Below are 121,896 nucleotides of genomic sequence, written 5' to 3'. Positions count from 1 at the left end.
CTGTTCTCAGTCAGCCTTTGTTTCTGCCTTTGAAAGAGGGTGTTTGTTTTCCATAGGTATCCATGTGTCTTATGGAAGGGGAGAGACCTGGTGAGTACAAAGCTGAAGAAATACCTTTAGGAATTCTGCTACATAGTAACATATGCCTTTATTTCTCTGTATTAGTTTAATTAAGTCCACTGTAACAAATCACCACAGACCCAGTGGCTTAAAACAACAGAAATTTAGGGTGCCTGGGTGGCTCAGTTGGTTAAGCGACTGCCTTCGGCTCAGGTCATGATCCTGGGGTCCCGGGATCGAGTCCCGCATCGGGCTCCCTGCTCAGCAGGGAGTCTGCTTCTCCCTCTGACCTTCCTCCATCTCATGCTCTCTCTCTACCATTCTCTCTCTCAATAAATAAATAAAAATCTTTAAAAAAAAACAGAAATTTACTCTCTTACAGTTCTGGAGGCAAGAAGTCTGAAATCGAGGTGTTGGCAGGGCCAAGCTTCCTCTGAGAGCTCCTGGGAAAAATCCTTCCTTGCCTCTCTGGCTCCCCATGCTCCTTGGCTCATGGCAGCATCAGTCCTGTCTCTGCAGCCCTGTCTTCACATGGTGTTTTTTCTGTCTCTCCCTGTGCCTCCTCTTCTTGTAAGGACATCTGTTATTGGGCTGAGGGCCCACCATGATTTCTTTTCAGAATCTCAACCAATTTCACCTACAAAGATCCTGTTCCCAAATAAGGTTCACATTCTGAAGTTTAGGGTGGACATGAATTTTGAGGGGGGACATTATTCAAGTCACTACTGTTACTCTGGTGGTCCCCACTGTCATTCCACGTAGTACAAATATGCCTTTATTTCCCAAATTTCTCATTTCTCATACACATATCACATTACGTACACCAAAACATAGCATCTGGTATCATTTATTATAAGATCATCTGAGGATCTCTGCCAAGTTTGGAGTCAATACCTCACACTTTTATCATTAAAATTAGATGAAATCTTTCTTTCATAGTGTGTTTGTTCAAGTCACCACGATGTGCACTTTAGCTATCTTAGGATTTTAACTGTTAATTATACCTCAATAAAGCTGAAAAAAATTCTGTAACAAAATAAGTATTGTTCTTTCACTTAGCATCAAGGACTAGGGGTGTGAAATGATAAGCATTCTGCCTCTTCAGTGGAGCACACAGCTTATTTTTGAAGTGAATTTTCTTTCTTTTGTTCTTTTTTTTTTTTTTAAGATTTTATTTATTTGCCAGAGAGAGAGAGAGAGAGAGAGCAGAAGCAGGGGGAGCAGCAGAGGCAGATGGAGAAGCAGCCTCCCTGCTGAGCAAGGACCCGGATGCCGGACTCTATCTCAGGACCCTGGGATCATGTCCTGAGCTGAAGGCAGATGCTTAACCGAATGAGCCACCCAGGCGTCCCTGTAGTGAATTTTCTAAGGCAGAGATTAGTTGAGCTTTATTTTAAGACTCACTTGGAATGTTTCGTATTGGTATTAATTATCTTGAGGTTTATTGGAGTCAGTGTCATAGATGTAAAGATCTTTCAGCTAGAGTTTTCAGAGTTCTAATTTGTACATTTTCACGGTCATTATTAAAAGGATAAGCTTCTAAAAATAATTCATAGTGTAAAGAGGGTGCACTAGGAATTTGAGCGTGGCGTGTCAGGAGTTTTTCTGGTGTGGTGTGGCGATAGAAGGATTGGGTTCGTGTCTTGCTTGGATGCACCATTTCCTGTCCTCACCCTTGAGGAGGGATAGGAATAGAACCCAGTGTTAGTGTTGTGCACATTAAGGGAGTGGTTTATGCAAAGCACTTAGAGCAGATCTGGCATGTGGCACACACTTAAAAATTGTTAGTTCTTGCTTCAAGTAGGCTATTCTTTCTCCCGAGGGCATGTGGACGGAGGTGGTATGTCATTGTCCAAGGCAGTGTTGCCCCATATGATCAGCAGTCGTATATTCTCTAGGGCACATGAGGGTCAACTACAGTTTACGTTACTAATTTACAAAATCATTGAGACATATGCATAGTTTATTACTCTCTTCAATCGTATTTGGAGAAAAATGGCTTGCTCATGTGGTAGAATTTGACACTAAGGTGTTGAAAAAAATACTTTCACAAAAATAGCATATACTTACTTTATGATTTTGAAAATACGGGAAAGGAGCACAAACGACCTATAATCTTTGGTGGGCTTGAAAAAATTTACAATGCTAATGACTTAAATTTGGGGAGCCATCAATCATCTTCACCAAGGGCCTAATTTGGGGAGCAAACTTTGCATAGTGAGGTTCTAAGTTAAATGGCAGTCATCTTAATCATTGGTTCTGATGTAAATGAATTTGAGCTATGTTGCAGGGATGGGGCGTCCCTTCTCGTTAAAGGCGCCTGTCCTGGGGGAGGGGAGCAGGCCTCCAGGCCCCTGGGACTCTGGTGAAGAAGGCAGGTAAAGAAGGCCTCCAGACCCCTCCCTGCTCCAGCATGCCAGTAACCACCTCCTCCGGGAGTAGCCGGGGACCGAAAAATAGAAAGAGAGAGACTCGGTTATCTAAGAGAATAACCCCCTGGTGCCTCCTATGTCCTTGAGCTTGATCTTGAAACCCATCAGAAAAATTGGGAGGTAGCATTTGGGCTTTTTACGCGATTTAAGTATCCACATAAAGAAGACGGAGAGAGACTGTGACAAACATTTATTTTCTCCCCGCGTCTCTGAGATAGTGAAGACATTTCGCTTGTTGAACTCATCCCTGCTGACAGCCGCCGCCGCCGCCCTGCCTTGTCTGGGATGTCAGTGAAACCTTACACGGCTGCTGCCTGTCAGCTTCTGTTCTTTAGGAGCAACAGGTGGGAAAGGGAGAAACCTGGAAGCGGGCCACGCCTAAAGGCATCTCTGGTATATTTCGAGTTCACGGAACTTTTAACCGGCCGGAAAACGTGCAAGTCAGGATGCCTTTGCTTATTCCAAGGCCTGTGTGGCCGTTCGGACCCCCGCGGGGCGTTTGCCCAAAGCCTCGCAGACACGGCGCCCTCGAGGACGGAGCTGGCGTCTTCTGGGCTTTTCCAGCCGCGCCCGGGCGCTCGGCTGCCCCCCCCCCCCCCCCCCCCGCAGGCGCCTGTGCGTGCGCGGCTGCCTGATTGGTGCGCGGCGCAGCCTGGCCTTTTAGGGGCTGTTGTCGGGGGTTTCAAGTCAGTGGCTGCTTTTATCGACCAATCCGGTCGTCGCCCGGCCGATGCCCTCTCGCGCCCGGCCAATGGCGGGGGAAGCCCGCGCCGTCCGCGCCGCTACCGGCAGGCGCCGGGCTTAAGTTGCGGCGGGAGGCGCAGGGGCTCAGACCGCGCTGGGCGGCTGCCAGCTCGCACCTGGCACCTGCACCTGCTGCTACCTGGCACCTGCTACCTGCCCGGCGCGGGCCGCGGTCGGGATCCGTCTAGCGCCGCGTTCCCTCGCGGGGGTGTGTTGGGGGGACCCCTCTTTCCGACTGCCAAAATGGTTATCAAAGTGTTTGTTGCCACATCTTCTGGGTCCATAGCGGTAGGTGTCTGCTGGAATGGGTGGGGGGGCCTTTCTTCCTGTCGGATTTTCTGAGGAACTCAGGCCGGGAAGTGGAAGAAGCGGGTCTGGCCCAGCGTTGGCCTGAAGTTTGTTGTGTGAGGAGTGTGTAAGTCAGCCGTGGCTCCGCAGTAAGCCTGCGTGCCTTTGCTTTCTGCGTTTGCTTTAACCGCGTTGAAGAAGTGTGGAAAATGAGTGATCCTGGCTAGCTGGGTGTGAAAGGGATTCCAGGAAGGGGGCGTGTTTGATACTAGAATTTTTAACATGTGATTTGTGTCACGTTGTGTTCGCATATATTATAGAATCAGAGGCTTTTTTTTTTGGTGGAGTGTTTCTGCCAATCATTCTGTAAGACTTAGACTAATTTAAAGTTGCAAATAAATGACACTGTGTAACCACATTTGGAGGGTGTGATGAAACTAACAAAATGACTGCTGGGTGTGGTTACAGTTGATCCTTGAACAATGCGTGGGTGGTGGTGGTGGGGGTGGTGGTGGGGGTGGTGGTGGGGGTGGTGGTGGGGGTGGTGGGGGTGGTTAGGGGCACTCACACCAGCACAGTTGAAAATCCATGTATAACTTTTGACTCCCCAAAACTTCATTAATGACCTACGGTTGACCAGAAGCCTTACTGACAACTTAACCAGTTGATTAACACACATTTTGTATGTTATATGTAATATAAGCTGTATTCTTGCAATAAGTAAGCTAGAGAAAAGAAAATGTTATTAAGAAAACCATAAGAAAGAGAAAAATACATTTTCAATACTTTCTGTAGTTACAGAAAAAAAATCTGCATATAGGTCGACCCGTGCAGTTTAAAAGTTGTGTTGTTCAAGGGTCAATTGTACTTGCGTGTGTGATGTAACTATACCAAAAGTGTAAAGTTAGCATGTGTAATAGTATTATTTGGGGAAAATGATGTCACAGTGACAAGAGCAGACATCTCTAAGGCCACAGTTTTAAATGCTCTAGGAATTCAAACAGGCCAAAAATAGGTACGAGGTGCGGACCCCATAACACTGCGTCTGATTTCCCTGGGACCAGGCTCAGAATCTCCCCTCCAGTTTCTGCCTTCATTCTGTGCAGGATAGACCTGCCTGAAGAAACAAGGGTAACTGAAGGAGCCACTTCTCCTTGGCAGTGATTCAGGCTTTGATTTTAGGCTTGAACCTGCGGTGTCTGTCGGAGACTGACATTTCTGGGAGCATTTGAGCCTTTAGGGGGCTGTAGGAGGAAGCCGTTTCATCAGTCCTGAGGGCTGGACACCAGCAAGGGGGCTGTTTCCTTTTATATCTAGTTCCTGGGCCATCCTGTAGCTTGGGTTTCACTCAGCCAGGGATGATACCCTCGGCCAGCAGCTGGCTGGAAGCAGCCCCAACGCTGGCTCTTGAATGCCCCCACCCACAGCCCTGAAAGTTCGCGCAGTTTCCAGAGGGCAAGGAGGGAACAAGAGAGAAGAGGCTGGTTGTCCCTCTGAGCACAACCCATCAGCAATGGCTTAGTATCTGTGGAACATCTTTTAACAGAAACAGAGGAGGGAAAATACCAGATGTAAAACCGCAAAATCTTTTGTGGCTGTCAATAACCTCAGAAACTTTTAGTTGACCCATAAAGAGCACATTTTTGGGTTACTAGATTAAATATGATTTTTCCTGAAGAAAATGGCTTTAGTGGCCTTTCAATATGCTGTTGACACTCATTGACGGAAACTTTTACCACTGACCAGTCTTCCACATGTTCTGTAGGCCAGGTGTGAGTGCCCTATGCATCCTTCCAGAGATGGTGAACAAACTTGTGAAGTTCTTAGGATTATTTGATGTCTTACATTCTTGAAGTTTGGGCGTATGATTGAGTTAGCCTCGGAGGGTCTGGAGGGACACTGTTCACTCCAGGATCCTGGAAAAACCACATTAACTGTGGTTCCCCAAGCAAATGTTTTGTTGTCACTTGGAACTGTTTGACCTTGGGAAAGTTATTTCACCTTGCTAAGCCTCAATTTCCTTATCTGTAAAATGAGGATAAGAATAGTATTCGTCTCATGACATCGCCAAGAGGATTTAGGAAATAAGCCTCGAGCGCCTTGCATGGTGTCCAGGGCTCAGTGCTTAATACATATTACAGTTATTAGTGAACTTCGTAATTATTACATATGGCTACTTAATATTATAGTTGTTTTAAGTATTAGGTATTGTAATTTTTGGCTAATGTTAGTTAATGTTTAAAATATATTTTAAAAAGATTTTATTGAGAGAGAGAGACAAGAGAGCATGAGCAGGGGAGAGAGGTAGAGGGAGAGGGAGAAGCAGGCTTCTCACTGAGCAGGGAGCCCGACATGGGGCTTAATCCCAGGATCCTGGGATCATGACCTGAACCAAAGGCAGACACTTCACCGACTGAGCCACCCAGGTGCCCCAATGTTAGTTAATGTTCATCAGTATTATTGTAGTTATAATTATTAGCTAATATTATATATGTGAGTCTGTGATGATTATGTTTCAGAAGAACTGTCCCAAGCCACATAAGTGGAATAATTTCTGTCTTACAACCGATGATTCCCATGGTATCAGTGCTAGTGATTTTCCCTGGGTGGGGGGATTTCACCCAGAAGCTTCTTTGCAGGAGAACCGCAGAGCAGCTTCCAGTGTGTGTGGTGGTGGGTCTGCAAACACTTTACTGCTTGTTTCTTCAGTCTCTTTATTTTAAAAAAGGATTCCTGCCTGCAACTTAGTCAACGAGGGCCTGTAACTTCTAAGGGATGAATGAAATAAATGAAAAAGGAAACATCTCTTTGTAAGGGCTTATGCATATGCAGCTGTGTGTCATGTCTCTGAATGGTTGATGATAAGGCAATGTCACACGTTTTACCGATTTACGGAGGAACGTAGTGAAGAGACCTTGGGAGCGGGAGCAGGTCTGTGTCTTACTGAAGGCCAGCGCCACGGCTGGGGGACAAAGGGAGAGAGGACTGTCCTCACTGTTTTCAAGATGCACCGTCCTTGGAACCATGATATTCAAGAACAGACCCGGAGGTGGCTCCTGGGTTTTTCCATCATTTCTCCAGCCTTGCTTGAGTGTAAATATAGGGGGCAAAAACTCCGCTCTTGAACGAGATGGATCCAGGTGTAGATCTTGGAAAATTCCTTAATTCACTGGTGCCTCAGCTTTATTATTTTAAAATGGTGATCAGAGTACTTAACCTGGCTTGGCAACCAGGATAAGTCAGTGAGATAAGACTGTGCAGGCTCTTACCTTGTCCAGGATGCTGTGCCACACGTCCTGTCATGTTCCTTGGTTCTCACCAGAACCTGAGGAGGGTGGCGCTTTACCCATTTTGCAGACGAGGCCATTCAAGAGTGGACTCCTGCTCAGACAGCAGCCTTCCGAGCCAGGGGGAAATGCAGGTTGCCTCTGCTCAAATGCAGTGTGCTTTTCACTAAGTGTAGTGACCTCAGTTGGAAAAGCTCCTAACTGTACAAGACAATAAAAGGGAGGTGCCAAGCAAGTGACTCAAAGATCACTCTGACACGTTACAGTAACCAATGGTGGCCGGTGACTTCAGGAAAAGAACACTTTCTTAAGAGTAAATATAACAGGATAGGAAACACAGGGCTCTCTGAGCCTCTGCTGAAGTCCCAAAGTCTCCAAGTGACCCAGAACCCAGGGACCCCCAGATTCTCCAGAGGGGCTGCCTAGAAAGAAGGTACAGCCCCGCGGGGCGGGGTAGCCCTGGTCATGGTGCAGGGGAGGGAGGAGAAAGAGCAGGAGGTGGGAAGGAGAGGGTGTCTGTGGTGAGAACGACTGGGTGTGGTGTGTACCCTCCTACCCCAGGGACCATATAGGGAGGTGCCCTCTGGGAGCTGATGTCCCTGGGGGTCAGCGCAGGAGGCCACCTGGAGAAGAGCTGCACTTTGCCTGGGAGGGTCCATGAATAGGAGGGAGGGCTGTGGCGGAGAGGGCCCCCACTCAGGGTGGCCCTCAGGGCGTGGGCAGAGGTGACCATGCCACCAGGTGAGCTCGTGTACTCCTTGCTCCCCTCTCTCCTCCTCTGGGCTCATCCTAAGACTACTCCAGCCCCTGGCAGAACTCAGGTGCTCCAAAGAGCCAGATCAGTGATGCCTTTAACCCAGTTTAAAGTACTGGTATTTGGGGAGGATAGAAACAGATTTTACTTTTCTTCTCTTTTTTTGAGAGGTGAGGGGGCTGAGAAATAGCACTTAACACAAGGTCATGCACCCAACGGTCCGTTAAGTTCCTGCAGATGCAATTGCTTGTCTTGCAAGAGGTAGCAGCAAACAGATCTTCCCCTCCCATTTTCTCCATCCCTCTTTGACTTTCTAACCGCAGAAACACAAGTCAGGACTTTGGGAACTGGTCGTCATCGATTCAGAAATCGTGGAATAAAATGAAATCCTTCTATTTCATCTCAAGTCCTGAGGCATGATTAATAGAGGTAGAAATAATGGTGAGGAGGCCAGGCTGATTTGGGCTCCTTGGGAGGGTACTTGAGGAGGAAGGAAGACAGGAGGTTGGACAGAATAAAGGATGTTGCCTTCTGAATCTTCAGTTAAAAGTAAACCTGCCTAAAACGAAGACATCTCTACTCTTCAAACAGCAAAGTTATCTCTGGAAATAGCCAAAGGAATAAGTAATTATTATAGAGTGGCACAGATAATTATGGACAAAGTGGAAAGTACATACAGAAAACATGATTAATTAAAATAGTAATTTAGTTCCAATGACCTGTCATCAGGCCTGATGGGATTTTGTAATATTCAGAAATTCAGCTGTGAAGCTATGGAATTGGAGCGCAGTTTCGGTGAGGAGGAACAGCAGGGCCAAGGGCTACGCCAGCCTCGCCTTGGGGGAGGGCTCATGGTGGAGAAATACGAGCTCATCCTTTGCTCCTGATAGAAGTGACACTCAGGAATGTGCCAGAAGCTTGTGCCAGAAGCTTAGGGGCAATTCCGTCACCCCACACCTTTCTGTATGATTTTTATTTTTATTTTTGTCCATGCTTGCGCCAGACTGAGTCTTAATGATTAAGTGTTGTATTGTAGCTAACGGCAGCCTTCAATTTATTGATCTAATGCTTTTAGTCGCAGTATCTTTGCTATGTTGGTGGAACAGATGTTACTTAAGAAGTAAATGTGTGATTGCCATTTATACACACCTGGGTACGTAACTTATACAATTTTATATGCAATGTATATTTACTTGTAAAAAATTCAAAAGTTATTTCTATTCATTTATGTCATATTTATAATTCATATAATATATACAATCAGGTCACCACCAAAACCAAATTCTACATAATCCAAAACATAATTTGGTTTTGGTGGTGACCTGTTTCCAGGGCTTAAGCATCCATATGTACTTTATTTTTCTTTATATTAAGAAAGAAATACTCTACGCATGAATCATTGATAGACTCATTCACTTTGGCAAAAAATAAAAAAATATAAAAAAATATATTTTTTTCTTTTGGTATACAAATCTACGAAAGGAATTGGGTTTGACCCAAAGAGGGTTTGAGGCTAGACATTGGGTTTGGGATGGGTATGAGCCTTTTATAACATTTGTTTGGGATTCTCAAATTCTAATACCTCTGCTAATGAATGAGTTACGTGAGAATGACAGGGGGCCTCATACTCTATAAAACATTTTCAATGGCTTTTTTTTGATATGAGACATTCTATGTAGAAGATTTAACAAATTAAGTTATTAGATATTTTCATGTCAAAGAAAATCCTTAAAATTTTGCTCTTATTTTTAAGAAATGGCTTATTTTGCCTCTTGATCATCTTCAGCATGTTCACTGCCTAGAATGTACAAATGAGTTCTTTGCATTTTTTTCACCCACATAAGCAGGTTATGAATCTGTTCACACAAAGAACTTGGTACATTGTCTTGTGCAGAGTAGAGTGGGTAAATAAGTGTTTATGATTGTTGGGTTGACCACTCTTAGACCTCTCTCCCAGAGGCTCCTAAGTGGGGTCCACAGAGTGTGCTCCAAGTTGTTTACTGGTGTGTATGAAAGAGGGCATTGTGCATTTTGGGAGTGAATTCTTTGAACAGAGAGAATGGTTGCAGTTGTCTCTGGGGATGGAGGTCTGAACTGTGAAGAGGGCCACATTCCTGAGCAATGGTGGCTGGTAGACAAGAGCCGGTGGTGGAGAGAGGGGCATCAAGAGTTGTCTCTCAGGTGAGGCTGGTGTTCTGCTCTCCATGCGAGTGGAAAGGAGAAATCCGAGGGAAGACAAGGTTCTTTACCGTGTTGCTCTTTGTGAGCTGGGAGACACAGCCATTGGCTTTTCCTGGTTTTTCCTCTGTCCTTTCCCCTTTCACTCATCTCCAAGTGGGCTTTCCAATCTCCTGTATTATTTCGGAGGCCACTTTTGTTCAATGTGACTCGTGTGCCCATTTTCATAACTGTGAGTGAAGCGCTTTTTTAGTTGGGTGTACTTGGTATTTGAGTTTTGTAGTGAATTGTCTTTTCTCTCTTTCCCTCTTGTGCTTCTCCCAATCCTCCCTTTTCTTCATAACCAATTCTTATTTGTTTTTTGGCATTAAAGCTTAGCAGAGAATTTATTTATTTATTTATCTTTTTTATTGTTATGTTAATCACCATCCATTACATCATTAGTTTTTGATGTAGTGTTCCATGATTCATTGTTTGCGTTTAACACCCAGTGCTCCATGCAGAGCGTTCCCTCTTTAATACCCATCACCAGGCTAAGCCATCCCCCCCCCTCCCCTCTAGAACCCTCAGTTTGTTTTTCAGAGTCCATCGTCTCTCATGGTTCGTCTCCCCCTCCGATTTCCCCCCCTTCATTCTTCCCCTCCTGCTATCTTCTTCTTTTTTTTTTCATAACATATATTGCATTATTTGTTTCAGAGGTACAGGTCTGTGATTCATCAGTCTTGTGCAATTCACAGCGCTCGCCATAGCACATACCCTCCCCAATGTCTATCACCCAGCCACCCCATCCCTCCCACCCCCCACCACTCCAGCAACCCTCAGTTTGTTTCCTGACATTAAGAATTCCTCATATCAGTGAGGTCATATGATACATGTCTTTCTCTGATTGACTTATTTCACTCAGCATAACACCCTCCAGTTCCATCCACGTCATTGCAAATGGCAAGATCTCATTCCTTTTTTTTTTTTTAAGAATTTATTTATTTATTAGAGAGAGAGAGAGAATGAGAGATAGAGAGCACGAGAGGGAAGAGGGTCAGAGGGAGAAGCAGACTCCCCGCTGAGCAGGGAGCCCGATGCGAGACTCGATCCCGGGACTCCAGGATCATGACCTGAGCCGAAGGCAGTCGCTTAACCAACTGAGCCACCCAGGCGCCCAAGATCTCATTTCTTTTGATGGCTGCATAATATTCCATTGTGTATATATACCACATCTTCTTTATCCATTCATCTGTCGATGGACATCTTGGCTCTTTCCACAGTTTGGCTATTGTGGACATTGCTTAGCAGAGAATTTAAAAGCATATCAAAGACCTCAAGTAAAATCTATGATCAGGGCATTTCTATTCTTATTAGGTTGATTACGCCATGATTGAAACATTGGTGAAATTAAAATTTTAGAATTTAAACAATGATTCTGTTGATCCTTTATAATGAAGAGGTGTGACTTTATCGTTTTCCTTGTTAAAATAATAGCAAGATTATTTGTTTTGTATAGTATAGTTGGAGAAAGGATTTCATTTATGTAAATATAAGCAAAACATAAAAAAAAATAAACCTAGTCTAATAGTAGTCTTTCTCTGCTCTTGATCAGATTAGGAAGAAGCAGCAAGAAGTAGTGGGCTTTTTGGAAGCTAATAAGATCGACTTTAAGGAATTAGACATTGCTGGAGATGAAGACAATAGGAAGTGGATGAGGGAGAATGTTCCTGGAGAGAAAAAACCTCAAAACGGAATCCCTTTGCCCCCCCAGATCTTCAACGAAGAGCAGTATTGTGGGGTAAGTATTTGTTTCCTTGGAAAAGCCCTCTGCATGTATGTTTATCAGAAATTGTTTAAAACAGATTACTTTGGGGGCACCTGGGTGGCTCGGTCTATTGAGCATCCAACTTTTGATTTTGGCTCAGGTCATGATCTCAGGGTCATGGGATTGAGCCATGAGTCCAGCTCCATGCTCAGTGGGGAGTCTGCTTGAGATTCTCTCTCTCCCTCTCCCCCTCCACTCTCTTTCTCTCTCTCTCTTTCTTTCAAAATAAAATAAATCTTTAAAAAAATGGCGAATTTGGAGGCAGCATTTGAACTTGTTGCTAGTTTTCAGGACATGATCTATTTCTACTAATACCTGGATGGTAGACCCATTGTAAGTCATCAATACATTAGATTCACAAAAGGATAGAAACAATCAAATGGTGATTTGGAAGTTCTTGGGATTATTTTAGGCCCCTTATTTTATTTTGAAGAGTAGAGGTCACTTGTGCAAACACAAGCATGCATTTAGTTGGAAAGGAATTCTGATCAGCCTTATGATGTACACATCCATGAATCCAGGTAGAAAGAGGGTCGGCTTTCACTTTCATAAAGAATGATTTGCAGAAGTCAAATCTTAATACAGATACAAGAAAAATGTGTGGAAATATATCTAGATAGCTTAAAAACTGTTCTGGACCATTTTGATTACAGCAGCAATTTTATTTTATGTACTTAATAGTCCATTTCACCAGAAAATCACCTTTGCCTCCAGTTCTTTACATTTCTGCTTAGTAAATGAAATTGTTGAAAAGAAACATTTAAAAACTCAAAGCACTTCAGAGCATGAGAGCTGGAGGTTATCTTAGGGGTAATCTAAGCCTTCTAGGTCATCTTTCAGATGCAGCCAGGGCTCTGGAAGGCAGAGGGAAGTGATCAGTGTTGTGTTGCTTCCGAAGGCTGGAGCCAGCTATGGGAATCCTTAACTCACCTCTTCTCTTCTTGCACTCACCTGTTGGTTCTTTGTATTATTATGTTTCTCATCTAAACCAGGTATGGTCCAATTAAAGCCTGAAGGCTGATGCCCGTAGCTACCTGTTTTAGTAAATAAAATTTTACTGGAACACATCCACACTAATTGATTCACCTATCACCTATGGCTGATTTTGCACAATGGTAGGGCTGAGTTGTGGCAGCAGGGACCATATGACCTGCAAAGCCAAAAGTATTTACTATCTGCCCACTTACAGAAAAGCTTTTGGGCCTGCCTCTGATTTGAAGCACCAAGTGTTTGGTTATTGGAGGTTTGTCTTTGTTTCGTAGGACTGATGTAACAAAGCACACAAACATGGTGGCTGTTATGGGCTGTATGTTTGTGTCCCCCCCCCCCCCCAAATTCATATGTTGAAGCCCTAACCTCCATGGTGATGGTATTTGGAGATGGGGCCTTTGGGAAGTGATCAGCTTAGATGAGGTCATGCTGGTGGGGCCTTCCTGATGGGATTAGTGTCCTTAGAGGAAGAGAGAGCATCCCTCTTACTTCACCATGTGAGCACACAGCCAGAAGGCATCTGTCCTCACCAGAACCCATCTATACTGGCACCCTGGTCTCAGACCTCCAGCCTCCAGAGCTGTTGTTTAAGCGCCCTGCCCCCCTAGTGTGGCATTTTGTTATGTGACCCAAGTTGACTAATTCAGTGTCTTAAAATAACAGAAATGTACTCTTGCACAGTTCTGAAGGCCAGAAGTCCCACAGCAAGGTGTCTGTCAGGTTGGTTTCTTCTAGAGGCTTCGAGGGAAAATCTGTTCCATGCCTTTTTCCTAGCTTCTAGTGGTTGCCAACAACCTTTGGTGCTCCCTGGCTTGCAGATATATCTCTCCTGTCCCTGCCTCCATCTCTCCTTGTGTTCTCCTTGTCTCTCTCTCTCTCTGTCCTCACTGGGCCTTTTTATAAGGACAGCAGTCATTGAAATAGGGCTCAGGGGTGCCGGTTAAGCGTCTGCCTTTGGCTCGGGTCATGATCTCGGGTTCCTGGGATCGAGTCCCACATTGGGCTCCCTGCTCAGCTGCTCACTGGGGAGCCTGCTTCTCCCTCTCCCTCTGCCCCTCCCCGTACTTGTGCTCTCTCTCTCTCGCTCTCAAATAAATAAATAAAAAATATTTATTTATTTGAGAGAGAGCATGAACAGGGGGAGAGGTAGAGGGAAAGGGAGAAACAGCCTCCCCAGTGAGCAGGGAGCCTGATGTGGGGCTCCATCCCAGGACCCCGGATCATGACCCAAGCCAAAGGCAGACGCTTACGCGACTGAGACACCCAGATGCCCCAAAATAAATAAAATCTTAAAAAAAAAAAAAAAAGAACAGGGCTCACCCACTCCAATATGGCCTCGTTGTAAATAATTACATCTGTAAATAATCCTGTTTCCAAATAAGATTGCTTTCTGTTCTGGGTGGACTTGGATTTGTGGGGAACCCTCTTCAACCCAGCACAGGGTTATATAGATTTACATGACCGTGTTGGCATTCTTCAGAGGCTTAGCCCAGTCCTGTGGGTGGGGGGAGTGTTTTCAAACAGTCTGAATGTGGCAAGCACTTATTTAAGAGAATGTATGATCCAGCCCAAGGCTCCTTTGGATTTAAGCTGGGGTTTCCCAGGGTGCAGAGGGGATTTCCTGTGGGAGGAAGCGTCCTCCCCTCCACCTTCTACCCCTCCCTTCCCCTTCCCCTCCCCCTCCCCACATCTTGACCTCCCTCCACCATGACCCTTATTTCTAAGAATTGAGGCTCTTGTTGGATGAAGAAGGGAATAGTGGTGGTGGGCAATTTTGATTTTTTAATAATTTTTTATAATTGAAAAATTAATGCATGTGCACGCTGAAAAATTAAAATGGTTCAAAAATTATCTCCAGTAAAAATTAGTCTCTCTCCCATGTCAGACCCCCGTGACTCTAGTTCCTTCCCCCGAGGGGACTGGCTTCATGGACCTGTGATCTGGGAAGTCATCCAGACCCCATGCTCAAGAGAGCTCTCTGCTTGGTTCCATGCCCTACTGTCTTGAAATCCACAACAGTTTTTGAAACAGGGACCCCATGTTTTATTTTTGCATGGGGACCCCGCAAATGATGTAGTCGTTCCTACTTTGACTGACCAATGTTGGCAGTTTCTTGTTTGACCTTCCAGAAATTTTCTATGTATATTTATAACATACATTATATATATCTTATAAATACCTATAATATTTATAATACGGTAGACATTATATAGATATATATTGTATATTACTTAAAAATGGGAGTGTGCTATACATGTTTGGTTTTTGTCCATTAATAACCAGATCTCAGAGATCATTGCATAGCCGCCCATACTCCTTCATTTAACAGTCGCAGAACGTTCCTTTGTATGTGACATAGTTATCGAAACAGTCCTCTACTGGGGAACATTCAGGAAACATTCAGGATACAAACAATGCTGCAGGAAATCTCTTTGTAAACACAGATCCTTGTATTCAGTGTGAATATATGTAGGGAGGATGAAATCCTGGAAGATGTGCTGAGTTAAAGCATGTATGCATTTTGCATTTCAGAAGGTATTATAATGTACTTGTGCCAGCTTACGTTTCCACCAGCCCCGCTGAGAGTGGCTAGTTCCCTGTGACTTTGACAATATTCTTTTTGCAAACTTTTGGAACTTTGCCAGTCTATTAGATGAAAAATATATTCTTACTGCTTTGACTTGAATTTCTGTCTATGTGAGTGAGGCTGAACATCTTTTCCTATTTTTTTAAAAATTTTTTTCCTTTTTAAAGATTTTATTTATTTATTTGACAGAGAGCAGGAGAGCACAAGCAGTGGGAGTGGCAGAAGCAAGCCCCCTCCCAAGCAGGGAGCCCGATGTGGGGCTCGATCCCAGGACCCTGAGATGATGACCTGAACCGAAGGCAGACACTTAACCTGCTGAGCTACCCAGGCGCCCCTCCTATGTTTATAAGCTATCTTTTTTCCCCCTACGACTTGCTATTTTTCTGTTGGGTTGCAGGTAGTATTTATTAGTTTGTAAGAGTCTTCATTTGTGAAGGAAGGTATCCTTTTTACGACCATAGATGTTGCAGTTTTTTTCCCCACACTTTTTGTCTTTTGGCTTTTTTTAAAAAATTTTATTTTATTATGTTAATCACCATACATTACATCATTAATTTTTGATGTGGTGATCCACGATTCATTGTTTTCGTATAACCCCCAGGGCTCCATGCAGTACGTGCCCTCCTTCATACCCATCACCAGGCTAACCCATCCCCCCACCCCCTCCCCTCTAACACCCTCAGTTTGTTTCTCAGAGTCCATAGTCTCTCATGGTTCGTCTCCCCCTCCGATTCCCCCCCTTCATTTTTCCCTTCCTTCTCCTAATGTCCTCCATGTTATTCCTTATGTTCCACAAATAAGTGAAGCCATATGGTAATTGACTTTCTCTGCTTGACTTAGTTCACTTAGCATCATCTCCTCCAGTCCCATCCATGTTGATGTAAAAGCTGGATGTTCATCCTTTCTGATGGCTGAGTAATAGTCCATTGTATATACGGACCACATCTTCTTTATCCATTCATCTGTTGAAGGGCATCTCGGCTCTTTCCACAATTTGGCTATTGCGGACATTGCTGCTATGAACATTGGGGTGCATATGGCCCTTCTTTTCACTACATCTGTGTCTTTGGGGTAAATACCCAGTAGTGCAATTGCTGGGTCGTAGGGTAGCTCTATTTTTAAATTTTTGAGGCACCTCCACACTGTTTTCCAAGGTGGCTGTACCAACTTGCATTCCCACCAACAGTGGAAGAGGGTTCCCCTTTCTCCACAACCTCTCCAATGTTTGTTGTTTCTTGCCTTGTCCATTTTTGCCATTCTAACTGGTATAAGGTGATATCTCAATGTGGTTTTGATTTGAATTTCCTTGATGGCTAATGATGATGAACATTTTTTCATGTGTCTGTTAGCCATTTGTATGTCTTCTTTGGAGAAGTGTCTGTTCATGTCTTCTGCCCATTTTTTTGACTTGATCATTTGTTTTTTGGGTGTTGAGTTTGAGAAGTTCTTTATAGATCTTGGATATCAGTCCTTTGTCTGTAGTGTCATTTGCAAATATCTTCTCCCATTCTGTGGGTTGCCTCTTTGTTTTGTTGACTGTTTCCTTTGCTGTGCAGCTTTTTATCTTGATGAAGTCCCAAAAGTTCATCTTTGCTTTTGTTTCACTAGCCTTTGGAGATATATCTTGAAAGAAGTTGCTGTGGCCGATGTCAAAGAGATTACTGGATATGTTCTTCTCTAGGATTTTGATGGATTCCTGTCTCACAGCATCTTTTTCTGATTAAAACTCTTCAGAGTATAGGGATAGAGGGAACATTCCTCAAGTTCATAAAATCCATCTATGAAAAACCCAAAGCAAGTATCATCCTCAATGGAGAAAAGCTGAGAGTCTTTCCCTTAAGATGAGGAACACATCAAGGATGCCCACTCTCGCCACTATTGTTCAACATAGTACTAGAAGTCCTAGCAACAGCAATCAGACAACAAAAAGAAATAAAAGGTATTAAAATTGACAAAGAAGAAGTCAAACTCTCTCTCTTTGCAGATGACATGATACTTTATGTGGAAAATCCAAAAGACTCCACCCCCAAATTACTAGAACTCATACAGCAGTTCAGTAATGTGGCAGGATACAAAATCAATGCACAGAAATCAGTTGCTTTCTTATACACTAACAATGCAACTGTAGAAAGAGAAATTAGAGAAACGATTCCATTTACAATAGCACCAAAAACCATGAGGTACCTCGGAATAAACCTAACCAAAGAGATAAAGGATCTATACTCTAGGAACTGCAGAACACTCATGAAATAAATTGAAGAAGACACAAAAAGATGGAAAAATATTCCATGCTTATGGATCAGAAGAATAAACATTGTTAAAATGTCTGTGCTACCCAGAGCAATCTGTACCTTCAATGCCATCCCGATCAAAAAACCAATGACATTTTTCAAAGTGCTGGAACAAACAATCCTAAAATTTGTATGGAATCAGAAAAGACCCTGAATTGCCAAGGAAATGTTGAAAAAGAAAAAGCTGGGGGCATCATGGTGCCAGATTTCAAGCTATATTACAAAACAGTGATCACCAAGACAGCATGGTACTGGCACAAAAACAGCATGTAGACCAATGGAACAGAATAGAGAGCCCAGATATGGACCCTCAACTCTCTGGTCAAATAATCTTTGACAAAGCAGGAAAAAATATGCAATGGAGAAAGACAGTCTCTTCAATAAATGGTGCGGGGAAAATTGGACAGCTATATACAGAAGAATGAAACTCGACCATTCTCTAACACCATACACAAAGATAAACTCAAAATGGATGAAAGACCTCAATGTGAGACAGGAATCCATCAAAATCCTTAGAGGAGAACACAGCCAGTAACCTCTTTGACATCGGCCACAGCAACTTCTTTCAAGATACATCTCCAAAGGCTAGTGTCTTTTGGCTTTTTAAAATTTTTAAAAAAATTTATTTTTATTTTTTTTTTTTGGAATGCAGAAATTAAAACTTTTTTTTATGAAAACAAATTCATTAATCTTTTTTCTTTATGGTTCCTGATCCTGAGTCTTATGAAAACTTTCTGCACTCAAGTTATCAAAAAATAATTTCATTTTTTCTTCTAGTACTTTTCCAGTGAAAGTAGTATTTTAAATCTCTTACTTTTGCTTATTTTAACTGTCCTTTTAAATTAAGTTAGTTACAGTAGAGAAAATATTGACGTATGTAGCTTTTAACCTATGTTGACTCTAAGGGTAAAAGGTCTGCAATTATTTTTTGCTATGAAAAGAAACCTTGAAGGCATTTCTTATCCCATTTTGCTGTGATCTAGTGATTTTTTTCACTTTAGTTGTGGAAGAAAAAAAGTTTTCCCCTTTCCTAAGAAAAAGACTTCTCCTTTTTAAGAGGATTATTTTGTAATATTTGGATATATATTTGTAATATTTCAGTATGTATTATTTTGTAATAGAATATTTGTGATATTCTATAGAATATAAATAGAAAGATTGTGATATTTTCCTATTATAAGTATGGATCTAATGAGATGAGCCTACAAATTATTATTATTACTATTATTTTAATTTTATTTTTTTATTTTAGAGAGAGAGAGAGTGTGTGTGTGTGCCAGCAAGAGGAGAGGTAGAGGGAGAGGGAGAGAGAGAATCTCAAGCTGACTCCCTGCTGAGCTCAGAACCTGATACAGGGCTCCATCAGAGGACCCTGAGATCACGACCTGAGCCAAAATCAAAAGTTGGACGCTTAAATGACTGAGCTGAGCCACCCAGGTGCCCTGAGCCTATAAGTTATTTTATCTTTAACTGTTAATGTTAATTCTTTTCATTTCTGCCTTCAGAGAGGTATTAGTGTAGTTTATCTTATGAGCAAATTGCTAAATTTGCCTTTCTGCAGTCTGTGGACGCTCTTAACAAAAGTGCATTAATGAGGCAGAGGGCTTTGTTTCCAGAAAGTAGCTAAAAATGATTATTTGTATTGTAGGTTCAGATTTTAAAAGGAGACTCAAAGGTTCCCAAGACTATGTCACGTTTAAAAATGGCATGAATCTGGATGGCCAGTCAGTGTGTCTTTCCACGAGATTGAAATGCCTACTGTAAGAATAATTATTATTTATATTGAATCATTGGCCTCGTCTGGAATGGTCACCCATATGCCATGCCTGATGATGGTGCCAGGTAGCGGGAACCTCACGGACGAGCAATGGATTTCTCGCATCACGGCAGTAAGGAGACTGGATGTTCACGGTAGTTCTGAGCACCATCCTGTCCCTGCCAGTGCAATCTCCTGCTGTTCTATCTATGCAGAACGGATGAAGATGTTATCCCCAGGACATGGCAGGAAACTGTTAGCTAGAGAAAGGAGACACCCAATGGAAAGCCAGGCACAGTGGAGGCCAGGTTACCCGCCTGGCAGAGGAATACTAACTGAAAGTACAGACATGTCTGTCAATGCCAAGTTGGAGTCTGTGCGTCTTAGCCCAGGTAAGGGCTGGGTGCCTGCCTGGGCCTAAACACAACCAAAGGGGACCTTGGCCATTCAGCAAGGCAAGCATCCTCAGGGCCGCAAGGGAGGCAGGATCGAAGCCCAGTTAGGACGGGGGCAGGGCACTCTCGGTGCATAGGTGTTGCTGGACAAGCTATTTCACGTCATTAAAAACTTATTATGAAATATGTGATAAAAATACGGAGCTTAAAGAGGAATAACAAACTGTACAAGTGTGTATGCGCCAAACATTAAAAGAGCCTTAACACCTTAATCACTGTTTCCCTATTTACATGTGTTTTGTTTTTTTTAGTACTTTAGATGGTTGGCCTTCATTCCACCCCACAAATTAGATGTTTCTAATTGTTTTTGTAGTCAGTACTTGTTGAGGTTTAGATTTATGCACATATTTATTAATATCTTTGCTCATGATTTCTTCTTGCATCATAGATAATACATCTGGAATCACTTTCCTTTGGTCTAATATAGCCTATAAAAGTTTCTTTGAGTGTCTATTGGTGGTAAATTCTCCAAATTTTTGTTTAAAAATGTCTATTTTACTCTTATGCCTAAAAATAGTTTCACCGAAAAAAATAGTTTTGCTGGGTCTAAAATTCTGTTGTTTTTTTTTTTCTAAAGACATTGAAATTATGATTTCACTTTCTTCTGACTTCTGTGTTGCTGTTAAGAAGCCAGTTGTCAGTCTAATTGTCATTCTTTCGTGGGGAAACTGTCTTTTTCCTTGCCCCCTCTCTCTGCTTCTTTCACTCCCTCCCTTGCTGCCCTCCTTTTATAAAACTCCCCACCATGAGTAGGCTCTAGGCTTTACCCACTCCTGCCTTTACTCTCTGTGGCATCAAAGTGGGCATAAAGATCTACTCGTTTTGTCAGAAACTCTGCCTTGGTGTGTACTTATTCTTAGAATCCCTGGTCTCACCTGGCAATGATATTTCCTTTTGTATCAGCTTAACAATGGATCTGTACTTCTTTTCTTAAATTTTAATTTAAAATTTTTTAATTTCTTAAAAAAATTGCTTTTTTGAGATATTGTTTCAGGGCCTCTAATCTACTATACTACCTTAATTGGAAGTTGAAAAACCATTTCATACTCATTATTTTCTGTGTCTATTTGTTAGCATCAAGTCAAAAATAATGACAAATTTTTGTTCAGTCCTCAGAAGTTAGAAAAGCTATTTGGACCTAAAAAAAAAAAAAAAAGAACAAAAAAAGCTATTTGGACCTAAGTTGAAGCAACAGACAGTTCACTCAATGATAAGAAAACCTTTCTTGGGGCACCTGAGTGGCTCAGTCTGTTGGGCGTCTGCCTTTGGCTCAAGTCATGATCCTAGGGACCTGGGGTTGAGCCCCACGTCAGACTCCCTGAGGAAGTCTGCTTCTCCCTCTGCCTCTGCCCCTCACACCCACTCATGCTGTCTCTCTCTGAAATAAATAAATAAAATCTTAAAAAAAAAAAAAAAAGAAAACCATTCTTGATTTGAAAGCTTCTAGAGTTGGCCAACTAGAGAAGTTACAGATCTTTATGGAATTTTTGAAAAATAGAATAAATTTATTATATTTCACCTACTCTCTACTACTACTAATGCATTCTATCATATAATCTTTTTTAAAAGATTATTTATTTATTTTAGAGAGAGAGTACATGGGTGGGGGAGCAGCAGAGAGAGAAGGAGAGAATCTCAAGCAGACTCCCCACTGAGTGCGGAGCCTAATGGGCTCAATCCCATGACCTGAGCTGAGATCAAGAATCTGATGCTCAACTGACTGAGCCACCCAGGCACCCCTCTATCACGTAATCTTTAACATCTTGCGAGTGCACGCTCCAGGAATTGATACCAAAGGATCACTTACTCTTGATGCTCTATTCCTTCAACTAAGATTTGAGTCAACTTACAAAAATGCATGCAGAGTAAAAGAATACAATTAACCGCTGAGTGAGTCTAGGCAACAGATAGGAAAGTAATAAAGCTTTGGGTAAGAATGACACAAAGAACACATAACATTTTCTTCCCAGTGTCAGTGGCCTGTATTTGTTTTTAAGCTTCTTAACACATACAAGTAGGGTGGGTGGTAACATGACTAAGCTGGTTTGAGTGCTGTCTCTTCAAGCCGGCCAGCCAGACATACCACCCTCAGTGTGTCAAGAAATTGATCGCTGCCCGGATGACAGAGTTTGGCAGTCATGAAGTAGTCTGGAGAATATCTCCTAGATTTTAATTATGTGAAATTAAACTCTTCTGAGCTATTGACAACCACGCTACTGAAGACTGGGTTTAGGGCTGGACCCCTGGGTGGGCCTGGGGGAGCGAGTGAGGGGGGGCTTCACTGAGCTCCAGATTTCAATCAGCTACTAGGTTTCACCTCATTCAGTAGTTTTTCCCACTTTACCGAAACAGGTGCCACTGTAAGCCCTGCATAATCCTGTGGCTGCCTGTATCAGAAGGTCTGAGATGGGTCTTGTCCCATAGAAGCTATTAGAGAAATCCTGTGTTGTCTTAGTCTCAGCTGCTCAGGGTCCAAATCCATAGGGCCAAATGATAAGGAAGCCAGCTAAAGATATGACACTTCTGGAGAATCCTTTCACTCTGTATATCTGAGTCTTGTCAGCAATTCCTGATCATGAACAGGTGTGTGTGTGTGTGTGTGTGTGTGTGTGTGTAAGTTCTCACTGTTCTGTATTATGCCCAGTGAAATGATAAAAACAAATGTAAAGTTCATGGTTAGAGATTTCTTAACTTTTGGGGTTAGTCATCTTTGACAAAACAAACTGGGATAACCTTTTGTGTTAGCCTCTAACTTAATGACTAATAAAAAAGATCAACTTGGGTAAATATTCTGGCTCACAAGTGCGCAGTGGGGTTTAAACATTCTTTTTCTTTGCTTCAGGATTTTGACTCTTTCTTCTCTGCAAAAGAAGAGAATATTATTTATTCATTTCTGGGTTTAGCTCCCCCTCCAGGCTCCAAGGTAAGCTTGAACACCCCATTGGGACTCCATACAAGTCATAATAAATGAAGCTAGAACTCAGCATCCAAGACTGTTTAATAAATGATGATCTTAACAGAGTTTAAATATATTCCTTATTCTGATGAAGTCTTACACATAGAGATAATGCAAAGCTTTTACTAGAGCATGTTGTAAAACTATGCTTTTCATTTTTTTGCTATGTTTACACCTTTTTGTAGTAAGTCTTACAATACTGAAATTAAGAAACATTGCCTTCAATAATCTCAAATACACTAAATAAATATATAAAAATTTGAGTTCTCAGGTTGTGTTTATGAAATTATTTTGTAATGAATTGACTTCTCATGTAGCTTATTTTAGTTAATTTTATAATACTCTATCACAGATATTAATTCTTTCTATTTAAAATGAGTTGACTTTGCTTTTTTAGAGAGGGGGAGGGTAAGATCCAGACACAGGAACAAGATAAATCTCAACAGCGGTTTTTCTTCTGTGTTGTTCCATCTTTGATTACATATAATTATGTCAATTAAATACAGAATTAGGCCAATATCCTGAATTTGTCTAATGGAGATCACCAGGCTCAGTCCATGCACCAGCCACTGCATCCTTACTTCTCCCAAGAATCTCACCCATGACTCTCCACAGATACGAGTATACATTTGTTTAATTCATTTATTCCTTAATAAATTTGTTTGTTTGTACTCAGCTTCATTTCAAAAGAGATTTGTGATGACTGAGTCCAAATTAATTCTCATTGTAGGAGAAATAACTCAAAATCCTGCCCTGTAGAGGTGGGTTTGTCTCAGCGGTATGTGGCTGTGCTGTCTTTCATAAGTCAGCTTCTCCAGGTAACGCCATTAGGTTAACACGCGAAGGTCTAGCGCCAATTCCTTCTCCAAAAGTAACACGCAGATTTCACAACTGGCTAATGAGGTTTTATATGAGGAAGAAAATCTTCCCTTTTAGTGAAACACCTTTCTGGCTTTGGTCAACTTAAATGCAATGCATTTCATACATCCTTTTAACAGTTTAAAACAGGCTATTACGTGCAGTTCATTCTTTTTTTATTTGATATAGGAGTTTGGTATGAGAGTTTTATTTGGTATAGGTGTTTGTTAACTGGGTCATGTTAGTATACGTATTACATTTAAGACATGGTGCCTTGGTGTTAAGGTACATTTCTTGGTAGGGACACTCAGGTCACTTGTGTCTTGAAGATAGGAGGGAAAGGTGGAGGGAAGACTGTTTCAGGCAAAGGGAATAGCAAGTGCAAAGTCCCTGAGGCAGGAAAGAGCATGGAAAGTTCTAAGAACTGTCATGAGGCCCACATTGCTGGAATGAGGGGTGGGGGTGCCACAGGAGGTGGGAGCTGCAGGTGGGCATCCCATGGGCCGTAGTGATGCTCTGGATTCTGTCTAACGTGCAGTGGAGACATTGTAAGGAGTTTAAGCAGAGAATTAATCTTATTTCCTTCTTGAAAACTCATTTGGTTACATTATGGGATATGAAGGGACTAAAAGGGTGCAAACTATCATAGTAATACAGATGAGATGTCATGGCAGCTTGGACTAAGCTGGTGGGATAGAACTACACAGAAGTGGATGATTTTAGGGCCTATTTTGGAGGAAGAATTGGTAAGACTTGCTGATAGATTGAATGTGGGGTCGGGATGGAATGAATGATTGCTTCTGGTTGTTGGGTGTAGACATTCACTTTGGTGGAGGACGGTATTTACAGGGGGATGTTAAGTTTGAGTGAGACATCCAAGAGAAGAAGTGAGGTGGGCAGTTGCAGATTGATGTGTGTCTCCCTGAGGTCTGGTTGAAGATGCACGTGTGGAATCCGCTAGCATGTGGATGGAGCTAAAGTAGCGAGAGAGGGCTGACAGCAAGGAGACCAGGCTTGAAGGTGCTCCAAGCTTAAAGCTGGGTAGAGGACAAGCAGAGGCCACCTCTTCAGGTGACATCCCCCCGTAATGAGAATCTTTGAGGCAGGAGGAGACCAGGAGTGTCTGGCGTTAAGACCACCAAGGAGGAGCATTTTTCACCGAAGAGGGTCCAATGCTTCTGAGAGATTGAGTCTGGTGAGGACAAAAAAGTGACCATTGGCCTAGACAACACAGAGGTCCTTGGTGGCCATGACAGAAGTAGTTTCTGAGGAGGGGTGAAGACAGAAGCCAGGTGGGGGGGGCGCGGTCAAAGGAGAACTAACTGGTGGTGAGAAGGAGGGATTACACATGGTCAGTTATCTCTGGGGCATTTCCCACGGACAAGAGAGTATGGCAGCATCTGATTTATTTTATTTTATTTTAGAGAGAGAGAGAGAGCGGGAGAGAGCAGGAGCAGGGACAGAGGGAGAGGGAGAGAGAATCTTTAGCAGGTTCCATGCCCAGTGCAGAGCCCAAAGTGGGGCTCGATCTCATGACCCTGAGATCATGATCCAAGATCATGACCTGAGATGGTGACCTGAATTGAAATTGAGTTGGATGCTTAACTGACTGAGCCACCCAGGCGCCCCAACATCAGATCATTTTAAAGAGTGCCTGCTCATTCCTACTGCTGGAACCCTGGGTCGTGGGTCATGGGTCGTGGGTCGTGGGTCATGGGTCACGGGTCGTGGTTGAGGCGCTCCACTCTGCTTGTGCCAGGTGTCCTGCTTTCTCGCTCCCACCACCTGCTGGACAGACTCCTGCTACTTCTTGGTCCCCACTTTCAAGACCCCAGACCAGTGGGTGGTGGAAGGAGAGTCTAGATTTTACAATTGAAGACTCAGTAGGGATTTTGTAAACAGCAAAGATCTTTTCTTTTTTCTTTTCTTTCCTTCCCTTTCCCACTCTCCTCCCCTCCCCTCCCTCCCTCCCTTCCTCCTTTCCTCCTTCCCCCCTCCCTCCCTTTCTCTCTCCCTGTTTCTTCCTTTCCTTTCCTTTCCTCCCTCTCTCTCTCCCTCTCTTCCTTCCTTCCTTCCTTCCTCTCCTCTCCCTCTCCCTCTCCCTCTCCCTCTCCCTCTCCCTCTCCCTCTCCCTCTCCCTCTCCCTCTCCCCCTCCCTCTCCCCCTCCCCCTCCCCCTCCCCCTCCCCCTCTCCCTCTCCCCTCCCCTCCTCTTCTTTTCTTCTTTTCTTTCGACTTTTCTATCCCAGGTCAATAGTAGTCTGGCAAAGCTTAGGAAGGAGAGTTTTCCTTTAATCTTTTATAGGTCAAATTCTTAGACAGCCCCCTTCTGCCCCGGAGTCGCAGTGAACAGAGGGGCAGGGGGTAGGAGAGCAGCTCGCCCTCTCCCTACTCACAGCAGATGCTGGGTATCACATTCTCTTCATTTCTTTGCTTGTAATTTTGTGCTGTTGTTCATAATGATCATTTCAAACTTTGTGTAGTACTCTCTTAAATGGATGTATCACAATTGGCTTACTTTATTCCTTTATTTTTATTTTTTCTTATTCCCTTATTTTAAATCTTTTTTTTTTAAAGATTTTATTCATTTATTTGAGAGAGAGAATGAGAGAGAGAGAGAGCGAGCACATGAGAGGGGCGAGGGTCAGAGGGAGAAGCAGACTCCCTGCCGAGCAAGGAGCCTGATGCGGGACTCGACCCTGGGACTCCAGGATCATGACCTGAGCCGAAGGCAGTCGCTTAACCAACTGAGCCACCCAGGCGCCCTCCCTTATTTTAAATCTTTACTTATTGTACCATGCACTTGTTTCTGCTGTGACAGCCTCATAATGGTCATTTCACTAGTTCATGTAATATTCTATCAAGCTGGTGTGCCATAATTTTCTTTACTGTCCTTATGTTTTTGAACATTTGTTGCTCACAGTTTATTTTTATTTTTATTTATTTGTTTTTAAAGATTGTATTTGTTTATTTGACAGAGACACAGCGAGAGAGGGAACACAGGGGGGTGGGAGAGGGAAAATCAGGCTTCCCGCTGAGCAGGGAGCCCGATGCGGGGCTCGATCCCAGGACCCTGGGATCACGACCTGAGCCGAAGGCAGACGCTTAATGACTGAGCCACCCAGGTGTCCCACAGTTTTTTAAAATCATAAATAACTTCACAGTGGTTCTTGAGATGAAACACGTTGTCTTTCTTTTGGAGTATTTCCTGAGGATACATTCCTGGTAGTGCTTTTAGTGAGACAAAGGTGCATGAGTGTCTTGAAATGTGCTTCCAAACCTCTCTCTGGTGGGCTAGAAACATTTATCCCATGCACCCTGGTGTACCAACTTCATGCAAAGACTGATGAGCGTGTTTAACCTCCTTGCTCTTAGGAGCATCAGATTCTATTTTAAAATTTAGTTTCTGCTTTGATGGTGCTATGAAGAGGAAGTGTGGAGAGGTGAATTTCCATTTGAAGTGTGTTTTTGTGACCCAATGTGTATTTTCATTTCTCTTTGAAAAGACTGTTTCTTGAATATTAAAAAATTAACTTTGATCAGATTACTATGTATGTCATATCATAAAGGTCTGATGGCGCCACAAGGATTATCACAACATGCAGGAGGCCCTGCCTTGAACCTGCATGCTTCACCTGTCCTTTCTGGTCTGCTCCAGCACAGAATTCCCACAAATGGCACGAGTCCATCTGGGGAGTGTGAAGGCGCTGCTCCGTGTTCTGGCTGGATTTGGCGAGTTGCTGTTGGGGAGCCTGATGCCCATCTGTGTCTTGATCATTTATTTGTGGCTGCTTCTGTTTTTCTCATTTCTAGGAGATTTTAGGGTCCCCTTTTCGGTTTTGAAGATGAGGTCTTTTCCTTGTTACTTGTGCTGTGTGCTTGCTGGGCTCTAGGAATCTGCAAAATCATGCCCTTCGGTTCTTTTTTTGCAGTAAACTCTCACCTGTTTTTTTTTTTTTTTTTGTCCTTTTAAGTTTATCCTTTAAAATAGTCTTTACTGTCATGTAGTGGAGTCCTGGGAAGAAGCCAAGGCAAATATCTGCATTCATTTTCCCGTAATAACTAGAAACTACCTGGCATTTTCAATGACCCCAATATTCTCAAAAAGTAAGTATCATGGGCACCTGGGTAGCTCAGTTGGTTAAATGTCTGCCTTGGGCTCAGGTCATGACCCCAGAGTCCCGGTTGAGCCCCGCATCAGGCTCCCTCTGCTCCTCTCTCCACTCATGCTCTCTCTCTCTCAAATAAATAAATAAAAGTTTTTTTTAAAAAAGTATCATTCTGTATTCTATTAAGTCCTTTCCATATGTCAGTTAATTCTATCTAATTTATTTCTCAGTTACATAATGAAATGAAATGTTTAATTTGTGGTTGTCTTCTTAAAAACACAATACTGAGATGTAATTCAGACATCACAAAATTCACCCACCAGAAGTATGCAATTAACGGCTTTTTAGTATAGTCACAGATTTGTGCAACCATCACCATGACCTACTTCCAAAACATTTTCACCAGTCACCCCCCAAAAATCCAGCACCCCTTAGCTATTACACCCCACCCCCCAATCTAACCATTCTCCCAACCCTAAGGAACTACTGATATACTTTCTTTTATATAGACTTTCCTCTTCGCGGCATTTTCTATAAATGGAATCACGCGACATTTTGTTCTTTCTGCCTGGCTTCTTTAACTTAGCATAATGTTGTCAAGGTTGTTCATTTTCTAGTATGATCAGGACTTCTTTCCTTTTTATGCAGAATAATATTCTATTGTATGGATAGACCACATTTTATTTATCCACCTACCAGTCGATGAATACTTGAGGTGTTTTCATTTTTGGGCTATTATGAGTAATGCTGTTATGACCATTTGTGTATCTTTTGCTTAATTTTATTTTAAATGGTACTATTTTGTATTATGGGGCTGCTGTGCAGTAGAATCATTTGTATAGTTTTAAAAATTCAGATGTCTGAGTTCTACTTCAGACCTGAATTACTGGGGAGAGGCCCGAGGATCTTCATTTTTAAAAGTTCTTTGGTTGATTCTGATGCACACTTCTGTTTAGCAACCACTAAACTAGGGACTCATTTAAATATTCATGTATGTGCCTTTCTAAAATGAATGTGATGCCGTGTTTGCTTTAGTTAAAAAATTCAAACATTACAGAGCAACTGTAAGGTCACTTTGCTTTCTTCCCTCCCTGAGGACCATCAACATTGTTGCAGGATTGCGAGGTTCTTGTCTCACCTTTAGAGAAAGAAAAAGCTCTTTAAAGTGAGAGGGGTCCCAAATGGGTTTCCACTGAGGGCTTTTAGTGGCAGTTTTTCATTGAAAACTTGACCAGGCAGCTTGTGGCCTTGAGATTCTCATGCCGTCTTGGTTTTAACAAGGACTTTTGATAACATCCTTAATGACTTACTTCTTTGAGGTCTGGTCATTTTCTATGATTACAGTGTAGCCGCCAAAGAAAAATATTCCCTCACTTCTGGGACCAAGCGTTCCGTCTCTTCCCTTATCTCTTGTTCACTCTGGTTTAGCTTCTGCCTGCCAGGAATAGTCTCAGAGCCCAGCCAGGGGCCCTCCACTTCTCCCTGCCTAGACCTTAACCCTTTCCTTACTCAACATCATGAATTAAAAAAAACTCGGTATAAAACTATATATATAAACTGTATATTTATCTCCACAAGCAATATGTATGTTGTTTTGTACTTTTAATGCCTGATTGGTATCACATTTTTAAGAATGTTCTATAGCTGGCTCTTCAAAAAACAACACTATGCTTTGAGACATATCCATACTAATATATATAAATTTGTTTCAGCCTCTGCTACGTTTTATCTTGTCCCATTTAAAAAATATCTAATTTCAGTTTTTATATTCTGTCCTGATCTGTGCCTAAGTCCTGTCATATTGCATGAAATTCTCTTTAACTAGTGGAAGAAAACGCTGGCCATGGAATTATAAGATCCAGCCTAGAGAGAGCTAAGAGACTGTCCAGTCCAGATTCTTCTCTTCCCAGAGGAGGGGCTTGAAGTCACAGGATTTACATGATTTCTGCAGATACTCTGCTAATTAGCAGCACAGACTGTTCTAGAACCTCTGGTATTGTCAGCATTGCTTGGATTTATAGGTGTTTATGCATGCACATGTGGGGAAAGTTCCTTCAAGTGTCCTTTGGGAAGACAGACACTTGATGATTTATGGAAATGATATTATTTGTCACAGTGTCATTTTGTAGTAAACAACATTGTGGATAAGTATCAGCAAAGAAATTAATCTCACCCTAAAAATAGACAGTCTTGACAATTACATAGAAAATGTATGCTTATCAAATGATATTAAGTATCATACACAGCATTTTTGCTTTTGGAATATTGTTCTTGTCTAAGGCAGGCTGTAGGGGGCCAAGTATGAGGCCAGTTTTCCCCAAAGGGCTTTGCTAGTAAGCACTGGCTCCGTAAAAGCAACTTTAGTTCTTTAAAACCATCTGGTCATATCTGATTAAATGAGCATCCTTGTTAATAGCACATTCCAGGCAAGGCTTTGGTTGCATACCCAGTTTCCACTTACATCCTGGCAACAAGGAATACCTATTCTTATGGAACCTAGACAAATAACTATATTGCCTTGAAACAGAGAAAGACTTAAGAATTTTCCAGTTCTGAAGGGGTCAGGCAGAGAGAATATCACTTACAAATGTGTCATTTCAATGTACAAAAATAGTGTCTGCTACATTGTTGTGATTTATAAAAAGCTTAAGAGGAAAGACAGAGGGCTTCCTTGTATATCCAGAAAGTAGGACATTAAAATAATATCAACAGTATTCGAAACAAAAACTATACTCATCCTTCCCCGATTCATTGAGTTCTATGTAATTAATTCTCATTCTGCTGGATCTGGGGTTGGTAGTCTCATGAACCCATCTGCTTCCCAGCTAGAGTTCTGGAAATCCTGACTCAGTCCACTGGTATGGTCTCAATGATCTTTAAGTGTTGCCATCAGAGGCCTATCCTCCAAAGTACCTGGCATATAATCCTTTTCTCAGGGGCTCTGGGTCATCCTATGTGGAAGGTGAAGCAGTCCGGCTTGTAGTGGACTGCGAAAGCTTTCAGGGAGCAGCAGAATAAAACAAGCTGAGAAAAATACCTGTCAATGACAAAAGACTTAAAATAACTGTGGCTAATTTTTTAACTGATAATTTTCAAAGGTGAAAGACTTTATGTGGATTATAACAAGAATAATGCACCTGATATGAAAATGTGGTTGTTTCTGTGGCATGTGAAACAAAATAAAAAAGTCAGTCCAAAAAGTTTTAGACAAAATATCTATAATCACTAAGCCTGTTTTCAAAGATAGCAAACATTATATCTTATTTGTAAAAAAATGGATGAATAGAGGAAAACTCTTGATATAACATAATTATCCAGAAACATACTATACCATGAATACACCAAGCATATGTCCCATGAAAGATACCATGAATGCCGAGCACATTCTCACCATATATGGTAGGAATATATCAAGAATGGCAAGTAAGGAGAGTCAGTAGGTCTGGACTAGGTCCTAAACACCTATATATTAATACAGCTATATGAGTAGGTGATGGGAATCCCTAGGTGAAAACTACCATTCTAGAACATGCTAGATTGAGATGAAAAAAGTAAAGATATGATCAAGTTAACATTTAAAGCAAATTACTGAAGTTATGATTGATAACCTATACTGTGGTTGTCAAATGTGAGGCGAGGAAGCACGAGGATCAATGTCTTTTTTAAGATTTTATTTATTCATTTGAAAGAGAGAGAGGCAGGAGAAGGAGAGAGAGAAAGAGAGAAAATCTCCCGTAGACTCCCTGCTGATGCACGGAGCCCAAGGAGCCCTTCTTGGGGCTGGATCCCATGACCCATGAGATCATGACCTGAGCCAAACCGAGAGTCAGAGACTTAACCGACTGAGCCACCTAAGTGCTCAGGATCAATATCTTTTATACATTATTTTGGTCATGGGAATATTATTAAGATATCAATGGCAAACATCTACTCATATATGTAATTAGATTTCCTCTGACTGATAGAGTTGAGGACAGTCATGCCCACGTTAGAGCATTACGTTCGCAGAACGCTGTGGGGGTGACTACTGGGTGTCAGAATCTCTACATCCCAGGGAGCACTGTCCTTCTCACCGAAGCCATCCCGGGAAGTTCTAACGTTCCCAGACCCCTGGGGGAGTCGTGCTTCATCCTCTGTTGGAAGGTGGATTTGCTCTTTGGACACATCCAAGTCTGATGACGGGCGCATAGATGATCTAACTGCATCATGGAATTTTGGGCCCCAATTAATGCATGGTGAAAAGTTTTGATACTCATTTCCTGGTGTGATTAGTGAGCGCCTGTTGAAAGCAATTTTGAGTAATGGCAAAAATATCTAGTAAGTGCAGCATTTCCCAGTAACCTGTGGGAGGAAGACCAACCGAGCAGTTGACCCCAGCGCCTTCCACGGAAGGGGCGTGAATGAGGAAGCCGGAGGAGACCTGGAGAAACATTCTAGGGGCGCCGTAAGAGGGCTGAGTCTGGAGCACGAGCACCTATTCTGGGATCTGCTCATTTGAAACTGCAAGATGAACAACAGACAGGGGACACGGGTGAGGCCCGATCATGGTTCCAGAAGCTCAACAGGAGCAAACACATCAAACGTGAACTCAAACACAGCGAAGTAGAAACCCTGCGTGAAAGCCAGAAGTCTGGAGTTTGGACACAGGAGACCTGACATGTGAATAACAGGAGTTCCAGAAAGAACAGAAGGCCTGAAGGACGAGAAGGAATAAGTACAGAGATAGGGGAGGGCCTTCCGCTTGAAGATGCTGCGGCCTCTTGTCTCACGACCGTGCAGGAGAACCCGGCGGAGCTGTCTGAGGGCCAGAAACTGGGGAAGAACGCTCGGAAGATGGGAGGCAAAAGGGCTGAATTGAAGGGCGAAACTAAGGCCCAGGCCCTGCCCAGGTGGGAGTGGCTCCCAGCATTCTCCCCGCCCCCAGGAGGTGTGTTCCAGCCACAGGAGGGCCCGGGGTGGGGGCTGGGATGCTGTGGAGCAGCCTGGAGGGTGGAGCGCTCTCCCCCAGCTGCATCCTGCCCTCAGCCCCGCAGCGGGCAGTGGTCATCGGTCAGCAGAGCTGCCTGTCCCTGGGCGGGGCGGGGTGTGAGCTGGGGGGCGGGGGGGGGAGGGAGGCAGGTGGGCCCCGAGCGGCTCCTCCTCAGAGGGTCGGGGAGAAGGGTGGACACTGGCGGTCAGCCCCAACCCGGGCTGCAGGTCAGGAGCCCCCGGGGAGCTGTTAATGCTGTAGGATGCCAGGGCTGCCTCCAAGATGAGTTAAGCCAAAATCTGTGGGAGGGGAGCTTCCAGATGAATTTAATGTGCCGCTAGGGTTGACAGCCACTTCTGTAAAGGAAAAGACTGTAATAATAGTGACATCAAGAATTTTAAACTATATTGGAAAAATCCAGGAGTTGTGGAAAGGCATATGTGAAAAAGGACTTAGGTGAAACTATCCATATGGATGGGGAATATGGAGAAAAGGAAATTCAGGTGTTCTGAAGGTCTCATTTTAATTGGAGGAAGGCAGGTAAGCCATTTTGATGGGGCTCTTACGTATTATATAATTGTGATATATTAATAGAGAACTGTACATTTTATGAGTAGGAAACTAAGCAGCAGTGAAATAAACCATTTCAGAACATTTAGATGAACAAGGTAGAGAGCAGAGCTGAAGAAGACAGAGTGGAGAGACGTGAGCCCGCAAAATAAGGAAAGGAATAGCGTGGGAGAAGACAGATGAATAATGAATAATGAATTAATATGGCAGAAGGAATTGAACTAACTACATCAGTTGTTCTAATAAATTTGAAAAGGCTGAAAGTTCCTGGCCACCCACCCAGCCCCGCAAAAAGAAGGAAAACAGAAGACAAAGGACAGTTTGGATTCTGGCATAGCTGTTCCTCAGCTGATGAGAGAGGGGTGTTCAGATCTCCAACTAGGATTGTGAGTTGTCTCTTCCTCCCTCTAATCCTGCCAGTTTATGCTTTGTATAGTTTAAAACTCTATGGTTGGACACATTCGTACTGATGAGTTTTAGGACTTGCTAATGGATTGACATTTTTATCATTACCAGATGTCTCTCTCTCTCTCTCTCTTTTTTTTTTTTTTAGAGAGAGAGAGAGGGTGAGCATGAGTGGAGGTGGGGGAAGGGCAGAGGGAGAGGAAGAGAGAGAATCTGAAGCAGGCTCCATACCCAGCACAGAGCCTGATGCAGGGCTCAATCTCACCACCCTGAGATCATGACCTGGGCTGAAATCAGGAGTCTGACACTTAACCAACTAATCCACCCAGGCGTCCCCTGGTGTCACCTTTTTAGTCTCTGGTAATACTCTGTCTTTCTCTCTTTCCATCATGATGTTAACAAACCTACTCCAGACTTCCACTTACCATTTGCGTGGTATATCTTTTACTGTCTGTTCACTTTCAACCTACCTGTGCTTTTATTTTTATGCTGTGTCTTTGCAGACAACGTAGAATTGGCTCCTGTGCATTTTCCTTCAGTCTGACAATTTCTGTGGTCAGTTGTACCATTTAGTACATTAACTTTTAAGTAATCATTGAATTGATTTTGTTTAGATTTATTATTATTATTATTTTATTATTTTTCTCTTTATACCCTTTTATTCCTTTGTTCGATGCTATGTTGTTTTCGTTTAGGTTGAGTGTATTTTAGGATTCCCTCTCAATTTATCTATTGGATTTTTAGCCTCACCTCTTTGAACTATTTTATAGTGGGTTGCTCTAGTGATTGTAGTGTATGGTCTTAGTGTTTCACAGTTTAGAGTTAGGATTGCACTGAATATTTTTTTTAAAGATTTTATTTGAGAGAGAGAGAGCAAGAGAGATAATGAGTGGGGGGAGGGGCAGAGGGAGAAGCAGACTCCCAGCCGAGCAGGGAGCCTGACATGGGCCTCCAGCCCAGGCCCCTGGGATCATGACCTGAACTAAAGGCAGACGCTTAACCGACTGAGCCCCCCAGGTGTTCCAGTCTTATGTATTTTAAAGAAAGAAAGAGGAAAAAGAATCTTTTCTGTTTACCCAGATATTTAAAAAAAATTCTGATGCTTTTTAGTCTTTCTGAAGAATCAAGTTTCCATCTAGTGCCATTTCTCTTTGGCCCAGAACTTACTTTAGCTTTGCACGTTGTTCTGTACTGCATGTTTGCTGGCAGCAAGTTCTCTTAGTGTTTGTTTATCTGAAGCTGTCTTGGCTTTCATTCAGGAATGTTTTTGTTGAGCATAGAATTCTTAGTTGATGGTTATTCTTTCAGCACTTTAAATGTGTTTTTTGATTCTGTCTTGTGGTCTCTATACTTCTGATGAGATATGAGGATTCTTTGAATCCTTGTTCCCTGTATGCAATATGTAATTTTTCTCTGGCCACTTTGAAGACGTTCTCTTTGGCTTTGGTGTTCAGCCATTTGATTGTGTTGTGCCTAAGCATGGTTTTCTTTGTATTTATCTTTATTGGGGTTTGCTGAGATTCTAGAATCTGTAAAAATATGTCTTTCACCAAATTTAGGAAAATTTCAGCCATTATATTTTCACATGTAATTTCTGCTCCATTTACTCTCATTTCTCCTTCTGGAATTCCAATTACATATCTGTCAAACCTTTTGTTATTATTTCATACTTCCCTGAGGCTTTTTTCACTTAAGAAAAAATCTTGTTTCTGTCTGATCTTCAAATTAGATGATTTCTATTATGAATTATTTCTTTATTTATTAGAGAGAGAGTGCAAGCAGGGAGGGGCAAAGGGAGGAGAGAGAGAGAATCTTAAGCAGGCTCCACACTCAGCATGGAGCCCAACGCAGGGCTTGATCTCATGACCCTGAGATCATGAGCTAAGCTAAAACCAAGAGTCACACTCAGCCAACTCAGTGGCTCAACTGACTCATCACCCAGGTGCCCCGAGATGATTTCTATTGAGCTATCTTTATGTTCATGTATTTTTTCCTCTGTCATCTTCATTCTGCATTCTGCATCCTGTCTAGTGAGTTTTTTACTTCAGATAATTTTTTCAGTTCTAGAATGTTCTACGTGTTCAATTTTTATAGTTTTTATTTCTCTACTGATGAACAATTTCCAATTGTTTCATCATTGCAAGCATATTTTCCTTTACTTCTTTGAGCATGAGTATAATGATTGCCTTGAAATCCTTGTCTGCTAATTCCAACATCTGGGTCCTTTCAGAGATTGTTTCCATTTATTGTTTTTTCTCTTGAGGATGGGTCATATTTTCCTTGTTCTTTATATGTCAAGTATTTTGGGCTGTGTCTTAGATGTAGTGAATGTTGGGTTGTGCAGACTATATTTTGTTACATTCCTCTGAAAAATATTGACTATTTTTTGATTCATAGACATTTACTTTGTGGGACTCAAACTGTAAACTCTATGTAGCAGCTAGTGAGCAGCTCAAATCTCAGCTGAGTTAATTGTTCTTTAGCTGAACCAGTCCCATGCATGGGTGGTTGGGGGCTTAGCTGGAGATTTTGGCAGAATTCATAAGCAGAATTTGGGGCTCCCTCTCTCCTGTCCAGGATTGTGTCCCCATTTCCTGGTAGCTATGGTTGCCCCAAGTTCTGTTTCCTGATTCTTCAGGCAAAAACGCCTGAGTTTTCTGTTGTGGTTTTTTTCTCCCCCCATAAGATTTGCTTATTCTCAGACTTAAGCCCCCAAAACGGTAACTCACTCAGTGCCATTGTCATCTTTCTTTTTTTAAAACCATCTTAGCCATTTCTAAGTGTATAGTTCAGTAATGTTAAGTATATTGATATTGTTGTGCAAAAGATCTCTAGAACTTTTTCACTTTGCAAAACTAAAACTCTGTACTCACCCAACTCCCAATTTCTTCCTTTCCCCAGTCCCTGGTAACCAACATTTTACTTTCTGTTTCTATAAATTTGATTATTTTAGATATCTCATATAAGTAGAATCAAACAACATTTGTCTTTTTGTGAGTGGCTTATTTCATTTAGTTAGCATAATGCAATCAAGGTTCATCTGTGTTGTGGTATGAGACAGGATAATTTTTCTTTTTAAGGCTGAATAATATTCCATTGTATGTATATACAGCATTTTGTTCATTCATTCATTCATGGACATTTGGATTGTTTCTGCTTCTTGGCTATTGTGAATAATGCTGCAATGAACATGGATGTGCAAATAACTTATCGTCTGTCAAATGTCAAGTCCCTCTTGAATCTTTTTGCTTTGGCTCATTTTCCTTGTAGTTTTTCTTTTCTTTGGCTTTCTTAATTGTTTGTTTGTTTTTCAAAGTATGTTCCACATCCAACATGGGGCTTAAACTCACAACCCTAGATCAAGAGTTGCATGCTGTACTGACTGAGCCAGTCAGGTGCCCCTGTTTGTTTCCTTTTTTAAATTCAGAATTTGTAGTCATTATGTGTTGGAAGGTTGGGTTCAAAAGGAGATTCCTTGGCTATAATGGAATTGGAGTTGACAGTAAAATTGGATTTTAACAAAGATGAGCCATATGTTATTTATGAGAGCATAATAACACAATCATTTAAAGAAAAAGTGAAATAAAGGGATGAGTATACAGCAGGCATATACAAACAACAAAAAAGCTGGAGTGGCATTAATGATATCAGATAGAGAGGAATTCAAGACCAAAAGCGTTAACTAAGTGAAAAGGTATAATGAAAAATGATAAAAATCTATGAAGAAAATACAGTAGTCATGAATCTTTATGGATCATGCTACATAGCAAGCAAATATATAAATCAAAAACTCCTAGAAATACAATGAAAACTTGTGAAAAACCTATCTTTTAATAGGTACATTGTACTTACTACTTACCAGGTACTATTTTAAGCACACACAAATATAATTAGAAACTTAATAGATGTGTGTAGGATATACATATGCATACACACAAGACTGACGATGTATTAGATAGGTACTGATAAAATATATTCTTCCCTTGAACTTATTAAAACAATTTCCACAGCTGTCATATACTTGGTCACAAAGAAAACCTTCATAAATTTCAAAAGGGGATGATTTTACAGACTCTATTCTTATCCCAAATACAGAATTACAATCTGAAAGAAAAATATCATAGAAACTTGAGAAATAAATATATACCATTTCAAATAACCTCATATCCAGAAGAAAATAAAACTGATATTATAGGGGCACCTGGATGGCTCAGTCGGTTAAATGTCTGGGATTCTTGGTTTCAGCTCAGGTTATGATCTCAGGGTCATGAGTTCTAGTCCTGTAATGGGCTCCATGCTGGGCATGGAACCTGTTTTTAAAAAAACGGGGGGGTATTGTGCAGAGCATTTGGTTTCCTGGTGCCCCTAAAATAAATATTCAGTTTAAAAAATTAACAACAGGAAAACAAAATAAAAATGTAGGCAGTGTGAACCAATTAAAAAAAAGCCAAAATCAATTAAACACAAATGAGGGAGAAAGTATGTGTCTTTGTGCATATGGACATGCATATGTACATATATGTATGATTTGAATAAATGTAATTTGAATACATATATATGTAATTTGATTATATATAATTTTAACAGAGAAATGAAATAGATGAAACCCCTGACCAGTTGATATATTACTTAGAATACTTTCAGTTTTACTTAGATCAATTCCTATTATAAGTACAGAGGGGAAAAGTCTAAATAAAATGTTAGCAAACTGTATAATACAAAGCAGAGTTTATTCTATTAACATAATTAGTTACATGAACTGATTAATGGAGTAAACCCATATGATTGCTTCCATAAATACCAAGGCGATATTTGGTACAGTTCTTCAGACATTCCTAGTTAAATTTAAAATGGATTAAAATATAAATAGGAAACTAATTACATATGATAAAAACCAATTATCAAAAGGCAGCTGTGTCGCAATGAATCATGACATGTTGAATCATTTCTATTACAATTAGAGGCAAGATAGGCAAGCCTGTAATCACGATATTATTAAACTTTGTTTTAGAAGCTGTAGTTGTTATAGTCATGTAGGAAAGTAAAATGTATCATGTATATGTAATACATGTGAAATTTAAAAATTATTTGTATGTGATGTAATTGTACACCTAGAAATCTCAAGACACTCCAAAAAAATCTATTCGAATTAATAAGAGTTTATGACGTTTCTACGACCCAGCAATTGCACTACTGGATATTTACCCCAAAGATACAAATGTAGGGATCCGAAAGGCTACGTGCACCCCGATGTTTACAGAAGCAATGTCCACAGTAGCCAAACTATGGAAAGAGGCAAGATGTCCATCGACAGATGAATGGATAAAGAAGATGTGGTGTATATATACCATGGAATATTATGCAGCCATCAAAAGGAATGAAATCTTGCCATTTGCAACGATGTGGATGGAACTGGAGGGTATTATGCTGAGTGAGATAAGTCAATCAGAGAAAGACATGTATCCTATGACCTCACTGACATGAGGAATTCTTAATCTCAGGAAACAAACTGAGTGTTGCTGGAGTGGTGGGGGGTGGGAGGGATGGGGTGGTTGGGTGATAGACATTGGGGAGGGTATGTGCTATGGTGAGTGCTGTGAAGTGTGCAAGACTGTTGAATCACAGACCTGTACCTCTGAAACAAATAATACATTATATGTTAAAAAAAAGAAGAAGAAGAAGAAGATAGCAGGAAGGGAAAAATGAAGGTGGGGAAATCGGAGGGGGAGATGAACCATGAGAGACTACGGACTCTGAGAAACAAACTGAGGGTTCTAGAGGGGAGGGGGCTGGGGGGATCAGTTAGCCTAGTGATGGGTATTCAAGAGGGCGCGTGGGACGCCTGGGTGCCACAGTCAGTTAAGCAGCTGCCTTCGGCCTGGGTCGTGGTCCCAGGGTCCTGGGATTGAGTCCCACATCGGGCTCCTTGCTCAGCGGGGAGCCTGCTTCTCCCTCTTTCTCCCTCTGCTTGTGCTCTCTCTGTCAAATAAATAAAATCTTAAAAAAAAAATAAAGAGGGCACGTACTGCATGGAGCACTGGGTGTTATACGCAAACAATGAATCATGGAACACTACATCAAAAACTAATGATGTAATGTATGGTGATTAACATAACATAATAAAAATAAAGAGTTTATGATGTTTCTGGATAAAAGAAAAACATAAAAATTAGTAGCTTTTGTATCAACAATAATGGATAGGAAGTTAAAATGTAAAAATCAAATCTCATTCACAAGGGTGATAAAAATCCATAAAATATTTAGGAATAAATTTATCAAGAAGCATATAGGTCTTCATATTATGAAGAACATAATTGTATTCTGAAGGACTCCCACAAATACCAAAGTAATAGACCTACAATGTGTCTGGATAGGATGACTTCACAGGAAGAAGTGAAAATTTTCTAAACTAATAAATATGTTTAATGCTATTTTATTTTTTAAAGATTTACTTATTTATTTTAGAGAGAAAGAAAGCACAAGTGGGAGGGGCAGAGAGAGAGGGAGAGAGAATCTCAAGAAGCCTCCATCCTAAGCATGGAGCCCCATGCAGGGATTGACTTCACAATCCTGAGATCATGATTTGAGCCAAAACCGAGAGTCAGATGCTTAACCAACTGTGCCACCCAGGCGCCCCTATTTAATGTTATTTTAACCAAAAGCTTATTTTTAAAAATTTGACACTAGGAAAAATGACCTTAAAATTTATTGGAAAAATAAATGTCTGAGGAGAGCCAAGAAAATTTTATTTTTTATTTTTTTAAAAAGATTTTGTTTATTTATTTGACAGACACAGCGAGAGAGGAAACACAAGCAGGGGGAGTGGGAGAGGGAGAAGCAGGCTTCCCGCCGAGCAGGGAGCCCTGATCCCAGGACCACGGGATCATGACCTGAGCCGAAGGCAGACGCTCAACCACTGAGCCATTCAGGCGCCCCGAGCCAAGAAAATTTTAAAAAAGACTTTGTGTAGCAACTTGCCTTTCTGAATATTAAAATTCATATTAAAAGCTACACTGATAAAAGCAGTATGTTGCCATGGGAACTGATAAATATATTCATGGATATGTCTATATATTCATATGTAAAACAGTGTATTAACAGATCCAAATATATACATAAAACTTAATAAATGACAAAAATGTCTTAATTAAATGGGAAAATGATGGTATATAAATAGGACAGACATACTTTGCTGTTTATCTGGATGAAAACAGAGCCCTAGAGGGATTAAAGCTCTGGATGTTCATAACTAAATTAACAGCACTGAATTTCAGATAATAAAAATTAGATAAATTTATTTTTATAAAACGCTAAAAACTGAAAAACACCAAATTTATAATAATTTATAGACTAAGAATAAAAGTTGTAACCTGACAAATAGCCACTATTTCTATTATATAAATGACCTCTAAAAATTGACAGTAAAAGACAACTCAAGTAAAAAGGGGCAAAACATATGAAGGCAAGTATGTGGACAGGAACATACGTGGCTAAAACTCATGGAAAATACACTTTTCTCTTCTAGTAGTTAGGAAAATGAAAAGAAAAACAAAATTACATTTTCTCCCCAACACGTTGGCGGAGATAAAAAAGAGCAATCATCTTTGTTGGTCATGAATTTCTATAAAGGAAAAGAGGATGTTCATTTATTTACCATGGAATATGAATTTTTTTGGCAAGAGATCTAATAAAAAACCCATCATTTTATTCAGCTTAATATAGTGTTGTTTATAGAAGTACAAACATATAAATTCTGAAAAACCATCAGCTGGGAAATATTTGAACAAATTATATATTTAATATTCAGCAGGTATTTAAAAAAATGAGGTTAGAAACATCGGAATTAACTTGGGCAAATGTCCATGATACATTAAGCTAAAAAATCAAGTTGTGCCTTGTGTTCCCATGTTTGTTTTAAAAAACACAAAAATAAAACAAAAATAGCAATCAACCAAAAAACCAAACAACAACAACAACAAAAAACAAACCAGCCTGTATATATGTATTAGGATAGATTTAGGTACATATCAAAATTTTAATATTGGTTATCATAGAAGCAGGCACCAGAGGGTGTGTCTATGGTTTAACTGCCTTTGTAGTAAAAGTAACTGATCTCCCCCTAATTTTACTGAGATATAATTTACATGTAACATTGTATTAGTTTCAGGTGTACAACATAAGGATCTGATGTATGTATATATTGTGAAACGATTACTGTAAGTGGACATCCATCACCTCACACAGTTACAAAATTTTTTCTTATGATGAGAAAAATAGCTTAATATTTTAGAAGGTTGGCAACTGTGGATAAGTCCAAAGAGCATAAAGTAGGAGCTGCAGACCTAACCCCACCCTCACTTGCAGTGTGACACTTTCTGCCTTGATTGTCTCATCTCTCATGTGTGAGTGGTAGTAACCACCCTACTTCTCAGGCTATGGTGTTGTTGTTAAGATAAAATGAGGGATGAAGACAAACATAATTTGAATAGTTAAAAGATGTTGAAATGCAAGCTATTATCCTCAAGAAAATTCTCAAACATTCTCAATTTATATGATGCAGGTGACAAAATCATCCGAGGAAGCATCTTCCCTTCCCAATGGCGACGTAGTGGGAGAGGTACGGGGCAGCACAGAGGTAAGAGTTAGTATCTTGAACCATCCTCCCCCAGACTAGCTTCCTCAGAATGTCTACTTGGTTCTCATTTTTCTGTCATTCTACTTTACATAGATAAAATATCTATCTATCTATCTATCTATCATCTATCATCCATCATCCATCATCCATCATCCATCATCCATCCACCTACCCATCATCCATCCATCTATTTATTCTCTATGTATCTTTGTATCTATCATCATCCATCATCCATCCACTTATTCTCTGTGTATCTATGTATCTAGCATCATCCACCATCCATCATCCATCCATTTATTCTCTATCTATGCATCTATGTATCTATCATCATCCACCATCCATCATCCATCCATCATTCATCTATTATCCATCCATCATCCATCCATCCATCATCCACCCATCATCCATCCATCCATCCATCATTCATCTATTATCCATCCATCATCCATCCATCCATCATCCACCCATCATCCATCCATCCATCCATCCATCATCTATCATCCATCCATCTATCCATCTATTTCTTCACTATCTATCCTCTCTCATCTTTTCTTTTTTTTTTTTTTAAGATTTTATTTATTTATTTGAGAGAGAGAGAATGAGAGATGGAGAGCACAAGAGGGAAGAGGGTCAGAGGGAGAGGCAGACTCCCCGCCGAGCGGGGAGCCCGATGCGGGACTCGATCCCGGGACTCCAGGATCATGACCTGAGCCGAAGGCAGTCACTCAACCGACTGAGCCACCCAGGCGCCCTCTCTCTCATCTTTTCTTAACTCTCTAAAACTATAAAGCCTGCCTCCACTCAAGCAACAGAAAACAAACACTGCCTAAATATCAAATCCTTTGGAGTTCTCTTCATAAGGCTTAAATGGGTGAATTATAGCTCCTTATTAGTGCTTTTATTTCTCTACCATGCACATACATGACTCAGATCTATTGACTTACAACAGCAGCTCCAATGAGCAATATAGGGGGTTGGTGATTCTATACTCTAGTAGTGAAGTGACCTAATAAATAGGAAGTTTATGATTGCTTTTTTAATATACTGTATATCAAAATAAAAAAAACCATAGCATGTGTGGTTTGGTTTTTCCTTGAAAGCTTATCTAAGGTTAATGATACCATGGGTTTCCTTAATGATCAGGGAACAGAGAAGACTGAAGAGAGTGGAGAAAATGAGGCACAAAAAGAGGACAATGAAGATGCGGGCAATCTCGCTGAATCTCAAGAGAAGAATGTGAGTGTTTGCTTTTTGTACCATAGTTTCGCTGGATTCAGGTCGAGAAGCATTAAAGCACCAGGAATCTTCCTGGGCACACTGAAGTGAGCATGGAAGCCAGGAGCTGAGGGTTCAGCCAGGGAAGAAGCAGGGGGAAGTGTTCACTACTGTGGTCAAGGCAGGTTGAGGACTAAAAGGAAGCCAGAGGACCCTGAACCCAGGCCTGGAGGGACAGGCTAGACAAGGCTTTAATAATCTGTAGTTGTGTTGTTAGGGTTAGGTTAAGTTCAAGTTCTTCATAAAACAAGGGACCTTATCCCTTGGTCATGAGTAATGATGGATTCCCAGCAAATGCCCACCAAGAGCACTGCCTACTGGGGACACAGAGGTAATGGGCTGGGACATTTTGTGGGAAGCCAACAGGAGCTGGGGATAGAGCAGAGGCCTCGGAGAGGGAAACCCACACTCAATTCAGATCCAGTCGTGGGAATATCAGCTGCTCCAAGGCCTGTGATCTAATTCTAAAGGGGGTCCCAATTCAGGGGCCCAGAATAAAGGGCAGGGGGAGTATGGGAGGGCAGGGGAGGCTGTAATTCTACAATGGCCAAGCTGAGAGAATGGGGGATCAGATGGGCCACTTAGTTAAGGAATTCTGAAAATGTAACTGGGAAGCCAGGTAAGGGGAGACGGTGGTGCACAGGGAGCTGAGCGGGTGGGGTTGCAGGCATTGGGCTGAGCCTCCCCTAGAGTTTCAGTGATCGTAATGCATTGGGCAATTTGTAACAAAGACTGTTTACTGAACCATGATGGTTTGCATTTTTACCTATTTATGATTCTTTTTACCTATTTATTGATTCCAGGAGAGGGTGTAGACATCTTTTAAGATAGTTGGACTCTCATTCCCAGCAGATGGAATGTGGTTAGGAAGGGCCCTGGGGAAACGTGCTTTGGGCTTGTTGGAGTGGGCATGGGAATCAATTGGTCTGTATTATAAGGAATTTAAATCTGGAGGAGCCAGGGCAGTAAATTCCTCATATTTAAAGATTGCTATCCCAAAGTGCTGATAATTTAAGACTCTTTGAAGTCTTTAGTTTGGAAGAAAGACAAGATCTTTAATCCTGACCTAGAAGTTAGATGGAGTTTCATGACAGCCTGTATCATTCAGAAATAATAAATTTTAAATGGCAATTTCATTACCCTGTCATTTAAAAATCCATGTTTTTATAATGCAGACTTTACAGGAATTGCCTAGTGCCATCTTACAGTATTATCGATTTATATTTTTTGGGAAATCCAGTTTGCTTCCTGTAAGACAGAGAGACGAAGATAGGAAACATTGCACCCCAATCCCTTTCTCCTGGGGACTGAGAGGAAGGTAAATTTTCATAACTACAGCAAAGATGGGTCTGCTTCCTCTTCTCAGCTACTGTTTAGAGAGGTGGTAAGCCATCAGGCCTGGGGTTCTCTTTGTTAGTATTTTTTTTTTTAAATTGAGAACCCTTTACAAAGTAAATTATAGTCCTATAAATCCTGATAGGAATGAAAAAAAAATCATTTTTGTTATTTTTGCCTGGGCTCTGATGAAGATATGACTAAGTAAAAGACATTTTAATTTTAGATAAATGTATTATTCACATTAATGATCAAAGTCATTTTCAACTCTTTAATAATATTTGTTCTACATAAAGATAGATTCTGACTTTTTCCTATTTGACAAGCGATCCATGCTCTTTGACTTACTTTAATTCAGTCGTATAAGAAAGAAACCCCATGATTTGTCGGTAGGCATTACAAATGACACAGTAACATGATTAGCTTTGGAATTGAATATATAGGAAAATGGATTGAAATTTGAAAAGGAGACAAAACTATCTGATATTTTGAATGGTTGCATTTTGTATTTAAAGAACCTCCCATCCGTTTAAATGGTTTTTGGGTTTGTTCTTATTTTATTTATTTATTTATTTATAAAGATTTATTTATTTGAGAGAGAGAGGGAGAGCAAGTACACGGCGGGGGCGGGGGCAGAGGGAGAGAATCTCAAGCAGACTCCCCGCTGAACATGGAGTCCAACGTGGGATTCACCTCATGACCCTGAGATCATGATCTGAACTGAAATCAAGAGTCAGACGCTCAACTGACTGAGCCACCCAGGTGCCCGTTGGGTTTGGTTTTCAAGGTTAAGACGGGAAGACCACCTAGGCAGTCTTCACACCTTTTGGCCCGCGGTGCACTCAGGCTCAGACAGGCTAATTTTTAACAAAGAGAGAAGCCAATTAGATTGCTGTGTTTTACCTCTTTAAACACTGATTTTCAAAGTACTAGACACATCCTGCTGGGTTCTTCCAGATCTTACAGCTCAGATCAATCCAGTGCTTTTTAAATAAATGCTGGCCCTGTTGAAAACTGCCTGGAGGAGATTTCATGGGGTCCTACCTTGTGCTCCTCCTGGACCTTTGTATGTGAGCAGCGGGGCCCCCCCTGCTCTGTGGGGAATAGAAGGAATCCAGTATCCATGGGCCTCCATTTGGTTCCTAAGCCATGTGGCAAAAATGTCAGCTTCCTTTATTTGTCTAACAGCATGGTATCTGCTTCACGCCTCCACCTCATGCTGGCGGGACCTTCTGTCAGGGTGAGGGGCTGACGGGCACTGGCCCTTTAGCTGAGTCAGGCCCTTGGCCTCTGACGGAGCACAGCTGCTGCCCCTGGGTTCAGTGTCCCCCTCTTCTGCCCCTCGGTCTCCAGTCCGGCTGCTTCCATCAAGACAACTCCAAGCCTAAGCTCCAAGCCCCCCCACCCTTTTTAGGGACTATCTAGCTTCATTGCCTCTCCTAGCTAGCCCAGGATCTTTAAAGCAAGGCTTCTACTTTCTTCCCTAGGAGCCCAGAACTCCCACCAATCTGTGGCTCTCTTCTTGGAGTGTGGGAGGGGCAGTAACTCTACTCCCTGTCCCCAGTGTTGTGTGCCGAGGAGAACAACACATAATTCATATCCTGGTATTCAGCCACACTATGTATGACAAGGAGTCCAAACGTCCTTTCATCTTCCATTCTGAAATAATTACAGACTTACAGGGATGTCGTTCAGAGCCCTGTGTGCCCTTCACGTGGCGGCGCCCCATGCTGACATCTCCGATAGCCACAGTACAGTGTGGAAACCAGAACATGCTGCCACCGCCTCTCTGTGAAACAGACTGCAGAGTTCAGTGTGCACCATTATTTCAGACCTTCCATTTGTGTGTTAAGAACAGTTTTCGAGTGTACGATGGTAGCCACGGCCTCTGGCGGCTGGTCGCGGTACACGGAGGGATGAGACAGCTAAGTAATGTCTGGGCATGGGCTTGTTCTTCTAGCTATTGCACATGCTCATTCAGGACGTACTTGATGCCTTTTTATTTTATTTTATTTTATTTATTTATTTTTTAACAATTTGACTTATTTATTTGAGAGAGAGAGACACAGAGAGAGTGCAACCATGAGCTGGGGGAGGAGCAGAGGGAGAGGGAGAAGCAGACTCCCTGCTGAGCAAGGAGCCGGACATGGGACTCGATCCCGGGACTCCAGGATCATGACGTGAGCCAAAGACAGACGCTTAACCAACTGAGCCACCCAGGCGCCCCTTTGATGCCATTTTAATGGCCAGTAGTATTTGTCTAAGAATATCACTCTTGATTTAAAAACAACTCAGAAGTGGAGACAGAAACCATCACCTCCTGTAATGAAACGGACCTCCCTGACCACCAGCACAAGCGTCATGGCTCTCAAAGACCATATGCCAAGACGCATCTTACCCACATGCTGGCGGGTTGGGGGGCATTTGGGAGGCAGGACAGTGAACACTGGGGAGACTGTTCATTCATGCCTGAGAAGACCTCCTCTGTTGCTCCAGACCCCAGTAGAGAGGGGACTTTGTGGTCGCCTTCCCTGCTGACCCGGGAGGGACAGGGGGCTAGGAAGGAGAGGCGGGCTTGTGAATGGTACCTGAGGAGGAAGGGAAGGAAGCAAAAGGTCACTTCAGCTCCAGGGCACACTCTGAGGGGGGCCTGCAGACTGGGGGCTTCGTGAGAACTTTATGGGAGACTGGACATGTCGCCGCTTTGTGTTTGGTTTCCACTGAGGTGAAATTATTTTAAGCTGTGCTCCTTGCCAACTCAGTGGTCCTCTCCAAAACCTCTTAAGACCTTGGCTTGACTGACTACATGATTATGGCTTGTAAAGCCCACTCAGCTTCCTCCAAAACCGGTCCTGAGGAAAGTTGCTTTCTTGAGGGGCAGACGTTGGTTTAGGTCTTTTTTAGGAGCTGGTGAGTCTCAGGCTGGGTCCCTGCAGTGCCAGCAGATAGAGAGAACTCTGCCCTTGTCCCTGAGATTTCCAGCCATTCGGAGGCCCTCTGCCCTCCTCAGGTCACTCTGGGCTGGCCCTCGGCTTCCTTCCACACCAGCCACCTGTCCTTTCCAGCCACTTCCTGACACTCACCACAGCGGACACCTGTCCCTCATCCTGGCCGCTTGCCGCCTCTGCAGTCTGCCTCGCTGGCCAAGTTCCCAATCAGGATAGCTGCTGGGGAAGGTTCTAAGACTATCTACTTCGGACGCTTCCCCTGACTAACTTTATTATAGGAGCAACAAGGTAAAATGATTTTAAGTTGCAGTTTTGTCAAGTGAATGATGCAGAGCCTGTCCTAAGATTTGCAGGAGCCTAGCTCAACTGACCATGTGATCATAATGATCCTAAAAAACAAAACAAAACAAAACCTTTTTGCTGGTATAATTATTTGCCAATCATAAAGGTCTGTCTCAAGCATTGAATATGGATGACTTTTAAGGTTCTGTCCAATTCTGATATTTCATAATTCTGTGAGCTAAGGATGGAAGTTTAAGTTGTATTTCCATAATATATCCCCCTCCTCCTATGAGGGATTCGAGGCAGAAGTCGCAAATATAAATGCATCCATTCAACATGTTATTGACAGCTTGTCTGCCCCATGCCAGGCCGGATTCCTGGGGGGCTGGGGACAGAGCAATGAAGAAGACAGAGACCCTGCTCTCGCAGAGCTTATGTTCCGGGAGAGCTGCTGATGGTAACATCCCGGGTCCTTCAAAGTGTACTTGACTTTTTTTTTTTTTTTTGCAGCTAAGTATTTCTATAAATACTCTGGGCAGGGGCGCCTGGGTGGCTCAGTCGGTTAGGCGTCTACTTTCGGCTCAGGTCGTGATCCCAGGGTCCTGGGATCGAGGTCTGCATCATGCTCCCTGCTCCGCGGGGAAGACTGCCTCTCCCTCTCCCACTCCCCCTGCTTGTGTTCCCTCTCTCATTGTATCTCTCTCTGTCACATAAATAAATAAAATCTTTAAAAAAAATACTCTGGGCAATTACTTTCCCCATTTAATGTCTCTTTTAAGAAATTAAGGTCAATTCAGATATTGATAGAGAGTCCTCGGTCCCTTGGTAATTGCTGCCGGCTAACCTGTCAAAGCTGAGACTTGCACTGATTCCTGTGGGACCCCCTACCGTCCTCCAGCCTTGCTCTAAGGATAACACCATTTTTAGCACCGTATTTCTTGTTAGTGTGTTTGCTTCAGCTGAATACAGTTCATACAGATAATTGAATTTAGAAAAATGTGAAACTCTACGTAGCTGATAATTCTCTGTTGCATATTTTAATTTGATCTCATGTGGTTAAGAGGGAAATCAATGTTCTTTGAGGTCCAAACAGTTACTAGCAGAGTGTATGTTCATTTGTCTGGTCACTTAGCACATTTGTTGAGCTTATACCTTGGTTCCAGACAGTGGCTGGGTCCTGGAGATCCAAAAATGAATGAAGACACATGTCATGCCCCAAGGAGGATGCAGACCAGTCACGGAGACAGATAAATGATGGTATGGGAGCAGGTGAGGGGTCCCATAACTCAGCCTTATGGGTCAGGAACGTCTTCCTTGAAAATGTCGTTTTAAGCAGAGTCCTAGAAGGTGTGGCAGATGTGAGAAAGTGGCATGTGGTCCATATGGCTGAAATAAAGAATGGTGAGGGATGTGGCAGGGTGAGGGTAAGCCAGGCCCGATTGTGATGGCCTTCCAGCCATCCTAAGGGTAATGGATGAAAGTTTCTTGAAAAGATGGAAGTTTTTCAACATGAGGGAAGCATGGTAAGGTGTGTTGTGTTCTGGAACAGTATCCCTGGCCACAGTGAGGGTTACAGATAAGGCAGACTACAGTGCTGTGCCCTGGGTGAGAGGAGCTGGGGGTCACGGAGGGGAGGGCCCAGGCACGGCCCGAATCAGGTGGTCCTAGAGAGAGACCCTCAACACAAGGCTGAGAAACCAACAAGTGCGGGCCTCTCTCTTCTTGGACATTATTTTAACACTGAAACTTGGTGTGTTGCCAGTGGTGTAAGCATTAGTTTAGAGATTCCCCACGCTGGGCAGACTTACGGTATTTTCTCTGCCAACCTCAGAAATCTGAGAGTGTGCTTCTGGAACTGGCCAAGAACGTGGGGCTGCACTGGGGGATGTGGTGGGTCCTTATCACACGCCTTCCATGATTTTGCCTTCTCTGTTCCTTATCTTGAGACATAGCATGGTAGGTAGAGTAGGAAGGGCACGAAATCAGGGGCCAGGAGCCTTGAAATCAGTCCTGATTGTGTTGCTTACTTGCCCTCTGGTCTTCGGCAAATTACTTAACTCTGTGGCCTCGGTGATCTCATCTGTCCAGAGGCAGGTTGGAGTGAGAAGCTATGGGAATGTGAGATTGCTTTCAACTCTCCCAGTGCGGGATTCTGTGAGCTCACTGCCCAAGTCGTAAGGCATGAGGAATTTTTAGGGACTGCTTCCTCTACTTAATTAAAGCGATTCTAGTACACTGGCCCCCCGACACTTATCATAGGGCCATTTTGGGAGGGACTAGAAAAATTCTTGTTTCCTTGCATTTGTGGGAGATACAGCCTGGTCCCACTACTTTGATCCAGGGAAACATAAATTCTAGTGGGTTGGCACAGTGGAGACCTATTTGAATTTGGGATGGCCTCACCTCTCCTACCTTGCAAATTTCTTTCTTTAACCAGAAATCATTGTTTAAATACTAAATGCTTCAGAAATGTTATTATTTTATTTTGATGGAGGATAAGTTTTTGACCTACTCTTATTTACTGGTTCAAAGCTGAAGGAAAGGCATACTTATAAGGACATAAAGTCAGAAAAGACATAATTTTGTTCAAATATTCTAATTGCTTGCTTGTATGGTCTGAATTTTCCTAGATAGTGCTACAGATCTGCAATATTCTTTGGATATAGACAGAATTAAACATGTAATTAGGCAGTATTACTAATGAATTATATTTTCTCAGGAGTAAGAGTGGTGGAAAAATGTCTCTAATCTCATTCTGAGGGCTTCAAATACAACACATGAAATAAGTAGGCATTGCTTAGTTATCATGTCTTTGTTATTTATATATTTTATCAATACATTAATGTCTTTCATTTTGATGAAAATGTATCATAGTTTAATTTTGAAATATATTTGTAAAGATTTTACTTATTTTAGAGAGAGAGAGGGAAATAGAGTGTGAGTGGGGGGAGGGGCAGAGGGAGAGAGAGAATCTCAGGCTGACTCAGTGATCAGCATGCGGAGCCCGAGGTGGGACTTGATTCCACGACCCCGAGATCATGACTGAGCCAATCAGGTGTCCTTTGCTTCATTTTTAGATTCAACTTAAAACTTATGTGAATTCATGTTTTTTTTTTTTTTAATTTCTATTTATGGACCTAAGGAAGAATCAGGAGAGACAGCGACAAAGAGGTACAGTAGCATATTCAACTGTGGTGCTTAATAAAAACGTCTTTTAGATCAGAGAATTGTGGCTTGTAGCCACCTTCTCCTTGTTCTTCATGACACGAAGAAACTGATGCAGCCTACATCCCAGAAAATCCTCCTTTAGCCTGCTGAGAAGGGAGCTATAGCAAGTCAGAGGTAAACTTATCAAAGAGAGGTGGATGGAGAAATAGGGCGTGGCGGTGCCCCTTCCCGGAGCCTCCCGCGGTGAAGGTGCTGTCTGCGGGGTCAGGCGGGGCTGGACCACGTCATGCTTCCATTCTTCCCCTCCCCCGTCCTGCACAGTGTGCACAGTTAAGGCAGCTTGCGTGGTGCTTAGCAGTGTTGTTTCGATTGCCTCTTATTCACCTGGTTGGTGAGGGAAGGATTGCCTTCCTGTATTTGTGGGGATGGCTGACACCGGGCAGATGTGACTGATGGCAGTTTATGACATATTCTCAGAGCCCAAGGGATGAGGACATCAGCCCAGTGCACGGACACAGGGGTTGCACTCGGGACAGTGTGAGCCATCGGGGAGGGGAGGCAGGCTTTGTGGTAGCAAGAGGGCGGAGTGTGCCCTGGTTCACGTGGAGGATGTGATTGGCTTGTTGGGATAATTCCAGGGGAAAGGGAGGCAATGTGCCTGGGTCCTTGGTAAAGCGGGCCGCTTGGGTAGGAGACCTAATCTGTGGGAGCTTTGGCCAGTGCTTAGGCCATTTCCGGCCTTCCAGATTTTACCAGATGTCAAGGTAGCACGTAATATCGAGTCAATTTTAGACGTTGCACTACAGCTGTGTATCATAGAAGTTTACACACGCAGCTCATCATGAAATGTCTGGAAGATACGTGACATTAGGAAAGCATAACATGGCTCTAGTGGGAACCTATCCAGGGAGAGTGTGACTGACTTGGGAAGAATTTCTAATCTGCCCCCCCACCGGGAGGTTACGTTAGAACCATGGTTCTCATCCCTTGGTGTGCAGTAGAGCCCCCCAGGAGCCTGCCTCCCGTGGCCAGTGAATGAGGCCCTGTAGGGCTTGGTCCGGCATGCCTTCAGGTGTCTGATAGAGCTGAGGTTGAGAGTCTGTCTTCCTTTTAGGAGGCCAGGATTGAAGGGGATGAGAGCTCACATAGCAAGAGCCTCTAATTGCCTGTTGGGGCATAGCCTTCCTCCCTGTCACCCTCCTAAGCCCGCAAGAGAAAGCACCCACTGACAAGAAAGAAGAGGTTTATGAAAAGAATTAAAATTAAGGATGTAAAGGAAACATAAGCATTCCATGAGATAAAGAATTTAAAAAAGAAATGTCTTCTATGAAAAGAGGTAGAATAAGAAGAACTTAAATATAAGAGAATCAAGTGTCACAGAGATAGAAGATTAAGAATCGTACAAAAGAAGTATTCAAAAATGAAGAGTACTGAGGATGTAAGATTTAAAAGCACAATTAATGCATTAGAAGAAAAACTAGAGGTGCTCCTGGGTGGCTCAGTCCGTTAAGCCTCTGACTTGATCTTAGCTCAGGTCTTGATCTCAGGATCGTGAGTTCAAGCCCTGTGCTGGGTGTGAAGCCTACTTAAAGCCAACAACAACAACAGAAGAAAAACAAAACAAAACAAAAACCTAACTAGAAAACAGTATTAAAGCTATTAAAGATGCAATTTAAGGAAATAAGATTTATTCTCTGTAACGTAATGTAATCTGTTATCGGCTTCACTGATAAGTTTGTTTATAGAGTCTAGGCTTAAATAATAACCAACATTCCCAGGTACAAAGAAAGACCTCACATCCTATGTTTGGAACTGAAGGCGGTTTGATAAATTGAAGAAGTCACTTCAAGTGCTAAATTGTAAACACACAGAGGCCTAGAACTTTTTTACTCTAGCTTGAAATATATAAACATATACTTACTGCCAGTGTTTTTGATGCAGGACAAAGACTATTTTTTTAAAGAAGAGTCCAATGATTAGAGTTACCTGTTGTCTTTCTAACATAAGCATAACTCATTTGTCTGTCTAGAAAATCAGTTTTGACTTCTTTAAAACAGAGCAGAAATTTAAAGACGCTTACAAAGCAAGTTAGGTGCATAATCTCTCCGGTTTTGTGAGACCTCCCTGCCAGCCCGGCTTTTTTGACACCTCATTTGATGATGAGTTTTTAAGGTGACTTGCATGTACTGGGTCTTTCCAAAGCATTCCATTAAGTTCACATAGGAAAAAAAAAAATCCTTTCATGCTCCTATTTCATTGATTTCCACGATGTTTACTTAAATGATGTAATTACAATATGACTCTAACTTGCATGTGCAAGTGTGGGAACGAACCTAAACCGCCCTGGAAAATGAAGGCCTTGGCGGGTGGTGATGCCATGCTTACTGCTTGTGAGTGCTCACCATGCTCTGGTTATTAATCAGCGTGATTGAAGGGAGGGCATAGGGATGCAGCGGAGGTTCTCAAAGTGGGGTTCCCAAAGCAGCAGCAGTAACCCCACCTGGGAACCTCTGTAAATGCACATTTTCAGGCCTGGCCCCAGATCTCCTGAATCAGAAGCTCTGAGGTGCAGCCCAGCAAACTGTGGGTTAGCAGGCTCTTCAGGTGTTTCTGATGCCCCACGAGGCCCGAGAACCACTGCATTAGAACGTAAGTTCTAGGTACCCTGAGGTGTTGGCGGGGGGAACCCAGTTGCCAGAACTCCTACTGTTCGGATGCTCATCGTAAAAAGTCCATCTAACTTCAAAGACGATAATGTTTATTTTATATTAAGAACTTGTATTTGTAAACAAACAAAACCCAAATCCATCATTTTCTTTCGGTGATTGAAATGAATTACAGGAAATGAGAAGGGGGAAAGAGACCCCAGACCCAGGGAGGTCTGTAACTCAGCTTAAATTTTTTATGGATGAATTCTCTTCTTTCCCATTCTTTCCCTGCTGGTTGAAATGTTCTAATTCTTCCCGTTTAATTGTGAGAGCTTCCAAGAACAATCTTTTCCTTCTCTGAGAGATGTTGTTTTGCTTGCTAATCGGCACTGGGGGAGGGACTTCATTATAAGGAACTTCACGATAATTTTCATTAATTTAACCCTGCAAGGGCAGCCTACTATTTTTATATTGCTGCCGATGCGCTGGAGGGGCTACGTCTCCAAATGAGGCAGACTGAGATTCTTGCCCAGCCGCTTGCTTGTTGAATCTGTGGCTTATTAGCTGGGTGTTGGGGGAGTCTTCAATTTAAACCCTCGCAGGGATGGAATCATGTCTGTGTGTAGAGGAATCAGCTGAGAGAATGTCAGCAGATCCTGAGGGCAGGTCCTAAGGGACATTCTCAGATTCTCCCTCCGATTCCAGCCCCTCGTGTTAGCTGAGGCTCAGTGACTTTCACTGTAACCAAAAGTTTTAGGAATATTGTGAATGAAGATTTTTTGATTAATTGTTTCAAAATGCTAATCAGAGAGCTAAATCAAAATGAGAACTCAAGGATAGGGCGAATAATTTACCCCAAATCACCAAATATATTGTCTCAGTGTCTCATCAAGTCTTTTGTTGATGAAGGTCATCAACATTAAAGAACGTCCCAAATGTCAAAAGAAATTCCCCTTAAAAATCTTTAGTTTCTTTTTTAAAAGGCCAACACATACACACAACGACTATTAAATATAGTTCATGATCAGGGTGGCCGGGTGGCTCAGTCGGTTGAGCATCTGACTCTTGACTTCTGCTCAGGTCGTGCTCTCAGGGTTGTGAGGTCGAGCCCTGCACAGGGCTCTCTGCTCAGGGTGGAGTCTGCTTGTCCCTCTCCCTCCCCCTCCCCCTCCTCCTGTGCATGCACCTGCTTTCTCTCTCTTGCTCTCTAAAATATATAAATAAATAAAATCTTTTAAAACAAAGACTTAGTTCATGATATTTATTCAAAAAAATTTTTTAGTTATTTATTTATTTTTAGAGTGAGAGAGAGCAAGAGTGGGGAGGGGCAGAAGGAGAGGGAGAGGATCTTAAGCAGCCTCCACACCCAGCGTGGCCGCACTTGGGGCTCGATCTCACGACCCTGAGATCATGACCTGAGCTGAAACCAAGAGTCGGATGCTCAATTGACCAAGCCACCCAGATGCCCCAGAAATAGTTCATGACTTCATAAAAAATTTAGAAAATACAGAGAGAAGAAGAAAACAAAAATAGTTTACAGCCCCATTGCCCAGAGATAGCCACTAGCTACACACAGACACACACACACACACGCGCACACACAGACACACACACGCACATCAAATCTTGATGAATACTCTTTTGTAATCTACTTTCACTCATGTAATGCGTGTATATATTTTTTTGGGAGGGGGAAGGCAGTAAATATAGATCTGCTTCATTATTTTTAATGTCATTTTGTCAAATTAATCCCTATTCCTAGACCTAAAGGTTATTTCTAGCCTATTCTATGCTATGATTTTTAAAATTATCTGTAAGTTACATCTTTCCAATAATTAGTTTCTTTGTTGTTAGACAAGTCTCCTTTTTTAAAAATCCCATTTTTATATATAAAGATAAGAGGTACTATTAACTTGGAAGTAATTTCAGGTTATATGTATAGGTTGCTGATGACTTTGACTTTAAAAAATTAGATTGCTATAACAAAATACAACCAACCTCTACATTTAAAAGCTTCATCCTTTCTGATAAAATTCTATTCGTTGAGATTCTTTTTGTATTTTATTCTTCTAACTGCCTTCTGAATTTTTTTTTAAAGATTTTATTTATTTATTTGACAGAGAGAGAGACAGTGAGAGAGGGAACACAAGCAGGGGGAGCGGGAGAGGGAGAAGCAGGCTTCCCGCAGAGCAGGGAGCCCGATGCGGGGCTCGATCCCAGGACCCTGGGATCATGACCTGAGCCAGGGGCAGATGCTTAACGACGGAGCCACCCAGGTGCCCCTGCCTTCTGAATTTTTAAAAGTAATTTGATGAGAATAGTTTGTTAATATGAGTAAAGACTACATGCTTAAGAGAAATCATGATACCATTAGAATTAATGTAGTGCTCTGCAGCACCATTCCAAATTGTGCGGTCTGTATGTGTGTGCGTATGCTGTGTTTGATGTATGTTGTGTGTGTGATATGTGTTGTGTGTATTGTGTGTGTGATGTGTGTATTGTGCCTGTGATGTATGTTGTGTGTATTGTGTGTGATGTGTGTATTGTGTGTGATGTGTGTTTTTTGTGTGATGTGTGTGTATTGTGTGTGATGTGCATGTGATGTGTGTATGTATTGTGTATGTTATGTGTGTGGTGTGTGTGTGTGATGTGTATTGTGTATATTGTGTGTGATGTGTGTGTGTGTTGTGTGTGTTCTGTATATTGTGTGTGTGATGAGTGTGTGTGTTGTGTGTGTTGTGTGTGCGATGGGTGTGTGTGTTGGGTGTGTTGGGTGTGTGATGGGTGTGTTGTGTGTGTTGGGTGTGTGATGGGTGTGTGTGTTGGGTGTGTTGTGTGTGTGATGGGTGTGTGTGTTGGGTGTGTTGTGTGTGTTGTGTGTGTGATGGGTGTGTGTGTTGTGTGTGTTGTGTATGTGATGAGTGTGTGTGTTGGGTGTGTTGTGTGTGTTGTGTGTGTGATGGGGTGTGTGTTGGGTGTGTTGTGTGTGTTGTGTGTGTGATGGGTGTGTGTGTTGGGTGTGTTGGGTGTGTGATGGGTGTGTGTGTTGGGTGTGTTGTGTGTGTTGTGTGTGTGATGGGTGTGTGTGTTGGGTGTGTTGGGTGTGTTGTGTGTGTTGTGTGTGTGATGGGTGTGTGTGTTGGGTGGGGAGTGTGGGAGGCCCTCGTCTCTAGCCTGATATTTTACATTTCTTTCCTCACTATATCTGCGACCTTTCTCCCAAATGATGGCATTTTTGTTAACTTAAGACGGAAGAGATAACCGAGGAGGGAGCAGCAGGGGACGCAGAGGAAGAGGAAGCTGAGAAAGGAGAAGAGGCAGGAGAAGAGGAGGAAGAGTCCTAGGCCTTTTCGTGCTTTATTTCTTCCACATTTCCAGGTAACCACACAGGCCTGGGGTGGAAGACTCGTGGACGGCAGCATGGCGTTCCGCCTCTCGCGGGCGACGGGAGGAGGGGACCCAGGTCAGGCCCGTTTGACGGTCTCCGCACGGTCCCGGCTGCCCGGCTCTGGAGCCGCAGGGCTGCTGAGCTCTGTGGACCCGTGTCCGGCGTGCGAGGGTGTGGAAGGCCATGGCTTATGTGACTTCTAGGAAAAAGTGCACCTTGGGGGCAGGGAGGGGTTTGTCTCGTATTATTTATTTCCTCCTCTCCCTGTGTGACCTTCAGGTAAGTGAGGGCTGTTCTGTCACCCGCGTTCTAGTTCACGGACTCTCCTACGGCCCCGTGTACTCACAGAGCTGGAGGGGAGTGACGGTCGGTGTTCACGGTGGTGGCAGTAAATGACGGGCTTGGACAATCACAACGCAGCCTCTTCTTCTTGAAAGGGAACTACTGCGGCTAGAGATGGAGTGACAAGTACTTGATAGACATTTACACTTACCAGACATTAACGGGAATGCTCACGTAGAGACATCGTGGAATATGGTGAAAATCACCTTAGGTCTCTTTGACAAGGATGCTTGCTGCCTTGTAATTTTAAACTTCTGACGATATAAGATAGCTATGTAATTCTCAGTAGTTCAGTAAGTGCCGTGTGAATGAATATATTAATGAGGTGATGACAGTATCTGATGATAGTGGATATTGAGGACCTAGAAGAAATGCTCAAATATCGTGGGTCGTATAGATAAGACCGTATGTATGAAAACGAGTCAAGATCAGTAAATGTTACAGAAATATCTGGCTATTCCAGAAACTTGGCAGATGCTGATGCAAGTGTTATATTCTTATTAATATTTTTTAACCTTGTGAACAAATTTCTGTCAGCAGTTTATTCTCTAGGCAGTGAGGTCTACCGTGTGCTCTGGTGCTAGAAGCGTTTAAAATTTAAGTTAGAACAATTCTTTTAGTCTCCTTACTAAAAATTTTTTTGGTCTCCTTCCCTTCATGGAAACATGTAAGGCAGATTTGGGGGCCGCAGACATCAGCAGGGCTGGGGAAGGAGAGAAGGAGGGAGGGGCTCTGAAGCACAGAGCAGGTGTTCGGTGAAGGTCTGCAGTGCATCTTGGAGCCTATGGCCTGAGGGGTGGGCAAAGGGCTCAGAGGGAGAAGGAAAAAGAAATCCCCGGTGCTTTGTAAATATTGGCTAAGGAATAGGGCCACCCTATATACCAAAGACCAATTTGGTTAGTGTGAATCTCCCCTCTTGCTATTCTTACGCCTATACATAAAAAGTTAATATAAAAAAATTCATATATTTTTAGGGAATCTCGGAGTTGGTGAGAGTAGCCCCTTATTATCAGATCATGGAAATTTCATTATTCATTTATTTAAATTATGAAGCGAATTGGGCCCAGCATTTGAAATTTCCCAGGTGGTTTCTTTCATGTTCTGGACACACAGACCTCCCCTTTAAGGCCTGATGGTTGTCATTTTGGAAATAATCCCATTTCTTTTATTTAAAAATTTTTACAGTTTTCTTCTGTTGTTACCATTGAGAAGTCTGTTAATCTTTTTAGTGTCCCTACTCTCATTTCTGAGGAATGGTTTGGGACACATTTTTTGAAAAGAAGAAATTGAGCATGTTTAGTTTTAGAAATTCTATCTGAAGAATGTTGGGGAAGGGAAATAGCCTGATTATTTATTCTTATACCAAAAAGCCCCAAACAGTGAAAACTCGTAAGTACTGTTTAAATCCATTTCTATTCAGTGTGCTTGGAACGTTCTTTTAAAATCATGCAATTTTAGTGTGGTAATTAAAAAAATATTGAATGTAAAGTGGCAGAGCTCAGAGCATCCTCCATGTAGCCAGATGGCTTTATAGGCTGATTGAGAGAAGCAAAAAAACAAAACAAAACAAAACAAAACAAAAAAAACAAATACAGCTGTGGTCAGCAAGCACATTTGCCTATTTCAAGGATTCTCTCGTTTGGAATCCGTCCATAGTAGTCTGTTGTGAGATCACAATGCCTGTTCGTGAAGGAGTGACTCAGACACCTCCCTCAAATCCTTCCCCTGACCCCTGGAGAGATTCAGTATCCTTTCAAATGCAACATGGCAATGCGGTCATGCATTCAACTGGGCAGGCCTTTCAGTGTCCAAAGCAAACCCATCTCTTCGCTCCTGGAGAATCTGGGCATTTTATTTGAAGAGATTTGACTTTAGGGAGAATGCGGAGAACCCAGGCAGAACAATGGATGGAATGAGGAAGGAATTCTCATTTCCTATGTTTGAAATTGATGCTCAATTAATGCCCCAGGAGAAATAATCTCTAGTATGAGACTGAATTCTCCCTCCCCAAGGGCTGCTACTCAATACTGTCTTCCAGTCGAGGTGTGGACCATTTAAATTTCCCTCTCCAGGACTAAACTTGTAAATTCAGCCTCTCCATTCTCCACAAAATTTCAGTGGGGAAACTGTAATCGGAGATACTGACTTCCTTACGGTGTTTGATATGTGTTAGTACAGAGAAAGGATATAAACCTGGTCTGGTTTTCCACAAAAAAAATATTTCCTTTCCTTTCCTTGCACTTGGAAGCAAATGATGAGTAATGGTTTATAGAGTAAAAGGGAATACTTCCCACTAATGTGTGATAAATAGTGAAGATCATGGTAAACATTGGCTTATCCTCCTGAAATCTTCTCCCTGATATTCTCCCTTTCTTTTAGAAAACCCAAGCCACGAAGCAGTATTTCAACTGTCTGCCCACAAACCAAACTCACCAAAATGCTTTGGTGTGAAGCTAGCCCACCTCTCTCGGTACACCCGGGTTCACTGAGGAATTGTACCATTTGACATGGTTAGATGTGCACGGATATGTCTACCCGATCTTAGCAACGTGAAATTCTATGTGAAGACAACTCATGCATACCTTCATGTGCCTGACGTCCTTGGCCTTTGCTTAATTTTTTTTTTTTTTTTTTTGCTCTGCATGAATAGATCTTACTAATACCCTGAAAAAAAAAACGATTTTGAAAAATGATTTCGAAATATAGAACTTCTCTTTGTGATGTAATAAAAGTATTTCTTCATATGTGCCTTCTGCTACTTGTCTCAGAATTAGCTGAAAATAAAGAGCTTTGAAAATAAAGAGCTTTCCAGAAAACAATCATACAAATAAAGATTAATGGCAGATCTCTTGTCCCGAGGAACATTAATTTCTTTATTTATAGTCTCTGTGTGGTTCTGCCTGAACTCAGTCTGTCTGTTGCCAAAGTCTGAATTCTTAGCACAACCTTTCTGTCTGCACCGGGATGGGCATTTTCGGTTGTACTGGTTATTTGGTCCATGTTTTCAAACGGCGCTGGTTGTCTGCTTACGTCATGTTTTGTATTGTCCACACAGCTGTGCCCATTATCTCTGAAGCCTTATTTAAATGTAAGTCTGCCATCCACATGTGTAGGGATGATGGGAAGGACAGATAAATTTGCACCCTGGTGTCTTGGCACGTTTCTGCGCCCACAGAGTGGCTGCTGCTTTTCCTCCCGCCTCTCATTGATTTGCAGCCCCCGGCTGCGACCTGCAGAGCCCGCTGCTGTCATTGTGCCTCCTGATGCCTGAGTTCACCACGGGCTGGTCCAGCCCCGGCAACAGGCGCACCAGGTAGGCTCGAAGTGTTTCTCTGCTCACACACCTCATCCCCGTTCATCACAGGGATTTTTCCTTCCTGGTGAGATTTTGTTGACATCCCTCTCCTCTCCCGTGTCTGTGCTAGTCTTGTCTGTCTCTTGCTGCAAGCTTTGCTTCCACTCTGTCAGGAGAACTCGTCCCCTCGATGTGCTCCTCTTTAAGGGCAGTCATGGCGCTTCCACGCGGGGTGGCCCTGAACTTGACCTCCTCCTCCGTCTGCCCATTGATTTTGTGGCTCAGCCGGTTTGTGTCATCTGGGAACGTGTTGTGTGGTGACAGAGGTTGTGTGCCTCACGGGAACTCTGCAGACAGCTCTTTTCTTGTTACCCTAGTAACAAAAGAGGCGTTTTGAAGAGAATTAAGATTATTTTGTTCCCAGTTGTTGAAGTAGACTGCCTTAAAAACCTTTCTTCCTTTGTTACCTATGAGGTGAGACTAGAGTGAAATTTAAAAATTAATTTCTATTTTGTACTTTATTGCACTAAATGTTGTCCTGTCTTAAGAGCATGTGTGCTTAGTAACAACTCCACTCAGAGGTAGGCCTCAAGCTCTTCACTCTTGCTTGGGCTGGATTTTAGCCCTTTTGTGGTAGAGTCGGATGGAGATAGATGTATTTAGCTGGTTGCCAGTTTTCCTCCTGGTTTTCGTATTTTTAGATGAAAATAACTATTTGTGCTAATAATAAGCAAGAGAACAAAGATGACCACTTACTTAAATGGAATTATTTTTTTCTTATATTATCTTTCTTTAATCAGAAAATTAACATTGTACGAGTGTAGTTTTATTTACTCTCACCTTTTCTTGAAAGTATTATTGCAATGCGGACTCCACTTAGGTCTGTAATGCCGTATAAACAGCACGGGTCTCTTGCGGACTCAGCTTAGACTTAAGTGGTTGGTGAGTCCGGGGGCGCAGTGAGGAAAATCCCCCAATACAGACTGTGCAATATCAAAATACAGTTTTAAACCTCCACACACTTTATCCGTATGGGAAATTTCTAGAAACCAAACAGCATTATGAATATGTAAAAACGAAATTCAAAAGAAAAACCCAAGTGAATAAGCAAAATCATTTTGAAAAAAGAAAAGACCAGAAAAATGGAATAATTGTCTGATGATATAGGTACAAGGAGTTTGATTTATTAGTCTACAGAAGGCCCAAATTCCAAGTAACAGTTTCTCTTTTGATTTTTTTAATGATTTTATTTATTTGAGAGAGAGAGAGAGAGAGAGCGCGCGCGTGCGCGCGCACAAGAAGGGGGGAGGGGCAGAGGGAGAAGGAGAAGCAGACTCCCCGCTGAGCAGGGAGCCTGACGCTGGACTCGATCCCAGGACCTTGGGATCATGACCTGAGCTGAAGGCAGACGCCTAAGTAGAAAACAACTACACAAAATTCAAGTGCACTTTTTCTAAGCCCCGACCAAGAAATGCTCCCTTCTGCACTCTGCTCTTTTCCCATCAGGGGTCTCCTTGCATTTCTTTGGGTTGGAGTCTTCATTTGGTGCCTGGATCCCAGATGTGCAATAAAGGCGGTGTGTGGTTTTTTTGAGTTCTTTGTTTTCTAGGCTAAAGGTGAGAGGTGCATAAAGAGAATGAGATGTGTTGCCTGCATAGTTCCTTGAGGAACATTTTTAAATGTTTCCTTTACCAAACAGTTTCAGTATGACACCTACTTGTGCAAGCATGATTCTGCTTAGTGACCCTAGTGAATTGTAATAATGGAGAAGGACCATTAGGTGGTGATAGAACATAAGCTTCTGGACACAGCGTGCTGCCCCCCAGAGCCCCCTGCAGCTCGGACAAGGTAGGGAACTGTTGAAATCAGAAGGTGGGCATAGGGGATTTGCCAACTGGACAGAGGAAGAACAGACAGAAACCCTGCATGCCAATTGGCCAATTAATTAGCATAATCTTTTATCAAGCTTTTAGCCAAGATAATGTATCTTGGGCAAAATGCTGTGTATTCTTAAACGCCATTAAACCAGTAATTGATTGAATTTCACACCGTTGCGTTCCATGGAAGGAGTCTAAACCCAGTCAACAACCGACTGCCTACGGACACTTTAGGTAAAGGTACAGGATCTTCCTGTAGCCTCTAAATGGTTCTAGCGCCTCCCAGGAGTTTAAACAGAACACTGATGAGCCAAGTGCCTCCCGATCCAGCCCTTCAGCCCAGCCCTAATACAGCATATTTCCAACTATTTGGAGATATATTCATGATCCTCACAAAAGCATTGCTTTCATGATTGTCTAAGATCTTCAGCTTTTTTTTTTTTTTTCTATTTGTTTTGGAGGGACTTTGTTGGAAGTAGAAAAAATGAATTGTGAAATCTTGAAACATATCAGCAGGTCGGTTGTTTTCCAGAACTAGAAATCCGGAGATTGTTCAAAGCTACGGTGATGCTCTCAGGGGTGGGAGATGCGCAGGGGGAAAGGACGCGGCCGGGCAGGTGCAATGCGGGGGTCAAGGAGTAACTTGGGTGGAACAGGTTCAAGTCCAGCAGACGGAGCCTGTTAGCACGGGAGTGTGCCCCCACCTCTCACACGAATCAAACTCACAGTTTAGGATTAAAATTAGGCCGCTGTGGTTCTTGTGTTTCATAGTGTTTTTATTCGCTGACATTTGTTGGGTGCCTGCGATGAGTCAGGCTCTGTATTAAGGGCTTCACACAATCCCTTTGGTAACCTGATGAGGTGGACACCCTCTTCATTTGACAAAGTAAGAAAGTGAGGCAGCAGGGAGGTGTGAGGACAGAGTGTTCAGTACTCACGTAAGGTCCCACAGCCCAGAAATGGCCAAGCTGGGGCCAAGATCTACCCGGGTTCCACCTGTGGCCAGGGGCAGCCTTCCCAATAAACCCTCTTCTCTGCATCCTTGACCACAGCTGCGCCCCCTGGACAGTCCCCGATTGGGCAAAAGTGGGCAGCGCGTGCCTTGTCCTCAGAGCATCTCCTTCCCTGGACCCCCACGGTCCTCTTGTTCTGCCTTTAGGTTCAATGCCACAGTCGTGATTTTCAGGCTTTGGAACTTCTCGGCTGTGATCCACATATGCCGAGTTCTTAGTTGAAGCATCAGGTTCAACTGCATCCCCTTCATTCTCAGGTTCTTGGGCTGTTTGCTGTGGCCACCCATGCCGGCCCCCGTTATAGAGGGAAATGGAGCCCAGTCAGCCCAGAGCACTCTAGAAGTCGGTCGGTGGCTTCCGATCCAAAGACTTAGGTTGCAGAGAGAAAAAAGTAAAATTGTCATCTGCTTTTTTCAGTCTGGTCGTCCTTGGGTACACTCAGCTCACTGATGCTGAAGGGTACACTCAGAACTCCTCCAGGGCTTAGCTGTCACCGGCCACTAAGGGATGCGCCGGTGTCGCAACGAGCTCCTTATGGTATTTTTAGCTGAGAGGATGGTTCCTTCTGGCTCCTTGATGAGGCAGATTTAATGAGGTAAAATATGCTTTAGTCCCAGGGCATGAATTTTAGTTTGCTGGTTTTGTAGCAGATCAGATTTCTCTGTATTCCCTTTAAAAAAACGTTTGTCTATTGCTGGAAGGAAACAGGTTATGTAGGGAGGGAAATAAAGCTCCTCTTAAAAACCTCACACTCATAGGTTAATTTCTCTTCAGATTCTGCAAAAATAAAGCAGAGAAATACAGCCTGGTTTTAGTTTGCTCTAAGGGATAGAGATATTCTCCAACCTTTAACTAGATTCAGAGATTGAAATACTATTAGGTCAGATCCACTAACCAGGCTGCTTGATGGTGTCTCAGAGTGGCTATGAGGGATTTGGGTGGTATGAAGAGGTTCTCTGTGAAATATTTAGGCGGGGGACTGGGAGTTCCGGATAGCTCCTGAACACACCAGGCGATGGCTCTCCACCTGGCTAGAATTCCTGGGGACTCTCTGTACCATGATGGTGTCTTTGATCCACTGAGAAGGCACCAGAGTATTTTTGGAAGCTCCTCAGAGGGTTGAGATGTGCAGCTGGGTTTAAGCAATGCTGCCCAGGAAGAATCTAGACTCTGGGGAAACAACCAAGCCCTTGTTCCCTCACCTGCATGGGCCAACCAGACTGTTCACTTCCAACGGACTCTTACAAAGGAACCAGTGCCTTTCAAATATATATTTTTAAGCCACGTACCTCTCTGTTCAAATGGATCTCCAGTGTAAAAATCAGATGGAAGGAGAGCCACTCTGAGTATAATTTCGGGGACCTTCACCCCAAGGGGACCCAGTGCAAAGAACAGTGTGAAAAACTCTTTGCTTGGTTGTAGATTTTTCTCTTTAAATCAACTTCATTAAGGTTTGCTTTATACAATCATATGCCCCTGTGCTGTTTTTCAAACACTGCCCAGTTCTCCAATTTTCTGACACTAACTGGGTATCTTATAATTCAGTTCTGACACTAACTCCTGGGGTTAATTTCTGAGCTTTTTAATTACCAGTCTGTTTATTCCTATGTCTGTGGATAGACATTGGAGTCATTTTTGGTTTGTGGCCATTTTGAATAAAGCTGCCATGGACATTTGTGGACAAATCTTTTTGTGCACAAATGTTTTATTTCTCTTCAGTAAATACCAAGCAGTGGAATTTAGATGGTAGGTGTTTGAGGACGCAGTCCACATGTCCTTCATCTTTGTGACTCAGCATAGTTGCCTTGAGCCTAAGTGTTAAATGAATTTCTTGGTTGGAAAAAGGAACTAATACTTATTAAATGTTCATTATGGGCTAGATACTCTTTAAAGCATTTTTAATTTATTGTTGTCTTTAATCCTTCCAATGGTCATAAGACATAAGTGTTATTTTTATAGAGCTTTATTTCTAGCTGGGGAAATAGAGGCTCAGAGAAGTCAGGTAGCCTGCCTAGGAGCACACAGCTAGAAGGGGGTAGGAGTAGGAGTCAAACCCTCTGTTTGACTTCAGAGGCCAGGTTTATTTGTCACTACTCTTTTTGGCTGCGTACCCAAATAATTAAGACAGTTTAATTTTCAGGAGAATCCTGAAATTATCCAGAGAGCCTCTGTGGGCTAAGCAGAGGCTTTCCAGCCACTGAAGTGGGTCAGATCCTGCTACCATGAAGTCTGAGTCAGCCTGTAACTTTTGGGATACTGACCATTTTGTCCTAGCATTTACTGTTAAAAAAAGAAAAAAAAAAGAATCATCAACTAAAATTTCCCTGCATTTTCCATGTTATTACGTTTTACTATTAAACTAATTATGAATTGCCACCTTGTGGAAATTTAGACTAATTATCTGGCTCTTCTTGTGTTGACTCGTGTAAACGATGCTTCCACCATATCCATAGACTATTCTAAAACCTTTTTCTTTGGCCTCCAGAATCTTTTGAAGAAAATGAATTTGTGGGGATCCAGTGTTCTTTAAAATTTTATTTTCATCCACCTCCTCCAAGTGGGCATGGAATACAGGGAAGCGGTTCCTACCAGAGTTCAGTGTGACCCGTGGTACCTCAGTGAGGACAGAGTGGGCTCAGGTTGGCCCGACCTGTGCTGGACGGCACTGGGTTGAAGACACTGATTGACAAAATGTTGAACCACTTCTCCAGTAGGAGGTGAAGAGTGTGACACCCTGGCCCCTCTCCATGGGCCCTTTCCTCTCTGCTGCCCCCAGATCCAGCAACTAAAGGGTCAACACCCATCTCTGCAGGAGGCCTCCAGAACCCTGTTCCAATGGCTTGGCCATGGCCCGTTCCCCCTTGGCTGGCCCCCATGACACAAAATTGTTGCATAGTTTGAATATAGCTCTTGGCTAAAAGTTGTTTTCAAAACAGAAAAGTACAGGCCGTGTTCTGTAGTCATGTTCTCACCCCAATTTTTAGTATTTAAAACCCCAACTAAGCATTGTTTTCTCCCTTCACGATTCGTATACACACTTTCAGCATAAAAAATTGGATTCACGTCTGTTTCCAAGTGTTTCTGGTCATGCCATGGAATAGGCAGACTTGGTGGAACAGTTTTGAGCACAGATTTGGGGTCAGACAGCCTCACTTTTGACTTTTGGTTCTGTTCTTTCCTCACATGTTGATCTTTGGTGAATTATGGCAAGTCACATGCCTTCATAACACCTCAGTTTTCTTATCTGTAAAATGGGTAACATAACCGCTACTTCACGGTTGTTGCCAAAGATGAATGGGTTAGTGGGTGCCAACACCGCACACAGAGGGCTCCCGACATGCTGGCTACTGTATTCCAACTGAATGCTTGTGGATTCATTCCCTGCAGATACCACTCTAAGACATGGGCATGTGCACTCCCTTTAAAAACTAAAAATTAAAAAAATAGTAGGAAGTAAAGAAGAAACAGGTTTTGAGAACGAAAAACTATGTGAAACTAATGTAACGTGTCAACTATACTTCAATTAAAAAAAAAAAAGAAAAACAAACTTAATGCTTGGATTTTGCACTTATACAGTCTTCACTCTTTGCTGACCTGGTTGGAGGGAGGGTGCAATCATGGTGTGTCTTGCATGGAAAATCAACTGAATGCAATGAAGTATGGCTTTTCTGGGCAGAAAAGCTGTAAGTCTCTGGGGGTTTGAATCTTTGATCTTTTTTTAAGATTTTATTCATTTGAGAAAGAGAGAGAGAGAGAGAACGAGTGGGGAGATAGGGAAGAGGGAGAGGGAGAAGCAGGCTCCACACTGAGCAGGGAGCCCGATGCGGGGCTCGATCCCAGGACCCCAGGATCACGACCTGAGCCGAAGGCAGACGCTTTCACCGACTGAGCCACCCAGGTGCCCCTGGGACTTTGATTTTAAATAATGATGAAGGTGGAGATTCCTATTTTGCCCATCCAGTCTTTCCCCTGGTGAGGTTGTATTTTGGAACTGAAAGCACACACATAGCTTAGGGACAAAAGCAATAGCAGATTATTCTAAAACTGTCAGGAAGTGATGCCGGAAAGACAGGTGTTGCGGTGTGTGTGCGTGCGTGTGTGTGCATGTATTGGAAGAATATTATGACACCAGAGATGGAAACACTGAGCGGGAGAAGGAGAGCAGGGAGCTTCCAGATGGAACGCATAGCTCCCCTGGAGGCAATGCATCAAGCCACCGTTCCTCCCGCGATCACACGGAGACCCAAGGAGAAATGATTGCAGACGGTGGACATAGTTCTCTAAGACTGTGAACCATTCCCTGTAATTCCTTTGTGGAGGTTTAATCTTGGTTAAAAGTTCATTTGATTTATCTTGGGGAGGACAAAGGAAGAAACTAGAAACATACCCAAGAACTGGAAAGATGTTTTGCAAGCGACAATAAGATTCTTCTCAAAGGTGCAATTGCAGATAAGTTTTATGAAAAATATGATGTAATAGAGGTCCCAGACGCCTCTTTCCTTTTACCAGGATAATGTTGACGTCAAGTAAGATTAGCTTTAAGATTTACTTAAATTTGGCTCAAATTCCTGTTTTGTTCATAGGAGGACACCTGCCCCCACTGTGGATTTTCCAAAGGCAAAGATTATCTTGGTGAAATGTTAGTTTAGTGGATAAAAACACTACAACGATTGCATTTTATGTGTACATAGAGTTTGTGCATGGACATGGATCTGTCACAGTTGTTTCGCCTCCTAAGACAAGTGGCATAATTCCATCCCTTCGAGTGGACTTACTTTCTAAGTCAAAAGGAAGAAGCAAGGAAGGAAAGGCAAACAAACCCTTCTACTACGGGTCCTTTGTGGCTCAGTCGTTAAGCGTCAGCCTTCGGCTCGGGTCATGATCCCGGGGTCCTGGGATTGAGTCCCGTGTCGGGCTCCTTTCTCCGTGGGAGGCCTGCTTCTCCCTCTCCCACTCCCCCTGCTTCCGTTCCCTCTCTGGCTGTGTCTCTCTCTGTCAAATAAATAAATAAAATCTTGAAAAAAAAAAGAAAATAATGACAACTTTCATGTGGCCGAATTTGGACTGGTCTGATCTTGACTGTCACGTTTGGCTCACTGTGGTATACTTGTTATCTCGAGGGGTGTTTGTGCTTTTCCTACTAAATAGAGTTGGTGGCCAAGCTGGGACTCAAATCTGGATATTACAAGATCCTAAAGCAGCACGCTAGTGTACTTGGCTATTCCTCAGACATGCCAGGTATGTTCTTGTCTTTGATCTTGCTGTTCTCTGCCTGGCACACCCTTGCCCATTTCTAGGTATGGCTTATTTAGATCACCTCCTTCCGATGTCTGCTTGATGTCATTTTATCAGCAAGACCTCCTTGATCACTTGATTCAAAATAGAACTGTCTCCCCAAAGGTGAAACGTAGAGTTACCATATGACCCTGCAACTCCACTCCTAGGTATATCCCCAAGAGACATGAAGACATGAGTCCACATAGAACCTTGTGCACAAATGTTCACAGTAGCGTTATTCTCAGTAGCCAAAAAGTGGAAAAAACCCAAGTACCCATCAACTAACGAGTGAATAAACAAATTATAGTAAATGCATACAGTGGAATATTATTCATCCATGACAAGGAACGGAATACAGACACATGCTGTCACATAAACAAACCTTAAAAACATTATGGTGACTGAAAGAAACTACACAAAAAGCCAGAGACTGTCTGATTCCATTTATATGAAATTCCCATAACAGGCGAATCCAGAGACAGAAGGTAGATTAGTGGTGCTGGGAGCTGGGGACACAGGGCAACAGGGAGGGAATGCTAATGGTTATGATGTTTTTTGGGGAGGGGATGGAAAATGAGAATATCCTGGAAGTAGACAGTGCGGAAGGTTGCACAACTCTGTGAATACACTAGAAACCGCAGAACTGAACAGCATACAAGGGTGAATTTTATGGTATCTAAATTATATCTCAAGAAAGCTGTTATAAAAAATGTGAACTCCCCACCTTCTTGGCACATATTTTCTCCCTTTTCTGCCTTATTGTCCTGCTAAAGCCCAACTCAACATACCATTTATTCAAGTTGTTTACTGTCTGGCTTGTCCCACTGGATTATAAACTCCACGTGATTAGAGATTTTTGTCTGTATTGTTTACTGTTGTATCCCCTGGGCCCAGAACAGTGCCTACAGTCGGTGCTCAATAAATGTGTTGAATAACTGTATAAATGTAACTATATGGACATTAAAGCTGGCACAAGAAAGTCATTTTAAAAAGACAATAAAAAGATGGTTGCTCAGAAAGGGAAAGAGAATAAAAATGGGGATGTTTTTGTGGTAAATCACTGTAAGAAGTAGGGACCCAAGGTTTGGGTTGAAAACATTAGCACAGATGGAAAACTTTGTAAGACGGAAGACTCTTCTCTCAGGGATGACTAAAGACTCCTTCCTGGGGTCACTTTGCCTACAACTGTGTGGTCCCTGCAACTAAACTTCAATCCTTAACTCCCTTCCCTCCAGGAAAACTTTGTTTCCTTGATGTTTTCAAATACAGTGTGTTTTCAGGAAATGTGAGGCTCAGTAAGGCCGACATATTAGGAGACAATTGCCATTGAAATGATAATTTGTTACAGTTCCCAAAGGAGGGAGTGCACCACGCTTTGCCACGGTGGGGGGGGGGCAAGGGGGACACACAGGGAAGCGCCAGGTGGGTCAGGAGACAGAGGGAGGGGGGAAATGGGGGCAGGAGCTTTTACTATGGTTCCTACAGGAAGAGATGGCCTTGCAGGGTAAGCAGGCCTGGGACAGGCTAGTTGGAATAATTTCAGCAGATGCTGGGGCGGGGCATAGGGACTGTCCCTCATTGTTTGGTACCTGGCCCCAGGTGATGAGGGCAGGGGGTAGTGGCCCAGAGTATGAGAGAAAGTGGTCAGGGGCGTGGGCTCTGGATTGGTGGGTTTGCATTTGAAAAGCATGCACGTTGTCCACTGTCTCTAGGAATTGACTGGTCCTGCAAGCACAGTCTCTCCAGGGTTAGCAAGAGACTCTCCCCGGCTGTCGGAGCATCAGAATACAGAAAATAAGCCATAGCTAATGTATCGGGAGGGTACATAGCACTAAATCTTAGATCTCAGGGCTCTAGATAATCCTGAAATGCGTTGTCTGGGGAACCCGGAAGTACTTGGGAATGCTGCCAGTAAGGGTGCGGAGGCCGTTGGTGGGGAGGGTGGCCATACACTGAGGAGATGGTCTGAAAGGCAATGACAGCTGCCAGGTAGACAAGCCAAGTCTGTACGAATCTTAAGTCCATGAAGATGCTGAACAGGCTTGTGTCAGAGAGTGCTTGTAGTGTTACAGGGATTTCAGTGCTCTTTGTTTTAGGTACACTATGAAATGATTGAGCTACATTATGAGCTCCTCACTAAAATTTTGGCCGACACCCAGCATCATTCCTCTGCATATCTTCAGACCCGGTCAAGTTCTTGTGTTGGAGGCTGTGAATGTGGGCAGCTCTTCATTATTCTGGACCATATATATTGTTATTGGATGAAATGTTTGATGTGGGTAATGAGCGAGAGTTGGTTTCTAACAATCCATAAATTATATTTCAAATGCTTGACTTACACACACACACGCATGCACGCACGCATACACACGCAGAGAGTTGGATCTGCCGTTCCAGCTGCCTTGCTCTTGGAACCAGGGAAATCACCCTGGTTCTTAGTTTAAAACATTCCGTGGAAATGTCTCCACAAAAGATGGACACATCAGGGCAGCACTGTTTCCTGAAGCCTCATTTCTTTGGCAATCTTTGCTCCCTGCCTCCCAGGCCCAGTTCTGGAGCCAACGGTGGTAGATGACCTCTTATATTTCCTGTGGCTAGCAGTCCAGCCGGTTCCCTCCAGGAGGAAGGTGGCTTAGTGGCCCTGAGTGATTCCAAGGAACAGCCCAGCCTCTGAGACCCCCTTCTTGGCTACACTCTGGAGAACAGACGTAGGAACGGGACGACCATTCCACAGAGACAAGAGGAGAAAGGGAACAGGGGAAGATGGAGAGTTTCGGAAGCACCTCAAGCTGGAGCCTCCTTTGGTCTCCTACGTAATATTCCTGTTTCAGGGGGAGGTAGTTGGCTGGGTTCTTTCCTTCAGTCAAACTATAAGCAAAAAAGTGAACTTATGTGGTCTGAAGGGAAGATCAAATGGTAAATTCTGGAACTAACAGAGATGGGTCAGGAGTCGTGAATATAGACGTGCTAGAGTCAGGGTTTGACCCCTTACCTAAAAGCCACCGCTCACCGTCTCTCCCTCCGGTTCTATACAGCAGGATGTTGTAGACGCTGGAAATACTGCCACCGCCCGGCCTCCCTCTGGTTCTTCTGCCCCTTCTTCTCCTTCTGCTTCCTCCTCGCCAGCTCCATCTCCGTCCCTCCTTTCTCCTCCTGTTCCTTCCCCCTTCTTCCGGTTTTCCTCCTTTCTTCAACCCGCCTCCTCCTTCACCTTCTGGCTTCTCGTGGTTATTATAGCTCCCACCTACTGACCGTTTGCTGCGTTCCAAGCGCTGTGTCAAACACTTCACCTGCGGTGTCTCATTAAGCCGCGCAGTTGGTGTTACCATCCCCGCTTTGCCTCAAGGAGTTTGACGCCCACAAACAATGTGTAGCTCACCAAAGTTCTCCTGGCTCCCAAGGGCTGGGATTTGACCCCAGATTTGCCCGACTTCAAAGCTGGGGCTCTTTTTTAAAAAATTTTTATTGTTATGTTAATCACCATACATTACATCATTAGTTTTTGATGTAGTGTTCCATGATTCATTGTTTGTGCATAACACCCAGTGCTCCACGCAGAACGTGCCCTCTTTAATACCCATCACCAGGCTAACCCATCCCCCCACCCCCTCCCTTCTAGAACCCTCAGTTTGTTTCTCAGAGTCCATCGTCTCTCATGGTTCATCTCCCCCTCTGATTCCCCCCCCCTTCATTCTTCCCCTCCTGCTATCTTCTCCTTCTTCTCAAAGCTGGGGTTCTTAACTACTGTGGGCATGGCTGTTTCTATGGCTCCATATGGCCACTTACCTTTAACTCGTAATTGTGCAGAAAAAAAAAAAAACATGGTTTTCCCTCTTGGCATAATTCAGTTGTCCTCAGGCCTTGTTGTAAACTTTGCAAAATTTCAGGGTAAATAGTAACCGCCCCTCATATCGTGCTATATTTATGTAGATTGGGTTGACCTTACCCTCCTAATGACAGTCGAGATTCTGGCCCACATGGAGCTGGTCATTTCCTTCCGCATGTAATGCGCTCACCATGGTTGGTGCGTGGGGCCAGCCTCTGGCCGTCTCTCCAGAGATCCCTCCCGCAGCTCCTTCAGGGTTGCTGGCTATCCCCCCAGGATCCTCTAGGATCCAGTATGGAACATCTGTGATTCACTGTAAGCAATTCTGACTTCTGGAAAAGAATTCATGCCTGCAAAACATAAATGATGGTTTTTAGTCGGTCACTATTATTTTTACTTTATTGTATCAGTAATACATGTTTGAAGAGGAGTGTTGTTTTTTCCCTATTGAAGCGACTCATCATGGGATTCCCACCAAGACATGAAATAGACATATTGTAAAGCCATTTACATAAAAGCACAAATTCCTATTGCTAAGACCACACTGTGCTTACGGTGCTCTCAAATACTGACACCCAGATGGCTTATTCTCCTAACTCAGAGGGTCATGGCGGTTCTCCATTCAAGAATAAAACCAGTAGAAACTGCATGAATAGACACTGAGGAACCAGTCTGTTTTCGAGAAATATCTGTAATTGGGAAAGCATTCTATTTTTCCTGACAACCCTATTTGTTGATTTGAAACTCCAAATAGCTTAGCAATTACAGATGACTTTCTAAAATCCTCTTTGCATATTTCTTTCCTCTTCCAAAATAGTTTTTTATATTTGACGTCAATCACTAATAATCTAGGCTAATTTACTAGCATGTGGCCCAGCTTTAAGTTTTATTTATTTTTCCCCCCCCTGAGGTTTTTGTGGTGAGGTGTGGAAACCGCAGCGGAGGGCCTGGTAACCATGGTGACGGCATTGCCTCAGTGAAGTGGCTCTCAGAGCTCAGGGCGGGAGGCTAATTCCTATAACAAAGCCTTTTTTGTGTTCAAGGGGGCCCAGGAGAGCCTGGGGTTGTGACAGTGGCTGACAAACCGTCAGCCCAAGGACCCGTGAAGGAAAGAGGTGAGTTTTATCTTCGCATCGTTAATCATTTTATGAAAAAACGAATAAAAAATGCTGGCAAACCTGATGCATGTCCTCCTGTGATTTGACTCCTCTCCTGAAAGGTGTCATGACTTCCTTGCACGTCGTGTTCCCACACCAGCGCATTGGATGCTCGGCCACGTAGTCTGGACACGTCCTTTCGATCTTTCTCGTTTTGTGCCCCCAAAACACAGTGACCAAAGCTGTCTCGAATGTCTAAAAGGGACTCTAAATGCCGTCCTTTCTCAAATGACTTTAAGATGGTTCCTACTGTTGGAATATTATCCTTCCTTTGCTGCTGGCTTAGTTGGTTTTGCCATTCGTTCTCCATCAGGAATGAAGGGGGCTAGGGGCGCCTGGGTGGCTCAGTCGGTTAAGCATCTGCCTTCGGCTCCGGTCATGATCCCAGGGTCCTGGGATCCAGCCTTAAGTCAGAGTCCAGCTCCCTGCTCAGCAGGGCGCCTGCTTCTCCCTCTGCCCCTCCCCCCTGCTGGTACTCTCTTGCTCTCTCAAATAAATAAATAAAATCTTTAAAAAACGTGAAGGGGCTTAAAAATAGCACCTTTTCCGTGATGCATTATTTCTAAGGTTGCCTGCTTTTGTCACATAATTTAGAGTTTATTGTCAACTGGCAGATCCACGTAATGAATTCAAGAGAAAATAGATCTGAAGGTAACAAAATGGGATGGGAAGTTGTTGAACCTGAAAAGAGGCTCACTTTTAAATTCTAGAAAAAGAGGAGTGCTTAGTTTGAAAATTTTAGGACAGTAAAATGTGCCTGAATTCCAGTCCTTTTGATCCACGACAAGAGCCACACTGAAGGTTACAGTGGTAAAATCTTAGGTTTTGTGGCTTGATTTTGCGTTTCTTATTTTCCAGGTGTGAAATTTTCGGTGAATTATTAAACCCCCATTTTGGGTGATAAAACGGGCATACAAATAATACTAACCCTCTGAATGTTGTGAATATTAAAAATGATTTAGTCTACATAGTGTGCTGAGCACGGGGACAGTAAGGGTTCTGCACCAGGGTTTTAGACGTTGGTATGTGCTTCATGGCTCCCTGATGGCTGTTAATCAGACAATGTGCTAACCAGACATTCTTTAAAAACTATGACTGCAGTACAGAAGGTGGTGGTGGGAAGGTCCAGTAAGGGTTAGCCTAATTCTTGGCTTGTGTTTGAAGTTATTCAAGATGTCGGCTTCAACTTCTGGGTTTTACGGCTCACCATAGGGTTCGCCATGGGATTGACAAAACTTTCTGCTCTGTACACAGCATCCAACTGTGGCAAAGGGAAGAAGGTTCTTTTTCCAACAAAGAAGAATTGGAATTCAGTGTCTGGAGATGAGTTCCCCTTCAGCAACTGGGGAAAAGGGAGCGACTACAGGAATTCCAAAGGCAGGGAATTATAAACAGGTGTCCAGGTTCATTTCCACTCCTGGAGCCTTGAACTAGGGTTACAAATCTTTGACAGCACAGTATCCTGTGGATCTTCAACTCAAGAATCAAAGCAGTTGAAGGTCTGACTGCATCTTCCAGTGGATGGGCGGGATCTGCCAGTGTCTGTGTGTGAAGTCATGAGTCTAGGACTCTGCCGGGGTAGGGAGAAGGGGCAGGCCTCCTGACTCTTCTTCTTTATGGCTGTGTGACCTTGAGTGGCCTTGGTGCCATCAGGAGAGCTGTGAAGAATGCCAGTACCTGACACACAGGGGCAATGTGCGTATTACATGAAAATATACCGGAAGTGCCTAGCACGGCTCATGGTGCCTCCAAGACCCTCAGCTCAGAATAGACATAAGTGCTTCCTAATGGGGTTGGGGGGCCTCTGACTGCCCAAGGGCAAGTGCTCCCCCACACCTCCTTGCTGTGCTCCGAAATATGTGAGCTCCCTATGGGGTGGTGCAAGGTGGGCCAGGGAGTCGTGGGGTTCTGGGCTGTGGGTGCAAGGATATTGCCTCTCTGACCCCCCTGAGCCACGAAGATTGGTGGAGTCTCCCCGGGGAACAAACTCAGAAAAGTAACCACCTCTGTTGAGGGTTGTTAGGCTCCTAGTGATAGGGCCCTTGACACCTCCACAAAGCTGGCCAGGGCTGGAGACATGCTTGCAGCCCCCTCTCTGTCTCCCTCTCTTTCCTTCTTGTTGTTTCTGTCTCTGTCTCTGTCAGCAATGCAGCAGTAGAAGTTATAGGGCAGAGGCAAATCCTAACACACTCCAAAAGATCCAATTAACTGTGCACATGTGTAATGACAACCCAAAGAAGGTCAAGAACTTTCTTGAAAGGGTAAAAGCCTCAAAGTATGGGCATAAAAGATGTCAGGATATCAATAAACAGGGCCTCACAGGAATAGCTGTAAGTTTGCACCAAGTACCCCTGACCTACAGGGTGAGGTCTCCCCAACCCCAATCACCTTTAACAGCAGCATCATCTTTCGAAATCATAAACATAATTCATCCTCATGGTAAAAAGGAAAAAAGTCAAACAGAGGGGAAAGTAAAAATTCCGTTTTACTTGCTGATCCTTTTCCCAGTCTTCGGAAGTAACTATTTAATAAAGGCTAATTAGTAATGTATTAATAATTAATAAAAATTATTAATGTAGTTTTTGTATATTCTTCTAGAATTCAAATATATGTTTCCTATAAGTGAAAAAGCAAGTTGTGGAATGATAAGAAGCTATAGTGTAGTGTAAAGGGTAGGAAATATAGGATAATATGGGATAATACATTTTGTTCTTTTTTCCCTTTCTACATAAAATATCCGGGCAATGTTTCCATAACAGCACATGTAGATTTTTCTTATTGTTTTGAAAAGCCAAAGTCAATGTTACTATACTGACTTACCCAGGCTTATAGTCTAGACTTTGGGGGTAGTTTCTACTTACTTGCTATTATAAATAATGCTACTGTGAGCATTTCTATATACCCACTACTCTATATTTATGCAAATATCCATAGGCTACATTCTTAAACAGTATTTTAAGAATTTAAACTGTGTTAGTTTGTATATTTTAAGTAAATGTTGCCAAACTCCTTCTGCAGTTATTGTACTTATGAGCCAGCCCACCGTGTGTAAGAATGGTTCTGTTTCTCATACTTAAACTTTAAATTTTTGCCAACATTGAAAGTAACTTATTTTTATTATTTTTGTCTTAGTTTCTGTGACTATGAGCCAGTTTGAGACAATTTTCCTATGCTTGTATGTGCATATTTATTATTCCAATCCTGTTTTCTCTCCCAATTGGTGGCTCCTTACTGATTACTAAGAGCTCTTTGTATAGTGAAGAAATAAGCTCTGTCTCTATATGTCATACTTATCGAGGATAGATTGCCATTTGTCTTCTGACTTTGGGTATTATGTTGTGTTTTTCTCTCATGCAGAAATTGGAAAAGGCTATGGAGTTAAATTATTAGCCTCTTTTGTGACTTCTGAGATCAGCAATCTTTAACCAGCAAGAGGGTCCCTGAGGTTGACTTGGTGTTTTAGTGGTGGGTGTAGAATGTCTTGTGATTGGAGAAGCAGTTGGGTCTCTGCAGAGCAATGGGGGCTTCTCTTACTTTATGGCCCTGGGAAAATTTCAGGAAGACTAACCAAAATACCGCCACCCTACTACTTCCAAGAATGCTTCTGGGTCTGTGGTTCTCAGCTCCCTGTAGGAGCAAACCTCTGTAGGTGTCTCCTACGGAAATGACACGATGCACAGCCTCATTTATTGAATATTGTGTGATGTGGGCCTTTGGTCCCAATTAATAGGGCAAGCTGTGCTTGATCCAGCTTTTTAGCTTTCCGCTGAGACAGCTGCTTGGGTGAAAATCCCAAAGGATATGTACAGAGGGAGTAGCATTCCCAAATGCCTTCCTTTCCCCCTGTAAGCTCTGGGGTAAACCCAAGGATGCCAATTAAGACAAGTCAGGAAACATCGGGCCTATTAGTGATTTGACCACACTCCCTCTGGCCAGACCTGGAGTGATGGGTTAATAAACCGTAATCTCCAAAGGGTTCCTGATTTTTTATTATTTTGTGTAATTCTTTCAGATTAATTTTTTGCCTCAGGTTATGAGGTGTTTCCATGATGGTTCAAATAAGATTCACATTAGTTTCCTAGGTAACAAATTACCACAAACGTGGTGACTTAAAACAGCAAAAATGGATTCTCTCACAGTTCTGGAGGCCAGAAGTCCAAAACCAAGGTGTCAGCAGGGCTGTGGTCCCTCCAAAGGCTCTAGGGAGGATCCTTCCTTATTTTGTCCAGCCTCTGGTGGCTCCAGGCATTTGTTGGCTTGTGTCTGCATCTGTCCAATCTTTGTCTCCATTTTCATGTGGCGGTGCTTCTGTGTGTCTTTTCCTCTCTTAGAAGGAAACCACCAGATCTCGGATGATCTCATCTTGTCAGCTTCAACTTAATTGTATCTGTAATGACTCTATTTCCGACTTTCTTGTTGGCTTGCAGACATTTCCTGTTCTACGTTTTTGATACCTTGGTTTTATCATTGCAAAATCTTGTCTCATCCTGTCATCTACCATCTTCGTCTGTGGTGATCTTTTTTAAAGTCCTTCATCTAAATTTAATGAAACTTACTAGTTTTTCCGTGCACTTGAAGTTCTGTTTAAGAAGTCCTACCCTATCTATAAATGATAAAGATATTCTCTTATATCTCCTTTTACCAACGTCATAGTTTTACCTTTCTTGTGTAGTATGAGATCCACTTGGGGCTCACTATTATTTATGTATTAGATAGAGATTCAATTTCATTTTGCTTGATATACTTACAATTTCCCCAATAGATCTGCTAAGCAACGTGCTCCCTCCTGCTGGTTTTTGCTCCCGTCTCTACTATATATTACACTCCCATATGGACATAGATTTTGCTCTGCATTCTCTATCTGTCCCCTTGATATATTTTCTGCTTTTGTGCCAGTAGCGCACTGTTTTTTTATTTCTGTAACTTTGAGGGGTGTCTAAATGTCTATTTGGACAAGCCCACTACTTCCCTTGGCTTTTTAAAGGTTGACTTAGCATTTAGAGACCTTTATTAATCTTAATATATAAATCTTAAAATGAGCTTATTGAATTCCTCAAAACATTCACCTGGAGTTTTCATTGCGATTGCCCTGCACTTATAGGTTCATGTAGGGAGAACGTCATCTTTATTTTAGTGTTTTCCCACTTGAGAGACATCTTTCATGGCCTCTTGACTCTTTCATGCCCATTGACAAGGGCCGGGAGTAAACCCAGATGTGTGAAATAGGGTATTCCTGTCCCTGAAAAAGGAGCATCCCTCTCCCGGTCTCTGTAATCCCTCCCAAGAGACAGTCTTGGATGCTGCCTTCTCCATGAATCCTGGCATCCATCTGCAGGGAGGAGAGGGAACCAGGATCATCTATGTCTGTCCACCATCAACACCCGTAACTCCACCCGCAGCACGATGGACTCATCTCCGTTTGGAATCCCAGGTCATTCCTGTCCTCCTCACGCCCGGCACCCGGAGCTGTCTGAACATCCCCTGTCTTTCCTATTCCTCCTCAATTGCTTAAGTCATTCCACGGCACCTTCTGGAACGCCCTGGAGCAGAGGTGTCCCTTCTGCTCCTCATTGCCCCTTCCAGACCTCCCTAAACTCCTCAGCTCTGAATCTCGTGTCATCAGACCGCGTCCCTCTCTCCCTCCTGCTGCAATCCTCTGCTGATGGCTCCTGGGTCACGTCCCCTCATGCTTAGGGATTTCAGCTCCTGGCTCACTGTCATTGTCCCCCTTCCCACTCCAGCCTTGATTCTTTGTGATTTGAATTCATGGAGCTGATTAGTCTTAACAGGGAGGATCTTGAATACCTCTCTTCCCACAACGATGTCTTGTACTCCATCCAGACTCCTTACTTTCGTGTCTCATAATGCCGTACACCTGTTGTTCTGAAGAAAAGATTCACGGCAGCCATACTCTCTGTTTTGAAGGGGCGAAACAATTTATCGGTATTATAAAAATCTAATCGAAACAGAAGAAAAGGGAAATCTGTGTATAGACGAGGGCAATAGTAAGCAGTAAGGAGAATAAGACAGATTTCCATCAAATCGGGTACTTACAACATCCAACCTCACTAGCTGGGGAAACCCCGTGGAGACAGCCAGGCTGGAGTCCCGATGGAGAGGCCTGGGCGGAGCGTCCTCCCCTCAGCTGAGACTTCCAACTGACCATCCCCATAGGGCCATATTTATAGAGCAAATGATGGGGTCTGAAGTTAAACAATTATTCACCTACTTGCAGTTTGGTACGAACTGCATTCCTAGGTTATCATGTCTTTATATCTTCAAGGAGCCTCCTGGTCTGGGTGTGCTCGCCTCCCCTCCTGATTCTATTCTGGGGGCCCAGCCCACCCTGGAGCAGGAGGGGATGCAAAGCAAATTTCATAGCTCTTGGTGTCCAGACCAAAAGGGCCAGTTCTGACCTGGAGGCCAGCTAATGTCCACTAACCAGGTTCCTGAGGTCACCTATGCGGCACGGGTCTCACACACAACATTCCTTAATGGGCTTGCATACATGCAGGTCAGGGTGGTCGGTTATGCAGGACAAATCCCAGAGGCCTCCATTCATATAATACACCTGTGCTGTCCATTATGGTAGCTACTAGTCACATGTAGCTATTTACATTTAAATAAGTTAGAATTAAGAGTAAATTTATCTTTGTGAATGGTGTTAGAGAATGGTCGAGTTTCATTCTTCTGCATGTGGCTGTCCAATTTTCCCAGCACCATTTATTGAAGTGGATGAAAGACCTTTTTTTTTTTTTCCATTGCAAAGTGGATGAAAGACCTCAGTGTGAGACAGGAATCCATCAAAATCCTAGAGGAGAACATAGGCAGTAACCTCTTTGACATGGCCCACAGCAACTTCTTTCAAGATACATCTCCAAAAGCTAGTGAAACAAAAGCAAAAATGAAATTTTGGGACTTCATCAAGATAAAAAGCTTCTGCACAGCAAAGGAAACAGTCAACAAAACAAAGAGGCAACCCACAGAATGGGAGAAGATATTTGCAAATGACACTACAGATAAAGGGCTGGTGTCCAAGATCTATAAAGAACTTCTCAAACTCAACACCCAAAAAACAAATGATCAAGTCAAAAAATGGGCAGAAGATATGAAAAGACGCTTCTCTGAAGAAGACATACAAATGGCTAACAGACACATGAAAAAATGTTCATCACCATTAGCCATCAGGGAAATTCAAATCAAAACCACATTGAGATACCACCTTACACCAGTTAGAATGGCAAAAATGGACAGGGAAAGAAACAACAAGTGTTGGAGAGATTGTGGAGAAAGGGGAACCCTCTTACACTGTTGGTGGGAATGCAAGTTGGTACAGCCACCTTGGAAAACAGTGTGGAGGTGCCTCAAAAATTTAAAAATAGAGCTACCCTATGACCCAGCAATTGCACTACTGGGTATTTACCCCAAAGACACAGATGTAATGAAAAGAAGGGGCACCTGCACCCCAGTGTTCATAGCAGCAATGTCCACAATAGCCAAACTGTGGAAAGAGCCGAGATGCCCTTCAACAGATGAATGGATAAAGAAGATGTGGTCCATATAGACAATGGAATATTACTCAGCCATCAGAAAGGATGAATACCCAACTTTTACGTCAACATGGATGGGACTGGCGGAGATTATGCCAAGTGAAATAAGTCAAGCAGAGAAAGTCAATTATCATATAGTTTCACTAATTTGTGGAAAATAAGGAACAGCAGGGAGGACATTAGGAGAAGGAAGGGAAGAATGAAGGGGGGGGATGAAGGGAGAGAGGAACCATGAGAGACGATGGACTCTGAGAGACAAACAGGGTTCTAGAGGGGAGGGGGTGGGGGGATGCGTTAGCCCGGTGATGAGTATGAAGGAGGGCACGTACTGCATGGAGCCCTGGGCGTTATACGAAAACAATGGATCGTGGATCACCCCATCAAAAACTAAGGATGTATTGTATGGTGACTAACATAACGTAATGAAATTAAAAAAAAAAAGAATTAAGAATAAGTAAAGTCTCATTCCTCAGTTGCATCAGCCATGTTTCAAGTGGCTGTGGCCAGTGCCTGCCATCTTGGCTAGTGCAGATACAGACATTTCTATCATCACGAGTTCCCCTGGAACTCTCTAGCACTGCCCTGGACTGTGTCATTACCAATAACTGCAACTCCTCCAAATCTCATTGTGCCCCCCAGTCTCTGCCCACCACCTCTTGGCATTTTGGCTTACCTCTGTCTTGTCAAGGACTTTGCCAATCCTTGGACTCTTCAGGAACCTACGCACAGCTCAGTGATCCTAACCCCTTTCCGCTGTCCTTCCTCCTGCCTCCCTGAGCCTCTCTTCTCCCCTCACTGGTGACCTTTCCGGGTCAAACATTAGAGTCATCAGGTTTGCACGTTCTCAGCTCCTTCTCTTCTGCTTTACCACGACGCTCACTTGACAAAATGACACCCGGCTAATCCGGTTCACCACCAGCTCTTGGCCGGCACCCAGTCAGCAGAATGGAGCTGGAGGAAAATACACAACCATGCTTACAGTCTTACTTCAGTTCCTGACCTTGTCATACACCTGAAACTAATACGATATTGCATGTCAGCTATACTTTGATAAACAAAATCTACAACCAGTGCAATTGCATTGCCCTGTGTTTTTCTGGTCCATTTGCTCCACTCCCCTAGACATTGATTCCAGGAGTGTGCCCCTTCTCAGACTCCTGCCACCCTTCCTCCATCCTCACCCTCATCCCACGGCCTTGCCTCCTCCTTCCTGCGAGTGTGGGATAGAACATCGATATACTCCTACCACACCTGCCCCGGCCCGTGCGTGTCCGTGTGCCGTGCCACAGAGGAGCTGTCCAGGCTTCCAGTGTAGACAGATTCTCCTGCTTGTGCCTAGGACCCATCCCTGCCCCTTACTCCAGGGCACTGCTGCCTCAGTTTCCACTCCCTCTCCGATACCATCATTTCTTATCTCCTTACTGGTGGATAAGCACACAAACATGCTTTTCTTTCTCCCATGAAAACATCAGTTGGCCCCATTTTCTCCCCAAGTTTGTGCCCATTTCTCTGCTCCCTCAGACGCTGTGTCCAACATCCTTGAGATGTGTGTGTATGTCTCCTTCCCCATTGTGTGCTTACATGAGTAAAGAACCACAGTCCCTTTGGGGAAGGACTTGGGGAATCATTACGTTATACTCTTGCGGGGGTGCCGCAGGGTCCTTCCTTACCCGTTGTCTGCTTCTCCTCTCTCTGGGGTTCTGGGTCTGAGAAGTGACACAGGTGCCTGGACGAGGGATTGGCTTGTTGTGGAGTGGCTGCCCTCACTCTCTTGCTTATCCATCCTTGACTTCTTGTGGTTTATAGCCTGGACTGTGCTCTCGTTGGCTGCCCGTCTCTCTTGACCTTGGGAATGTCGGTCCTGATGATCTCTCTGTAGCTCTGTGCAGGCCAGGCCTCCACGGATGCCACTCTGCGCACTATGCTAATTGGATGGACCCTGAGGGTTAGGTGCTGCCACTGGGCCTCTATTGTTTTGGGCTTTTTATTACCCCATTGTGTCAAAAGCCCAGTTTGTCCACTGTCAGCTTGAGCCTTTGGGGAGAGCCACCGCTGATTTTTTTTTTTTTTTTTTAAGAAGGTGGTTGTCCCTTTCACTGGTACACTTACTTTGATTTAATAAAGGCAATGTCCAGGGGAGTAAGTCGGAGGGGGAGACGAACCATGAGAGACGATGGACTCTGAGAAACAAACTGAGGGTTCTAGAGGGGAGGGGGTGGGGGGATGGGTTAGCCTGGTGGTGGGTATTAAAGAGGGCACGTTCTGCGTGGAGCACTGGGTGTTATGCACAAACAATGAATCATGGAACACTACATCACAAACTAATGATGTAATGTATGGTGATTAACATAATAAAAAAATTAAAAAAAAATAAAGGCAATGTCCTCTGGGCCCTCCTGGGGGATGCGGTCGGCTGCTCGGGGTTTTGGCTTTGTGGTAAATCTACCCGAGTGTGCCCTGTTCTTAGAGCTTCTCGAGCCCTTCCTCGCCCATCTGCCCCGGGAGTTTTGGCACTTCTTCTTCACCTATACCTTCAAGTTTCCAAAGATCAACCCTGTAGTTTTTAAAGATTTTTATTTATTTACTTATTTTGAGAGAGAGAGAGAGAGAGAGAGAGAGAGGAGAGGGAGAGAGAAGGAGCAGGGGGAGAAGGAGAAGCAGACTCCTCGCTGAGCAGGGAGCCCAACCCAGGGCTCCATCCCGCAACCCCGAGATCATGACCTGAGCCGAAGGCAGATGCTTCACTGACTGAGCCACCCAGGCGCCCCTAACCTCGCAGTTTTTTAAACACTAAAAAAAACTTTAATTATTTTTTGGAGCAGCTTCAATTTGATACAACAATTGACCAGAAAGTACAGGGAATGCTCACGTGTCCCGCCCCCAGCCCCCACAATGTCCCGTTTTATTAGCGTCTTGCGGTCACGTGGCACATTTGTTACACTTGAGCAAATATTGATGTTATTATTAACTACAGCGCAGGGTCACATTAAGGTCTTATTCTGGGCAGGTCATCTGCAGTCTTCACTACGTGTGCCTGTTTCAGGGAGTCAGCCAGAGGTCTGGCCAGTGCAGACACAGAATTTGGGACTCCCCTCTCTGACTCCTTTTTCTCGGGTGCTCCCTTCTCATTTTTCGGGACCAGGGTTTTCCTGAGCCTGGTCCTTTGATCTTTCAGCCTGCAGATATTTTTTGTCTGACTTTTAGCCACCTGATGAAGTGCCAAATTTAGCTTGGCCTCCAGCAGAAGGCCCCCCAAATCAGCATCACATCCTCTGTTAACCCCTTCTTCCAGGCTCCAGCTGGCCTCCCCAATCCACCTGCTCTCTGTGCCCTCCAGTGTCTCCCTGGTGTTTTTCATTTCTCATGGATAGGGTGGATTTGCTGAGCCAATGAGTACATTCATGTTTAACTTTAAAAAAAAAAGATTTTATTTATTTATTTGAGAGAGAGAGAGAGAGAGAGAGTGCCCACAAGCAGGAGGAGGAGCAGAGGGGAAGGGAGAGGGACAAGCGGACTGCGCTGAGCATGAGCCGGGGCTCGATCCCAGGACCCTGAGATTATGACCTGAGCTGAAAACCAAGAGTTGGACGCTCAACCCACTGAGCCATCCGTGCGCCCCACATGCATGTTTAATTTTTAAAGGAACTGCAAAACTGATTTTTAAAGTGGCTGTATTTTTTACATTCCCAGCAATGTATGAGGATTCCAGTTTTTCAACATTTTCCCCAGTACTTGGTACTTACTATCTTTCTGAGTACAGTCATTCTGGTGGGCAGGCAGGTTTTCTCTGTGTAGTTTTCATTTCTATTTCTTTCTTTCTTTTTTCCCCTCTTTCTTTCTTTCTTTTTTTAAAGATTTTATTTATTTATTTGACAGAGAGAGACACAGTGAGAGAAGGAACACAAGCAGGGGGAGTGGGAGAGGGAGAAGCAGGCTCCCCGCTGAGCAAGGAGCACGATGTGGGGCTCGATCCCGGGACCCCAGGGCCCCAGGACCCCAGGACCCCGGGATCATGACCTGAGCCGAAGGCAGACGCTTAACCACTCAGCCACCCCGGCGCCCCTTGATTTGCATTTCTTAATAGCTCACCATGTTGGGCACCTATCTGTGGGCTTATTCATATGACTTCTCTGATGAAATGTCCATTCAAATCTTCTACCCTTTAAAACATTGGCTTGTATTATTACTGAATTGTAAGAGCTTCTGTATACATTCTGGATGCAAATCCTTTACCAGATATATAATTTGCAAATATTTTCCTGCAGTTTGTGGCTTGCATTTTCATTTCTTTATGGTGTCTTTCAAAGTGCAAAAGTGTTGGTCTCAATGAAGTACATTTTCTCATTTTTTTTCCCTTCTTGATATTGCCTTTGGTTTTGTATCTAAGAACTCACTGCCTGTCTTAGGGTCTGAAGATTTTCTCCTATGTTTCAACTAGAAGTTTTATAGGTTTTGCTTTTACATTTAAGCTCTGATCCAACTTGAGTTAATTTTTGTGTAGGATTTCATTACATTAGAAGAATATTACAATTGTAAAGGTATACACTTCTAACAAGATAATCTCAAAATACATGAAGTCTAGGAAACAGAAGTGGAAATTTCAGTAATTGTTAACTTTTATTTTTTAATCATAAGGTTATGAATTTTTCTCTAAGCGTAGGTTTATCTACATGTAAGATTTTTGTTATGAGATATTTTCATTTTTGTTTATTTCTAGATAGTTTGTAATTTCAGTTTTATCTTGGATCCAGAGTTATTTGGAAAAGTTTTACTATTAATTTCTTAAGTTTTTAGTGGTCTTTCTCTTATAGATTTTTAATTCTATATTTGGGATATAGGATATAGTCTGTAAAAATCACCCCTTCATAACTGATAAACGTTTCCTCTGTGGCCAAGAACACGAGGGTTTAGAAATTATTTAACAGGGGTGCCTGGGTGGCTCAGTTGTTAAGCATCTGCCTTCGGCTCAGGGCATGATCTCAAGGTCCTTCCTGCTCCGCGGGAAGCCTGCTTCTCCCTCTCCCACGCCCCCTGCTTGTGTTCCCTCTCTCGCTGTGTCTCTCTCTCTCTCTCTCTGTCAAATAAATAAATAAAATCTTTAAAAAAAAGAAATTATTTAACAAGTATGAGAGAATGACATGTATTCTATTACCATTTTTAGTATATATGTATATTCCATGCATATCTATTAAGTTGACTTTGTTGATTATATTTGTGTGTGTCCTTAGTGTAGCATCTGGCATATACTTCTCACGATGTGTTTATGGAAAGGTATGTTTTTAATGAGTCTTTCTATTTCTAGATGTTTTGATTTTCGTATCTGCCATATTGTATGATGTGTAAAGGTCTCTATTTTCTTCATGGATTTTTGTCTTTTAGCATCACGTCACATCTCTTTTTCCTAGTTAGTGCCTTTTGCCTTCAATTCCCCTTTCTCTGGTGTTGCCAAGGCCACTTGTAGTCCGCATCCTTTCGTTTCAATTTTTCTTTGTATCATTGCTTTTTTGTGTTCTCGTAAATAACACATAACAGTCTATGTTAAAATCCAGGATTTTTTTTTTTTTAAAGATTTTATTTATTTGAGAGCGAGAGAGTGAGCATGAGCAGGGGGGAGTGGGAGAGGGAGAAGCAGGCTCCCCGCTGAGCAGGGAGCCCGATGCGGGGCTCGATCCCGGGTCGCGGGGATCGTGACCTGAGCCGAAGGCAGACGCTTAACGACTGAGCCACCCAGGCGCCCTAAAATCTAATATTGCTGACAACTTCACTTCCAGTCCGGCCAAGTAAGTTCTTATTGGATTCAGTTCTTCACCTGTAAACTCTGGCCCCCAAAACAAACATAAATGAGCAGCAGGTAATACCTCAAGGCACAGGAGAATGAAGAAAAGCAAACGGACTCAGAATGGACCCTTGAAAGACGAGAATGGCACAGGATGAGTTACCCACCGTCAGGGTTTTTGGCCTGATGGCAGGTCAAGCCCTGTGAGGAAGATAAGCCCCAGTAAATACCCTTGATTCTTTTGGGCCTGCAGAATCAGAGGACTGAGTTTGGAGGAACCGCAACCACTGGAAAGTGAGGGGGCATCCTGAAGGAGAGAGCTAGGGCGGGTGTGTCTGCAGTTACGGGTATGAACTTCAGACCCGCTGGCTGATCTCTGAACCATGCAGAGATGGGACAGGTCCCAGCTAAGCGTGAAAAACGTCCTCTGGGAAACAAGTAGAACCAGACAAACAGAGTTTGCAGTTGGAGTCCCAAGATATTAATGACTCACTCAAATAGACAAAACAAACAATCAAATTTCCACCTTCTTCATAGAAATCTAAAGAACTCAGTCTCCAAAACATTACTCACAATGTCCAGGGTCCGACCCTCGAGTCCTTGGAAGTATTTTTATTTCCCTACCTCTATATTCACACTCTCTTTCCTATAACACCTGAGCTTTTCTGAGGGTTTAAAGTTCTTGACTTCACCACTCTTAGTGTTCTTTTTTTACAGAAGTGGCTGTCAACCCTAGCGGCACATTAAATTCATCTGGAAGTTCCCCCCCCCCAACCCGCGCAGAGATTTTGGCTTAACTCATCTTGGAGGCAGCCCTGGCATCCTACAGCATTAACAGCTCCCCGGGGGCTCCTGACCTGCAGCCCGGGTTGGGGCTGACCGCCAGTGTCCACCCTTCTCCCCGACCCTCTGAGGAGGAGCCGCTCGGGGCCCACCTGCCTCCCTCCCCCCCCCGCCCCCCAGCTCACACCCCGCCCCGCCCAGGGACAGGCAGCTCTGCTGACCGATGACCACTGCCCGCTGCGGGGCTGAGGGCAGGATGCAGCTGGGGGAGAGCGCTCCACCCTCCAGGCTGCTCCACAGCATCCCAGCCCCCACCCCGGGCCCTCCTGTGGCTGGAACACACCTCCTGGGGGCGGGGAGAATGCTGGGAGCCACTCCCACCTGGGCAGGGCCTGGGCCTTAGTTTCGCCCTTCAATTCAGCCCTTTTGCCTCCCATCTCCCGAGCGTTCTTCCCTCGTTTCTGGTCCTCAGACAGCTCTGATTTTCCTTGCAAACAATTTTGTCCCTTCAAAGCCCCTGGAAATCTGGCTCTAGTGGTGCACACTTCGTAGGGAATGGAGGTGAGGGGATGGCCTGTCCTCTCGGCGGTGTTTCTCTGCTCCCCATGCCCATCCTGGGAAGGCTGCTGACCAGCCATGTGCTGGGTGAGAGACGGGGAGAAGGGGAGATGAAGTCTAAATATTGGTGGGAAATGAACAAATGATGATTTTGGCTAAATTTAGAATTTTTTGAGGTATGGTTTATATTCACTGTTTATCATAGATCATGAGAAAACAAAATATATACATACCTTAAAACCAGTTGATAGACATGTTTGTGTTAATTTTGGATAAAAGGGCAGAAGGACTCTCCAGTGGAATATGGGGAAACTGGTAGGAACTAGCCCTTGGGCCAGTGGCTGGCCCATTTGCAGATGGCGGGGAGCATCTGTCCAATAACCAAGAAAGCCTTGAGTTGACACTATTAAGAAATTGAATCATGAACTGTTCTGAAACCCAGTGAATGGATCATAAAATGACTGATGCCTTGAGCCAACCTCTGCGTTGGGGCGGTTCCACTGCTCTGTGCTTGAGATGTGTGGGTTCCCCTCACACTCAAGTAGGTTTCTACACATGCATGGTGACATGTACATTTTGCACATCGATTTAATTCACTTGGCCAGTTTATACAAATTATAACGGAACCTTTCATGCACTGACAGAAGAAAGAGAAACATAAGCTACTGCTTCAGAAACTTTATTTTAGAAAACGGCCTTTTTCTTGGAGAAAAAAAAAGCAAAAGTAATGACTTCTGTAGCCTCATGGGAATAATGCACGAATGACATGAAGGCATGAAGCCCCAAATACTCTTGCAAGTTGCAAGCCCAGAGTAGATCATGAGTAGGATAGAAATGGACTTTAAAATATAGAGAAGCAAATTCTAAAACATGACTGTAAATATTAAAACAAAGTGAAACACCGAAAATGTTTTCTCTTATAATGTAGCAGCTCCTTCCTAAAAAGGTGTGGTTATAAGCTCTCTAAGGGTACCATTGAAAAGCTCCCCCAGTGGCCAGACACAACACAGGAACACTTCTTTTGTAATGGCCACCTGATTAATCTAGGAATCGGTTTAATTTAATAATTCATGGTTTATTAAATACAAAGTTGCAGTTATTTACAAGTCTTAGCATTTTGTCATCAGACACAAAATACTTTGAGGGTATGAAGGAAAAACTGGTTCAGAAGATTCTTGCAAAATAAATTGTTAACCCAAGTTGGAGTCAGTTTGCAATTTTAGAAGATCCTAAGGGCAGAAGAGAGCCAGGCCGAGCAGCTATTGGGTGTGACTATGGGGTCCACACAGGAACAGGGAGACAGTTGTCTCTGAGCCCCAAGGTCACAAAGTCTTCATCAAACTGAGAAATAGAATGTCAGCAGCTCCCAATCAGAGAAAGACAATCATCATGTGATCTCACTGATATGTGGGATTTAAGAAATAAGGAAGAGGGTCATAGGAGAAGAGAGGAAAAAAAATGAAACAAGGTGAAACCAGAGAAGGAGACAAAGCATAAGAGACTCTTAATCTCAGGAAACAAACTGAGGGTTGCTGGAGGGGACGGGGGTGAGGAAATAGGGTAACTGGGTGATGGGCATTGGGGAGGGTATGTGTTGTAATGAGCACTGGGTATATATAAGACTGATGAATCACAGACCTGTACCCCTGAAACAAATAATACATTATTTGTTAATTAATTGAATTTAAATTAAAAAAAAAAAGAATGTCAGCAGCTCCTTTGATGCCTGATGCGCACCTCCCTGGTGGCCCTCGGAGAAACCACCATTCCGAATTTTACATTCATCAGTGTTAGTTTTTCTTTGTAGTTTTACCACAAATGGATAAACCATTAAGAGATTATTTTGTTGGGAATAAAAAAACCCCTTTGCCTCTTACTTACAACCCTGCTTTAAGAAGGAGCGTGAGGATGGGTGGGGTCCCCCACATTCTCCCCCAGTGTTTCCCTGTCTCCCCTCAAGCTCTTCCCCAGGCCCCAAGCACCATCTCCTCCCTCCTCCTATAACCTCAATGTGCCCTCCCCCCATCAGCTTATGAAGATGGCTACCCCGGTGGGGCGGAGGAAACGCCCAGCCCCCAAACCCCATCTGCACTTTAGCTCCACTTAGACTCCAGCTCCACTTAAGCACAATATTTAACACAGTGCCTGGCATAGAACAGGAGCTCAGTGAGTAAATGGTGGCACACAGCATTAGGACCAATGCTTGGGCTCCAGGCAAACTCACTCCCATATCCTGGCACATCTTTACCCATGTCTACAGCGTGGAAGGGAACAGGGGCCCTCAGTGACAGTTAATGGTCTATACAACAATCTAGTTGGTAGGTTACATCTGTGACATTGCGAGTATGAAATATGGCAACCAGGGTCCCTCGGTGCCTTTATAGGACTGGATGGCCCATGTGTGGAGTGCCTCTCGTCTGCCGTCAGGAAGCCTGGGCTTCCAGCCCACGGCACTCTTGACTTCATTTCCTGGGGCAGAACCTAGTGGAAGGGCTGCGCTGATGGACACTCAGCCACTCCCTCTTCCACTCTCCTCCTCCTGGGGGCACTTTTGTCTCCTGTGCTCTCTTCCCTTTTCTGTTCTTCCTTCTTGTCATTATTCCTGTGTTTCTTACTTTCCGGGGAAGGCTGGTCTCTTGTCGATCCCCAGCCACCTGGAACATGGCTCTCCATGTGAGAGAGAGCGTCTTTTGAGGCTGAGGAGCTGCTTCTTCCAGAGTAAAGCGACTTTCAAGGTAGAGGCTGGAGGGGCGGGTGTGTTGTGGGTTGAGTTGCGCTGCCCCAATTCATATGTTCTAACCCCTAGTCCCTCAGAAAGTGGCCATTTTTGGAAACAGGGTTTCTACCAAGTTAAAAGTGACATAATTAGGATGACCCCTAATCCAATATGACTGGAGTCCTTATTAAAAAAGGAAATTTGGAGACAGACTTGCCTATAGGAAAAAAAGCCATGTGAACATGAAGAGAGCCATCTACCAGCCCAGGAGAGAGGCCTGGAACAGATCTTTACTTCGCAGCCTTTGGAAGGAACCAAGCCTGCAAAACCTTGATTTGGGGGCCTCTGGTCTCCAGAACTGAGTGTACATTCTGTTTAAGCCCCACAGTGCGAAGTAACCTTGTTATGGAGGCCTTAGAACATTAAAACAGGGTGACTGACAGATCAGAGCTATTTAGGAAACCTCATGGTTCAAGGTAAGTATCATGGAAAGAAAGAGGGATGTGTATATACACATATGTATACATTTGTATGGTCTCATTTTATCTGTATATGAGGAATGGGGAATCCTTTTAAATAGGGGAATGTCAAAAGGGCACCTGCACCCCAATGTTCATAGCAGCAATGTCCGCAATAGCCAAACTGTGGAAAAAGCCCAGATGTCCATCAACAGATGAATGGATAAAGAAGATGTGGTTCATATAGACAATGGAATATTACTCAGCCATCAGAAAAATGAAATCTTGCCATTTGCAACGACATGGTTGGAACTAGAGGGTATTACGCTAAGGGAAATAAGTCCAAGACAAATACCATATGATTTCACTCACATGTGGAATTTAGGAAACAAAACTGATGAACATAGGAGAAGGGAAGGAAAAATTAAACAAGAAGGAAACAAAAACAAAAATAAAACAAGAAGGAAAAATAAAAGGGAAGGAAAAATAAAACAAGATGAAAACAGAGAGGGAGGCAAACCATAAGAGACAATTTTGACTATAGGGAACAAACTGAGGGTTGCTGGAGGGGAGGTGGGTGGGGGGATGGGGTAACCGGGGGATGGGCATTTAGGAGGGCACGTGATGGAATGAGCACTGGGTGTTCTATGCAACTGATGAATCACTGAATTCTACCTCTGAAACTAATAATACAGCATATGTTAATTAAATTGAATTTAAGTAAAAAATTAAAAAGAAACAGGGGAATGTGCACACCTTTCAGCTGGCATATTTAAATGGGGGCTAAATGGTGGCTAAGCTTTGCTTCCATCCTCAAGAGGGTGTCTTCTACAGCAACATCTACAGCAACACCTTGGGTGGGTGCCCTGAGGACTGAATGGCTTATTTAGAAACATTTTTGTCTGTTTGGGTTTAGAACATCCTGTTTGCCAAACATTACTAAGTTTGATGCTTCTGATCTCTCTGACATAAAACCTCACTTGAATGTTCAGATTCAATACCGACTGTAGAAAAGAAACCCTCATGTCTTCAGGACCATACATACAGAGCTGTTCACTGTGGTCTGTCTCCGGGTAGTGCTCATGGTATTTGTAGGACTCAGTGCAGCTCTGGAATATTTGGATTATTTCACAGCAAGCATGTGTACTTTTGATATTTTCAGTGCAAGTATGGGAAAAGTGATGTGCTTCTTTGCTTATGTCCCCAAATATCCCTTTTCTATTCTGATGATAGTGGAGGTGGCTTCCTACTTTTGATGTTCTTGTATTACAAATTTTGAACATGATTTCTTTTCCTTTGGCCACAAACTTCTCAAACTACTTTATTGGTATCCCCTTGACTTAGTCTCCTGTTTAAACACAGATTTCCCCACTCTGGATTTTCCTGTTCCTCTTTATTTTTAAAAAAATCTTAAAATCCAATGATCCAGCTACAATCTCTTAGAAGAGATATTTACTATAAAGAATAGAAGATTTGCAAAAGCCAAGTGATGATCCAAAATGCACAAATACAATTATAGGGAAAGGCATCTAAAGAAGACAGAAGGCTGCACAGGGAGGTCTTTTGAGCTCAGCTTTGAGGGATAATGTACAAAGGTTAGAGGGGGAGGCGCTCTATCTAAATGGAGTAAAACTCTTTGGCAGGGATCTTACAGAAGAGGGTCAGGGGACCGAGAAGTGTAAGATCTTTGCTCGAGGAAGATTCTATTATGCAGTAGAAGGAGAAAAGCCAAGAGAATCACTCACTCTATGGTCTGCCAAAGAGGATCTTCTGGCTGGAAAGAGTAGAACAATATATAAAGGGAGGTAGACAGAGGGGAGGGGAAAGGATAGCCATAAAGCCTAACAGGCACTTCTGTGGCAGATGGACGCGTCAGCTCCAGATGAGTCACAGCCCCGAGTATTCCTCAGAGCTCCTGCCAGGTGCCTTTGAGGATTCACAGTCATGGATAAGGGTTCCAAAGGCTGGGAATAGGCTCGTGTGAGTTCTTTTCGGAAAAAAGGGAAAAACAGAGACTCTGTGGACTGGTAAATGTCAAGTGAGCCCCTCATAGCTTCTGGAATGGTGTGTGAAAACAGATGGTTTCTGAACATTCACAACAGGAAAGAATGAACACCGAGTGCCAGCTTAAGTTCCTGATGAGCCATAACCAATTAGCCTCATTTTCCTTCTTGTATTTAATTAGTGAATTTAGGAATATCGTATGCATGTTTTCATCTCATTAAAACACTTGATGAAGTTTCTCATATTCTTTGACAAGGTGGAGAAAGGGGGAAACATGAGGCTAGCAGCCAGAAGGTGGATTCTTAACTGATGAATGACTGTCTTTAAATGGAGTCGGTTAAGGACATAGTGTTGAGGTAAAGAGCTGTCATCTTGGGCCACACGTTTCTGTCCTGGGATGGTTTTTGCTGTCAGTCATGCAGATGAAGACTTTCGTAGATTTGCTCATGAGATTGCAGAGTCCCTGAAAGCAGTCTTACAGAAATTCATGTCCCACGTGAAGCCTTGGCTGATGACTTGCACATAATGGGTTATCAGTGAGTATTTTTTGAGTGAATAAATGAAGAAACAGAATGTTTATGAATTAAATTTGCATATCACGAGAAATCTGAATGGAAATTTCCATTGAATACTGAAGATGACGAGTTTCTCTAAATAGTGGAACATTTACCAAAAACCAATATAAGGGGGCGCTTGGGTGGCTCAGTCATTAAGCGTCTGCTTAATAATATTATCAATTATTATTGCTTAAATGTGTAATAGGGTATTGAGACATTTGTTTCTCTACTTTGTCCACACTAACATAAAACAGTAAGTTCAAACTGGCCAAAAATAGACAAGCAACACTCAAATGAAAGACACAGTTCTTAGCATAGTCCTTAAACATGGTGGCCAGGGTAAAACACTGAAAATGCCAGAATTTTACATGAACCTTTAATTGGGGTGGTAAAATTAGTGGAAAGGTGAGGAATTAAAATTCATAAAAGTCTTATTTTTATTCGTGTTCCTTCCCAAGCCAGAGAAAAGTGAACAGAGGTGGTAAGTAGGAAACCGGAGGGAAATGGGCCTCTAGAGTAAAATCAGGTCAAACCTTTACACCTCCCTTTCCATTTTCCACAGAGTGAAGGAAGGCCCAACAGAAAGGAGAATTATTACCACCCCCAAAGATAACTGCCTCCAACAGAACCAGGGCTTACCAGAAAGTCAAATGTAGCAGACAGGTTAAGAGGGTCAATTTAGGGGCGCCTGGGTGGCTCAGATGGTTAAGCGTCTGCCTTCGGCTCAGGTCATGATCCCGGGGTCCTGGGATCGAGCCCCGCATCGGGCTCCTGGCTCAGCGGGGAGCCTGCTTCTCCCTCTGCCTCTCTCCCTGCTCCTGCTCTCTCTCTCTCTCTCTCTCTGTATCTCTGTGTCTCAAATGAATAAATAAAATCTTTTTTTTAAAAAAAAGAGGGTCAACTTAATATTGTAAGAGTTCCTGAAGAAAAGAATAAAAGGAATAGCTGAGAAGAAATACGAGAAGAAATATCAGTTGAGAATCTTCCAGAATGGGAGATGGGAGTCCTCAAATCAAAACTGCAGCTTAAATACCCATCATGATAAATAAAGATAAATCCACACCTCAGCACACCCTAGGAAACTGCAGGGCAGAGCAGGAACAAGGCCCCTCCCTCTTGGAGCTCACCTTTTATGATTTAACGATTTCAACAAAGCCCAGCCTTAAAGAATGCCAAAGTAGGAGATGGAAAAACCATAGGCGAGCAATTACACAGGGAAACATGTAACTTAGAAATAAATGTATTCCCATTTATTCAGCAAAGAATTAAGTGGAAAGAAAAGAAATGGGGAAAATTGATTTTGAGTGTAAATTTAGGCTGAAAAAGTTGGCAAGTATATAAAGTGCCATTAAGTATTCTGATGTGTGTGTGTGTGTGTGTGTGTGTGTGTGTGTGTGTACATATATATGTATAAATTCAGTGTTGCTATATTCAAGAGAGTGAAATCCTGATGCTTTCTTAAAAAGATTTTATTTTGAGAGAGAGAGAGAGAGAGAGACAGCGTGCGAGTCGGGGGAGGGCAGAGGGAGAAGAAGGGGTAGAATCTCAAGCGGTGCCGCAGATCCCGATACAGGGCTCAATCTCACCACCCTGAGATCATGATCTGAGCTGACATCAAGAGTCGGGTGCTTGGGGCGCCTGGGTGGCTCAGTTGGTTAAGCGTCTGCCTTGGCTCAGGTCATGATCCTGGGGTCCAGGGATCGAGCCCCGCATCGGGCTCCCTGCTCAGTGGAGCGTCTGCTTCTCTCTCTGCCCCTCACCCCACTTGTACTCTTTCTCTCTCGCTCTCTCTTTCTGTCAAATAAATAAATAAAAATAAAAAAGAGTCCAGTGCTTAACCGACTGCACCACCCAGGCACCCCAATCCAATGCTTAATTAGCCCTCAGACGGAAGAGAAGAGCGGACAGGAGAGACGGTGACCCCAGAAGGGAGCACGTGGACGTACTTTCTTTTACTCATTGGTCTTGGTAAAGGGTTTCTGCAGGCAGCTAAGTTTTTAGAAAAGGACGCTGTCTCAATAATGTTTTTGTGCTTTCTTCAAGCCATCAGTCAGAAGAAATTTAAATTCAAATGTTCTCTTGCTTCCAATGATTAGCTTAGCATTATTATAAGAACAATGCATTCACATTCTATGATTTACATAAGTAATTTAGGGCTCTACAGAGTTTTTTGGTCTTACTTTTGAATTTAATGTTAAATTTAAAAAACTTTAAACATGCACAGGTCAAGAATGTGATCCACATACACAAAAGCCTTCCTGCTATTAAAAAAAACACCCTAGAAATACCGGATTACATAAGACAAAGGTCCTTCAGAAGGGGAGGCTGGGCTTGCGAGAAATAGAGGCAGTATTCAGAAAAATACTGCTTGGGAATTTTTTAATTTCAAAGCAGGAAACAAATTCTTCCATTTAGGAAGGCCCATGAGAACTAAGCAGTAGACATACAAATCAACAACAGTGTTAGTAAGTAGTGAGTTGGACAGTTAGGGAATCAGGGCCAGGGTCCCCAACAAGAAAATATGGAATCAGGACAGCTAAAATAAAATAGCACTGACATCTCATTTTGCAGCTTAGACAGGACCAGACTACCATTCTGCTTTGCAGCCTTTGCAGAAGTGATTTCCGCAAAACGTCCTAAAATAAGACACTTAACCCCAAAGCATTTGTCAATATCATGGGCAAGGGGCAGTTAAGACATAAGCCCCCAGATGTCAACAAAAACAAAGACCATCAGCACGTGGACATTAACCTAATAGACAGATACGTGACCAAAGCCCTGACTGGCACGACTCAGTGCACCCTGATTGCTTAAGATAGTTCCGCAAAAGAGCTCATAAAACCCCCTAAACTTAGAAACTCTGAGGGCAACCCTCTCGGGACCCCTCCCTCTCTGGGAGCTCTCTACTCTTGCTCAATAAACTTTGCTTTGCTGCCCACCACTCTCCATCTGGTCCACCTCTTCATCCTTCGAAGCAGCATGATGGAGAACCGCGGGCACTAAAGGCAGGGAAATCCTGCAAACAACAGTAGTCCCGTGGAAATGAACTGGCAAAACACCCCAAATGAAGATCCTAAAGGTAACCAGGGAGTAAAGTCAAGTGACCCACGAGCAAGAGTGAGATGCCACCAGACTTCTCAAGGGCAGTGGCAGCAATCGAAGTCAGGAGACAGTAATGATAAGAAAATGGCTGTGTTTGCTCTCAGTGCTTTATGTTCACTATCTCATTCAGTCTCAACACCCTTGAGGGCAGGACCAGTGTGGTTCCCCATGTGGCCAGTTTGTTCGCTGAGCTCAGGCTCTGGGAGGTCCTAGAGCTAGGGATCGGCAAAGACTGCCAGATTGCGGGGATTCTGTACACGGAGCCTGTGCTTATAAGGATTATGCTGCATAGGAGCATTGTCAGATAGCTGAGAGAAAATCCATCTAGAGTTCTACAGCTGTGGCCAGGAACCATCGAAGAGTGAGTGCAAAATAAACATGCTTTCCAGACAAGTAAAATGTAAAGTAGTAGACCTTCACTGAAAAGGACAACTAAAAGAAAAAAAAAAAAAAAAAGCCCAGCCAATATAAAATAACAAAAATAAACGACCACGAGTTTGGGCTCTAAATAAAAGGAAGCTGGGGCGCCTGGGTGGCTCAGTCGTTGAGCATCTGCCTTCGGCTCAGGTCATGATCCCGGGGTCCTGGGATCGAGTCCCGCATCGTGCTCCCTGCTCGACGGGAAGCCTGCTTCTCCCTCTCCCACTCCGCCTGCTTGTGTTCCTGCTCTCAATCTCTCTCTCAAATAAATAAATAAAAATCTAAAAAAATAGAATAAATAAATAAAGGGAAGCTGAAGACTGGGGCAGGGGTTGGGGCTGGACCCTGGACAGGGAAGTCTTGGCATTGTGAGGGAGGCCAGGAGGGCTGATAGATTTTGGACTTAGGTCGTGTATGCCTACTCTCATCTTAAGAATAACCACTCAAAGAATAGAAAAAGAAAGCATAATTTCCAAACTCATGTGGAGAAAAAGGGAAATAGAGGAAACTTAATTTATCTAATAATTGTTTTGATATAAAATATTCAAAATCTTATCAATCCTCTTTTCTTGGGTTTCTATTATTGGATATGAATTTAAGTATGACTCACGTCGACAGAAGGACACTAGCCTTCACTGAGCGCCTGCTGAATGCCTGCTGATTTGCTTGTGTTGTCTGAGTCAATCTTCACAGCAAACCTATAAACAATGAGCAGGGCCCCCAAGTTACAGATACAGAAACTACGGCTCCGAGAGTTTATGTAACTTGTTCATGATCACACAGCCTTCCCAAGGCAGGAAATGACTTGGAACGTGACTGACTCCAGGCCAGGATGTTTTCACTTCACTGGGGTTTCTAAACTCCCGAGGAGCAGAGAGCTTAGTAAAGAGGCTGTCTGGTCCCTAAATGTCCCCAGTGTCGTGTTATCCAGATAAAGTCTTGCTCCTACATGTCTTCTGTCCTTCAAATACGTGGAGAGGCTGCTGTGAGACAGGAGGTACAGATTTATGTAAAATGGACAAGGCTTTTTCATCAGTGCTTATTTTCCTAGGCAACACATATCATCACATGGCGGGGGGTGGGGGAAGCAGGGTATCTTTTTTATGTAAAGAAAGGAAAAGCAAGCAGTCCTTTTACTAAATATGTGGGAATCCCTCAACTTGGCTTTTCACCTGAGACCCTCAAAGACTGTCGGAGTGCCTTACGCGGTGGGCCTGGACACACTCTCAGCAGTGCAGACACTCCTGCCTTCCTGTAGGAAATCAAATGCTCTGCCCCACCGCCCCCCACCAATAGGCTCCATGCCCGGCACGATCCCATTACAGGGCTAGAACTCACCACCCTGAGATCAAGACCTGAGCTGAAATCAAGAGCTGGATGCTCGACCGACTGAGCCCCCCAGGTGCCCCCACCCCTTTTGGTTTTAACTCTGCAAGCCATGCTGAGCTTCATCAGATTTTAGCCAGCAATAAAGGGTTTACAGAGATCTGTACTTGGGTTTTAGCACCCGTTGCTCAGACTCTCAGCTCACCCTACACTCATTTGTTGGTTCACTCATTCACTCATTCATTTGGCCCTTGCTGAGGGCCACTCTGTGCCAGGCCCCATTCCCACTGAAACCACACACAACCCTTACGTCTGAGAGCATTTCAGTGGCTCACCCAAGGTTGTGAACTTGTATACGGAAGGGCCTTGCCTTTAGATTCATTTTATAGGGTTCTCCCATTCTATTAGTACCTATTTCTACTTAATCTCCTTTCTCAACTTGGCAAATATTTATCTAAATTGAGGCCTGTTCCATACTTCCTGTACTTTATCAAAGGACTGGGGTAATCTGCCTTTCTGTATCTTTTTTTTTTCTGGACCCAATCTGATCTGCTACGTTTCTGGCTGAGCCCCGCTGGGGACTAAGTCAGTCCAGGGAGGAGGCAGGTGGAGTTCCCAGACAATGCAGGGGGTCCGGGGGGAGGAGAGTTTGGGCTGGTTTCTGGCCCTGGCAGGGTCACAGCTGTGGGGACGTCATCAAGGGCAGAGGCTGGTACCAGATCTGGAAGGAAAGGAAGCTCAGCTCCTGGGCAACCTGAAGGCCTATTTTTGAGGGAAGCAGGCTGGATGAAGGGATGGAGCCTGGAGGCTGTCCAGGGCAGGGGGCCACGGGATCTGAGTGGAAATGGGCTCTGGGTGTCCTAGTTTTGGCAGCTGGCTCCTGGGTTATACCTGTTGTCTCAGTGTCCTGCCTGACTGAGCCCTTGTGCTCTTTCACATGGAGTTGAGCTTGAGAGATGACCAGCAATAAGCTGTCCCTTTCTACCTGAACCTTCTTTTCAATGACAAATATAAATGCAACTGGGCAGGTGGGCCTAGGGGCCATGACCCATCTCTTGGGAGGACCTGGCAGAGGTGTTTGGCCCCTGCAGCCCTTGCTGGTCAGTTAGTACACCAGCCAGTTGGCTAAGGCCTGTGTACAGATGCATGGGGCCCCTAGGCCACAGCTATGGGGTCCCTGGGAAAGTGGGGTCTTTTAAGTTGGGTCTACGTGAGTGTAATATTTTCTCTCTTCTATGAGAGTTAAATGGGAAAATGTACATGTCACAGAATAAATTAAAAAAATACAACACTGAAATCATTACAAAACAGATAGGAAGGGGTGAGCCCATGAGCCTGTACCTGGTTGGTCAAAAGAAGACCCATTGGGTACTGGTCAGTGTGGATAATTCCTAGACAAGGGATGCCGTAAGTGGAGACAAATCCTTCTCAACCCTCCGAGGGCCCTCCCACTTCCCGAGATGATGGGCTGACCACAGAAAGGAAGGCAAATCATCACACTTTGGGTCTACACTACCATCTTGGTTTTAGTTTGTCACAGAAGTTAGAAGTAGAAATTTCATCACTAAATAACTGGGTGATGGGCATTAAGGAGGGCATGTGATGTGATAAGCACTGGGTGTTGTATGCAAGTGATGAATCATTGAACACTACATCAAAAACTCATGATGTATTATATGTTGGCTAACTGAATTTAAATAAACTAAAAAAAGGAAAAAATGGTGAACAAATTAAGTATAAACCATACATGTTTACATGTATCATAATAATTAATAACATCAGAATGAAAGAAAATATTTTCCTTTAAGGCATAATATATATACATTTATAAAGATATTATTGTCAATAATTACATTAAAGTAGGAGCATATTACAGCCAGTGGAGACGGGCTTTATTTTTTTTAATTAAAATTAAAAAATTAAAATTAATCTAAATCTAAATTTAACTAAAATTAAAAAAATTAAAGTAATCTCTACACCCAACATGGGATTCAAACTCACAACCCCGAGATCAAGAGTTGCATGCTCCACCAACTGAATCAGCCAGGTGCCCTGTGATGGGCTTTATCTTAAAACATAAAGTGTATTATGATTATCCTCAATTGGAAAGGGTACTTACATGTAGAAACAAATCTTTCTTAAGACAAATCAATTGGTAGACAGTTAACACATCAGATTTTATACTTGAACATGAGTATCCTTTTTCTCAACCTGAAAAACATATAATCACTAAGACATTGCTATTTAGCAATAGATTACTTCTATAAAATTAGGCTAGGAAGACTAAGTTTCTCTTTTAGTTATTATTATTTTGTTTAGTGTTCTGGGTTTGATAAACAAAGGAGCTCTCATGATAGTTTTGACTTAATTAAAATCTAGAGAATGCCAAACAAACCAATTATTTTTGCTTTTCCTCCTTTTATAAGGCAAAGGAGCCAATATTCATGTTTACCTCATGGCTGTCCAGGAAACTGCAGAGATATTTTAGGTGTGAAAGGCATCTTAACAGCTTCATGATTCTAAATTTAGGGACCGAATTTAGGAAAACAATATTCAAGTGACTTGTCAAAAGAGATTGGCTGCAGAACGAGAAATATGTCATCTTAGCATCTTCATTAGTAAGGCTAAAAATACAGCATTTAGAATGAACGTGATGAAAGCTAACATCACCATAATTAAGAATATTAATCCTCAGCAAGGAAGAATCTCCATCACTGCATCTAAAATGACCTGACACCCACTTCTGACGCCACCAATATGGAGTAAGCTTTTCTCTATCTCAGATTATACAAATTACACAGCAATCTACCACTATAGCTTTTCTCTATCACGGATTACAGCTCAAAACTCTGGGCAAAACATACATAGAAATTACCCAAGGACTCTGAAAAGTAAAAATGGCAGACAGATTAAGGAGAGGGGTCAAAGCTTGAAGTGGAGACCCACATGGGGTGAATTTTCTGTTTTTTTTTTTCTTTCATTTTTCAATCTTTCAGCTCTGACCTGGGGGTTGTCCTGGTTGTGGAACTACGTAGTGGGTGTGGGCAGCAAAAACAAAGAGAAGCCCCATGTTTCTGGCCAGAGTGCCTGGAGAAGCGGCCTCTGAAAATCTGAAAGGGTGAGATGAACTCCCTCAACCTCTTCTTCCTTGACCATGTCCCGGGTTGTTGCCCCACTGTGGACCCCATCTTTCTGGAAGGCACGTGTACCTGGGAAAAGGAGCCCCTGCCTTCCAAAAAGCTACTTTTCTTCTCCCCTTTCTTTTACTGCTTTGCCCTGAGCAGAGCCCAGTTGTGTCAGTGCAGGCTGCTGACACTCTTCCAGAAGTTTCCTTTTCTGGATAGGAATACAGGAAAGGGAGCATCCAGGAGCTGGAGAATGTAGAGGCAATTCTGACTTTGAAAACTGAATCAATATGGAAGCCACTGCCATAGAGGGTGAAACAAAAGTCGTGGTCTGAACTTAACTGGGTTGGTTGACTTCTCAGATAATAATAATAAAAAAAACATCAACATTCCCTGGAAGATTTTAACACGACCCAGGATCTCACAACACAATAAGTCGGGACCCCAGTGCCAGAGAGGAGGCTGGAAGGGATTGCTGTCCAGAGGGTTCAGAGGGAGGATGGAAGCCTGGGCATGTGGACAGCAAACAAAATGGGATGGAAGATTCTGGAACCTCCCGATGGGGGAGGGGAGCCAAGGTCTCCTGACTGATGGCCCAAAGGGCTGCCTCTGCATGCAGTTTGCTTTGCTGGCCAGGCAGTGAGACAACCTGGTTTGGAAACTGGGTTTGGTGGAGGTGGGGGTCCCTCGGACTACTTCCTTCCTGACACTCATCATGCTCTTGGGAATTGTGACCTGCACACTTCACTCCCTTGTCCCATTGTGAGCCCTCCACGGGGTGGGACCACTTCTTCCTGAAGGACGCACCAGGATGCACCATTTGTTTCTATCTTAGTGTCTAGCACTGTGCCTGACATACAGTAACTCCCCGTAGATCCGTGTTGAACAAAGGAATCAATTAAAAAATTGAGTTTGCAACCACCACTTTCTGTTGTACAATTTTTATTCATAATGCACAGTAGGTCTAGGGCAAGGACTGGCTGAGGTGGCAAAGCCAGGAGGAAGTTGTAGCAGGGATTTTAACACTTGATGTGGATTCTACAGGGGCAGGTAACTCGAGGTGGGAGCTCAGGGTGATGGCAGAGGATGCCCAATAAAAACGTTCTTGGCTCCAGTGTTTTCAGAAGCCCCTGAGGCAGGTCAGATGTAAGGACTGGAAACCATGGTCCTGCCCTTCATGGTTCTGTAGAATCTATAAATGAAGAATTGGGCTGTGTAAAGTATTAAGCAACAATTTCTTTTACCGATGGGGAAATCTCACCAATTTTAAAACGGTTATCATTATCACGAAAAACACAGATGTAGTGAAATTTATAGGGCTTCATTTAGGCATTGAACACTTAAACAATTTTCTAACACTATAAAATAAGATGAGTGATGTGTCTTTTTTATGAGCTCTTTTCTGAGATTAAAACTGTTGATGTGGAAAATACCAGCTACCATCCGCCTGAGACCAGGGTGAATGACTTCAGCCTCTGCCCATGACAGACGCCTGTGCCTACTGCAGAGTTTTGCCCTCCCTTCATTTAAATACATAAAACTGTTTCTTCAGTTTCTAAATTTATTGATTTAACGCCAGTAGTTCAATTTCTTCCAGAATTTATTCACTAGCAGCATGACACTGCACTTTCTCATAGGAGGGAGTCCTTTTATGGTTGACGATAAGTCTATCAAGGCGAATCCATGAAAACGTCCTGTTTATAGTTCTGGAAGCGGAGCTTGGATTACGTAAGGGGTCCTCATTTGTTTGTATGCAGCTCCTGCCAGGATGCGTTGCCGAAATATTAACTGTATGATGCTATTGCTTTTGAGCAGATAAGTAAGATAATTTGCCAAAGTCCTTTCCCTGTGACCAGGGCTTGAAGTAAGTGGCAGAATGAACAAAAACACCCTCCACCCAATAGGCAGCATGACCAAAGTCAAAATGACAAAGGGAGCCACAAGTTTTGTTGTCCTTCCTGGCCCCCCATCACTGGCATCCTCTCTGCTCCCCAAATCCCCAGCCCAGTGGCCCCTGGCTCTTCAGGGACATTGCCGTGGCCGACACTGCTGTCCTCTGCAGTGCTGGGCATGGCGTCCTTACTGAAATGCACCTGTCTTGTGTCCCAGCACACAGCCTTACCTGCCACCGCTTCTGCAAGTAATGCTCTCGTTTCCAACGCAGCTCTTCCATATTTTAGCCCGAATGGCTGACAACTGGCTGTGTCCAAGGATAAAAAGAGCTGCCACTTCTTTCTCCTCCTCCATCTGTGACACAGAGGGGCAGGCTGCTAAGGGCTCCCAGCAAGGCAGGCGGGGAGTTCCTCCATGTCCCCCTGTGCACGATTTAACACTTCCGTGCTAACCTCCCCCGAGGTTCAGGGACATAAAACCAATGACGTGGGGTCTCTCTGTCCCCAGGTGAAGTGACAGGTATGTGAGCTGACAGATGGGACCCTCAGGGGTGCAGCGTGGTGAGGCTGCCGCAGAGGCAGGGCAGGCAGAGCAGGAGGATGAAGTCACTGACTTGGAGCTGGGGCGAGAAGGTGGCAGTAGATGTGGGCTTCGATAGCTAAATAGGAGCTTTCTAGGGACTGGGGGAAGGGAAGAGTGGGCAGGAGAGTGAGCAATCCTGTCGGAGTGCTGTGTCACCAAGGACAGACTGTCGGTATGGTTGGTGAGAGGCGCCATGCACCTTGTGGCTGGTATTGAGGCTGGGTGAGGAGTGGGGCCAAGTTAGAAATGGTCTTTCAGTGTGGGCATGCATCTGTCCAGGAGCAGCCAGAGTTTTCAAGCAAGGGCCTGATTTAGGGAGGTCTGATTCTTCTAACAGTGGAGCACAGAGAGAGACTGGTCATGGAGTGGCCATAAAACCACTAGATAGTGGGACCTGGATTGGGGTGGGAGGAGGGGCTGGACTCAGAAGATGTGCTCAGGGAGAACGGACTGGGTTTTGTGACAGAGAGACAAAGGAGCTGAGACTTCTCACCTGGGTGTCAGGCTGGAGGGTTAACAGTGTAGGCCCAGAGAGATGGTCATGGGAGTTCTGATGGCTGGTGGGGAAGCTTACGAGCTCAGTGATGATGGCCTGCCGGATGGGTCCCTTCCCTCACGGATGGAAGGATCTCAAATGCATCTGTCTGCTTTCTTTGCTTCCCACCCCTCGCCGCTTCTGCTTCCCAGCCTCCTGGGCCTTGGCAGTTGTTGGGGAACAAAGAGACGGGGGAGCTTTAGGGAGAGGCAGAGCCACAGTCCAAGCCACCCCAGCACGCCCGGGCTCCCAGGAGATGCACCCAGATGGAGGGGCAGCACGGCCGGGAGGAACCCTGCCCACACATCTCTGTTCGTGGTAGGAATTTTGGCTTATGTTGGCATTTTCATTCTGGGCATTCTATAAATGGGAGCCGGTTCATTGATGAGGGGCTAGGTCTCATCCAAATGGGTAGATTTGGAGCTTCCTGCTTTGTCACTCACTTTTTCTTGGACAAGGCATCTGAGAACTCCATCCTTCCTGGCTGCACCTGGGGCATGAAAGGTCAGGGAGTGCTGAGAAAAGCATGTGCTCCTGGTTCTGAGGACAGAGGGATCCAGTCCCTGAAAACAAATCACATAAACACTTGGCTTTTAAAGCACTGTTTTGTTTCCAAATGTAGTAGTTATTCTCTGCCTTGTGGGCTTTGAGGAGAGTGTGGCCCAGCCCCACAAATGTCAAAGACTCAAGTTCCCACCTCACCAACAAGCTTCCTCTCTGTGTTCTTGAACTTCAGTGTCACATTATGAGATCAGAGCAGAAATAACAGATGTATCACATCATTATTTATTTTCTATTGATTTATTTTGCTTTATTTATTTATAATTTAAATTCAATTAGCCAACATATAGTACATCATTAGTTTCAGAAGTAGTGTTCAATAATTCATCAGTTGCGTATAACACCCAGCGCTTATCACATCACGTGCCCCCCCAAATGCCCATCACCCAGTTACCCCGTCCCCCCACCCACCTGCCTTTCAGCAACCCTAAAGGATCTGTACTTTAAAAACTACAGAACATTATGAAAGGGATTGAGGAAGACACAAAGAAATGGAAAAACGTTCCATGCTCATGCATTGCAAGAATAAATATTGTTAAAATGCCTGTGCTCCCCAGAGCAATCTACACATTCAGTGCAATCCCTATCAAACTACCATCGACATTTTTCACAGAGCTGGAACAAATAATCCTAAAATTTGTATGGAACCAGAAAAGACCCTGAATAGCCAGAGGAATGTTGAAAAGGAAAACCAATGCTGGTGGCATCATAATTCCGGACTTCAAGCTCTATTACAAAGCTGTCATCATCTGACACAAAAGCAGACACATAGATCAACGGAACAGAATAAAGAACCCAGAAATGGACCCTCAACTCTATGGTCAACTCATCTTCGACAAAGCAGGAAAGAATGTCCAATGGACAAAAGACAGTCTCTTCAACAAATGGTGTTGGGAAAATTGGACAGCCACATGCAGAAAAATGAAACTGGACCATTTCCTTATGCCATGAGCAAAAATAGACTCTAAATGGATGGAAGACCTAAATGTGAGACAGGAATCTGTCAAAATCCTAGAGGAGAACAGAGTCAGCAACCTCTGTGACCTCGGCCACAGTGACTTCTTGCTAGACATGTCTCCAAAGGCAAGGGAAGCAAGGGCAAAAATGAACTATTGGGACTTCAAGATAAAAAGCTTCTTCTGCACAGCAAAGAAAACAGTAAACAAAACTAAAAGGCAACCTACGGAATGAAGAAGATATTTGCAAATGACATATCAGATAAAGGGCTGGTATCCAAGATTGATAACGAACTTATCCAAACTCAACACCCAAAAAGCAAATAATCCAGTCAAGAAATGAGCAGAAGATTTATTTTGCTTTAGAATGTTATTACCCAAAGTGGGGACCAAAGTTGGAGCATTAACCCTACAACACGCTCTTTGGAAAATGGGTTGCAGTGTTTGGTAAGTTTGGAAAAGGCTGCATTCCTTATGTCCCTTTTGAAAATTCACAATCCATAATAAAGGCTCTGAGAAGTCCTGGCTAAAAAAACTGCATATTAACGACGTGGATGGAACTGGAGGGTGTTATGCTGAGTGAAATAAGTCAATCAGAGAAAGACATGTATCACATGACCTCACTGATATGAGGAATTCTTAATCTCAGGAAACAAACTGAGTGTTACTGGAGTGGTTGGGGGTGGGAGGGATGGGGTGGCTGGGTGATAGACATTGGGGAGGGTATGTGCTACGGTGAGCGCTGTGAATTGTGCAAGACTGTTGAATCACAGATCTGTACTTCTGAAACAAATAACGCAACATATTTTAAGAAAAAAGAAAAAGAAGATAACAGGAGAGGAAGAAAAGGGGAGTATGTCAGAGGAGGAGACGAATCATGAGAGATGATGGACTCTGAAAAACAAACTGAGGGTTCTAGAGGGGAGGGGGGTGGGGGGATGGGTTAGCCTGGTGATGGGTATTGAGGAGGGCAAGTTCTGCATGGAGCACTGGGTGTTATGAACAAACAATGAATCATGGAACACTGCACCAAAAACTAATGATGTAATATATGGTGATTAACATAACAATAAAAAAATAAAAAAAAAACTTCATGGTCAAACAATGAACAAAATAAAACACGCTTTCCCTCCAAAAATAAAAAAATAAAAAAACTGCATATTAATGTACACATGATGACCATAATTACCATTAGTGTTTTGTATATTGAAAGTCGCTAAAAGAGTAGATCTTAAAAGTTCTCATCATAAGCAAATAAAACTGTAATTATGTGAGGTGATGAATATTAACTAAATGTATTGTGGTAAGCATTTCATAATATATAGGTATATCAGGTCATTATGTTGCACACCTTACACCTAGTCAGTGTTACGTGATGGTTACATCTCAATAAAACTGGGGAGAAGAACTGTATAGACAGGGTCTCCCAAAGTTAGTTGTTAGTGTCTGAGACCCTGGACCCTATTTTTTGTTTTTTTAAATGTCCTGGGACAGATTTTTGTAAATGTTGCTCTGGCATAAGAACCTTAAAAGTCATGTTCCTGAGGGTTCTAGAGGGGAGGTGGGTGGGGAGATGGGTTAGCCCGGTGATGGGTATTAAAGAGGGCACGTACTGCATGGAGCACTGGGTGTTATACGCAAACAATGAACCATGGAACACTACATCAGAAACTAATGATGTAATGTATGGTGATTAACATAACATAACATAAAAACAAAAGAGAAGTCATGTTCCTGAGTCCATAAGAAAGGAAGAACCAACTACCACGGGTGATGGATGACCCGGCTGGTCTGGGGCCTTGAGAGAGGATCTTACTCTCTTTTGTATTGAGTTCTCTGTTCCTTTTTTACTTTGTCTCCACTTATTTTTATTTGTTTATTGCTCTCTACCCTATTCCTGGATGTTTTGCCTCAGGCAAAAATAGGATAATTGGTTCCTTATCTCTTTTTAAAAGGTATCTCAACCAACTTCCTGCCCAGGGGCTAATGATGGATTAATGGGTTTCCTCCTTTGAAACAAATCTGTACTAACCTTTGCCAGCGACCCATTCATTCAGACGAGTGAGAAGCACTGCCTCCTTGATTCCTCCCCCCAACTTTAAATCCATAACATTTGTGATAAAAATCAGGGGGGAGGAACTGGGTGAGCTAATGAACTCATGGACATACATTATAACTTTAGGTTATTTCTAGTTGGTAAGAGATTGTATTATGTGGGCCAATTATTTGCCCCCTGTGTGGTTCAGTATTCTCATCTGTGAAGTGGGGATCTAATAGCACCTGCCTCACAATGCTGTAGTGAGAAATAAATGAGTTAATGCGTGTAAAACATTTAGAAAAATGATTGGCATAGAGCTTTAATAATAACCAACAGTAATTCTCCTTCGACAAAAGATGGGGCTAAGTGAGTTTCCCTATGTGGGCTATGATCAATTCTTTCTCCCAGGCTTTACGCAGTAAAACCAATAATGAGAAACTCTGGAAAAATAGAGTCTCCCCACCACAGCATTATTTGTTCACTCACTAAGCATGGCTAGCACTTCTCACTTTATTTTGGAGATCAAATGTGCTTCTGTGGCCACTTGAACAACCACACAAAGGACCCTGGGATAGCGGGACCGCGGAGGGTGTCCAAGGGGGGAATCCGAGGCCGGGGTCCTGGAACTTTGTGCCCCCCGCCCCCCGCCACCACTTTTTAGAGACGTGCTTCTGGGTCATTTACCCAACCCTCACGGCTGGCATGTTGGGAGGGCTCACTGCGTGCAAGACACAGTCCCGAGCACCTTCCTGACATCCCCATCGTGGATGTGGGGCACGGAGGGGACGGGGCTGGTAGGTGGCTTGGAAGCCCGCGCTGCCAGTCCCCGTCGGTCTTGCCCCGTGGGGTTATTAGACGCTTGAACGACACTGCCTGCATAAAAAGTGCTTTGGAAGCTGGAGTGTCTGGGGAAAGTGTGATTCCACCCTATGGAAGAAGGCCGGCAAGAACACTGAGATTCAAGTTCCATTTCCTTGCCCCACCCCGGCACAGCCACAGGTGGGCAAGAGGGAAGGAGTTACCTAAAAGGTAGGAGGCTGAGGAGAAGCAGAAGGGCCCAGGAGTAAATCATCAGAAGCTCCCAGTACTTGGTCTCCCTTGGCTTCCTCTGTTTGCTACTGCGGTTCCATTAACCATGGGGCACAGTCCTGGGCATAGCAAGGTATCCCTGGGGCAATGGAAGGAAGGGGGAGTGTTGAAGGGGCTGGAGGCTGCCCCTGTCCCCCAAAAGAACAGCTCTGACCTAGCTCGCTTCTGGACATTGGAGGCCTACACACATTGTATTTGAAGAAGGAGCTTCTAATGCTCAAAAAGAGATAGAACACAACAGACCAAGTCCAACCCCTGGTTAGAATCAACTGGCTCTTCCTCCGTACTCCCACCACATTGTGTTAAACTTCTGTTTTTAACATTCCTGTCCAGATCCAACTCCTAACATGGTCACTTACTGAAAAGTTGGTCTTCTTCGGACCCTGGCTGTCCTTGAAGGAGAAAGAGAATAACTTTGTGTGTGTGTGTGTGTGTGTGTGTGTGTGTGTGTGTGTGTGCCCTCCTCAAGAGATGATCAGTGTCTTAAGCTAACGCTCCAGAATGTATACGTTTGAAATGAATGTTCTGTTTTGCAAAACTGGTCCCGAGGACTCAACCTTCTCTTCGAAGGGCTCTGTCCAGGAGCTGTTTCCTGAGTGAGTGCAGGGTCCATGAAAATCTCAATTGTAGAAAAGACTTTGAGCATGAAGCTGATTTTCAGTCTGTCAAAAAATCAGCACCACACACACAGCTTCTCGGCCGAGGGTGATGGGGGTAGCTCTAAAGACCGGGCATCCGGAGAGGCTGACAGAGGCTCGGAAGGCAAGGCTGAGGTAAGGGTGTGGCTTTGTGCTCCGGCGACAAAACGTGGAACTAAAACCAACAAATGAACAAACAAAAAATGCCTCAGAATTAAGTAGTCTAAAAACGGGAGCACGGGGTGCTGCAGGGGTGTGCCCAGCCTGTGACTGCTCTATCTTATGTAACCCTCACCATAGCTCTGTCGTCACGACCACCACTGGTGGCGCCAACTTACCGAGGCAAGGTTGGTACAAGCGGGTGACCAGGCTCTTGGTGTCCCTCCGTCTCCATCATCTCCCTGGCTTGGAACTTCTGTCCCTAAGATACAAGGTGAATATCTGTTGTTAGACTCCAGAATCTGGTTCTGTGTACAGGATCCAGCGCTCACTGGAGACATCGGGGAGCACAGACCCGAGGGAATAATGGCGCATTGTGCCGAGAAATGTGTATCAATAGCCACCGACAGCTGAAAATCGGTGGTTATTCTCTAAGAATCCTTGGGTTTTTCATGTGACATTCTGCAGCCCCACCCAGTGGGGGGGGGAACAGCCTCTTTGTGGTGGGTGTGGCCGGCCCAGGTGGGGCTGGCTTTTGTGGGCCATGCCAGTTGGGTGTCCCCTGCTGGGCAGCTACACAGCCAGCAAGGACCCCAGACACCAAGCAGCCGTCACTTCCTCCCGAGCCCTGGATCTCAGTTCTGACAGCCCTTCCCCTTGCTCTGTGAGAGCTTTGTTTAACGTTTCATTAAGCTGCTTTGGACCTGAAAAACATAATTCTAATTAGTACAGTGGCTTCCCTGGGAACACCATTTGCCAGGCCTCAGAGAACCTCTGATTGGTCTGTTAATTTGTATGAGGGCCCTTGGGACTGTCTCAGCCGAGATGCTGGTTCCACCCAGGTCAGAAATGCAGGATTTCCCGCTGACAACGGCTCTAACCTCTCTGAGATGGGTGAGAAGTGGGCCAACACCCCCCCCCACCCCCTCACACACACTTGTCATCACTGGCCTACACAAGGAGGGGAAGGATCTTTCTCATTCTCTGCCTCTCACAACTCCCGAGACCAACCCAAGGGCGTAAGACCTCTCTGCCTTCCCCATTCTCTCTAGCCACTGCAAGCTTTTCTGTCCATGCCCCATTTACTTATTCAACAAGTACTGTTCAGGCATCCTCTCTGTGCTTGGCCCTCTGCTGGGGAGGCAGTGGTCTGCCTCGAAGTCCCATTCTGGGAGGGGAGACAGACTGCAATGTCAGGCCGCGAAGCAGGACCAGGTGGGGTAACGGGATGTGGAGTGGTGAGGGTGGGAGCCTGTGTGCCTGGATGCTCAGGGAAGGCCTGCCTGGGGCCTGGCATCGGAGCCGAGAGCTGAAGGAAGCCAGGGAGGGTCCCAGGAATATCTGGGGAGGAGCGTTCCAGACAGAGGGAAGCGGAGACGCACAGATCCTGCAGCGGGGATGAGCTCAGCCTGTTCAAGGACCGTGAGAAGGCCGGAGTGGCTGGAGGAAGTGGACTTTGGCCAGGGGCCCCGTTATGTAGCGTAATGTTCCAGTCTGCCAATTGGCCCTTCTGCATGCGGCATCCATAAGAAATATGTGTTTTGGAGTTATTTGTGGAGCACTGGGTCCCATTCCTTCCTGTGAGAGCAGCCGTTCCCAATTGGTGGCAATTTTGCGCCCTTCAGGACATCTGAAGACAACTCTGTGTGTATGCGTTCCTGCACACGCGCGGGTGTGCTCCTAGCATCTAGTGGGTAGAGGCCAGGGATCCTGCTAAACATCCCACAACACACAGAACAGTCCCCACAACAGAGAATTGGCTGACCCCAAATGTCTATGCTGAGGGTGTGAGTCCCTGTTTTGGGTCACAGCAACCTGGGAGTCTGGACGTTGGACTGGCAGTCACAGGTGTCCCACTCTGGAGAACATGTGGGGTGGGGGTGGGGAACAGCAAAATCATCCCCCCTGTGCAGCAGTCTGCATGGCTCACAGGTGAGGCCCACCCCGTGGTGAAAGGGACAGAGCAAGGTCTTCGCTGAGGTCTAGTAGTTTAGCAAAGGCTAGTGTCGGAGCCTTAACTATGAGCCCTAGCCCATGAGATGGTGCTTTATTTTCCGGACAGGTGTGTCCAAGGCTATGCGATTTGTGTGCACTGACCTACCTGGTCTGCCCTGTTCTATTAGCCCATTTCCACATGGTGATACCGAGCCACGGGCAGGTGAATTCCTGTCTCAGGGCCCTCCCTCTGCCTGGAAGGTATTCTGCTCTTTTCATCATTCTGGTCTCGGCTGGAGTGGTGTCCCCACCCTCCCCTGGCCCCTTTTTCTGGATCCTGCATCTTCCTTGCTCCCTTCATCTTGATTGCAAAACACCTGCCCTGTGTCACCATCCCTCAGGATGCCAGAAGCCAGCCTGATGAGTCTGCTGGGGTCTGTGGCTCGCAGAGGTGTGGCTCCTACTGACAGCTGCCACACTGGAGGCGGCAGGGAAGGTGGAAGTGATGGGGAGGGGACTCAGGGAAAGGGCAGGGGTGTGTGTGAGCACAGGCTTTGCCTCATTCACCCTCTGGGCTGGTACCCGCTGCCCCAAGGGCTCGCCAGGCCGCACCTTGCCAGGTTGTGCTGGCTAATAGCGCTCAGCTTTGAGTGCACCAGGCCCATTTGGTTACCCCAGGAAACTGCTGTATAAAAGCCGGGAGCGGCGCAGAACATGGGGGAGTTTAATCAGCCAGGCTCATGGTTGTGCTACTATGTTCTCACTCATCAGCCTCTTCACAGGGGGCCCTCCCTCCAACCCACAGCTCAGTTGGCTCCTGGCTCCCTCCTGGGGGGGTCTCTTCTTTTCTCAGAAACTCTGAAAGGCTGCTGCACCTTTTAGGCTTTGGCCCTCCATCTCACTAAATATTTTGGGGTCTCCTTCCCCCCTCTCCCCAACATCAGCTTACTTCATCTTTGTGTGTGCAAGAAGGATCAGGCTAACAGGGCAGGGTGGTGGTGGTGGTGATAAGGCCTGGCATTGCCCTGAAACTATTGCAGATCTGAGATTAAGGAAAAGAAATCGGATTACTTTGGTCTGGACAGGGCCCCTGGGGCCCTGGGAATTTCAGGTGAGGTCACTGTGCAGCTGGGGCTGACAACCACTGAATTAGATGATCTATGATCTGACTCCAACTCTTAAAAAAAATACATGTATATTTTCGTACATAAATACATGTGTATTTTTCCTGCCACGGAAAGCAGGGCTCCCAATGGCACTACCACATCGATCTCTCCACTCATCTGCTCACCTTTCTCAAGCCCTTGCCTTCTCTGGGCCCTCAGCTGCCTCACCCGTGAAAGGGGAATGGGAATAGAAACTACTTCAGTTGGAGATCCTAAGGATTAAACAGTCCCCCAAACTCCCCATTCCTTTAGCTGACCTTGACTCATGGCTGCTAATCAAACCATCGGCGAGGAGAACAGCCTCTCTTTCCTGAAAGAGGGGAGGGTATTCTTTCTGGAGGCATCTGGGGTTTGAGAAGCACAGGGCCGCACTGCCTTCCTTGTACAGAGTGTCCTCGAAGTTAACTTTGGGACCGTCCCCTGGGAGGCCCGGAGGGGGGTAAACTCAAAGAATCGGCCCAAGGGGATAGGAGCAAATTCCACCGTGGGGAAAGTCTGGTGCTCCTTGAAGGATGCTCTTCCCCTCGGGGCTACGGAGGCGGAACGCCGCAGACCGCTCCTGTCGCCACGCCTGGCGCTCTCCTGGGTGGTCCTGCCACTCCCCCGCGACCCGCGCGGGGCTGCTGGCGGAGGGGGGATCTGGGGCGCCCCCCACCCCGGCTCCACCCCCGCCGCAGCGCCCCGCGTCCTCGCTGCCTCACCTATCAGATTTCCCGTGCGCATCGCCGCGCGGCTCCTCCCACCTCCTAAATGCCGTGCGGAGGGGACAGCCGCCCTCGGCCTGGACCCAGCGCCTGCGAAGACTGGCCGCGCGCCCCCGGCTCTGTCGGCCGCACTGCGGCTGCAGCCCTACCGGGCCGCAGGGGAGTGCGGGGCGCACGGTGAGGCGGGGAGGTGCGGGCGCGGGGGGGCACGGGGGTGCGGGGGTGCAGGAGGAGCGGGGCGCTGGGGGCGCGGGGGTTGGGAGGGTTCCGGGAGCACGCGGGGGTCGGGGAGGTGGGGGGACGGGGGAGGGACACACGGGGGTCCGAGAGGTGCGGGCACAGGGGCACGCGGGGGTCAGGGAGGTGCGGGCGCGCGGGACGCGGGGGTCCGGGTGAGGGCCCGGAGGGCTGCGGGAGGAGCGGGCGCAGGAGGCGCCAGGGGCGCGGGCCCTGCGGGGCAGCGGGGGCTGGGAGTTGAGGGCGCCGGGTTGGTGGGGGCGCGGGGCCAGGGCGCGTGGTTCCCGGCGCGGGGGCGCTTTTGACTGCCCTGAGCTTAGGAGGACCAAGGGTACTGGGGGCTTGTCCTGTTTCTTTTTTCTTTTTAAATTAAGGGGCAGAAGATGGTTACAGACCAGATTTCATCAAACTTGGTCTAAAAGTGCATTTATTTTCTAAAAAATTTACCTTCTTTTTTGGGGGGGTGAGAAAATTTAAGTTCGACTCTCAGCACATTTAAACTACGTAACACAGAGCTACCAGTTATATTCGTGGTATTATGCATGCATCCTCAGGACCTCTCCCTGTTTCCCCCACGCCCTAGCTCCTGACAACCACTTTTCTATTCTCATGAGTTCCAGTTTTATTTATTTATTTATTTATTTTTTAATTTTGCACGTAAGTGATACCGTGCAGTATTGTCTTTGCCTGGCTTCCCCCACCCCCGCCCGCCACCCCCACTTAGCATGATGCCCTCCAAGTTCATTCACGTTGTTGCAATTGGCAGGATTTCCTTCTTTCTTAAGGGCTTCAAACAACCATTCAGTTGTTTTCCCTATGGGTTTTTCTGTCCACAGACAGGTTGTTTCTATATGTTGGCTATTGTGAAATTGCTGCTGTGACCATGGGAGCAGAGATGTCTCTGAGATCATGTTTTTGTTTCCTTTGGGTTACATACTAAGAAGTGAGATTGCTGGATCTGACGTTCTAGCCTTACTTTTCTCCCTACTTTTCCAACCTAGCTGTGTGCATTCCCACCTACAGTGCGCCAGGTCCGGGCAACACTTACTATCTCTTGTCTTTTTGTAATAGACAGCCTAACAGGTGAGGTTATTGTGGTTTTGACTTGCATTTCTCTGATGATCAGTGATGCTGAGCATCTTTTCAGGTACCTCTTGGCCATGTGGATGTTTTTGGAAAAATGTCTATTCAGGTCCTTTGTCCAGTTTTTAATTGGGTCATGTTATTATCTTTGCTATTGATAACAGTATATTCATTTACAGAGTATCATCTCTACTCAAACCACACACTTGAGGAAGTGGTGTTAGGAGGCGGGCAGGGTGCAAATGTAGGATGGGAGAATTGGTATAGAAGCACCTTACAGTTAAAATGAATAACCCCATCTGAGAAACAAACCCCAACTCCTAGCAGTCTGCACGGGCGGCTCCCTGCAGTGGGGGTTGCAGAGGGCTGACAGGGGACAGGTTGCAAAGGGTGTCTCTTCATGATGGAGCCACAGTAGGGGTTTTGGCTTTGTGGAGAGGACTAGAAGGATGTCTCTTTAGGTCATTCCTAAGTACAGTGGGGTGCCTTCAGATTTTATAATCAGTGTTTCTCATAATATCTGTGTCAGTCATGTGCATGCATGTGCATGTGTGTGTATCGTGCAGGGTAAATATTGCACCTGACTTTTTTTATTCTATTTGTTTCGCTTTTTTTTTTTTTTCTGTTTAGGTGTCTGGGGATTAATACATCTTCCAATAGACACCCCTTTCTGAATCTGTAGTAATTGGATGTTGTGAAGTTATTTTTCATCTTTCCTTTATGTTAGCATGACAAACTTACAAAAGTCCCTGTTATGTATTTGCCTGTTGTAAATATTAACATCACCTGCCACCTCCGCATCTGCATCTCCCTCATTTGCTGTTTCTGCCCTTACGTCATGAGATGCAGGAGGAGAATTTAATGAAGATAGGCATCGGGGGAGGTGTCATATTTCCTGGAGGGTTGGGGGTGGGGATGGCTGTAGAGTGTTTTATAGATGGAAATTCCTAGAGTCACATTTGTGGGTAAATGTGTACAGATTCTGCCCATCCTCACACATAATAAAATATTTTAGTTAAGTTATATAGTCTTGTATATGCACATCTTTTATGGTGTTTCTTCTTTAACAGGTGCATATAATATGCAAATTGTTTCAAAGAGAGCAGTTAATATCTTCCTTTTAGTGGAATAAATCAGACGGAGAAAGACACATGCTCTCACTTACATGTGGAATCTAAAAACAAACAAACAAACAAACAAAAACAAACCACCCTCAAACTGAACTCATAGAGGGAGAGAATGTATTGGTGGTTGCCAGAGTCAGGGTGAGGGCAGGTTGGGAAAATGGGTACCGGGCATCAAAAAGTACAAACTTCCAGTTATAAAATAAATAAGTTCTAGGGATGTAATGTGCTGCATGGATAAAAAAATAGGTATCTTTTCTTCTACGGAATGGCTGCATATATATCAAGACCTGTTTTCTTTCATTTTTTCTTTTTCAAGTCAATTCATCTTTTATAGTTCATTTGTCAGGTAAATTAAAAAACAAGTAAACTTTTGTGGTCGATTGGCATTAAGCTCCTGCACATGCAATTCAGAGCATAAAGATACTTCACTCATCTCAAAACAGTGACAGGGACAGTGTTGTCTTCACAAAGGTGGCTCCAGAACACGGGCACCATTTCTCTTGTAGGATTTCTAAGTGGGTACTTTTAAGAGCCAAGGACCACCATTGATGGCTGATTTTATGAGAGTCTGCAGGCCTGACCAAGATTCCTCAAACAGGTGCTGATCTTCATTGTTTCATCAGAGGACACCCTCCTTCCTCAGGCCCGCCAGGCTGACTGCAGCAGCTGCAGACTCAGGCCAGTTCCGACCAATCCTGGAGGGGTTTCAGGGGGCTTGGCCACCGCCCTCCTGAGCACGGAGTTGGCCTTGGCTCTGAGCCAGGCTCTGGTGTCCCAGGGAAACCCTTTGCTTCCCCAGGATACTTGTCTATTTGACCAGGCTTTGGATCAAATTTCTACCTGGTTTTCTGCCAGGACTAGATCCTGATCCTGAATCCTGGTTCCAGTGGCCATGAAATGCTGCTTGGTCCTTGTCAGCTTCTGTCCCCAGATGACTGGGATGCCGACTTGAATGAACCTGGCAGACCTTGAACTACTGCCCTCCTTAATACCCATTACAGGGCTAACCCATCCCCCCACCCCCCTCCCCTCTAGAACCCTCAGTTTGTTTTTCAGAGTCCATCGTCTCTCATGGTTCGTCTCCCCCTCCGATTTACTCCCCTTCATTCTTCCCTTCCTGCTATCTTCTTCTTTTTCTTTTTTCTTAACATATGTTGCATTATTTGTTTCAGAGGGACAGATCTGTGATTCAACAGTCTTGCACAATTCACAGCGCTCACCATAGCACATACCCTCCCCAATGTCTATCACCCAGCCACCCCATCCCTCCCACCCCCCACCACTCCAGCAACCCTCAGTTTGTTTCCTGAGATTAAGAATTCCTCGTATCAGCGAGGTCATATGATACATGTCTTTCTCTGATTGACTTATTTCACTCAGCATAACACCCTCCAGATCCATCCATGTCGTTGCAAATGGCAAGATCTCATTCCTTTTGATGGCTGCATAATATTCCATTGTGTATATATATGTGGTCAACATTTTTAAAGCTTAAAGTGCATGGTATTACGCCGACAGCTTTTAAAATCATTGTTTGCAGTACTAATCACAGAAACCTCCAGTTTCTAATGAAATATTCCAAATCAACCTAAAGGCTGAACATGTTCCATCTAGAGATGGAGTCAGGGATGGAGTCAGGGATGGAGAAATATCAACCCATCCAGGGATATTTCCTTTGTGTTCACTGAGTATCACCGGGACCTATTTGAGAACTTGTAATCCACTGCTGGGAGTATATTTCCTTCCAGACTGGCTTCTTCATTTGTCTTTTGCACATTTCCTTCCCTTTGCTGTCCCTTCTTTTCTGTGGTGTTATACCTCTTTGCTGTTTCTCCCTCTGTCAAGTATATTTAAGGAGGACAGGTTCAGCTGTACTTCCGTGTAATTTGAATGAATTATCCTTGACTGCTTCTCTCCTTATGTGAGAATTATTTGTTTTCTGCTTGGAGCTTTAATTTGTGTTCTGGATATCGTGTTTTATCTGCTTTTCTGTTGCCTGCGGAAACGAAGGAGGAGGAGGAGGAGCTGAAATCATAGCTAATTATGATTGGTGGGTTTAGTCTCTCTTTGTGCATCCTGTAATTGTATAAAAAGTGGCTTACAGGGTACACTTGGGTTTCAGATCACCTCCGAATTCATAATGTAGCTTGGAAGCCTTACATTTTTTTTCCAAATTATGAAGTATTTCAAACATACAGATGAATTAGGATTTAAAATATATTAAGCATTACATTCTAAAAGCTGGACAAAAGACAAATTTAACATTTAAAAAGCAATAGAAGGGAAAAATGAGGATACAAGTAGCGATGAATGAAATAGAGAATAAAACGGACAGCAGTGTTGGCGGTCTCAACGCCATAAAGCCCAGCAAGATTTAACCAAAAGGAGAAAAGAGCATAAATAAACCATACTAAAAATAAATAAGGTCCACAGTCACGGAGGAATAATTTTATTTCTTTATTTTTATTTTTTATTTTTTACAGAGCGAGAGAGAGAAAACATACGTGAGGGAGGGAGGGGCAAAGGGAGAGGGAGAGGGAATCTCAAGTAGACTCCCTGCTGAGTGCAGAGCCCAAGGCAGGGCTCGATCCCAGGACCCTGAGATCATGACCCGAGCCAAAATCAAGAGTCAATGCTCAGCTGACTGAGCCAGGCAGGCTCCCCGAGAAACAATTTTAAATCATAATAGAATATTAAAAACAACTTTATGCCAATACATTTCAAAACTTAGATGAAATCATTTTGTTAAAAAATTACAAGTAACAAAGTTCATTGAAGAAGAACTGAAACCTGAATAAAAAATAACAATGAAGGACACTGAATTTTTTCTTTGAAAGACCCTGGATTTGTAATCAGAATTCTACCTGCTCCCATCCTAAAAGACAATAACCCCCAAGAAATTTAGAGGTGAACTTCACTAAATATTAAGGGAACAGCAACAAAAAACAACCCTTCTATTGTGCAAACAATCACAGAAAACAGAAAAATTCTCAACTTCAGATAGGGATAGTAAAAGAAAAGAAAATTATTAATAGTATCTCTTCTAAATACAAATGGAAAGTTCCTAAATAATACACAGGTTTTTATTAATATATGACATCAGTAAATTAAAGAAGGGGAAAAATACACGATTACCTCAAACAATGCAACCCCAAAATAAGAGAATCAATAAAATTCAGCACTAATTCATGACAAAGAAGGGAACTTTCTTAATTTGCTAACATAAACATCATATTAATGTGAAACTTAAAAGAATTCCTATTAAAGCCAAGAGCAAGACAAGGATATCATTATCACTGCTTTTACTAAACATTGTACTTGAGGTTTAGCCAGTGCAATAAGACCGGAAAAGAAACTAAGTTGTTCTTATTTGCAGACAATATTGTATCAGACCAAATAGTCTAGATTATGCCACAGTAACAAACAACCCTCAAATCTGAGATCTTAAGGCTGTCTGTTTTTCACATAAGCAAAGTCTATTGCCAATCCAAGCTACTTTGGGAGCAGCTGTCCTTCATATACTGATTTATCATTTAATGTTATTTGGATCTTATGGCATGTTTCTATCAATGTGTACTCACACAGCTAGAGCAAATGCCTGCCACGAAGTCTCTCAGCGTTCAGTACTTCAGCTCCCATTTCACTGGCCAGAAAAAGTCAGATGGCTGTGTCTAATTTCAGAAGTTTAGGATGTGAAGCCTTCCCACATGCTAGGAAGACACAAATAACCAAAATAACAAACACAGTTATCTACATAAAACATTAAAGAGACTCTATTAGATTTATTTGTTCTCTGTTTCCCTATTTATTGAATGAAATTTATTAGTGTTCTTCATCAGATCATTATTATTATTAGTTTTTGGTCTGCTTGTGCTATTTTCTGAGAGGATGTGTAAAAATACAATTTATCCCTTGGGGCACCTGGGTGGCTCAGTTGGTTAAGCGACTGCCTTCGGCTCAGGTCATGATCCTGGAGTTCCGGGATCGAGTCCCACATCGGGCTCCCTGCTCAGCAGGGAGTCTGCTTCTCCCTCTGACCCTCCACCCTCTCATGTGCGCTCTCTCTCTCTCTCATTCTCGCTTTCTCAAATAAATAAATAAAATATTAAAAAAATACAATTTATCCCTCTAATACTGTCAGTTTTTGTGATATGTTTTGAGCTATGTTGCAACAAGTTTATAAGTTTATCAGGGATCTATATCATAAAATCACGTGGTGAGCTACTGTGTTGTACTGATGCTTTTGGCTTGAATTCCCTTCTGTCTCACGCGGCTGCACTAGGAATCCTGCTGACCCCAATTCTTACAGGTATCTTTCCCACCTAGCTTCGTATCTTTACTTTGGGTGTGTCATTTGAATCTGCATATGGATGGAATTTTTTTCTTTTTTGCGCCAATCTGATATTCTGTTTTTAAATAAGTGAGTTTATTTAGATTTCTGAAGTACTTGGACTTAATTTTATTATCTCCTGTGTTTTCTCTTTACCCAGTTTTTTCTTTAGTTCTCTCTATTATTTGCTTCCTTTGAATAAGTAAACTTTGCTGTGTTCCTATTTTCTCCCTCTGTTGGATTTCAAGCTGCAGACTGTATTTCCATTCTCTTAGTGATTATCCTTAATTTTGAGTCATGTGCTTTAACCATCTATAGTTTAAAGTTTTTCAGTATTTATATCAATTTCCCTATCATGATAAGGATCTTAACACACTTTAATTGTCAAATGACCTCTCTCCTTTATTTTGTAACTGTTGCCTGGTGTTTGGTTTTAACTTTTTAACCATGAAAAATTAGTTACTCTTATGGACATAAATTAAATTTAACCACATATTTGGTCAATTTCTATGCTCATCGTTGTGTCC

General features: G+C 43.7%; 1 protein-coding gene across 1 annotated transcript; it reads left to right on the top strand.

The window, feature by feature from the left end:
• The first annotated feature begins 3,385 nt into the window (after positions 1-3,385).
• SH3BGR (SH3 domain binding glutamate rich protein) lies at positions 3,386-60,145 on the top strand. The gene is made up of 7 exons (XM_088023859.1): positions 3,386-3,524; positions 11,338-11,523; positions 22,472-22,552; positions 42,056-42,130; positions 43,274-43,366; positions 57,035-57,164; positions 59,896-60,145. The coding sequence occupies exons 1-6, from the start codon at positions 3,480-3,482 to the stop codon at positions 57,128-57,130; spliced, it is 576 nt and encodes a 191-aa protein (XP_087879985.1). The 5' UTR covers positions 3,386-3,479; the 3' UTR covers positions 57,131-57,164; positions 59,896-60,145.
• The last annotated feature ends 61,751 nt before the right edge of the window (positions 60,146-121,896 follow it).

This window comes from Eumetopias jubatus, unplaced genomic scaffold, assembly GCF_037043125.1.
Source record: "Eumetopias jubatus isolate StellerSeaLion01/CBP00866 unplaced genomic scaffold, mEumJub1_p1.0 scaffold_1, whole genome shotgun sequence".
In the NCBI taxonomy this organism is placed as follows: Eukaryota; Metazoa; Chordata; class Mammalia; order Carnivora; family Otariidae; genus Eumetopias; species Eumetopias jubatus.
The sequence above is the reverse complement of the archived record's forward strand: the minus strand, read 5'-3'. Positions and strand labels throughout refer to the sequence as shown.

What these genes read in the sequence shown, in the direction of transcription:
- SH3BGR (XM_088023859.1), top strand. Translation starts at nt 3,480, where the DNA reads ATGGTTATCAAAGTGTTTGTTGCCACATCTTCTGGGTCCATAGCG. An exon ending in CATCTTCTGGGTCCATAGCG is followed by an intron (nt 3,525 to 11,337) that starts GTAGGTGTCTGC and finishes GCTCTTGATCAG; the next exon opens with ATTAGGAAGAAGCAGCAAGA. An exon ending in CTGAATCTCAAGAGAAGAAT is followed by an intron (nt 43,367 to 57,034) that starts GTGAGTGTTTGC and finishes TGTTAACTTAAG; the next exon opens with ACGGAAGAGATAACCGAGGA.